At 37.9% G+C, this 117,807-nt stretch overlaps 1 protein-coding gene, 1 non-coding gene and 6 gene segments (V, D, J or C); 4 read left to right on the top strand and 4 right to left on the bottom strand.

Annotated features, from left to right (window-relative positions):
- Positions 1 to 11,123: 11,123 nt before the first annotated feature.
- On the top strand, positions 11,124 to 18,212 carry LOC127619470 (Ig kappa-b4 chain C region-like). The segment is given in 3 exon segments: positions 11,124 to 11,185; positions 15,716 to 15,798; positions 17,649 to 18,212. Coding segments are annotated over 3 exon segments (468 nt in total).
- Positions 18,213 to 18,625: 413 nt separating this feature from the next.
- On the bottom strand, positions 18,626 to 20,297 carry LOC127619635 (immunoglobulin kappa variable 1-6-like). The segment is given in 3 exon segments: positions 18,626 to 18,852; positions 19,774 to 20,059; positions 20,224 to 20,297. Coding segments are annotated over 3 exon segments (426 nt in total).
- Positions 20,298 to 22,338: 2,041 nt separating this feature from the next.
- Positions 22,339 to 26,479, top strand: LOC127619469 (Ig kappa-b4 chain C region-like). The segment is given in 3 exon segments: positions 22,339 to 22,407; positions 24,040 to 24,103; positions 25,919 to 26,479. Coding segments are annotated over 3 exon segments (456 nt in total).
- Positions 26,480 to 27,811: 1,332 nt separating this feature from the next.
- LOC127619636 (immunoglobulin kappa variable 1-6-like) lies at positions 27,812 to 28,589 on the bottom strand. The segment is given in 2 exon segments: positions 27,812 to 28,368; positions 28,521 to 28,589. Coding segments are annotated over 2 exon segments (348 nt in total).
- Positions 28,590 to 30,375: 1,786 nt separating this feature from the next.
- Positions 30,376 to 33,784, top strand: LOC127619637 (Ig lambda-2 chain C region-like). The segment is given in 2 exon segments: positions 30,376 to 30,426; positions 33,235 to 33,784. Coding segments are annotated over 2 exon segments (300 nt in total).
- Positions 33,785 to 35,376: 1,592 nt separating this feature from the next.
- Positions 35,377 to 36,122, bottom strand: LOC127619468 (Ig kappa chain V-III region CBPC 101-like). The segment is given in 2 exon segments: positions 35,377 to 35,828; positions 36,062 to 36,122. Coding segments are annotated over 2 exon segments (501 nt in total).
- Positions 36,123 to 46,215: 10,093 nt separating this feature from the next.
- trnap-agg (transfer RNA proline (anticodon AGG)) lies at positions 46,216 to 46,287 on the top strand. The gene has a single exon. It is a non-coding gene; the product is annotated as a tRNA-Pro (tRNA).
- A 654-nt stretch (positions 46,288 to 46,941) lies between these two features.
- Positions 46,942 to 116,626, bottom strand: LOC127620042 (growth factor receptor-bound protein 10-like). 4 transcript variants are annotated; one of them, XM_052093116.1, is made up of 17 exons: positions 116,469 to 116,616; positions 106,719 to 106,874; positions 103,503 to 103,596; positions 95,593 to 95,845; positions 84,939 to 85,074; positions 63,084 to 63,240; positions 60,688 to 60,803; positions 58,629 to 58,703; positions 58,216 to 58,353; positions 57,840 to 57,950; positions 56,529 to 56,627; positions 56,076 to 56,153; positions 53,362 to 53,478; positions 53,182 to 53,248; positions 52,899 to 52,986; positions 52,723 to 52,816; positions 46,942 to 50,785 (listed from the first exon to the last, which is right to left on the bottom strand). In XM_052093116.1, exons 2-17 carry the CDS (start codon positions 106,767 to 106,769, stop codon positions 50,639 to 50,641), a joined length of 1,821 nt encoding a protein of 606 aa, XP_051949076.1. In that variant the 5' UTR covers positions 106,770 to 106,874; positions 116,469 to 116,616; the 3' UTR covers positions 46,942 to 50,638. The 4 variants fall into 4 exon arrangements, with proteins under 4 accessions (XP_051949076.1, XP_051949077.1, XP_051949078.1 ...); XM_052093117.1 differs by having other exon boundaries at positions 106,719 to 106,822; positions 116,469 to 116,602; XM_052093118.1 differs by lacking the exon at positions 106,719 to 106,874 and having other exon boundaries at positions 116,469 to 116,626.
- Between the last annotated feature and the right edge of the window lie 1,181 nt (positions 116,627 to 117,807).

Here is a 117,807-nt window from a genome sequence, read left to right as displayed (position 1 = left end):
TATGACAATGTGAAGCTATGTGTAGTTTTGTTTTAATTAGTGGAATTGCTATTATTTTAAAATGTATATTTAATATAGTAAGGACCAATTATTGGATTTAATTTATGCCTCTAAAAAGCCTTTGAAAAGTAATTATCAAGTCTGTGTAATCACACCTTTTGAAAGAATTGGATTTGTTATATCTGCTCTGTTGAAATCTGAAATTATCACATCTTTTGACAACAGACAGATGAAGGCAGTAAATTCAATAAAAAAATCCCTTTCTCATGTACAAATATTTCTTCTTCAAAAGCAAGAATCGTTAATGGAACCTCTTAGTAACTGGAATTGTGAAGAGGAATTGAAATAATTTAATTCCTTATGACTCCCATCCCTAAGGACCATTGAGCAAATGGCTGCATTCTGTTGTATATATATATATATATATATATATATATATATATGAGTATTTCATGCATAAATGTGCAAACTGTGCATGATAAATACAGTATACTATATACTGCAGAAATAGTAAGAGTAGCACGTTAGTATGCAATTACAAACATAGACAATGTCTACCAAGTCACCCAAGAATTATAAGTTTGTCCCAATTTCTTGCCCACCAACGGCATCTTCAAAAAAAAAAAACACTGTCAAAAGAAACCTTAAAAGCTACATTATAATTTAAGCACACTATTCTAATGTCATCCTTTGATCATTATACAAACCTTCAAGATGTAAGCATGAATTAAATACCACAAAGGTAAAATGGAACTTTATGGTCAATAAAAATCAGCTAAATGTTCATTGATTGTGAAACCCTCAGTCCTCTGGAGGAAACCCAAAACCTGTCCTGTTCTGCTGAGCCAGTCTAGTGTCTGGATCCAGGAGGAAAAGGAAATATGTTATGACAAGAACAGGGTGGAAAAGGAAGTGTTTTTGCATTGAATTAAACAGGGGGAGGGATTTTAAGAATGCACATATACAAGCTCAATTTAGCTACCAGCATATAAAGATCCATACACACACAAAGTTACACACACACACACACACACACACACACACACACACACACACATACGCAGTGCTGGACGGATTACTTGTGAATTGTAATTATAATCAGGTACTGATTACAAATTACAAGTAAAAAAAATGCAATCAGTATCATAATCTCATAGATTATATTTTTGGGGCAATCTAACCTGATTTCTTTTGGATTACTTTCAACCTGATTCTATTTTATTTTGTCACATGCATTTGAGTAAGATAATCATTTTAACATAAAAGTACAAAGCCGAAGACAATTTACTCCATTCTTTGAACTATTGTGTACCCTGTGGACAGGATCCTTAGAGATGGCATCCACTAGATAATTTGAAGCAATTCAATTCAGTGGGTGAGCTGCACACCATTGGTGAGGTAGTAAGATAATAAACATTTTTAAAAACATATCTAGTTCATTTTAAGTGCATAAAACAACATAAACATTACGATACGTCTGAGACCATCAATCCACGTACCTTATCACGTGGCATGTTGAGCGCGTTACTGCGAAGACGTAGTGCGTGTGGAGGCTTCACGCTATTCTCCGCTGCATCCACGTACAACTCACCACAAAGTGCGAGAACCACACATTATAGTAACCACGAGGAGGTTATCCCATGTGACTCTACCCTCCCAAGCAACTGGGCCAATTTGGTTGCTTAGGAGACCTAGCTGGAGTCACTCGATCTCCAGGCTCCAGGATCGATCAAGTTGAGATTCGATCTCTTGACTCCAGGGGTGGTAGTGAGAGTCTTTACTCGCTGAGCTAGCCAGGCCCCTTGATCAATAAATTATTAACAATTTACTGCCAGTGCCTTGTTAATACACAATTATGTTATCTATAAAAAAGTAACTGTAGTCCGATTACAAGTATTTAAAATGTAATTTAATCCAATTACAAGTACTTGATTTTTGTAATCTGATTACTTAATCCAAATTACATGTAATCCATTACTACCCAGCACTGCATATGTGCATGCATAAAGAAAGTCATGCACACACAAACTCACAAAAGTCAAACACACATGTCCATACAACTGCAGACTAATTCTTCTGTTTAACTGACTTAAAGGGATAGTTTAACCAAAAATGAAAATGTTGTCATCATTTAATCATCCTCATCTTGTTCATGTATAACTTTCTTGCCTTCATAGAATGTAAAAGAAGATGCTATGGGCAGAATAGCCTCAGTCACCATTAATTTCATTGCATATTTTTTACAGTACATTAAATAAAAGTGAATGGTGACTGTGGCTATCATAACATCTCCTTTTGTGTTTCACAAAAACAAGACATACTGGTTTGGAAGAATATGAGGGTTGACAAATGGCAAGTTTTATTTTTGGGTGTACTTTCTCTTTAAGCACATTTGCATTGCCAGCTATTTTCTTAGCTTCCGGTGTGGAATTCTTTTTCTTTTCCTTTCTTATAAGGGTACGAAGGCACTATTTTCTAAAGCATGTCCTTTTTTTTAATGTTCAACAGAAACCCCAACGTATAATAAAGGCCTTTTAGTAATATGAATCATATGTTGCTTATCAACATAATGGCCAGCAGCTCCCTCTAATACTGGTTGAGTATCTCTGTCCATCTTATCTTCAAAAATACACTGATAAAAATAAAGAGCAGATTTCAAGAATCTAAACAACAATCTTGATAGGTCAAGAGCACATGGAAAACATGCTTTCAATTACAGCTTGCTAACTGTCTCCAGGAGGACATTAGTAAGGAAGTGTACAGAGGATTTTGAAGAAGTACTTAGGCATCTTAAATTTAAAAATCTGGGATTAAACATCTAAGCAAAGAAAATAATCCTGTTTTAAATAGATAAAGCTTGTAGTATGGAACTTTTCCTATACTTATTGGACAGATACAACCCTCTGTTTTAGATAAAATATTGATTGAGAGACTAAAATGCCATAGTTTTACTACAGTAAGAATGCAGCATGCTGGGAAATGAACACTTTTATTTAGTTACATTAGCTACTTGTTACTGGGTTACAATAGAAAATTCAAGAGACCATTGCTATCACGGTTCATTTAAAATTTTCATGGCCTAATATTTGTACTGTCCACATCTAAGACAATGTTTTAGTTGTGCCAGATTAATTGCCAAGACTATTAAATGCAAAAAGGACTCACTCTCTTGTTATTGAAAAAGAAACATGGTTATTTTGCAGTTTTAATCAAATTTTGTATAAACTACATTGCGCAGAAAGTAGCATGGTTGGCTGCCATTTCAAACATGTCCAAAAACATTACAACTATTCCATTAAGGTTTAAGTGTGCAATGTCTGTGCCACTAGCATAACCAAATAGAATGGATAAAATGTTTCAAACAGGTTTCACAAACTCTTCCCTGGTCTGCCATTGGTCATCATCTTTAAAGAGGCATAAGACAGTATGATATACTGTAGCATTTTTAATAGCTGACTATAACATATAGATCTGAAAACACCTCAAATGAAACATTGACCCACAACACAAATATCTTCTCTTCAGCGCCACATCATTGCTGGCATTTAAATATGACATCTACTGTATGTGTAGGCCAATCAGTAACATACCTAAACAAAAACATGCTTATAACTAAACAAACTTCAAAGGCAAATATATTACACAATACATATGCAGACACACAAAGTCATGAAAGCACACACACACACACACACACACACACACACACACACACACACACACACACACACACACACAGCCAGAGCAAAGACAGAAGCTATTTAACATGCTAGACTGACCACAAGGTTTGACTCACCTAACTAACCTCTAGGTGTTGATTGCTCAGTGGGACCTGATCCTGGATCAGGGAGGCCATTCCCATGAAGATTTAAGTATACACTTGAAAGACGCTCCAACAGGTCGCTTGTAGAGGGTCAAGGGGTCAATTGCCTGGTGGTGCTTAATGGTAGCAAAAAAAAAGTCAGTCATCTTAAATGGGCCACAGTGAGGCTTGTGGCCTGCGACTGGAGGAATGTGTGGAATTCTAGGGGTTAAAGTGGTGCCATGAGGTGGCAGACACGGACACGGTGCTCTGGAAGTTGGATACAATGTCACCCCCTCACCATCGCTCACCATTAGTCACTGCTCTCTCAACACCTTGTCTCCTTTGTGGGTATTAACTCTTGTTGGTTTATGGGGGAAAATCTTGATGCGCATCAAAGCGGTGATCCTCTTCAAAAGCTGAATTTTAGAATGTTTTCAAATCAATTAACATTTTGTGATGTGATTTTTTAGCATCAAAGAGGTTTAGCTAAATGTATATCTAATTAAGGGATAGATCACCCAAAAATGAAAATTCTGTGATCATACATAACATAATAAACAAAGTTTACCTTATGTTGTTCGAAACACGTTTGACTTTCTTTCCATACAATGAATGAGAATGGTGTCTGAGGCTGTCATTCTGCCTGACATCTCCTTTTGTGTTCCACAGAAGAAAAAAAGAAAGTCATACAGGTTTGGAACAACATCAGTGTGAGTAAATGATTTTTTGGGTGAACTGTACATTTAAGGGGACCAATGGACAGCTTGCTCTCACCATTTACTCAAGTGCAACTTGCTGACATGAATTCTGATTTAACTTATTTAAAAATAAAGTAATTGACTAAACAATCTATAAACTTATGCATTGCAAAAGAAAGGAGCAAGATGTAGGGTTTAAGAGGCCTGCATAAAAACAGGCACTCTGGAGGATTACCTAATGTTATTCTCACCTCTATTATTTGAGTGCTTCTTAAAGCTGTTGCAACTGTGAAAACAAATGGCATCATCATGCTGTGAGGGCCAAATATTATAATTATTTTCCAGAGCAAATGACAAGAATTATATTTGAGGGTAGTCATTGCATATAAGTGAGCATTTACCCAGATACATTTCTTGTGCAGTCTCATTAGAAGTCTCAAATGTCATTGCAAAAATGACTTTAAAAAGTTTCCTGAACACTCCCCCAGTCTGCCATGTTTTGACAAACACATAGTCCCGCCCCAAACTTACCCCATTGGTTGAGCCAATGCTGTGTCAGGCTAGTCGTGGTTCTTAAACAACAATATTTTGATAGCGGCAGAGCCACAGTGTTTACACTTTTCTGGGCAATCAATATGAAAAGTACTTATTTATAGTAAGTCAAGTCAAGTCAAGTCAAGTAATTTTTATTTATATAGCACCTTTAACAACACACATTGTTTCAAAGCAGCTTTACAGAAGATCAGGCATTAACAGAAGATAAAACTTTAATGTCTATAAAGTCTTAGAGTCATTGTGTAAGTAAGTAATATTATGTTTTTTAATTTCATATATTTCATTTAATTTTAACATCAATAAAATTACACACTTCAGCTTTGAAAATCCTCCTCTGGCATCACAATCTTCCCCTACAGTTCAGAGTCCACACACTCACCTGCCCTGCCTACACTGCCAATGTGTTATTTCCTCTCTGAGTTTAACTCATGATCTAACAACCTGCCTTTGGTCCAAAGTCAATATTGAGCAGGACTTGTCAATCATTTGATCCACTTCATTGGCATCGAGGCTTGATTGGGCACAATTAGTCCTTAGACACAAATTACATCAATCCACTCTGGATTTCCATTGAGGGAGGCTGATTATTTGCTTTAACTCGGAACACTGATTTCATTTGCACCCCTCCGTGTCCCCCAGGGGATTAGCAAACAGTGGAAAATATGTACGACTGACATAAGATCCTTCGGCATTAGCTAGAGACATTTTCAAATGCAATTTGCTCAAACCTGAAGGGAGTTCAACCGCACAACAATTCTGGCACAGCTAATGCGCTGTTTTGAGATATATTTCAGTTTAGCTATGGGCTGTGTAACACAGAAGCACCCATTTTTTACTTTCTGTCTGATACCTCCACATCACACACACCACCTTATGAACTGGTGTGCAAACTGGCATAAATCAAGCTGTAAATGACTCCACAATTATTAAATAAATAGTTCACCCAAAAATGACAATTCTGTAATTATTTACTCATCATCATATTCCAAACCAGTATGCGTTTCGTTCTTCCATGGAAGCGAAAGGGAAAAAAGTATTTTTTGCATGTAGCCTACTGAAAGTGAATAGTGACTCTGGGCTGTCAAGCTCCATAAAGGACAAAAATAAATAAATCAATGAAACACCACAAAACCACAGTACTTACAAGTAGTCGATTTTAATCGTGCAATATTTTCCAAGTCTTTTCAAGACATGTTATCACTTTGTGTGTGACAATAAGTTACTATGCACTACTCACATTCATTATATTGCAAAAATACACGTGAAGATTAAAAAACAAAACAAATTGTGTTCCATGGAATAAAGAAAGTCATACAGGTTTGGAGAGACATTAGGGTTAGAGTAAATAATGGCAGAATTTATATTTCGGGGTTAACTATACCTTAATACCTATACAGAAAAAAGGGGTGGCTGTGGCTCAGGTGGTAGAGTGGGTTGGCTACTAATTGCAGCGTTGGAGGTTCAATTCCCAGCCTACACGTTTCCACATGCTGAAGTGTCCTTGGGCAAGACACTGAACCCCAAGTTGCTCCCAATAGCAGGATAGTGCCTTGCATGGCAGCTGTGCTGTTGTAAGTGTGTGTGTGTGTGTGTGTGTGTGTGTGTGTGTGTGTGTGTGTGTGTGTGTGTGTGTGTGTGTGTGTGTGTGTGTGTGTGTGTGTGTGTGTGTGTGTGTGTGTGTGTGAATAGGTTCACATTTAAAGAGCTTTGAAAACCACTAAGGTTAAAAAAAAAGTGCTATATAAGAGCAGACCATTTAAAAATATTTTTTAATTTGATTCACACTACAGATAGTAATATAAAATGCAAGTATGTAACCATATTCAAATGTAATAATTTAAGAATCAACTATAGGGCTGGGCATTAATACAGATTTTCTGATTCAATTAGCTACTGATTCACAAGCTCTTGATTCGATTACATTTACATTTACGCATTTGGCAGATGCTTTTATATAAAGCGACTTACAGAGCCCTTATACAGAGGACAATCCCCCCAGAGCAACCTGGAGTTAAGTGTCTTGCACAAGGACACAATGGTGGTGGCTGTGGGGTTCGAACCAGTGACCTTCTGATTAACAGTTATGCGCCTTAGCCCACTACACCACCACCACTCCAATTAGATTCTGATTTTATTTTGATGTCGAATCATATTGGTATATTTCAGTTATAATATTGCTTAAGCTGTTAATTAAGACTTACTCACTTGGTACATTACATGAAATATTAATTATCTTCATATTTCAAAAATGTACAAACCATGTATTCATCAATAAATATATTATATTTCATATACTTTGTTACATGTTTATTGTTTAATGCATAATTTATACTATTTACAAGTATTTACATTGATTTGTAGAACAAGTCTTTTTAAGAAAACCAGCAGTTCTGTAATGAGCGTCTATAAATGAGCGCATATTAACGAGATAACCAGTGGCTAATAACAGACATTTCTAGTCGGTTAGTGATTTACACACATTGCAGAGAGCTGTGCATATAGCAAAAGATCGATCTTGGTATTTAAGAATCAATATATCAAGATTGTTCAAATAAAGATAGCAATGAATCGGAAAATCTATATTTTCACCCAGTCCTAGAATCAATCATTGAAAAACCTATAATGGTCAAAAGATGATTTGATTATGGTGTGGGTGCATGCTCCAATAAATGTCTATGGCGGTTCCAACCCTGATAATATGGATGCTATGTGAAACTACAGGTATGTTTTGGCCATTAAAGTGAGACAGGCTAAAGAAACTAGGAAAAATACAGGTTAAAGCTAACTAGCGTCCATGCAAACACTCAGATGTTTAATGTTTATGTAGAAGGAATAACTAATGGACCATGGTTCATTAACTGTGTGGATTTATTTCCAGCTACGCATTCAGTGTTACAGAAAGGCCAGCAACATACAGGTTGAGTCTCTAAACCCAGACTTTTTCTGTCAGACAGTGAAACACTTCATTTGCAAAAATTAATCTTCAGCTATGTTATTTTACAGTTAGGACACAGGGTTATGGTGGAGAGACACAACAGTCTAACTGTGAGTAAATATAAACACGCATTATATTCACACCCAGTTCATAAAATGATGATCTGGATCCCTGTGGACATAAACTTGAAACTTTATCATAAAAAGTAGCATGGATTCAATGCATTCATGTGCTAAAAACAAGCTAGACAGCATAACAAACAGAACGCAGGTGTCTCGAGACATGTTTTAAAAATTTGCAGTGCTTTTAAACTTGACACGGTGTATAAAAAAGACTGAGACACTGAAAAATTAGGGAGACACTGCGCAATGGTCAAAGATATGCGTCTATTGGATGTTTGTATAGAAAATGAACTGAAATCTGAAGACAGTCAAAAGCACGCTGGTGTGAACGGCCCCAAGATGGGTTGCATTTGAGTTCTTTTAATGTTGCCTTCCTCTACAAGCTAAAGGTAGACAAACAAAGATGGAGTTGGTGCACCAGAACCATTTGGTGAAACATTTTTAAGTTCACACATCTAATAGAACCACTCCTTACCTGAACATTTTAAAACCACCCCTTGGAAGCGTTCCGTTTATTAAGTGATGATACTCAGTTGAGAGCGGGAATCATGGTGATGGCCACGCCCTCTCTGCCTGTATGTGGGCCTGTGTGTAGGTGCACTGACCCAAGGTAACCCGCGGCTGTGTTCTGAACTCTAGAGGGGAGTTAGATCAGAGCTGGTAATCAAAAGCTCAGCTGTAAAAGTCCTAATGAGCCTCAGAGGCAGCGGTAAAGCAAAGTGAAAGTCACCTAATGAGCCGAGCGTAATATCTGCTTGTCCCATAATGCCCAATGTAATACATTTTACAACAGAATTTAGTAAAATCACAACAAGAGGCATGTGTCTAGCCTGTCTGCTACTAGGGCTGCCACTTTCAATGTGGAAAAATAATGGTCTTGTGCAGGTTCATCAAAATATAAACCCTAGCAAAACGTTCTGAAAACCTCGTTCATGAGACGTTTGCGAACGTCCCTGTTTCGTCCTATTAACATTTCTTCATCTTTGGTCTCTCAGCTGATGTTTTTACAATATTCAGTGATTTTGTGTTGCACGAATGCTTTTAATCGTAGGTATGCATTTTTCTTGTAGTATATGTGGGTATACTAGTGAATGTCATGTGACTGGGGGGCGTGTTCTGCACCTGAGGAACGTGTATGTGAACGCCTGCATGGTGGAAGTAAAACCTGTTATGTTGTAGTACAATACAGCTCTCTTGTGTGTTTATTAATCTCACCACACAAACCCAAAGTACAACAACTGATAAGTTTAAGAGGCTTGTCTCACACTGTATACGTATGCAGCAATGCAGCATAAGCAGCAGGCTCATTAATAGCATAAATTATAAAATTGTTATTGTGAGTGAACTGGGTGGTGTAGTGGGTTAAAGCACATAACTAGTAATCAGAAGGTTGCTGGTTCAATCCCCACAGCCACCACCATTGTGTCCTTGAGTAAGACACTTAACTCCAGGTTGCTCCGGAGGGATTGTCACTGTAATAAGTGCACTGTAAGTCGCTTTGGATAAAAGCGTATGCCAAATGCATGAATGTAAATGAATGAATGTAAAACATCAGGTGGGACAGCCAATTTCATCCAAATGGTCATTAATTTACATAGAAGCCAAATCCAAAATTGTAACTATAAACTGCTTAAAATGTCTGTATTCCCTCAGATTTACTGAATAGTAAAAAGGTGTTTGAAGGTTGCTCTGATACCAAATTTTTGGATTCAGCATGATACCAGCCCTGGTACCTTGGTATTGCTACTAAATCGCTACTTAGACAACAAATAAATAGCCTCAGATTATGAAATTACACAGAAAAGTACTTCATTAATAGAACTGCATAAAGTTTTGCAGTTACAAATTCTGTGTTTTCCATTTACATTTTTGGATTCTATGTTTTATGTTTTAATAAAAACAGTAATCAAAACATTGTTTAAAATAATTTACAAATACAACTTTATCAAACGAATATAAAATATATTGCAATTTTTGCACAACAATGCTTCATAGTATAAATAAAAAAAATTAAAATAATCTGATTACCTGTGGCACAAGACTACTATGGCTAAATCACAGCCTTCTGATATTCAGTACACTTGCTTTTGTGATAGTTCTTACATATAATAATAATAATAATAATAACAATAATAACAATAGTAATGTGATAATAACAATAATTATTATTATTATAACAATGACAATTATAAAAACATTTATTATTAAATTATTTTTAATAGTAGTGTTATTGCTATTACTTTGAAAATTAACATTTTCTATACAGTAGTAATACAGTATTTGTCTGTCAATTTTTTTTATTTTATTTCATGCATCCGGTTAAACAGTTAAACAGGAGTTCTTCCTGTGTGATTTTGACGGCAGTTTCAGTTCCAAAAGAAATGTGGAAAGCTAAAATTACTGGAGAAGGAATATATGGAAGTGTTCACAGTTGCTCAAACACTAATGCCAGATTCACACATACTCGCGTTTGGGCTTTCACACTTCCCGCGTCTCTTTTCTAGGTTCTAACAGCAACAGCGGGCGACTTGTTTATAAGCGTACTTGGTCATGATTGGTTAATATATCAAAGCCTGTTTCAAGGCAAGTCAGTCCACTCTGCGTCATCTTTGGAACGCTATCGGGCAGGTTGGGCAGCTATTTACTTTGTAAACAAGCGACATTAAAGTACAGCTCCTACCTACTTGAATGGGGAAAGACTGACATTTCCAAAACGGTTGGCCGTGATTACGCTCAAAGAACATATTAAAAGTCAGCAGAAAATCTGACAACAATAGTTTCATAAATTGTGCTGCTTTACCTTAGATTACGCTAAAAAAAAAATCAGTCTGGATCAGCTAATGCGCATGTATGCGTGATCTTGAGTTGATTGACAGGTGACGTCTTTATCTAAAAGATGATTGGCTCTTGTACCTGTAAGGTGGGCACTCCAGTTTCTCCCATTCATTTTAATACCAGTGATCTGTCTCTTCTAATCTATCTCTGTGTGAAGGGTCTAATCTGTTAACATGGGTGCCGAAACTAAAATGCGCTACTCACGCCTCACTCACACCCTGCTCATAGAGGATAGGTGAAACCGGCTTAAATATACCGCATTGAGCATCAGGAGCTATCTGTGTGTGTGAAGTATGACAGAGAGCACAGCGGCACCTCTCGTTCATGAAGTGTGCAGCGTATGTAGTGTATATAGGCTACTATGTAAATGGCATCCTTCTACTGTTCAATTATCAAACTAAATTGCCAAATTGTCACAGAACGTCACATCCTGTAAAATTTTGCTAACAGCACTATGGAGTCTGGTACTGAAATTAGCAACATGATTCTATCATTCCGTTTTAACATTTTTGGTATTGTGATATTTCCTTAATACCAGGAATCCTACTCTGTGCAGTCCTACTCTGCGGCAGGGCCATAGCTAGTGGGTGAAAGGTGGTAACGATTCTATGGGCCCAAAGGTCCAGGGGGCTCCACAACAAATTCTAAACTGTATTTTTTTTATAGGAAAGGGGCCTAGAGCAATATACAATCATGTATAATCATGTATAATACAATATACAATCATGCAATATACAATCAAGATTACCTTGCTACAACCTTTTCTGTCAAAGGATAAATTCAAACGGTAAGTAGTTCAATCATTTTTTTATGTTGCTTAATAAAAGCCTAGATTGCAAAAAAATAATGTTGATGAATAAGTTTATAAGTTTATAGATCTTTTCAACATGCTGATGCTACAAAATAAAAAAATAAAAAACAGGCCGAAATGCTTTGGTTACGTATACGCACTGCTTACACTCTCCATGTGACTGCTATAACCTGTTAATATGTGCACCCAATTAAATATGTGCAACTTAAGCATGTGGTATGATACAAAATCATGTGGTCGAAATCATGTTTCTCACATGCAAACTCATATAATGGATGCAAATTAATAGAAAAATATTAACTTAAATCAACACTAGGGCCAGCTATGTTCTAGACACCTGTATCTTCACCACAGACTCCATAATGTTCTTTGCTCTAGAGAATTGTATGCTTGTGCCACCCATCTTCCAGAACGGTCTCCCCTCCTCCTGGGGTAGACAAGTGATCTCAACTATTCTTTTATTTTGTGCTTAACCTCCTCTGCGACAATAAAGCCCTGTTTGCCTATTCACCTTCTACAGTGTTGAACCTGACAGCACTTCAAAGTACCACACTGGGGACAGTGATAGGTGCTTCTTTTCACTGGGCATTAACTGTCACGGCTGTGTTTCATGGGTAAAGCATTAAAATTACTAAACAACTCTCTGTAAGGTACATATACCTATATATATATATATATATATATATATATATATATATATATATATATATATATATATATATAGTAGACTCTGCCACTTGTATGATAGACCACACATTTACCACACACTCATGGTACAGAGACACATGTATGGGATGGGCGCCCCCTAGCGATGAAATTACTGAAACGACTTTTACCACTTCAGTGTCTGAAGGAAATTTCAAGAGTTTAAGCTGCAATACATCATCAAAAGGAAATGATAGAGCTCCACAAACAACTTGGTGAACGTGAACGACATTTTGAAACCTCACCTGTGTGTAACATGAACATTTCGATAAGCTGTGTTTGAAGCTTCTCTCTCATTTCCATGCTATTAGGATACCAAATTATGATAAATGTCTGTTATAAAGGTATGCTATTAGGACAAAAAACTCTCAGTTTAACTCAATCACTTGTGTTTCAAAATCACCGAAGCATGTGTTGCTTATGTAAAGCTTTTCCGACTCACTCGTCTTACAGTTAAATGTAGTTTCAGCTTTTTATTGTTGTAGTTTCTAAATCCAGTAGAGGACAGTAAAGCATCGCGAGCTGTATCAATCCTGTTAAAAAAAACAAAAAAAAAGAACTTCCGCTCAGCGCACAGTATTACTTTTCAGAATTCATGTTTTTAATCAGGTTCTTTTTGTTTATAACAATAAAATGTACAGCTAATCTTAGTTTATGGAAACTGGGGTTAGTTGTTTGAAAGGTAATGAAATAGCTTAAACTCTAGGCTACAAAAAAGGTACTGAACTTTTCATTGGTTTTTGTCAAGAATGTTTATTCTTATGCTATATTGCATCCTTTTATTTCTACTTTTATGTAGGCCTACATGATGATATTTTGGTGGAATCACAGTGGCTCTGTTTACACCTGTTGGGCTCAAATTCATTGATCTATTAAATTAACTGATCTGAAGCTAGTTTTGGAGGTATAGGCCTACAATTTCTCTGCCTTTCTACTAATTGTGAAGCATGTGAGTTTATATCTTTGCATGACATTAAACAATTCACACATTCAAGGACGTAGAATATGTGGGGGATGCAGGGGACATGTCCCCTCACTTTCAATAAAGCCAAAGTTCACCCCCAAGGCAAAGCTTTCAATCTACTGGTCAATTTTCGTTCCTACCCTCACCTATGGTCATGAACGCTGGGTCATGACCAAAAGAACTAGGTCGCGAGTACAAGCGGCCGAAATGGGTTTCCTCAGAAGGGTGGCAGGCTTTTCCCTTAGAGTTAGGGTGAGGAGCTCAGTCATCCGTGAGGAGCTCGGAGTAGAACTGCTGCTCCGTTGCATCAAAACAAGCCAGTTGTGGTGGTTTGGGCATCTGGTAAGGATGCCCCTGGGACGCCTCCCTAGGGAGGTGTTTCAGGCACGTCCAGCTGGGAGGAGGCCTCGGGGAAGACCCAGGACTAGGTGGAGAGATTATATCTCCACACTGGCTTGGGAACGCCTCAGTTAATGTGGCTCGGGATAGGGAAGTTTGGGGCCCCCTGCTGGAGCTGCTGCCCCCGTGACCCGACTTTGGATAAGCGGTTGAAGATGGGTGGTTGGATGGTTTGAGTATTTCGATTAAATAAATAATAGGCAGAGTGTGTGTGTGTGTGTGTGTGTGTGTGTGTGTGTGTGCGCGTTTTTGTGATATACCAGGACAATTTTGTAAGTTATAAACTGGTAATCACAAGGTTATTATGCTATAAATGTGCTTTATGAGGACATAGACTAGTGTCCCCATATTTCAAATCGCTTAAAAATCATACTAAACAATGTTTTATTGAAAATGTAAAAATGCAGAAAGTTTCCTGTGATGATTAGGGTTAGGGGTTATGTTAGGTTTAGGGGATAGAATCTATAGTTTGCACGGTATAAAAATCATTATGTCTATGGAAAGTCCTCATAAGGATAGGAAAACAAACATGAGTGTGTGTGTGTGTGTGTGTGTGTGTGTGTGTGTGTGTGTGTGTGTGTGTGTGTGTGTGTGTACATGTTTATACTATATTGTGGGGACCAAATGTCCCCATAAGTAAAGTAAAACCTGAGATCACCTACCTTGTGGGGCCCAGCCAGCGGTCCCCATAAGGGAAATTACTTAATTTCTAAACGATGCTCTTTTCTTTTTTATTCTTTAAAAATGCTAAAAAGTTTCTGTAAGGGTTTTTTAAACCTTTATTTAACCAGGAGAAAAACCTCACTGAGATTAAAATCTCTTTTACAGGAGTGTCCTGGCCAAGATAGGCTGCCCAATTATTCAAACACATATACACACATATAACAATAAAACAATACCACACACAATAAAGTAGGATTAAAAGTACAACCTCAGAAGCAGTTGCAAATCATTAAATCTTTCTCTAGCGCTTGTATAAGTGTTCTGAAATTGCTGAAAGGCACCAAATGATTCAGCCTCAATGTCATCTGTAGAGAGTTCCATTCTGAAGGTGCAGCAGTTAAAAGCAGTTTTGCCTATATTTGTTCTGACATGCAGGTACATGCAGATTGTAAAAAAACTGTGAGCGCAGTGAATAGTTACCTAATACTTTTTGCTTAAGCATACAACAAAGATAAGACGGTAAGACCCCCAAAATTGCTTTATATATCAATAAGTACCAGTGCATTTTCCTTCGTACAGCAAGAGAAGACAAACAAACTCTATTATATAATGCACAATGATGTGTAGAAAATGTGCAATTCGTGATAAATATTAAGGCGCCATGGTACACAGCATCTAGGGAGGCAAGAATATGAGAAGGAGCATGCTGATACACTACATCCCCATAATCAAGAACTGGCAAGAAAGTCGCAAACACAAGCTTCTTCCTTGCAATAAGCGAGAAGCAAGACCTAATTCTAAAATAAAATCCCAACTTCTTCTTTAATTTTTGTTTCAAGTAATTAATGTGTGAAATGAATTTTAAAACAGTAAAGTGCCCAGATGAAGATAATCATACTGTATTTGTTTCAGAGTCTGTTTTAGTGAGAGCAGTTGTTGGCTGTTGTTAAAGGGTTCACAGAACTATAAACAGTACGAGAGTGTTGAAGCATGACCTTCCAATGCAAAGCAGTGGAAAAACCCAAACTGAACACAATATACGAAATACCTTCTTACACATTTTGATGATTTGTATAACATAGAAAGAAACATGTTTTATAAAAAAAAATCCATTGTGATGGATATTTTAGTTAATTGTTATATAAAATGTATCAAATGCGGTGCTGTAATCCATTAGGAGATTCATCATTTAATTAAAAAGTCGTCCGATGCTCTCAAAACAGTCTGGAGGTTTTTGTACAGCGAGTGAATGAGAATGAATCACTGTGGTGGACTTTTGGTGGAGGAACCAAACTGAGTGTTGGAAGTAAGTACAGAATGAAATAAGTTAATACATTTGAACTGAGTAAATTTGATTAGGTTAGCATTTTAAATGAATAATGTTATTGTTTTATTTCATGATTTTCTGATCTTTCTTTAAGTAATATTGTAAATTATACTATAAAAGCCCATAATAGCTCATTTTATAATATAATAATGAAGTGAAATAAAAACTGGAGAGACATTTAAAATATATACCTACATTTACATAAAGGTGATTGAATGTTCATTATTACTATTCAATGCATAATAGTGATAATTCATAATTGCTGCATTCAAAATAATTCATTCATGATATCTACCTATTGATATGAAGACAAAGAGCAAAGTGTAAAGTGTTTGTGTTAGTTTTACCGTTAGTGTGAGTGTGCAGGAGGTTTTTGTACAGCCACTAAATGGGTTTGTATCATTGTGGAACACTTTTGGTGGAGGCACCCGACTCACAGTTGGAAGTAAGTCAATCTCTCTTTATTTTCAAAATAATACATTCATAGAACAAAATAAAACATTAACAAAAATTTTAAAGAAAATATAAAAAGGTCTAAAGTATATATAGACTAAATATTTTCAGATTCTCTTTGTGACAGTAGTAGTTCAGTGAATGTAGCACACTTATGTCTCCATCAAACAGGTTTAAAACAATTACTTTTAAGTACTGAGTGCTTTAAACATCAGTATGGTTGAACATTGTAATGCTGTTTTCTCTTTCAATTCATTCCATTTGTGTCAGTAAAGAAACAAATGTAAATATTTTTATACTTTAAATTTGGTTGGCTCACAAAATCAGACAAGAAAATATCTAGATCATATTTATCTGCCAAAAAATAAATAAATAAAAGATAGAAAGAAATTACGTTTTTCTTAAATAAATAAAAATCTGTTGTAGACCATTTATATGTTTTTGCATTGTGACATTATTTTCATGACAGTGAAGAATATTTGCTACCCAAATTTTCATTACCGTAATGTAAAAAATATTCACATATTCTTATGATGTGAACATTTTTTATTATTTAAATTGTAAAGTGTTTATACATCAAGACATTTGAATGCATTATATATCATATTTTCTAATCTTTTTATTGAATTGTTTTATTCTTGTACAGTAAAACAAGTGAAACATAAAGTTGCATTATATTAATGAGAATGAGGTACAATTTAATTAATTGTCCTGTTACAAGCAAAACATCTTAATGTTCTTAAATATAGGCTTAATTTTCTTTATGCAAAATATATTTTCTGATATATTTTTTCATAAATTTGTTTGTGTGAATTACAGATATTTCTTGACAGACTTTAAGATTCACCCAATTGTGTCTGAATATATATTCACATTGATAAATCTTCACTAATACTATAATTTAAAATACTATCAAATACTCTATATAATATGTTTAATATGCCTACTGAATATATAGTTAAATATTATCACATATGTGCAATTTATCAGCTGATAAAATATAAATACAAATTCTGAATGATTTTTTTTTTTTTTTCAATATGACAGACATTGTGAGATTCACCCAAATACTTAAAGTCTGAAAACCTGAATACAATAATTATAAATCCTGTATACAATATAATATGTTAAATACTGAATATAGATATATAAATCTTATCACACTTGTGATTTATCAGCTGGTAAATATGTTTTTATGGGCTGTTACTCTCAGATCTGCTTGATTAACAGAGATTCTATTAAAGGGAAGTGAAAGAGGCTCTGAATGATTGAAATAACGGTTTATGACTTTTCAAGAGGACTGATACTTTATAGTTTCCATCTCTCTTTTAATTTCTTTCTCACTGTTTCTTTTCTCCATCCTTTTTTCCTCGTAGCTGACACCCAACCGTCTCTAACGGTCCTGCCGCCCTCCAGAGATGAGTTGCAGCAGGGTGAAGCTACAGTCATGTGTGTCGGCAGTAAGGGATTCCCCTCTGACTGGAAGTTGAGCTGGAAGGTGGATGGTGGCAGCAGAAACTCTGGTGTGAATGTGAGTCCTGGTGTGCTGCAGAAAGATGGACTGTACAGCTGGAGCAGCAGTCTGACTCTCACTGAGAGAGAGTGGAGCAGTGCAAAATCCATCAGCTGTGAAGCCACTCAGGGCTCCCAGAAACCAGTCACCAAGATCCTGGACACACAGCAGTGTGATGTGGAGTGACAGTGCACGCACACACACTCACAGATGTACACACTGATAGGACTTCACATGCACACCTATAGTATACAGTGTACTCACACATTAACATACACTGTCACACACTGTCCTACATCAGTAAATTGGTCAACAGTTAAACTTTCCTCTCTCCAAGCATGCAGCTTTAACCTTGTTTTATGTTTTGCAATGCACTGTGTTGAATTGCTGATTCTTTCATTGCCAAATAAAAGCATTTTAAGTCATTCACAGTGTACATTTTATTTAGTGTGGTTTCATAAAATATCAGAAACTTAAAAATAACAAATTATGAGCTGGTTTGAGTATTTCTGTAACTGCTGAATTTTCATGCACAACATTCTCTAGATTTTACTAGGAATGGTGCCAAAAAACAAAACAAAAAAAACATCCAGTGAGACTGCTTTGAACTTACAAAATCTACAGTAAGTCAGATAACCACTCTGTATAATTGTGGTGATAAGAATGCTATTCTGAGATGCGGGTTGGTGCTGTTTTGGTGGCATGAGGGGGACCTACACAATATTAGGCAGGTGGTTTTAATGTTGTGCCTGATCGGTGTATATATCTATATGTGTGTGTGTATGTATATATAACATATCTGTTATATACAGACAGTGCAAGGGAATAGAACAGCAGAAGTGGTAGGAGATGTTAGATAAATATACATAACTAAGATGTGTATTGGCATAATTATTACTTAATGGGGCAGTTTTAACAGTTCATGAGATGGACAGCCAGAGGGAAAAAAATGTTCTTGTGCCTGATGGTTCTGTGCTCAGCGCTTTGTAGCACCTGCCGAACTGTCCTTTGTAGTCTTCTGATGTCCGCTTTCATAGCTGAACCACAGTGACGATGAAGATACACTCCTGGAAAAAAAGGGTAACGTTTATTGTACAAGGACCATCACTGGGGTGGCACCATTAAGAGACCCGTTTTTCAGCGAAATCATCAGGATTTGTACGACTTTTCTAAATTTGGCTAATTCTTATAATATAGGCCTACTGCAACTGTCACTTTATGCAATTATGTCACTGGACAACTTTTCCATCTAATAGGAAATAATTACTTGCTACTATCATACTCAACAGCTTAATATCATGTTTACACACGCGACTGATCGGTTAGGTTTAGATAAGGGGTTTGGGTAAGGGCTTAATATTAATCGTGTCCTTAAAACCTCATGCGCAGAACTCACACTTACTTCCATATTAAAAATCTGTGAATTTGCACGTGATGAAGTTGTACGAGTTCATGCAAAAAAGATCATATGAAATGTGTAAATGATGTATGAATTTTCACGGGATCGGGTTGTAATTAAACTCAGAAAGGTTTATTAGTGACTTTAGGGTAGCCTAATTCAAAATGTTAAACAGTGTTGACTCATGACTGTGCACTCTTAAAAGTTTTATTTCTGGCCTAACCATTACAAATTACGTTTGTTGTCAAGTTAGGTGAAAGAATTCACATTTTTTACTTGAATAAAACCAGTTCTTATTATGTTACACTATGTTGCCTAATTGTTTATCACAGAGTTGTAGACAGAGTTTGCAGTTTCATTAATACTGAATCCTCAGTTGTAGGTTTTAAAAAGGATTCATGTCACATATTTGGAAATGCACTTTTGCCATCTGTGAGATTATTAAGACTAAGCAACAGATTCTTTGTTTCGACTTGAGTTAGAGTGCATGTAGTCCCCAGGGTCTAATAACTTCTGAGCTATAACAGTACTTTCGCTGAGCCACCTGACTGAAGGAGGTTTTTGTATGATGGTTTTTCACTGTGCAAACCTGCCACTGTAAGCCCCCATACAGTAATAATCTCCTGCATCCTCAGGCTGGACTCCTCCAATGGTCAGTGTAAAATGGAGTCCAGATTGACTTCCACTGAACCGATCTGAAACTCCAGATTCAAGGCTACTGGCTTCGTAGATCAGGAGTTTAGGAGCTTCTCCAGGTTTCAGCAGATACCAGCTCATGTCATCATCGACTCCACTCGTCCCAGTACATTTAATAGAGGGAGAATCTCCAACTCTAACAGACAGAGATTCAGGAGACTGGACCTCTTGATGGGACACTGAGAGAGGGTGTAAAACATTTTAGAAATACTTCAAAATCTTTAAAACAGATGTGAAAATAAAAAAAAAATTACATAAAAAAACGCTAAGCACAAATTTAAAGTTTGCAAAAGCAAATAACAAATGTATATCCTTAAATTGTAGAAAATATAAAATATTTAACCTTGAGAAAGTAGACTCAGTGTCCCCAGCATAAGATAAAGAGACATCATGGTTTTGTGTGTGTGTGTGAAAGTGGCTCTGGCTGAACACACAATAATCATCAGTGGAGTTTTAAGAACAGTGTTCAGTTAATATGCAAAACACTCTTCACTCAACAGAGTCTCGAGTCAAAGAAACATTCAGTTGCATCCTGGAATTTTATCTAACATAATAAAACAATCAAACAAGCATTTTGCTGAATTTATTTATTAGCAATTAATCAAAAATGTTTTGATGACTGACATTTTTTTTAAAATCTTCTTTTATACTAAAATAAAGCTTTCATGTTTTGGTTAGTTTTACTGTTATTGTTTTTGTTCAGGCACTTCTTGTATATCACTGTTGCGCACATTTGGTGTCTGACTCACAATTGGAAGTAAATCTCTTTCTATTTTCAAAATTACAAGAAGTTTTATTTATTTAGTGTCTTTCCCAACTCAACGTCACTTACAACAGGATATGAGATCAACAATAACTAAATAAAAAACTTTTTACTTGGCGTGATTTCAAAAAAGCATGTTTAGCCCCTTTAAACATTTTTACAGTAAAACAATAAGTTAATTTTAATGAACTATTCAATAAATTCTTGATTTTTTAAAAATGAATTTCATATGAGAGAAATTAAACTCATGTTTTTATAAATTAAACTCAAATTGTCCATATATAATACAAATAATGGGGCACCAAACAGGAAACATTTCTGTAATTGCATCAGAAACAAAATAGGTCAAATTACAAGTAGGTAATATATTTAATGCTTTATTGTAGGTAATTTAATTTATAAATAAGAAATATTTTTATTGAGTCTGAATATATTGTTATAAATCTACTGTATATTTAAAATATCTAATATAAACCTGATAACATCATATTTCAATACAAATATATTTTAGTTTGTTAATGTAAAACATCTTGAATAATCACTATCAATCTTGTATATGTACTGTATATCAATATGAATACTAAAAACTAATATCTGAATATTGGCTAAATATAGGCTTCATCATCTGGCGACATTTTTTATGGGCTGTTGCACTCAGATATGCTTGAATGACTGACAGAACTGTTTTTCTTCTTTTTTAAGAAGAATGAAAATGATGCTGTTGGGTGATCTATTAAGAACAAAGTGTCTGAAACATTCTTTGTTACATAGAAGAATAAAATGTTGTTCTTTTATTAACCATCAGACAATCACTTGTTATCCAATTGAGCTGTGATAAGCTCTCAGTAGATGAGGGTCTGCCATTACAAAAGAAGAAGATGACACTGCCTGATTCTGATCAGCAGACAGAAATATGCTGCCAGATCGTTGGACAGTAAAATTTGGATTCTACGAAATAAGGAAGGCTGTTAGTTATAATCTGACCAACATGATGTAGCGTTTGGTCACGCTACACTGCTACTTGCTGGAAAAAGTTACTCGCTAACTCGCTACTGGAAAAGCTACTCAGCAGATGAGCTACTGTCAAGCTACTGAAAAATGTAGTTAAGTTAGTAGCGTCACTACATGTAGTTAACACTGGTTGTTATACAGCATGCCACACTTCAATTCAAAATAGTTGGTCGAATGTTCTTTTTGTTTTTTAGCATTTTTGGTAAGATTATAAATATTATTTCTTTTCAGGAATTTTAAGGCATCTTATAGCACCTCTTGAAGTTGGCTGAGAATCCTTAGTTGGCCCCCTGATTGAGAACCACAAATCTGTGTTCAATAAAGCCAAAGTTCACCCCTGTATACTTTTTTGCAGGGCAAATATGTTTATTCTGTTTTTTCATACAGCAAATATCTAAATGTGTAAATGCTAACGTTCAATCATGTAATTCATTTTCTAAAAGATTTTCATTGATTGACAGCATTAAAAAAACATTTCTTATATTTTTATGTTCATCTTGCGCTAAACAATCCTCACTTTTGAAATGATTGCTATGCCCCTGCACACATTCATAAAGACATAATTAAACAAGATTTCCTACAGTGTATGTGAAGTATTGCATTATATAGGCCTATGTCAAATATCATAGTAAAAATAAGTATAATATCTCATGAAAATTAACCATGTAAAAGCAAAAGCAGTAGATGTGTCTGGGTCCTCGGCACGAAGTCGAGTTCCATGTGCGGGTTGGTCGGGGTGGGGAAGGGGTGCGGGTTGGTCGGGGTGGGGAAGGGGTGCGGTTCGGTGGGCTGGGGATCTCATCGCTGCTTTTTGCAGATGATGTGGTCTTCATGTCATCATCGGTCTGTGACCTTCAGCTCTCACTGGAACACTTGGCAGTCGAGTGTGAAGCGGCTGGGATGAGGATTAGCACCTCTTAAATCTGAGGCCATGGTTCTTGGCAAGAAACCGATGGAGTGCGTACTCCAGGTAGGGAAGGAGGTATTGCCCCAAGTGAAGGAGTTCAAGTACCTCGGGGTCTTGTTCACGAGTGAGGGGACAATGGAGCAGGAGGTTGGCCGGAGAATCAGGGCAGCGGGGGCGGTGTTGCACTCGCTCTATCGGACCATTGTCATGAAAAGACAGCTGAGCCAGAAGGCAAAGCTTTCAATCTACCGGTCAATTTTAATTCCTACCCTCACCTATGATCATGAACGCTGGGTCATGACCAAAAGAACTAGGTCGCGAGTACAAGTGGTCGAAATGGGTTTCCTCAGAAGGGTGGCGGGCTTCTCTTTTAGAGTTAGGGTGAGGAGCTCAGTCATATACAAATAAAAACAAGTGTGTGTGTGTGTGTGTGTGTGTGTGTGTGTGTGTGTGTGTGTGTGTGTGTGTGTGTGTGTGTGTGTGTGTGTGTGTGTGTGTGTGTGTGTGTGTGTGTGTTCTTACTAAATGCATTTTTAGTTTTCTTTTCAGCACTGTATGCAGCTCTCAACTACATCAGATGATTATCAGTAGTCTAAACATGGGAAGTTTTTTTATGGCACTTTTTCACTGTGTGATCAGGGCTTTGCCACTGATCTCATGTTAACTCTGACAGTAATAATCTCTTGCATCTTCAGGCTGAACATCATTGATAGACAAAGTGAAATAAAGACCATTTCCTCCAGAGTGAAAACTGCCTCCAACACTCATTTGAGACGGAGCACTTGAAGGCCTTGTTGGTGTGTAATATATTAGTAGTTCAGGAGAATCCTCTGTCTTCTGAAGATACAAGGAGATGCAGTAGTCTTTGGATACTGAGCCGTCTGGTCTTCTATAAACTACATGGTTGGCTTTACAATAAATAGAGACCGTTTGACTAAGCTGAACTGATTTAACCTCAGGTTGAGTCAAAACAACCTGCATGTGAAAAGAATGAAAACTCTGCCGAATTACACTAATTATTACTACATGAAAAAAAGATGAAGAAAAGAAGAAGAATCAGATGATTTTATAGTTTTGGTTTGAAGAATAAATTACCTTGGATACAGTAAAGTGCCCAGATGAAGATAATCATACTGTATTTGTTTCAGGGTCTGTTTTAGTGAGAGCAGTTGTTGGCTGTTGTTAAAGGGTTCACAGAACTATAAACAGTACGAGAGTGTTGAAGCATGACCTTCCAATGCAAAGCAGTGGAAAACCCCAAACTGAACACAACATACGAAATACCTTCTTACACATTTTGATGATTTGTATAACATAGAAAGGAACATGTTTTATAAAAAAAAATCCATTGTGATGCATATTTTAGTTAATTGTTATATAAAATGTTTCAAATGTGGTGCTGTAATCCATTATTAGATTCATCATTTAATTAAAAAGTCGTCCGATGTTCTCAAAACAGTCTGGAGGTTTTTGTACAGCGAGTGAATGAGAATGAATCACTGTGGAGGACTTTTGGTGGAGGAACCAAACTGAGTGTTGGAAGTAAGTACAGAATGAAATAAGTTAATACATTTGAACTGAGTAAATTTGATTAGGTTATCATTTTAATTGAATAATGTTATTGTTTTTATTACATGATTTTATGATGTTTCTTTAAGTAATACTGTAAATTATACTATAAAAGCCCATAATGTCTCATTTTATAATATATAATGAAGTGAACTAAAAACTGGAGAGACTTTTAAAATATATACCTACATTTACATAAAGGTGATTGATGTGCATGTTCAGTATTACTATTCAATTCATAATAGTGATAATTCATAATTGCTGCATTCAAAATAATTCATTCATGATATCTACCTTTTGATATGAAGACAAAGAGCAAATTGGAAAGTGTTTGTGTTAGTTTTACCGTTAGTGTTAGTGTGCAGGAGGTTTTTGTAAAGCCACTAAATGGGTTTGTATCATTGTGGAACACTTTTGGTGGAGGCACCCGACTCTCAGTTGGAAGTAAGTCAATCTCTCTTTATTATCAAAATAATACATTCATAGAACAAAAAAACATTAACAAAAATTGAAAAGAAAATGTAAAAAAGTCTAAAGTATATATAGACTAAATATTTTCAGATTATTTTTGTGACAGTAGTAGTTCAGTGAATGTAGCACACTTATGTCTCCATCAAACAGGTTTAAAACAATTACTTTTAAGTACTGAGTGCTTTAAAACATCAGTATGGTAGAACATTATAATGCTGTTTTCTCTTTCAATTAATTCCATGTGTCAGTAAAGAAACAAATGTAAATATTTTTATATTTTAAATTTGGTTGGCTCACAAAATCAGACAAGAAAATATCTAGGTCATATTTTTCTGCCAATAAATAAATAAATAAAAGATAGAAAGAAATTATTTTTGTTTTTCTTAAATAAATTAAATCTGTTGTAGAACATTCATATTTGTTTGCATTGTGACATTATTTTCATGACAGTGAAGAATATATGCTCCCAAATTTCATTACCGTAATGCAAAAAATATTCACATATTCTTAAGATGTGAAAAAAGTGTTTATACATCAAGACATTTGAATGCATTATATATAATATTTTCTAATCTTTTTATTTATTGTTTTATTCTTGTACAGTAAAACAAGTGAAACATCAAGTTGCATTATGTTAATGAGAATGAGGTGCAATTTTATTAATTGTCCTGTTACAAGCAAAACATCTTAATGTTCTTAGGCTTCATTTTCTTTATGCAAAATATATTTTCTGATATATTTTTTCATAAATTTGTTTGTGTGAATTACAGATATTTCTTGACAGACTTTAAGATTCACCCAATTGTGTCTGAATATATATTCACATTGATAAATCCTCACTAATACTATAATTTAAAATACTATCAAATACTCTATATAATATGTTTAATATGCCTACTGAATATATAGTTAAATATTATCACATATGTGCAATTTATCAGCTGATAAAATATAAATACAAATTCTGTATGATTTTTTATTTTTTTTCAATATGACAGACATTGTGAGATTCACCCAAATACTTAAAGTCTGAAAACCTGAATACAATAATTATAAATCCTGTATACAATATAATATGTTAAATACTGAATATAGATAAATAAATCTTATCACACTTGTGATTTAAATGTGTTTTTATGGGCTGTTACTCTCAGATCTGCTTGATTAACAGAGATTCTATTAAAGGGAAGTGAAAGAGGCTCTGAATGATTGAAATAACGGTTTATGACTTTTCAAGAGGACTGATACTTTATAGTTTACATCTCTCTTTTAATTTCTTTCTCACTGTTTCTTTTCTCCATCCTTTTTTCCTCGTAGCTGACACCCAACCCACTCTAACGGTCCTGCTGCCCTCCAGAGATGAGTTGAAGCAGGGTGAAGCTACAGTCATGTGTGTCGGCAGTAAGGGATTCCCCTCTGACTGGAAGTTGAGCTGGAAGGTGGATGGTGGCAGCAGAAACTCTGGTGTGAATGTGAGTCCTGGTGTGCTGCAGAAAGATGGACTGTACAGCTGGAGCAGCAGTCTGACTCTCACTGAGAGCGAGTGGAACAGTGCAAAAACCATCAGCTGTGAAGCCACTCAGGGCTCCCAGAAACCAGTCACCAAGATCCTGGACATACAGCAGTGTGATGTGGAGTGACAGTACACACATACACACTCACAGATGTACACACCGATAGGTCATCACATGCACACCTATAGTATACAGTGTACACACACATTAACATACACTGTCACACACTGTCCTACATCAGTAAATTGGTCAACAGTTAAACTTTCCTCTCTCCAAGCATGCAGCTTTAACCTTGTTTTATGTTTTGCAATGCACTGTAGACCTTTGTTGAATTGCTGATTCTTTCATTGCCAAATAAAAGCATTTTAAGTCATTCAGAGTGTAAAATTTTTTTAGTGTGGTTTCATAAAACATCAGAAACTTAAAAATAACACATTATGAGCTGGTTTGAGTATTTCTGTAACTGCTGAATTTTCGTGCACAACAGTCTGTAGATTTTACTAGGAATGGTGCCAAAAAAAAAAAAAAAACATCCAATGAAACTGGTTTGATCTTACAAAGTCTACAGTAACTCAGATAACCACTCTGTATAATTGTGGTGATAAGAATAGCATCTCAGAATGCTATTCTGAGATGCGGGTTGGTGCTGTTTTGGTGGCATGAGGGGGACCTACACAATATTAGGCAGGTGGTTTTAATGTTGTGCCCGATCAGTGTATATATATATATATATAACTATATGTGTGTGTGTGTGTATATATAACAAATCTGTTATATACAGACAGTGCAAGGGAATAGAACAGCAGAAGTGGTGGGAGATGTTAGATAAATATACATAACTAAGCTGTGTATTGGGCATAATTAATGCTTAATGTGTCAGTTTTAACAGTTCATGAGATGGATAGCCTGAGGGAAAAAACTGTTCTTGAGCCTGATGGTTCTGGTGCTTAGCTCTTTGTAGCACCTGCCGAATTGTCCTTTGTAGTCTTCTGATGTCCGATTTCATAGTTGAACCACAGTGACGATGAAGATACACTCCTGGAAAAAAAAGGGTACTGTTTATGGTACAAGGTCCATGAGTGGGATGGCACCATTAAGAGAACCGTTTTTGTACACAATCAGTGAAATCGTCAGGATTTGTACGACTTTTCTAAATTTGGCTAATTCGTATAATATACTGCAACTGTCACTTTATGCAGTTATGTCACTGGACATCATTTCCATCTAATAGGAAATAATTACTTTCTACTATCATACTCAACAGTTTCCTATCATGTTTACACACGCGACTGATCGGTTAGGTTTAGATTTGGGTTTGGGTAAGGGCCTAATATTAATAATCATGTCCTTAACATCTCGTGCGCAGAACTCGCACTTACTTCCATATTAGAAATCCGTGAATTTGCGAGTGATGAAGTTGTACGAGTTTATGCGAAAAAGATCTTTTGATATAGCCAAATTGTAAATAATGTATGAATTTTCATGGGATCGGGTTGTAATTAACTCAGAAAGGCTTTATTAGTGACTTTAGGGTAATTCAAAATGTTAAGCAGTGTTGACTCGTGACTGTACACTCTTAAAAGTTTTATTTCTGGCCTGACCGTTACAAATTACTTTTGTTGTCAAGTTAGTTGAAAGAATTCATATTTTTTACTTGAATAAAACCAGTTCTTATTATGTTACACTATGTTGCCTAATTGTTTATCACAGAGTCGTAGACAGAATTTGCAGTTTCATTAATACTGAATCCTCAGTTGTAGGTTTTAAAAAGGATTCATGTCACATATTTGGAAATGCACTTTTGCCATCTGTGAGATTATTAAGACTAAGCAACAGATTCTTTGTTTCGACTTGAGTTAGAGTGCATGTAGTCCCCAGGGTCTAATAACTTCTGAGCTATAACAGTACTTTCGCTGAGCCACCTGACTGAAGGAGGTTTTTGTATGATGGTTTTTCACTGTGTAAACCAGCTACTGTAAGCCCCCATACAGTAATAATCTCCTGCATCCTCAGGCTGGACTCCTGCAATGGTCAGTGTAAAATGGAGTCCAGATTGACTTCCACTGAACCGATCTGAAACTCCAGATTCAAGGCTACTGGCTTTGTAGATCAGGAGTTTAGGAGCTTCTCTTGGTTTCAGCAGATACCAGCTCATGTCATCATCGACTCCACTCGTCCCAGTACATTTAATAGAGGGAGAATCTCCAACTCTAACAGACAGAGATTCAGGAGACTGGACCTCTTGATGGGACACTGAGAGAAAACATTTTAGAAATACTTCAAAATCTTTAAAACAGATGTGAAAAAATATGTACATTAAAAAACGCTAAGCACAAATTTAAAGCTTTTCAAAAGCAAATTACAAATATATATCCTTAAATTGTAGAAAATATTAAATATTTAACCTTGAGAAAGTAGACTCAGTGTCCCCAGCATAAGATAAAGAGACATCATGGTTTTGTGTGTGTGTGAAAGTGGCTCTGGCTGAACACACAATAATCATCAGTGGAGTTTTAAGAACAGTGTTCAGTTAATATGCAAAACACTCTTCACTCAACAGAGTCTCGAGTCAAAGAAACATTCAGTTGCATCCTGGAATTTTATCTAACATAATAAAACAAACAAACAAGCATTTTGCTGAGTTTATTTATTAGCAATTAATCAAAAAAATCTTCTGTTATACTAAAATAAAGGTTTCGTGTTATGGTTAGTTTTACTGTTATTGTTTTTGTTCAGGCACTTCTTGTATATCACTGTTGCGCACATTTGGTGTCTGACTCTCAACTGGAAGTAAATCTCTTTCTATTTTCAAAGTTTTATTTATTTAGTGCCTTTCCCAATCTCAAGGTCACTTACAACAGGATATGAGATCAACAAAAACTAAATAAAAAAGGTTTTACTTGGTGTGATGTCAAAAAAGCATGTTTAGCCCCTTTAAACATTTTTAAAGTAAAACAATAAGTTAATTTGATGACTAAGTCAGAGTGTAAACGATATTTGGTTGCAAATAAATTCTTTATTTTTTAAAAAGGAATTTCATATGAGAGAAATTAAACTCATGTTTTTATAAATTAAACTCAAATTGTCAATAAACATAATACAAATAATGGGGCACCAAACAGGAAACATTTCTGTAATTGCATCAGAAACAAAATAGGTCAAATTACAAGTAGGTAATATATTTAATGCTTTATTGTAGGTAATTTAATTTATAAATAAGAAATATTTTATTGAGTCTGTATATATTGTTATAAATCTACTGTATATCTAAAATATCTCATATAAACCTGATAACATGATATTTAAATACAAATACATTTTAGTGTGTTAATGTAAAACATCTTGAATAATCACTATCAATCTTGTATACGTACTGTAACTCAATATGACTACTGACCAAAAAACTAATATCTGAATATTGGCTAAATATAGGCTTCATCAGCTGACAACATTTTTTATGGGCTGTTGCACTCAGATATGCTTGAATGACTGACAGAACTGTTTTTCTTCTTTTTTAAGAAGAATGAAAATGATGCTGTTGGGTGATCTATTAAGAACAAAGTGTCTGAAACTTTCTTTGTTACAAAGAAGAATAAAATGTTGTTCTTTTATTAACCATCAGACAATCACTTGTTATCCAATTGAGCTGTGATAATCTCTCAGTAGATGAGGGTAATTCAGTATTTTTGTTTGTGATCTGCCTTTACAAAAGAAGAAGATGACACTGCCTGATTCTGATCAGCAGACAGAAATACGCTGCCAGATCGTTGGACAGTAAAATTTGGATTCTACGCAATAAGGAAGGCTGTTAGTTATAATCTGACCAGCATGATGTAGCATTTGGTCACGACACTGCTACTTGCTGGAAAAAGTTACTTGCTAACTCACGACTGGAAAAGCTACTATAAAATGTAGTTAAGTTAGTAGCATCACTACATGTAGTTAGCTGCTCCCCAACACTGGTTGTTATACAGCATGCCACACTTCAATTCAAAATAGTTGGTCAAATGTTGTTGTTGTTGTTGTTTTAGCTCATTTTGTTTTTTAGCATTTGTGGTAAGATTATAAATATGACTTATTTTCAGGAATTTTAAGTCATCTTATAATACCTCTTGAAGTTGGCTGAGAATCCTTAGTTGGCCCCGGTCCCCTGATTGAGAACCACAAATCTGTTCTTTATTTTAGAGTCTGCATTTAGTAGGTTCCAGAAAACCACTGTGTTTGTATCACCCTCGTTTGAAATTTCTGCATGGTAAATTAGAATGACTCACTGTGATGGATGTTCAGCAGAGGAACCAAACGTGTTGGAAAGTAAGTGCTGAATGTGAGAAGAATGGAGATAATTGGAGACTTGAAAGGCTACAGTGCATGATTTGATGTTCAATTTGTTTTTATATTTATTATTATAATTATTTAAAATTATTTGGTGTGATGTATGGTACATCAAAAGGATGAAAGCAAATACAATTTCCACAAAAAAAAAAAAACATTTTTTTTATAAAAAAATAAATAAATAAATAAAAATTGAGAAAATGCAAAATATTTAATATTTAGAAGTTAATATTTTAATTGTATCTTACAAAGTCAGCATAGCTACAATTTATTCAACCAAATCATGTGAGTGATTAGTGTAAAAATAAGACTAATAATGTTTATTGACTTAAAAAAGCTGATTTTTAGAATCGAAAAATGTGAAAAACCATTCCGTTGTATAAATGTATCTTTTAGGGAATATGACATGGTACTTATTCTGTTCATAAAACAGCTAAAGTAATTCAGTGTGAGTACAGGGGGGTTTGTTCAGCCACTGAATGTGTTCGTATCAATGTGGCAGACTTTTGGTGGAGGCACCCGACTCGCAGTTGGAAGTAAGTAAAGCTCTTGATCAGGAAAGAATCTAAAAATCTAAAAATAATTATATATATATATATATATATATATATATATATATATATATATATATATATGTTATTTTTATTTTGTTTATCTATTAAAATTTATATGGTTTAACATAAATTAAAATATCAATTTTTATCTCTCCTCCAAATAATTTTTTTATTAAAGTATTAACTATTAATTCATAAATTCTTCTGATTATACTTAATTATGTCAGCTAATGAAGTGGAAATAATTGTATAATTTCATTTTTATCATTTGAGGATAAAGTTTGTATCTTATCTATATATGTGGCTCCAAACATATTTGGACACTATGAATGTCGCTGCATTAGATAATAAATTCATTCTGACATTAATTTTAAAAACAGATATCACAAGCAAACATTTCAAGCAAAACATTTATAAAAATAATTTTGTTAGTTTTGACTGTAAGTGATTTACTGTTTTAAATGAAGACAACTTTCAGGACACATTCTGGATGTTTGAATTTTATGGTAACTGACTTCATAAAGCCAATAAAAAATATTTTGGCACCAGTCACTTAAAATTAATGGCACACATGGAAAATAAAATTAAAGTTAGTTCTGAAAAAAGATCAGTTGTTGGCAGACGGCACATGGTTTGACATTTTGTTATCTAATAATGCAATGAAATTATGCATTTTAGGTATGGCTTAAGTGTCCAAATATGTTATATATATATATATATATATATATATATATATATATATATATATATATATATATATATATATATATATATCAGATTTGAGTGCAGTACATTTACATTTACATTTATTCATTTGCAGACGCTTTATCCAAAGCGACTTACAAAAGAGGAAAACATCAGCGAATCATCTTAAGGAGACAGTGGTACGAAAAGTGCCATATTACAAAGTTTCACTATCATCAGAATAGTATACAAAACAGATTTAAGTGCAACAAGAAATGTAAATATTATAATTTTTTAGTGACCGGTTAAGTGCTTTTGGAAAAGATGTGTTTTTAGCCGTTTTTTGAAGATAGAGAGTGAGTTAGCTTCCCGGATTGAGTTGGGAAGGTCATTCCACCACCGTGGTATGATGAAACTGAAAGTCCTGGAAAGTGTTTTGGTGCCTCTTTGTTTTGGTACGACAAGGCAACGTTCCTTAGCCGACCGCAGGCTTCTGGTGGGAACGTAGCTCTGCATAAATGTTTTTAGGTATGCTGGAGCAGACCCAGTGACTGTTTTGTATGCCAGCATCAGGGCCTTGAATTTAGTACGTGCATGAACCGGCAGCCAGTGGAGAGAGACAAAGAGTGGTGTAACATGTGCTCTCTTAGGTTCATTTAAGACCAGACATGCTGCTGCATTCTTGATCATTTGGAGAGGTCTAATAGCACATGAAGGAAGGCCTGCAATGAGAGCATTACAGTAGTCCAGTCTAGTTACGACAAGTGACTGAACGAGCAGTTGTGTGGCATGTACAGAGAGGAAAGGTCTTATCTTCCTGATATTGTAGAGTGTAAATCTACATGATCTTGCAGTCTTTGAAATGTGGTCTGTGAAATTTAGCTCATCATCAATGGTTACCCCTAGATTTCTGACCGTTTTGGAAGGTGAAACTGTAGTTGGACCCAGCTGCACGGTGAAGTTGTGTTCAACAGTAGGGTTGGCTGGAAAGACTAGGAGTTCGGTCTTGGCTGGGTTGAGTTGGAGGTGGTTTCACTTCATCCAGGCTGAGATGTCTGCCAGACAGGCAGCGATTCGAGCGGTCACTGTGGTGTCGTTGGGCTGGAAAGACAAGTAGAGTTGCATGTCATCAGCGTAGCAGTGGTAAGAGAAACCATGTGACTGGATGATGGGTCCTAGTGATGGCAGTAGCCCATAGTATATAAACTTTTCTGATATAAAACAAAACCTTCACTGTAGTATACATTTTGTTTTCAATCTGAAATATTTACATATTTACTGTTAATATAGTGTCTTTTTTTTTTTTTTTTTTACAGTAATCGGAAATGTTTATATACTATATATAAACATTTGGGATAAAAATTATATTGTGCATAGTGTCATTTTTTATATCAGAAATGTTTATAAACTATAGGCTACTGCACTCATAAATGCTTGATTAACAGGGAATCTATGAAAGGGAAGTGAAAGACACTCAGACTGACTGATATAACTGTTTATATGATCACAGAAACTTCAAAGTTTCAATTTGTATCTATTTTACTCACAGCCCTGACCACTCTAACGGTCCTGCCGCCCTCCAGAGATGAGTTGAAGCAGGGTAAAGCTACAGTCATGTGTGTCGGCAGTAAGGGATTCCCCTCAGACTGGAAGTTGAGCTGGAAGGTGGATGGTGGCAGCAGAAACTCTGGTGTGAATGTGAGTCCTGGTGTGCTGCAGAAAGATGGACTGTACATGCATATTCATTCATTCTATCATTCACACTCATATTCAAGCACAAAAGACATGCCTTTATCATAGGTTTGCTATATATCTTCTTTTTTCTAGTTCTCTGTATGCTTGTGATTACTAACCACACATGACCACAACTAAATTTGTGTTTTATGTGTTAAAAATGATTTACTGCCAAATAAAACTTTTTGAATCATTAACATTGTTTTTATGTATAAATAAGCAGTAGCATATTATTTTAAACATATAATAGGGTGTTTCTTCAGCTTTGGGCAGTTTCATATAATGTCACAGGGGTTGGTTTTTATTAAAACTTCCAGGTTTAACATTTTTTCCTTTTCTCATATAAAGCTCACATTAAAACTGACTTTTTACCAGATCATCATCATTTATTTTTAGTAGTTCTCAAATGCCTTTTATATAGGTTTTATAGTTTTAGCTTTGTCCCAGACCCAGACTTTCAATATTGAGCTATGAACATCCATTATAAAAAATACTATTTATTACATAATTAAAATAAACATCTAAACAAAGAGCGAAATAATCATAAACCATTTCATTATTTATTGCATGTACTGTAAATTATTTATTAATTTAATTTTACAAAAATTACAACAGTCCCAGTTTTCAAAAGTAAGTTAATTGTTAAGCAAGTGGACAAAAGTTGCAGTCAAGATGCTTGAGATGAAATATTAGTCAAGTTATGTTTTTAAAAAATTCTACATAAATATAACTTGTGAGCAGAATATTTTATGAGGCATTATTTCCAATCAAGCTGTTATTTAGCAAAGTTATGCAAAAAGTATGAAAATATGATTTAATTGTGTGCATTAGGATTCATCAAATGGTAGCTATGAAAATAAAACAGAGTTGGCTATTTTATTTCAAGAACATTAAAAATGTAATTTCCATCACCGTCATTTCCACCACATAATTCTATTCAAAACAATACAAAATTTGAGATGTGCTGGAAATGACACTGTGGCGGGAATTTTCATGACAGTCTAAAAACAAATGACATCCATCTCTTGTGCTGCATGTACATGCACTGTTGGACATTGTTTGTAGACAAAATAAGTAAACTAGTGAAAACGTTTAAATGTTTTACTAAGACTTTACTTTTAGAAGTTTTCAGTACTAAAACTGCTGACATTGAAGGAACACCCAATACAAATTTTGCAATGTTGTTGGTTAGGCAGATGAGATGACACAAGGTACAAATCGGTGCAAAAAAAGAAAGAGTGTCTCCTCTAACATGACAAGCTCACTGTAATGTATATGCACATTATATATTTCTATGCTATGCTTTTTACAGATGAAGTTAGGAAAAGTTATATTAAGTTGCATATACAAAAATCTTGCCAAAATAAGAAGAAAAAAATCGATTGTAACTTGCAATATCTGCAATTTTTGTTAGAGAATGAGAATAACCACTATGATGGCTTTTCAGCAGAGGAACATAAATGAGTGTTAAAAGTAAGTGCAGAATGTGAAAAATGGAAATTTGACATAAGTGTGAACTGGCAGACTTGAAAATGACATATGAAGACTGAGGCCTTAAATGAGTTACATAAATCAAATGACTTATTAAATCATTTTTTACATAATGATTCATCATCATACATAAAGTAAATCCTCTTTGACTAAGATGTTTTCATATATTCAATTGAGTGTTTGTTTTCTAAGTTCTAATCATATTTAATAACTAATATCAAGTGAAGTAGTTCAGCTCATAATGTGGGTTTGTTTGTAATAAAATATAAAACATATTCTGAGTGAGATTAAACAACTATAAGAATTTAATCTTTAGCCTTTGTGTCTGTTTACCTAAAAATTGGTTAGATATATTTTAATAGATTGCAGTTTGAATGGAAATATGATTATGATGCCCTAGTGTTTCACATTTATTTAAAGTGTGTTTGACAGAAATCATAAAATATAAGTCTGTGTTTATTAAAAATCAGCCAAGTGATTTTAAACACCATCTGCAGTGAGGTGACGCATAGCAGTGAAGTCTAACCACAACAAGAGGTTTTTGTAAGATGCTTTTATACTGTGTGAACACCCAGTCTGGGTTCTCACTATCTCCAGTTTTACTGTGTAGACTCTGACAGTAATAATCTCCTGAATCTTCAGGCTGGACTTGACTGATGGTCAGTGTAAAGTCAATGTGATTTCCACTTTCACTGCCACTGAATCTAGAGGAAACTCCTGAAGCTCTGTTTGATGTGTAATAGATCAGGAGTTTAGGAGCTTCTCCAGGAATCTGATGGTACCATGACATACACTTCTGAGAGGTATTAGTTTTTTTATAACAATCCACCGCTGGTGTGTGTTTACAGTGAATAGTGACAGTTTGATCAGACTGCACTGTTTGAGTCTCAGATTGAGTCAAAATCTGCCCCACAGAAACTGAAGAACAAAACAGTAAACACTGAGTCATTAATTTGAAACTGATGAACACTTTAAAAAAGTAAAAAAAAAAAAAAAAAAAAAAAAAAAAATTCAAAGGGCACCTGCCAGAATAAAATGATAATTATTTATTTTATTTTCATCTAGAGTACTCAGGTCAAAGGCATACATATTAACATACATATGTTAATAAAAACAGATAGAATGACTGACATTAATTGAAATATACTTACCACAGGTGCAGGTTGTGAGCAACCAGACTATGATGGATCCTACACTCATGTTTACTTTGGGATCTATTACGAAGAACTGTTTCCAGTTATAAATGTGTCCCTCACAGGTCTAAAAGCACTTTGAGAGCACTGAAGCATGCACTTCCAATGCAAAGTGTCTTCACAATGTAAATGCTGCTGAGAGCAAGAAGCTCTCTTAAAGGAACATGTTTATAATTTTACTTGACTTCATAACATGTATAGTGATCACTTATTTAATTTGTGCAGAACCCAAATAACAGCACTCCTTGATTTATACACTATTTTATGCAACATAGCAAGTGTAGTTAAAAACAGTTGCTTTAGTTAACCCTTTAAGTCCAAAAGATCAGTGTTACTCTCTATACTAGTAGTGTTATATTACTTGATCATTTAACCCTGCTTTTTTAAAGTCAGAAATAGGAAAGAAATCATACACTTTTTGTTCATTAGAAGATTATTAAGATAATTCATTTGTCTATTTTTTATATTTGTACATTTGTTGCTTGTTGACAGTGACCTGATATTAAATTACACAATAGTTACACTAGATTTCATTTGTTCTGAAATATTGAGAGCAAGGTTCAACTTTATTTTTTGCAACCTAAACATTTATTTAATGGGTTTTAAAAGATTGCAATTGATATGCAAATATGACTGTGATACCATGTTGTTTAATATTTTCAAGTCATATAGATACTATTGCTTTGCAGTGTTTGACAGAAATTAACAGCAGTGTGTGTGTGTGTGTGTGTGTGTGTGTGTGTGTGTGTGTGTGTGTGTGTGTGTGTGTGAGCGTGTATTTATCACTTTGTGGGGACCAAATGTCCCCATAAGGATAGTAAAACCCAAAATTTTTGACCTTGAGGGGACATTTTGTCGGTCCCCATGAGGAAAACAGCTTATAAATCATACTAAATTATGTTTTTTGAAAATGTAAAAATGCAGAAAGTTTTCTGTGAGTGTTAGGTTTAGGGGTAGGGTTAGGTTTAGGGGATAGAATATAAAGTTTGTACAGTATAAAAACCATTATGTCTATGGAAAGTCCCCATAAAACATGGAAACACAACATGTGTGTGTGTGTGTGTGTGTGTGTGTGTGTGTGTGTGTGTGTGTGTGTGTGTGTGTGTGTGTTAATCAGTGAGCAGAGTGATCTTCAGCATCACCATCTGCAGTGGATTAAAGCAATAACAGTATAATATAACCAAAGGAAGGTTTTTGTATGATGCTTTTACACTGTGTGAACACCCAGTCCTTAGAGCCCTTGTCATGTTGACTCTGACAGTAATAATCTCCTGGACTTGACTAATGGTCATTGTATAGTCAATGTGATTTCCACTTTCACTGCCATTGAATCTAGAGGAAACTCCTGAAGCTCTGTCTGATGTGTAAATAGATCAGGAGTTTAGGAGCTTCTCTGGGAATCTGATGGTACCATGACATACACTTCTGAGAGGTATTAGTTTTTTTATAACAATCCACCGCTGGTGTGTGTTTACAGTAAACAGTGACAGTTTGATGAGACTGCACCGTTTGAGTTTCAGATTGAGTCAAAATCTGCCCCACAGAAACTGAAGAAAGAGAGAAAACAAAAAGCTGATGACGACATTTAAAAGACTAACACTTATTATTAAGTTTTATGTCAAAAGTAAACATATAAAAGTATAAGCCCACTACTGTGTATATGTTTTTCTTTTTTTTTTAAGCATATAAATTTTCCACATTAAGTAATTCTAGTACCAAACTTAAACATTGGTCTAGCGGTATGTTTCTCGCTTAGGGTGCGAGAGGTCTCGGGTTCAAATCCCGAAGGATCCCTTCTTATACAAACTTTTAAAAATCCTGGAACTGGCACTTTATATTGACCATTTACAGGCAAAGAATTTAAGGTTGTTCGTATTACAGTACACCATGCTACATACTGTAATAGAAATATATTGGTCAGCCAAAATGCAGCTTATTCATTGATTAAATATGAAAATAATTATATGAAATCTAAATATAATGCTACAATCCTGAATACATCAGAATATATACATAATTGTAAAACATTATAGTATAATTTTAAACCTGAATATTATTAGTAATACTGAATGCAAGTTATGCATCTTGAATCTTGAGATAAAAGCTCTTTTTACAGTCTGTTGCACTCAGATCTGCTTGATTAACTGTAAATCTCTTAAAGGGAAGTGAAAGACGCTCACAATGACTGAAATAAAACATTTTAAGGGGACTGAAACTTCAAAGTTTCCATCTCTTTCTCTCTAGCTGACACTCAGCCCTCTCTAACGGTCCTGCTGCCCTCCAGAGATGAGTTGAAGCAGGGTAAAGCTACAGTCATGTGTGTCGGCAGTAAGGGATTCCTCTCTGACTGGAAGTTGAGCTGGAAGATGGATGGTGGCAGCAGAAACTCTGGTGTGAATGTGAGTCCCGGTGTGCTGCAGAAAGATGGACTGTACAGCTGGAGCAGCAGTCTGACTCTCACTGAGAGAGAATGGAGCAGTGCAAAAACCATCAGCTGTGAAGCCACTCAGGGCTCCCAGAAACCAGTCACCAAGATCCTGAACACACATGTGATGTGGAGTGACAGTACACACACATACGTGCACGCACATAGTGATATGCATGCATACACTTATTTATTCACACATCTTAAAGTTTTCTTTAGGTCTTTGTTTGTTTTAATACAAATCACAGATAATAGATCAAACTCTTTGCTTGAATTAAAATGCTATTTTGCCAAATAAAAGCTTTTTGAATTATTAACAGTGCTGGTTTTTTTTTATGTTGATTTGATGGTTTTATGAATACCATAATTATAGTATATTATAAATATTAAAGAGATAGTAAAATAGAGAGTATACATTTAAAATGCAAAGCATGATAAAGAGTCACATGTTTGGCCATAGCTTTTTATTACATTAGCTTTTTATTAAAATACAGAGATTGACATCTTTTTACAAAATGTAATTATAATTAGATTTCATGATTTTACAAGTTGATTTAAAAGGCACACAGATGTAACCAGCTCAAGAATAAGATGAGAGTCTCAACACATAGCTGGAAATTCTTTGTAATTTAATTATTGTAAAAGTAAAAGTTAGTTTTATATCAGTTATTTATCAGTTATTAAGCATCCTCAGTTCATTTAAGAAGTGTGTTTCTTCTTTCTTTAATTCACATTTAAATTCTCATTATCTTGAAAAATGCTGTCTTAAGGTGTCTTGTAAGAAAGTGCATGTATCTGTGTTGTGCCAATCCATCAGTAGGTAGTAATAAAATATAAATCAAGTAGTGAGAATTTAGTACCAATACTGGGGGAAGAAGCCCACCCAGGTAAGATGACAATTTAAAGTTAGACCCATGGGGAAGATACACCACTCATAATTGGGACAGAAGGCCCCCAGTGGCATGTTGTATTGTTATTTAATTGAATAATTATTATAATTTATTGGGTTAATGTTAAATAAATCCATGTGTCCTTCAAACATCTGTACTATAACAATATACACTCATTTAGCACTTTATTAGGAACACTATAATCCTAATAAAGTGGCCGACGAGGTCTTCTGCTTTTGTAGACCATCCGCCTCAAGGTTTGATGTGCTGTGCATTCTGAGATGCTATTCCACTCTCTACAATTGTACAGAGTGATTATCTGAGTTACTGTAGCCTTCCTGTCAGCTCAAAGCAGTCTGGCCATTTTCCGTTGACCTCTCTCATCAACAAGCATTTTCCGTCCATAGAACTGCCGCTCACTGGATGTTTTTTTCTGTTGTTGTTGTTTTGGCACCATTCTGTGTAAACTCTAGAGACGTCCCCAGCCCGGTATATTTCAAAAGATGCCAGCAAGACCAATCCTCAAACATGCTATGGATAACGTCCAATTAGGGCAGAGCAACGTGAGAGATGTTCTGATTCTGCAAACTGACTGTTTTCCTGATACCTCAAATATGGGCTTAATGCTCAGATTATATAATAGAGGAGACAAATTTGACCTCAATAACTGCCGAGGCATTTGTGTGAACAGTAATCTGGGGAAGACTTTCTGTTGTATTCTGAATGTCCAGATAACAAGTACTCCTTACCAAGCACAATGTCTTGGGTAAAGTCAGATTGGATTCCCACCAAACCACTGCACCACCGACCACATTCACATGCTACACACTGTAGTCATCCAGCACGTTCAGCAAAAAAGCAAACACAAAATGTATGCATGTTTTATCGATTTTAAAAAAGTGTTTGTCTATATTATAAAATTCTACAATCCAGCATAGGGGGTATATGATGCAATTAAATCTAGTAATTTGGACAGCGGTTGCGGAGTTAAAATTACTAATAAAAGAAGAGAATTCTAGTTAGCAGTGTTACTGGAACAATCTGCAACTCCTGGTTGTACTCTAAATAATTTGGAAATTAAATTTCTTCTCTATGCAGGTGGCTTGGTGCTGCATTCAGTGTAAAAATCCAACCTCGCTGGCCCAACTACAGAATCCGTGGTTAAGGTATCTGCGCGTACGTCTATTTCGTGCACATGTGTCATAACTAATTGATTTAGTTAAGACTGAATCAGACTCCATCAGTAATTTAATCTGTCTCCAATTGTATTAGACCTCAGATTTAGGTTGAGATTCCAATTATTATTGACCATCAATTGAGATCTTATTTGAACTTAGATACTTGATTTTTGTAGTCAATTCTATAAGCTACTTTTAAATTGCACTTGTTCATCAGAAATTCTATTGCTTAGGGTCTCCTGCCCAGACCACAGTAAACATAAAAAAATAAAAAATGGTTTAACAAAAAGAATTTGAAGATAAATAGGTTTGGAGGTTTGGTCCTGGGGTCACACCTTATCTACATGCAGGAATTTTGAAAAGCCAAGGAGGTAGGCATGCAATCAAAATCGGTCAGAATTACTCTAAATTCTCAAAACAGTGTTATCATGTAATTTACAGTTGTGGTAATGAGACCTTCTTACCAGTCACACTGAGACCATTTCAATTGTATGAAACATGTATAGCCAGACATATGATGAATTTTGTGTGATGTAAAGTGATTCTGAGCTGAGAGGGACAAAAGGGGGGAAGAGGAGAGAGAACAAGTGCCTTGCTCAAGGACACAATGGTGGTGGCTATGGGGATCGAACCAGTGACCTTCTGATTAACAGTCATGTGCTTTCATGTGAAACTCTGAAAGACAGTGGTGGTTGCAGCCGCATAGAAATGAGCTCTCGCAGAGAGCTGTTGTTATTGCAACTGGAGGGCCACCCTCCAATCGGCAGGTCTGTCCCAGGCATGGGAGAACATGAGCAGGCTCTGCTACATGAGCTGCCGAGTCGAATGGGGGACCTTACTGCATTCGAAACAGGAAGGACCTCGCAGTGGTACGAATGGGAGAGCCCACGATACAAATAAACGTAAGTAAGCTCACATGGCATTCGCACGGGAGGACCCCCACTGCGATTAGAACGGGAGAGCCCTTGGATATAAGTGGGAGGGAATTCGTAGCAGTATGAATGGGAGGGTTTCTGGGAAGGCCGGGATGGACCCTCGAAGCATCTGAACAGGAAGGCTCCTGAAATACAGACAAGGTAGAGCAAGCGGTCCTTTCCCCCTTTTTTATTTTATTAGGGCAAGGTGCACTTACTTGATTTGGAGATGGTTTGTACGTATGTAACTACTGAATGCGTCAGATGACCACCGGCCTAGTGAGTGGATTTGGTGCTCGGGCAGGCCGTTGGGCTGCTGCAGTTGCAGTGCCGATACAGAAGGAATGGCTTGAGTATAGTTATTTCTAAGATGCTGGATTTAAGTGGGATCCTCTATAATGGAGATAGTGTTCTAGCGATTGGAAAGGCTTGATGGGAGTTGGCAGATTGAAAATGAAAATAAATGCCCTCATTAGAGGCAATGTCAGGGTACATGCTTGCATGTGCATTTGAGATATGAATGGGCTGAATCCTTAGGCATGGGACCGCACAAGAGTTCAATGGGAGAGCGTGCGATTCGCGTGAGAATATTTTAGCTGTATTATACTGAGCATGCTCGGAGCTGCTAGTGGCTGAATCCATAGGCGTGGACCTGCATGGCATACAATGGTAGGACAATAGATTCTTGTGGAAGTGATAAATGATGCATTTAAGGAAACTCCCTATACGAAAAGGGCTTAATCTTCAGGCACAGGATCACACAGCCTTAACTGGAAGAGCCTGTGTTTTCATGTGAACAATTCACGCTGCATAAAAGCAAGAACTCACTATGCGATACGAATGGGTTGAGTCGTCAATAGCTGCATTTGACACGAGGGCGTATAGAAGGTGATATTTAAATGAAATTGATTCATGTGGAGATGCCGGCTTGTGGCGGACTGTTTACAGAAGACCTAAAGCAGTCAAATTGTCAATAACTAGGTAGTGATGGTTCGATTAGTATGGGTGGCATAGTATGGGTTACAGATATGGGTTTGAGACGCATGGTCTGGAAGATGTTTGCACTGCTTGTCGTGTTGTTGGAGTTTGTCGCATGGCCCTAAAGATGCCATGGTTGTGCCACTTGGACAGCATATTTGCACTGTTTGCAGTGCAGTAGGTTTGGTTGCACAGCCCGAAAGACGCCATTGCGGCACATGGACAGCGCGTGCTCCGTTTGCGGAGTAGTGGAAGTCTATCGTATGGCCCCAAAGACCCCACAGTTGCAGCGTTTGGACAGCACATTGCGCTGCTTGCGGTGTAGTAGGACGTCTAGATGCACCGTCCAAAAGACACCTGGATGTGGTAAACGTAGCAAGTGTGGAAGCCTGAATATAGTTGTTGCTAGATCAAATGCCGGAACATATGAGAAACAATGTCAGGAAACATGCTTACTGCATATGAACGACGTCATTTAAATTTGTTTTCATGAAATTAGAAAGCACCTGAAACCGAGTGCCCAGGTGAATACTGTAATCTGATATTATAAACTTAAGCGTATAGTTTGGATCTTAGTAGGTTGTTTCCAATGTAATACGAGTCATTTCATGACTCTGTATTATTGGCATGGGGTGACTAGTCTCGTTTTGACAAGGACATATGAAATTGTAGGAGTTTGTGCCTGAGAGTTGGTTTTAATATATATAAATTATTATATATATTATAATGCACAGTTTGCAGTAGTGTGGTGAATAAAATAACTTCTTTATATTGATGACTTTGTAATGAATGCTACAGAATGACTGAAATAAAGTGACTTGTTTATATTGACTGGTATTAAATACTACAAAAAACATATGTAATGAAGTATAAGCAAGGTGCCAAGCAGAATCATTTGGCGTCGATTTAAACCTGTTACATTAAACTTGGGTGGGGCGTAAGATTATGACAGATTGTTGAACGCTATTAAAGTCTTGAGCAATTAGGTTACATGGTCGAGCTTGTTAACAGTTTCAAATCCAATGATTCGGACAAAGACTGTAAAATAAAATACCTGCGTGAAGTGTTTATCCTGGGCGGGAGGTGAGAAATCACGCTATGGTCTAGAGATGAATAATGCAAATGCAGCGGAGTTGCAATCCGATAATCAGAGTCACTTGTATGGGTGTGTTCATGGGCAATGGGTGGGGCCGAATGCCGGAAACTCTCAATGCTACGTGGAGGTAAGCAGCTGTTTATATACTCTTTTCTGGCTGTGTGATTGGTCGGATTAAATGAACTTGCTCCTCCAGAACTTTGTTAATAAAACACCATGTACTAAATGCAATCTTAAATGAATTTGCATGCAGTTAAATGTAACATGAGTTTAACAGAAAATGTATTTAAAGTCATTCAAGCAGGAATTGAATACCGCAGGGATGACAGGGTTCTTTTGTGACTGCAGTTTTGAGACTAGGTTCGCTGTATACATTCTCATTTGCAAGTCATTTAAAGTTAAAGAGTGCTACAAGAAAAAAGTAGATGAATGTGTTCAAATATTTTACAGTGAAGAACTAAAACCAGGGACTGTTTCATCTGCTATGTTGTTTGTATATCTTCAGTAATCTGTCTCCTTCCTCTCTCTAGACTTTCAGAAGGATCCAGCTGTAGCAGTGAAGTCTGACAGATGAAGGTTTTTGTATGATGCTTTAGCACTGTGTGAACACAAAATATGTCTGTATTCAAGAAATGTTGACTCTGACAGTAATAATCTCCCGAATCATCAGGCTGTACTTCACTGATGGTCAGAGTGAAATCAATCTTGTCTTCCTTCTTACTGCCACTAAATCTAGAAGACACCCCTGAAGCTTTCACATCGGTGAAATAAATCAGGAGTTTAGGAGCTTCTCCGGGAATCTGCCGATACCAGGACATGCAACTCATAGAGGTGTTTATTTTAGTACAGTCAAGTGCTGGTGTATGTTTGCAATGTATAGTGACAGTTTGACCAGGCTGCCCTGTTTGAGCCTCAGATTGAGTCAAAATCTGCCCCACAGAAACTGAAAAGAGAAAACAAAAACACTGAATCATTAATGTAAAGCTAATTAGCACATTTTAATTCTGCCAGATAAAAAATATTGATGTGCAATATATATACACACACACACACAGAGATGAAATCATATAGGGTTTTTATGTTGAATAATTCTAGTCCAAATCTAGAATTAAACAGGTGTAGATAAAATGATGTGATGTTTAGGTCAAATCAAAATTCTTTCCACAAATAATGGGCTTGAACAATGGAACCTAAGATTGTTTATTTGATATATTTATGAAGATAGAATTGAGTATCCTTACAATGAACACAAACTGATTTTTCTCAACAAGTTAAATCTTCATGCAATTAAAGTTTAACAAAGATTAATGACTGGCATTAATAGCTGTATATACATACCACAGGTGCATGTTGTGAGCGCCCAAATAATGATGGATGTTAAAGACATGTTTGCTTTTGGATCTGCCTTTACTGTATGTAGAGCTGTCAGTTATAAAATCTGAAACTCACAGGTCTATAAGCTCTTTGAGGGCACTGAAGCATGCAGCCCAATGCAAAGTATCTTCACAATTTAAATGTTCTTTCTGAGAATGAGAACAGCTCGAGCTTCATTTGGTAATCTAGCTGAAAATGTTTTCAATTAGATGGCTTCAAAACTCCAGCAATGTGTCCAATTGATAATACAATATAATAGCTATGGCACTAAAATACAATTGAGGCTTAGAGAAGAAAATATGTCATTTGCACTCTCGTTCCATTAAATGAAGGCTGGACACCACAACAATATTAATGCTAATAGATCTAATAATTAAATCTGCAATTAAGAAAGTGCAGGCGATGCCGTTTGGAGATGAGGAGGAACAGTTGACTGGCATGGAGGACATGGAAGTTTTCAAAGTTCTTTTTCTTTTCTTTTTTCAGCAGGCAAAGTTGTGTAGTTTTGTGTATCTGTATGCAAACAACATTTTCATAATTGTTTGAATAAATAAAACACAGGCTACTAAAAAATCTGAATATTTATGTGTGACTTTTTTAATAATAAAAACTACAATAGTAATAATAATAACAATAATAATAGCCGCAGCACAAACACTTTGTCATCGCGCGGTGGCCTTTGACTTTGTTTTGTTGACAGAATTTGGTCCTTGGTGAAAACTAATTAGGGAACCTTGATCTAGGGCCTAGACCAAGGAGCCTAGTGAGCGGAAATATGGACACAATCTAAATTTAGACATTCAAATGGACTGATTATTAAGCCATTTGGTGATATATTTTTCATTATGAGGGCACATTATTTACAAAAGAGGATAAAGAGCTGTGAAGATGCACAGTGACCTTTTTAAACTAAACATTTACGTGCGCATGTAGATTAGAAATTATATTTTGAGAGCTTGTTTTAATTTTATTTTTTACCTGTACAGGAACAGTTCAAAATATGAGTAGGTTCCCACGCTATAATAAAGTCTCGGTGTGGCAAATAACTAAATCACTGAAGAAATCCAAGTGCCATTGCTATATAATGTTCTTATAGTTTGTTATGGCTGCATGCTTGCCGATGATCACACAGGAAGTGGTTGATGACACCAGGTGGCGCTATTCAACAGTAAATCGCACCAAAACAACTAAACGTATTCACTGACGGTCCTCTAGTTTTATGCAACGTGAACTGCCATTTTCACGTAGTCATCACACGGCTCGTTGGTCTAGGGGTATGATTCTCGCTTAGGGTGCGAGAGGTCCCGGGTTCAAATCCCGGACGAGCCCTCTTTATACAAACTTTTAAGAAATAATCCTGGAACTGGCACTTTATATTGACCATTTACAGACACACACTTTAAGGGTATCCACGTTACAGTAAACCAAGCTACATACTGTCACAGAAACAAGTATTTGAGTGTATTGTGTAAATGCATACTAAGAAACTGCTTTCTTTAATAGAAAGTTTATCAGACTTTATAAAGTAGCCTATATCTTCATAGTACTTATTTTATACTGTACCTATGAAGTACATTGCAGTAGGGCCTACTCAGTTGATGGACGTGAGAATCATTGAACAATCTCAGAACTATTTTAATATTTTGGAAGCCACAACCTGCCAGGGATGTGAAGAATGACTTTTCCTTTATTTCTCATAATTGCATCTTTATAGCTCACATCAACCTTATTTCTCGCAGATATAAACTTACAATTATGAGAAATATAGTTCCAATTGTCAGAAGAAAAAAAAAATTACCTTTATTTCTCTCCATGGCAGGATCAAACCACCATAGTATGTGCAACCTGAAGTATTTTGTAAAATGTACATGTGGTCTGACTCAGTTTTATCATTAGGGTTTACATAATCTAATTAACATTTCAAACATTTGCTTGGTCATTACTAACTTAAAAAAAGACAAAACACATTCTTTAATACTGCAATATATACTCTTTATAAAAAGTGACAAATTAAAACACAATATAAGCTAAAATTATCCACACTGGTACAAGTCGAGAGGGAATATGCATAATTTGCACTTTATGCATAATATCTTCATTTTGATTTGGAGCACACATTTATATAGCTATAGATACAGTGTTAGATCTACTACCTCTCCTTAGGCTTCACATACTTAGAAGAGAGCTGTGACTGTAAAAAAACATTTGTACATTTTTAATAGACAACGGCACATGAACCAAATACACATATGAAATAAACACTCTCTCCACATGGTAGCACAGATGATATCTAACACTGTCTTTTTACCCACGGTCAAATTTCTTATTCATTACATTACTTGAAAATTTTAGGTCAACGATGATTTGAAATAAACGTGTTCCGTTGTTGTGGGCTTTGTTTGCTGTGTCCTGATTCAAAGAGAATTCAGTTACCTGGGTGCAAAGGACAAGCAAAATTGCATAATCAATGTAGGAGAAGAGAGGCTAGTTAATATTTCAGATGCATGTTTGGCTTTTCATAACATCGAGCCACTTAGGTTCTCCAATACAATACAAACAAACATCAAGCATTTGAATCAGATACCATCCCAATGTATTCAGTTAGAACATACCGTATCCTGGTACCCTTGTCTAACTTGTGCAGGCTGGAATTGTGACTAAAATGTATGTAAAAAGCACAATGAATATAGCGTTGAAACACTCATGTGATGAAAAGCCAACTGTCATGACCTCATCTTCGAATCCCTGACACTAAATGAGTAGAACTTCCCTAATATTTGTAGAAATGTATATGTGAAGAGACAAAGTTGGTGAAACGCTAACTTAACGCAAGGCACAATATAAGCCTTGACTGACGACGAGAGTAGCTTAGAGTCTAACCACTGAGATGACAAAATGTGCTTAAAGCATTTCACGCAATCTTATGTGAAAATTAAAACAAGGTGCTTTTGTGGTATCATAAAGTGTTTCACAATCGAAGCGTGCATCCTACACACTCTCGTCGTTCAGGCGTGTGTGGTTCTAGCTCTGCAGTATAACAGGCAGAGTTACCATAAAAAACCATGAGAGGCTGACATATAGCTTAGTCTTGCTGGGCCAGTGTTGGAAAGGTAACAAGGCGGACATCAAGATAGAACAGATAGAAACTGCCGAGCAGCTATGGCCTTTAAACTTCTTTTGTCAAAAAGCTGGCACGGGAGCTAATCTCCTCACCGCATTATGTCACACAGCCCTGGAGGATTACAGACACGCCCATGAGACGTGACTTTGCAACTCCATGTCTTTATTAGAGCGTGCAAGCATGCATGCATTTGTCCCTGCAGACACGTACTCCATCCTGGCCTGTCACTTTAAAGATTTGAACATGGCTCAAGAACAGCACAGTGATTTAAAAAAGGCAGTTGTTAAGCTTCAGGCTATACTAAGTACATCTAAAAATGAACACCAACTAGAGTCAGAGGAGTAAAACAATAAAATCCCTCTTGAATGGACCTTAATCAGGTTAAAAACGGGACGTTCAATAGGTTGTATGGTCCGAAAACACGTCTAATTTTCGCAACTCATGGTATATGGAGTGTTTTGTCCATGGGAATTTTTTTTGGGTGAAAGTCGGATTTTCTAAATGTTTTGGCTAAACGATCGACACCAAGCCAAACCAACTGAACATACTGTCTATCCCTCGCAGCCTTGTTTTTAATGTAATTAAATAAATTGATCCGACCATGTCTAAGGTCCAATGTGCTCCTGGTGTGCAGCACAAAAAAAAAAAAAAAAGGCCTGGAAGTTTTGGTGGCTCTAAATACAAACTGTGCAAAATCGATACTGCACTTTCATGCCATTTCAAAAAGGCCATCATGTTAAGAAAACCAGTGGATTACCATGGTGTGGATTTTGTTATGTTCCTAGAATGAGAACAAACAGATTGTGGTTCCGGATTTTTAAAGGTGCACTCAGTAATTTTCTTTTCTGCATTAAAAAATGTGTTTCCAAAAGAATTCAATTGTAATTTTGAAATGTATATACATCAAAACATTACCACTTGTGATGAAGACTCATCATATCAGTAACCTTAATAAAAGTGGTTTAAATCTACATGGGCTGGGTCTCCTCCCTAATGGGGGCCACCATGTTATGATCACATGACATGCCAAATAGTACTTGCTAAATCTCAGTAAATTGTTATTGGACACTTTCACTCATGTATTAAATTAATCATAGCTGACTATGAATAGTGAATTTCTACAAAGGTACTGGTAACTGAAAACGTTTGAATAATGCTGCCGCCACACCACTAGGTCACTGTTAGTCCACGACGACAAGAATAAAAAATTACTAAGTGCACCTTTAAGCCCTCATTCCTTAGCTCTCCATTCCTATGTTTTGGGTTAAATACACTTAAAGTGGACAGAAAATGGTTTCGACTCCCACATTTTATCAACATACTGAGAAACAAACAAAAAGCACATTGATAGAAATCCACTTACTATGCAAGTCTATGGGGCAATATGGGATATGTTACCCCACAGAGCACCATACGCTATTAAGACATTTTTTGTTTGTTTTTACAAAATGTGGGACGAGTCGCAGCAAATCTTCCATGGCAACCCAAAGATATGGTCTATAGAATTGATGAAGTATTTAACCCAAAACATTACTTTAAGGAAAAACTTGATTAAAACTCCAAACTTAAAAGGACAGTTCACCCAAATATAAAAATGTTGTTCCAATCCCTTGTTGATGCAGATTTTGAATGTAAGGTACTGACAGCCTCAGTTCCAGTTCATCGTATGGACAAAAAGAACAGCATCAACATTCTTCATAATTTCTACATAAGGGTGATTATTTTCAAGGTTTTAATTAACCCTTAATTCTAATGCTAGTAAAGCATAGCGATCAAGTATCATTTTTTGAAGTGCAAGTTCGCTAACTCTTTCTACTAGTCCCTCCATGCTGACATGTATATGGACATGCTGAAATAAGTATGACCTGGTTACGTTTGTTTTTGGCTGTCACTTGGAATATGTCAGAGTATGACACCTCAAAATGGTAATGACTGTCACTGTCTCTAAACTAATCCAATCATTACGTAGGGATTCCCAAGGGAGAGTTTAGAAAACCAAAATGGGAGATGGGGTAAAAAGGAGGACAGAAAGGTTGGAGGAAGGCAAATGGGTAACAGTTGTTACGGTAAGCTCAGGATGAAGCGGATCACCTGTTTTCAGCTTGAGAGTGCAAAATATTCATTAGGAAATAACAACATAACAAATACATATCAATTGTCATCAAGTAACTTTTTGCAATGCAAGTCCTCGCAGACACACCGCACACAAAAACTGTCCTGATGTAACCAGTTTATGCAGGGCATGGGTGGGTGGGGTGTCTCCTGTCAGGTCCTGAATGATTAAAACGCATTTGTTTCAAATCTTGTGTATGGATCTCACCACATAGAGGGTTGTAAAAATGGCACCCTCAACAAAAGCAGAAGGTTCGGGTGCCCAGGAAGTTTGTCCAATTTTTATTCCCAAAATTTCCATACTATCCCCAGAGCAATGAGAAAAACAATCTTTTTCATAGCCATGGGTTAGGTCGGCATATTGTGGGGAAAAAAAAAAAAATCCAGTTTCTCAGTTACATTTGTTTGAGTATGTTTGTGTATGTTTCTGTAAGGTTCAGCAAGGGGTCATAAGGCCACCATGGTGCAGGGGTGTTTAAGTTTGCAAGGCAGGATGCCCCTGTTGAGCTGGTAAAATTCTACCAGGTGAATCAGGTCTGTGAACTTGGTGGAACCATCATCAAGGCTAAAGAAGACCTGTCCATCCTCCTCCAGCTGCCAACAAGAGAAAGAAGAATGTGTGTTGAAAAAGGTTGTAGATTAGACAGATATTTGAAATCCATATATCAGAATATTCACTTTACAGACTATCCAGTCAAGAAAAGCATCTGCCAAATGAATAAATGTAAACGTAAACCAACAGCATAAAAGAGAGCTAATCATTCATTAGAAAATGTCATAATACATAGAGTACGTTTAGAAAGTATTCAGACCCCTTTGTTCTGTTGCAGCCTTATGCTAAAATTCTTAGTTATTCTTTATTGATTTTTGATAACTGCACATTTCTTTAAAAAAAAAAAAAAAACACCAAAAACTGAAATATCACATTGACATATGTATTCAGACCCTTAACTCAGTACTTAGTTGAAGCATCTATGGCAGCGATTACAGTCTCAGGTCTTTTTGGCTATGATGCGACAAGCTTCGCACACTAGGATTTGGGGATTTTCTTAAATTTTTCTCTGCAGATCCTCTCAAGCTCTGTAAGGCTGGATGGGGACCGTCAGTGGACAGCCATTTTAAGGTCTCTCCAGAGAAGTTCGATTGGGTTTAAGTCCAGGCTCTGGCTGGGCCACTCAAGGATATTTCACAGAGTTGTCCCTAAGCCACTCTTGCATTGTCTTTGCTGTGTGCTTAGGGTCATTGTCCTGTTGGAAGGTGAACCAGTCTGATGTCCCAAGCGATCTGGACCAGCTTTTAGTTAAGGATATCTCTACATTTAGCTGCATTCAGCTTTCCTTCAACACGGACCAGTCTTCCAGTCCCTGCCACCATACTTATCTGTTAGGATGGTATTGCGCAGATGATGAGCAGTGCCTGGTTTCCTCCAGACATGACGCTTGGAATTGAGGCCAAATAGATAAATCTTTGTTTCATCAGACCAGAGAATCTTGTCTGAAAGTCCTTTAGATGCTTTTTTGTGTCTTGCACTAAGAAGAGGCTTCCGTCTGGCCACTTTACCACAAATACCAAATTGGTGGAGTGTTGAAGTGATGGTAGTCCCAAATAATGTACAATCAATTGAATTTTCCACAGGTGGACTCCAATTAAACTATAGAAACAGCTCAAATATCCAGAGAAATGGGATGCACCCGAGCTAAATTTCAAGTGTCACAGCAAAGGGTCTGAATTCTTTTGTCAATGTGATATTTCAGTTTTTTATTTTTAATAAATTTGCAGTTATCAAAAATCTGTTTTTTTTCTTTGTCAATCTGTGGTATGGGGTGTAGATTGATTTTTAGCATAAGGCTACAACAGAACAAAGGGGTCTGAATACTTTCTGAATGTGCTGTATGATATGTAAATTGTATTTTAAATTGTCATGCATATACACTGACTGAGCACATTATTAGGAAGACCTGTACACCTACTTATTCATAAGATTATCTAATCAGCCAATCGTGTGGCAGCAGTGCAAAACATAAATGATGCAGATACAGGTCTGGAGTTTCAGTTAATGTTCACAACAACCATCAGATTGGGGGAAAACATTTTTATTTCAACTGTGGCATGATTATTGGTGTCAGATGGGCTGGTTTGAGTATTTCTGTAACTGCTGATCTCTTGGGAATTTCATGCACAATTGTCTCGACTTTACTCTAGAATGGATCCAAAAAAATAAAAAACATCCAGTGAGCAGCAGTTCTGCAGACGGAAACACCTTGTTGATGAGTGGTCAACAGAGAATGGCCAGACTGATTCAAGCTGACAGAAAGGCTATGGTAACTCAGATAACCACTCTCTACAATTGTAGAGAGCAGAATAGCATCTCAGAATGCACAACACATTGAATCTTGAAGCGGATGGGCTACAACAGCACAAAACGACATCGGGCACTTTATTAGGATTATAGTGTTCCTAATAATGTGCTCAGTGAGTGTAATGTACGTAATACAAAAGAAGTTTGTAATAAGTGTTTCTTAGGAACTCACAGGTAAAATCTGGAAGTGTTTAATCTTCTGATGATGGCACAATGTGAGAACAAAAGCTTTCGGGTTGCTCTGGCTGTCTCGCAATAGGAACAACCTGTGTGATAAGAAACAGATTACTTCCGCTGTTCATCCAAAACAGTACTATAATATTATCTAGCATGTGGACAATGTCGTACCCATCCACTTGGCCTTGTTGCATAATCATTCTGTGGGACTCCTCTCTCATAATGCGTCCGTGGAACCATAACTGTGTTCTGTGGATCACTGAGGACATAAATAACAGGAGCATTTAGTGATTCATGTGGTTTTCAGAGCAGGCAGAGCTTACAAAGACGAGTAAACTGTGAACTCTACTGCCGTGTGATGGTTATTTGAATGAAATTACCACCAGAGGCACTAAACCAACTGATTTTAAAAGGATCGAAACATTCCAGAAAATATTAAAGCTGTAAAGCTCACCTGAACTTAACAGATAAGGATGTAAAGGACTGGGGCTTCCCAGCAAATTCATTCTCGGACTCCGCTTCTATATAGATAATGCTCATAAGTGAATCAAGAAAAACATACACCTGAAAATGGCAACGAATTTTTTATACTTTTATTTTTTCATAAATGCATGTGTATGTGATAATTACTCACTCTCCAAGTGTGCCCCTCTTCCATGGCTGCGTTCTGCGCCTCGACGGGGTTGTCAATCACACGCCCAGTTCTGCCGGAGAAATCCATAGCAACCAGGGAATTCTCTGACACACTTCGCTACAGTCAAAATAATAATAATAAACTTTATTGTTGTTCCTTGCGTAGAGAACTAATTTAATAAGAACTCGTATTTTCAACTCAAAACAGTTTTGTCATTTTTATGTATGTATGTATGTATGTATGTATATATATATATATATATATATATATATATATATATATATATATATATATATATATATATATATATATATATATATATATATATATATATATAGTTTTAGGCACTTGTGAAAAATGTTGCATAGAGAGGATGTCTTCGAAAATATGCCATAAATAGTTTTAATTTATCAATTAACATCATATAAAGTCCAGTAAATATAAAAAGCTAAATCAATATTTTGTGTGACCACCTTTGCCTTTAAAACAGCACCAATTCTCCTTGGTACACCTGGACACAGTTTTTCTTGGTTATTGGCAGATAGGATGTACAAAGCTTCTTTGAGGATTCACCACAGTTCTTCTATTTATTTAGATTGTCTCCATTGCTTCGGTCTCTTCATGTAATCCCAGACTGACTCCGTTCAGTGGGGGGCTTTGTGGGGGCCATGACATCTCTTGCAGAGTGCCCTGTTCTTCTATTCTAATCTTTTCTACTTGCAAAAGGAATGTGTGGGAGTCTAAAATGTATTTTTCCTATTGACACTAAAGCTGAAGATATAAATAACCATCTTAAGACAGGTTTTTGTGAAACATCTTATGTGCCTAAAAGTTTTGCACATTACTGTATGTACATACATATATATACACATACACACACACACACACACACACACACACATATATATAATTTATTTATTTTGTAATTATACACTGATCAACCACAACATTAAAACAACCTGCCTAATATTATTTAGGTCCCCCTCATGCTGCCAAAACAGCGCCAACCTGACTTTTACAGAGTGGTTATCAGAGTTACCGTAGACTTCATTTGTTCGAACCAGTCTGGCCATTCTCTATTGGCCTCTCTTATCAACAAGGCATTTCGGTCCACAGAACTGTCCCTCACTGGATGTCTTATGTTTTTGGCACCATTCGGAGTAAATTCTAGAGACTTGTGCGTGAAAATCCCATGAGATCAGCAGTTACAGAAATACTCAGCCCATCTGGCACCAACAATCATCCATGCGATTATCTAATCAGCCAATCATGTGGCAGCATTGCAGTGCATAAAACATGCAGATACATGTCAGGAGCTTCAGTTAATGTTCACATCAACCATCAGAATGGGGAAAAAATTGATCTCAGTGATTTGGACAGTGGCATGATTGTTGGTGCCAGATGGGCTGGTTTGAGTATTTCTGTAACTGCTGATCTCATGGGATTTGCACACAACAGTCTCTAGAATTTACTCCAAATGATGGCAAAAAAAAATAATGTAAAAAAAAATAAATAAAAGAAAATCCAGTGAGCGGCCGGTCTGTGGATGGAAATACCTTATTAATGACAGAGGTCAACAGAGAATGGCAGGACTGGTTCAAACTGACAAAGTCTACGGTATCTCAGATAACCACTCTGTACAATTGTGGTGAGGAGAATAGCATCTCAAAATGCTATTCTGAGATGCAGGTTGGCGCCGTTTTGGCAGCACGAGGGGCACCTACAGAATATTATTTTATTAATTACATTAATTTAATGTTGTGGCTGATCAGTGTGTATATATATATATATATATATATATATATATATATATATATATATATTAGCACTCAGTGACATTACACAGTATTAGGTAATAGAAACAAGTCGAAACAAGGACATTTTGTTAATTGCATGTCATGTTTTAATGGCTCAAATGTTTGTTCTTGACATGGCTCAGGAAATAATTTCCTTAAACTTTTCTTTTTGAGTAAGGAATTAACTTTTTTAATAAACTAATTATTCTTATGAACACTGGAAACACCTGCACTCATCCTTAACAAAATATCACAAAAACAATAAACAATAATTTTTGCAATATAGATGAAAAGTAATGCATCAGCCTTCATTACATTTTAAAATGCCATGTATTACGCTGTTATAAAAGGTTATATCTCTATTTTGTTAATTCATTTTACATACAAGCACATTTAAAATTATATTTAAGGTACAATATTAATGCTACTGTCACCATGCCCTGTTATAAGTATTTTTCACACAATGTCTCAGATGACAAAAATCCTCAATGATCCCCTAAAACTACATATTACAATTATAGTACCAATAGAAGACCACTATTATTAATTTTAAGTTTCCATTAAACCTCTCTGATAAACCCACTGACCATTAATAAACAGCTTCTAAATTAATCCCTTATCCTCTGTGTTAGCACTGTTTCCCCTGCATTACATAAAAGTTCCCAGTGCAAATCGGCGTAAAGGAATCTATAGCTGCACGCTTCATTAGCATTAGCACATACTGTTAGGAGCAGATTAACAACAGATTAAGAGACCTCTAGGCCGGAGTGTTCCTAAAGAGCACACAGGGTGCATAATACAAGGTGCACTCAATGCAGCGTGAAAGTAGTACATTTAACCTACCAACTGCACCAGAGAATCTGCCCTGATTAGCAAAATACAAACACACACAGTTGATAAGAAAAGGCAGTTTCTTACCACAGGTGTGCTGAAGTTTGAGACTGTTTCCTTTCTCTGCTGAGGGGTCTTGTAGTTTTGATATAGCAGAATTCCAAACTGAACAGAAACAAGTGGTTTTGTGAGGGTTAAGAGGAATCAACACAATTGTATTGGAGGATAATGGAGATCAAATAACATTTGAACAATTTTGAAATGTGCCTAGCCTCAAAAAAATAAGATAGATTGCCACAGTACCATATTTCAGATATAGTGTGGAGTTTAGAGATGCATTGAATATTTGAAACTTTTGTTGTGCATGTTTTTCATGACGACAACTCTGTGTGTTTATTAACATGTACATAAAACAAATTGGCAGACACTGTCAAAGCGATTCTTTTTGCATTCAAAGTATAAGTATATTAGGATGTGTGTTCCCTGGGAATCAAACCCATGACCTAGATGTTGCACCTTGATGTGTGTGTGTGCATGTACCTTAAGCAGTCTAAAAGCAGTCATCCAGCATGTTCTGCTCCGTTCGTCTTCAGCACACAACATCTTCAACTCCTTCAGTTCAGTCCTGCCCTTACTGGGCTGTCAATCAAGCAAGATATTTACTGTCAAATCAAGGCAATGAAGTTAATCTACTATCATACTCTGTACCAGATGAGGATATGGTATTTATAATTAAGGGACATCACCAATTATGAAATGTATAACTACGTCATATTTAAGGAAATATCAGTGGAAATATACTTCCATCTTGCAGCTAAGGAAGCTATTTGGCATCACATTAAAAGTGATAGTTCATTAAAAAAAATAAAAATAAAAATGGACAATTCTGTCATCATTTACTCTCCCTCATGTTGTTCCAAATCTGTATGACTTGCTTTTTTCCATAGACAGGCCTAGTCTTTATTCACTTTCATTAAATGTAAAAGTTCACATTTTGAAAGTATTGTTAATTCGCCTTTTGTGTTCCATAGCAGAAAGTCATGCAGGTTTGGAACAACATGTAAGAAAGTGAAAGACAGAATTCTCATTTTTGAGTAAACTATTCCCCAAAGTCAACAGAGCAGAGTTTTGAAGTGAATTCTTTTCAATAAAGTTCCAAGCAAATGTGTCAATAGCTGGGTATCCATTTAAATGTTTAGCATTTTTTAAGCACATTTCTAAAAACATGAATCAAAATGGTCTGTGAGTCACACACACCACCATCTGCCTGTGCTCAAAACTGTTCTGGCAGATTGTGGACACACTATAAAAACCAGCTGTGGGTTAAACATAGGGCTGGGCGATAAAACAGTATCTGTATTTATAGATTGTACACCTTTATCGATAACGATATAATTTTTTTCTCAATATAATGCTTGATAGTTTCATTTAAATGCATTAAAATGTAAATCGACATTAAGTTTGGTTGCATATGGATCATGGATCATAAACAGCCTATCATATGGCATAATAAAGGAGCGTGTAACGAGTGACAAGCAAACAGCCAATAACAAGTTGCGTTGCGCCATCGCCGTGACATCCGAACACATGCGAAAATGACTGCCGTGCCTGCCGGCGATGAGGAGATTATGAATAAAAAAGGACATGTCAGCTCAACAGTGTGGCAGTTCCACCTCCTACTAGCGCACTAAATCTTGAGCGAATGTTGAGAGCTTATTTGCAAGCCAAGCATTTGCATTAAGGGTTTCTTAGGCGCAATTAAATACACATAACATTTGTTGGATGGAAACCCAGCTAATGATAACATTATTTTTTTAAAAGCATCACAAAAATGACCATCTTTCCTTGCACCTTAATGCAGAACTGGTAGTCAGTGGGAGCATTGTGCATCTTTTTGCCAGTCGTAACAGTAAAAATATTGCTTTCCTCCAAGTCGGACAGTAACTGCAGGTGCCTTGGCTCCTAAGTAACGCAAATAAGACTTCATTAAAATGATCCCACAGACAGCATAACATAATGATCAATATTAACAGAATCAAGGAGTTATCATGGAATTTCCTGTTATTTTAATCAAAAATAAAATATAGCATAAAATCTACAAAAATTACATATTTCCAGAAAGGATTTAGGAATACATATATGCAACGGTCAAAAGTCAATGTGAAAACAGTGAGTTCATCTTTACAAAAGACATGAGCAACTAAAGTCTTGTAAATATCTAGCTTGCCTTTGACATTCCTTTTGTAGAATAGTACAGTCCAGAACGACGCAAAAACATGTACATTTTCTTCCAGGACTTGCGGCCTGTCTCCTTCATATAAAGGAAGCCCTGGATTTCTGGACAACTACTGGAATTCAAGAAATTCTGTGCAGGAGAGAAAAGCAGAAGACCATCTGGAAAGTGAGTTCTAAACCTGGATGCATTCCATGCTTCAGTAAGTCGGCCTCTCTATTATCACAAGGCATGCTCGGATGCACATTCTTACATCAGATGCACTGACATTCGCACAGTCATACAAGTGTGACGCACCGGATAATAATGTGGGCTAATCCAGATTTTGCTGTGTCACAGATCAGTTGCCGCTCAGTTGTGTTTTTCTCACCTGCAGATCAGTTGCCGCTCAGTTGTGTTTTTCTCACCTGTAACAGCTGTGACTGCGGGATAGAACCATTCGATTCTTGACACCATGCTACCATCTGCTCTGGAAAGAAGTTCTATGGGAAGAACAAAGGACGAAAGCTCAGTCAGATAAGACAATTTGTATCAGACATTTGCCAATAGAGCGCAATATTGATCACCGACATTTTCTGCAGCCCTTGATTCAAGAAATGTGTTTCCCATTCATTTTCTGCATAGGTATTTAATAGTTCGCAGCCATGAACCAAACATACATTTTCAGCAGTCTGTCACCAAATGATCATTTCAGGTTTAAACGGAGATATAACATATAAAACAGTCGTGCTTTCATAGACTTTTAGAGCCATAAATGCAATCTAATATATTCCTGCTGTCACTAAATGTTCAATAAAGATTCTAACATTGTAATGTGTAGGCCTATCATTAAGTACACTTCAGTGCATGCTCAGCTGAGGTGTTTTTACATTTATATTTATGCATTTGGCAGATGCTTTTATTCAAAGTGACTTAGTGCAATTATTACAGGGACAATCCCCCCAGAGCAACCTGGAGTTAAGTGCCTTGCTCAAGGACACAATGGTGGTGGCTGTGGGGATCGAACCAGCAACCTTCTGATTAACAGATATGTGCTTTAGCCCACTACTCTGCCACCACCACCACTCTCACTCTGTTTATGATTTACTTAAAAGACCCAGCTCATAAGAGTCATTAGATCAAGAAATGCATTACACTGTTCAGAGTGGTGGTGGTGTAATGGTCTAAGCATATAACTGGTAATCTGCCCCACAGCCACCACCATTGTGTCCTTGAGCAAGGCACTTAACTCCAGGTTGCTCCAGGGGGATTGTCCCTGTAATAAGGGCTCTGTAAGTCGCTTTGGATAAAAGCGTCTGCCAAATGCATAAATGTAAATGTAAATGTTCGTACTGTATGTTTTGCAGAGTAGATTCAAAAGAACCGGCTTATAAAAGTAATTCATTTGGGAATTGAATTACACTGGTCACGCTGTATGTGTCATGCTATAGATTCAGTAGAGGGCAATGCTGCTGCTGAGTAGTACAGCTGGAACACTGTCAAGAGTATTATAGTATGGTATTCCATCTACATCGGCAGATAATTTGCATGTTCAAGAATAACGAAACGAATAATTACATTCCGGTATTTTTTTAACACAGACTTATGGCTTCTACAGAAGAATACTGTATCATTGCTTAACCTCTGAGCTCTTGGTATGTCTTTCCTGAAATCTGTACATTTTATCAGTATGTGTCTTCTCTGGAGTTTGAACCCATAACCTTGACATTGCAAGCGCCATGCTTTACCAGAGCTATAGGATCACGATCGCAAGAAGCATGCACGAATTCACTCACGCATGGGCCGAACCTTCTCTAAGGCTAATTTGGATGAGTTGCACAAAGCATTTGCCAAAGCCAGGAATTACCCAGAGCAGGTTAAGTGCTCTGTCAGATAGACTCGGACTAACCGGACTAACCTCAAATGCTGACACATAAGCAGATACACGCAACTGCACATACCATACGAAAGCACAGGCTCAAATAAGATTAGGCTTTTGTAGAATTATTTTTCTCCAAGGCACACAAAAAGCCAAAAGCTAATAAAGTGGGATAAAATAAAGGTCCACAGTGTTCACACTGTAATGCGCTTATGCGACAAGTTCAAGTGTACTTGTCAAAATGGCATCAGTTAAAAGGTGTCAAGTACTTGTTCAGAGGGGAAAAAAGCTATTTTGTTTTGCTAAATGAGGTGGAACTTGTACAAGATGTTCATGATCGGCTGCAAATGGCTTAACCATGAGTTTTTCTTGCATATGGAAAACAGGAATGTGGGAACTTGTCGTTTATAGAGATATTTACATTTTTAAGGGGTTTATAACTTGTAGGTCATAAATCAAGTGTACTTTGTGAGGTTTTTGAGGTTAATAAGCCTTTCATTTCGAAGCATTTAGGGTTGGAGTGGTGGTCGTCTTGGGAGAAGGAAAAACATGGGTGGCCTGAAGGAAATGCTGGTGGTTGGTTACACTCATACAAACGTGGAACTCACCAGCGGGTTTCTGAAGAACTCATACTTGGCGTAGTTCTTTCTGAAGAGGAACTTGCTTTCTGGACACATGCAGGCCTGCACCTGGACCACCAGCTCATGATCTTCCAGACACCTTTCTGTACACAAACAAACATGATGGTTATAGCAAAAGAAAAATGCATTTTTGGTAGACTAATATATATATATATATATATATATATATATATTGCATTACAAAAATTAAACCAACTTTTAGGACTATTAAATTTTTTTTGTATTGTAACATTTTTAGGGCACTTAAGCACATTTTACCCGCTAATTCTCATTATCATAATAGGCCCGGATGTTTTACTTGAACTATTCCCATTCTTTTTAATAAGGATTCTCATAACCGCAACTTTAAAAAATTGTATGAGATATATGAGATATAATGAAAGCTAGTACATTCACATTGCTGTAATGAGAATATCATATTTACCTTTTTTTCACATTGAAGTAATACAAATTGGGAAGTAAAATGTGTGTGACGGTCATAAAAATAATGTCACAATTTAAAAAATCTTAAATGCAAAAAGGCATAATTTTCTGTATGCAAAATATAAATGTCTTATTTGTTTCTTTTGTTTTTGGAGCAAACTTGTCCCAAGACATTTTCTTGACAGGTTTCATGAGACTCACCCCTGTCCGATTGGGGTCAGGTACACCCCAAACCAGCCTAATTATAAATGGCTTCTGTATAGGGTGTTATTCACAATGACAATTATCTGAAACATCTAATGAAAAAAGAGAGTTGCTAGTTACTAATATTTCATCGTCCAGCATAGTGTAATATCCCATAATGATAAAATAACCAAAATGAACTCTTTACTGTAAGTATTGTATTGCCATCTAATGCGTTTGTTGTATATCTGACCCCTCTTCCACTAACTCACTCCTCTAAAGCAAATGAGCAAGAACATGAGCGAGCATGACTGTGTATGAAAGAGAGAGAAAGAGAAATTGAGAGGCATTGCAGAGGGATGAGGTCATGTATTTAGCTTGATTGCACTGGGGGCTGATGGCAGCAAAGTCAGCAGAGTCGCTCTGCTAATGGTTTATGTAAGAGCAATGTTTCTAGAAGGTTTTTGTAATGTTGATGGTGTAATGTGTCCAGAAGTATTGGGGGAACACATCCAACCACACGATGCTCAACTTCCCTTGAGATTGCAGCCAATCATTTGTCTGCAGACTAAAGCAGACCACACCCTATTACATTATGACATCATTCCATGTGACTACATGTAATTCAGGAACGTTTGTTATGCAAAAAGCATGACTCATAAAAATGTCCATGTCGGCTTTAAACTAGAAGAATTAAAACAAAGAGTTGATTGTGCCAGTTTGAATTATGTCGGTAGCTCTCGCTGTCAGAGACACCATGATACAAGCCCTTTTAAATGCCCTACGAGAGCGATGACTGCATTTCTAAAGGTCAGGCAGAGTTAAATCTGTTTAGTATGATTTAGGCAGGGGTTAATCTGTAATCTGCCTGAGAAAGAGGCAGCCACACGTGTCCTCATTGATTACCAGTGAGATTAAGGATTTCTTTGCAACCCTCATTCTCTTACTCATCTTTTCCAGCTTCATTCTCAATTCAAATGGATCGCATTTTTAACCCTTACGTTCTATTTGTTGTCTGAATGGATTAACAAGGCCTTTATTCCATTAATGATAATTTTTGAGTAATGGAAGTTCACACCAAAATGAAAATTCTTTCATCATTTAATTTTCCAAACCTGCAAGACATTTTTATTTTCTTCTGTACAGCACAAAAAAAAAAAAAAGATGTTAGGCAGACTTTTAGCCTCATTTTATATATTTATTTGGATGAACTTTTCCTTAAATATTTTCAGGTTGATTCAAGATCTCATAATGGAAATCATAACAGTATGTTTTGGGTCTCATAGACCTAAAACAAGAATAAATTCAATTTATTTTCACATGACTATATTCTCTGACTGAAGTACACATTATGGCAGTGCAGTCCTGTGTTTTCCTAATTTAGATCTGTTTTGAATTGTATTTTTTAACCCCAAACAGAAACATTACTAGAATGGATACCAGTAACCATTCTGAAATTATGATTAAGTCAGAGGAACATACTATAAGAATCTATGGGGATAAAATGGTACATTTCAAAATTCTGCCTTACACCTATTGTATTTCATAGAAGTCAGAATTTGAATTTCCGGGTGAACTGTCCCTTTAAATGTTAATAAGAGAACAAATGTGTATATAAGACTGAGTCTGGGCTTACTGAAAGGTGATTTCCTGTTAGACTAAGCACAGCGAGCAGGGACCCAGTGTCCCTGTACAGAACAGTGTGTCGCACAAACACACGGACGCAGACAGAGGAATATATACATATTCTATCTTACCCAAACCAAGTAAGGAGTGATGCTCCACTAGTGACCAGCAATTGTCATCTAGGCAGTGGCTTTTGTAGACTAGGAACTGACATACATCTCTGGCTGTCATATCAGCAGGGACTTCCACGACTTTTCCCACACCATCTTCACTGAAAACCTTGATAATCTGTTGAACATACACAACAAATAAATATAGTCAATTAGGAATGTGCATACAAGGGGCAGCTAACTCCAAAACATGTATTCGGTCTTCACTCACTCACCAAACCAGTATGAATTTCTTTCTGGCATGGACCACAAATGGAAATAGTTGGCAGAATGACAATCTCAGTCACCATTTACTTTTATTGTATGGAAAAAGATGCAATGCAAGCGAATGGTGACTGAGACTAAAATTGTGCTAAACATATCCTTTTGTGTTACATGGAAAAAAAATCATGAGGGTGAAGGATGAGAAACATTTTTTTACAAATATGTTTGGAGAACCATCCTTTTTAAGTAACCTCAAGGCCATGTTCTCAACAATTTGTCAAATAGAGACACTTTCGCACAATGCTCAAGATGAGAGATAATGGCTTGCATTTCAACAGCTTGTGCTTGCTTACAACATGAGACCCGTTTTCAAAAAAGTTAAAAGAAAAGGTAAGTCCTATTTACAGACATTTATGCTAACAGGAAACAGATGTATGCAATTATGAGCTATAAACTAAGGTTTCAGACAAAAAATGGTGCTCAATGTATAACTTTACAAGAAGTCTATTAAAAAAGAAAATTCACAAATTTCAAAATCTTTATGTTTAAGATATTGCTGTTGTACATCCCTAGATTTATTCACCTCAACTGTATCTGCACAGATTCTTAAGCATGACTGACTCAAACATGCATGCACAAGAGGATCTAATAATTAAGGGGCAGAATTCATGTAAATGCCAAAGCCAGCGGCCCAGAAAGAAGACAAAAGAAGAAGAGCATACGGTTGACTTTTTATGAACGTACATGCAAAGTCACTTAATGCACAATGTGTGTAACTTAGTGCACAATCAACAGTGGAGTTCAACAGCATGCACTTCTAAAAATACAAACATCCATGCACAAATGTAAAACATTGCAGCTATAATAATATTAGATGCACACTTTGACTTTTTTCACTGTTATAACATAGCACAGAATTGATGCACTTTAAACACACAAATATTCAATTAAAAAGGTATTCAATTAAAAATATAGAGTGGCTGCAGTAAGGTTTCTCTATTTTTCTTTGTAACGTGATGCCAGAAACTAACTACTGTCATTCTTACCTCTACTGCATGATACAAGCAACAGTCCGGCGAATACGATGGCATTTTCACTCAGAGACAACCTCTGCACACTTACAGTGAGAAAGAGAAGAGTGTGAGTGAGAGAGAAAGGAGAAGGAGGGAGGGGTAGGGAGGAGGGAAGGAAAGAGAGGGGATGAGAGTTGAGAATGGGAAGAAAGAGAGACTTTGATTCAGCTGACAAGCAGCTTGTGTCTTACAATACTCTAGGTGTGTGTGTGTGTGGTAACTAGCACCTCTAATCTTCAATAAAACTTTTACATCGAGATGTTCTTCATTAATATCTATTTCACACAACACTATTTGACTCTGATGGAACTTAAGTTTTTACAATATTTACTAGTGATATACCAATTTATAACAGTTAGTTCCAGTCATCTAATTTGATTTGGACAAGAAGTGCTCATATTCTGTAACAGCACTTGCAACATTTCACCATTTGGTTCACTGCTTTGTGTTCTTTTGGAACTTCTTTCATTGAAAGAGCAATAACAAACAACAAAACTGGCCATATTGTGTCTATATTAAAAAGTTATTCAATAATCACTTTGTGCTGATACTGATTCGCGTCTACAGCCAAATCACAACTCTGTACAAATCAGAAACAGCCTGCTTGTGTGTGTGAATTTCAACCTGATCTAATAGAATCACTTTACTATCCCTACATTTGTGCTAAATGCTATCTTATGACATCTTAACAAATTTAATATCATGCATAACTTGTAAGGCAATTTGCAATCCATAACCAACTACATTTACAAGCTGGTTCAAATGTGATTAAACTGCATCATAGCTCAATTGACAGAGCTTTGCACTTGTAATACAAAAGGACCGGGCCGGGGTGCGAAGCCTGAAGAGCACAAACGTTTTCATGTGAGCCTAAAGTATCATAGAAGCACCACAAAATGACGTGGTTTTTTTAACAATTGCATTTTTCATCTCACACTATCAGTTAGGTTTAAGGTTGAGTAGATGGGTGTTGTTGACTTAAAACTCAATAGAACATTCAATTTAAAAGACATTTCTTCTTCATTTTGAGGAAAATGAAAATCACATATATACAGTATATATAATATAGTTTTCTCAGAATGGTGCCAAAAAAATAAAATAAAAAAATCCAGCGAGCCCCAGTTCTGCAGATGGAAAATGTCTCGATGAGAGAGGTCCACTGAGAATAGCCAGACTGGTTTGAGATGACAAAGGCTAAAACTCTGTAAAAAAAACTCCGTTCAATTGTAGTGAAGTGTAGCAGAATAGATAATGCACATGGAACCTCGAGGCAGATGGGAAGACCACACTGGGCACTTTATTAGGTTTAGTGTTCCTAATAAAGTGCTCAGTGTGTGTGTGTGTGTGTGTGTGTGTGTGTGTATGCATGCAAATATACACACACAAAAAAAAAGAAATCCATGATAAAAAGTAAATAAAAAAAAACTAACAAAGCTCCACCAGTAAAACAAAGATTTTCTTAGCTTCCTGTACTGAACATTCTCAATTTACATTCACTTACTTGTACATGTTAATTTTAAAGGGATAGTTAACCCAAAAATGAAAATTCAGGAATAGTTTTTGGGGGTTGAGTTATTGGCAAGACCATTAGGAGCAATGACAACTGTTTGCAGAACGTCGTCTAAAATGCACACAGCGTTATACAGCTCTCTTGACGCAACTGCCCTTTTTATAAGCTTTACGACGCAAGTGTGTTTACTCAATGTTAGTTAAACGCATCCTCACAGTCATGTGGCTCCGAGCAAACATTTAATCTGTACTGCTCAGGCCTGCCTGTGCGGGTCACATGGGAGGATCTTTGAATGTTCAATAAAGGTTTTCCAAACATTGCAAGGGTCACATAGCACCAACTGTATGTTGGAAGTTAATTGAGGGTTGTTCAAGCATTGTTCTCTGTATAAAGGGGGGGGAGGTAATCCAAGCATAGAAAAGAGGTCAGTGGATAACAAATACTGAAATACTCCAGTTAAATAATTTCAGTGCTGTTCCATTTGAGATATTTTTGTATCCAACTTACTAATAAACCATTTTTCACATACATAAGATACACAGATACAGATACTGAGAGAGAGAGAGAGAGAGAGAGAGAGAGAGAGAGAGAGAGAGAGAGAGAGAGAGAGAGAGAGATATTCTCCTTCACTGAGAAATCTACAGAGGTGAGCGAAATACTGACAAACTCTCAAAGGTTTAGCATGAGGGCTACAGTTTTCCAGATCCATTTTGAAGTGCACACACTCAGAAATCAATTACTGCCTTAATGTACTTCATTCACAGTATTTTGTTTATGTTCATAATGTCTAGTTAAATGCTTATTTTTATTTTATATTGAATAGTGTGTATTGTTATAGATTTTAATTCTATTTTTATTGTTATGTTACCGTTTTATTATAATTTATTTTGTCTTGTCATTATCTGTTTTGTGTTTTGGCAATGCAGTATTGCTTTGGCAATATTGTATGTAAACAATCATGCTATATCCATCCATCCATCCATCCATCCAATCTATCTTCAACCGCTTATCCGAAGTCAGGTCACAGGGGCAGCAGCTCCAGCAGGGGTCCCAAAACTTCCCTTTCCCGAGCCACATTAACCAGCTCTGACTTAGGGACCCCGAGGCGTTCCCAAGCCAGTGTGATATAATCTCTCCACCTAGTCCTGGGTCTTCCCCAATGTCTCCTCCCAGCTGGACGTGCCTGAAACACCTCCCTAGGGAGGCGCCCAGGGGGCATCCTTACCAGATGCCCAAACCACCTCAAGTCAAGTCAATTTTATTTGTATAGCGCCTTTCACAACACACATCGTTTCAAAGCAGCTTTACAGAATATCAGCATTAACAGACGATAAAACTAATGTCTATAAAGTCGATTAATCATCATTGTGTAATTTAGATAAAATACGATTTTTAATAGTGTTTAAAAATAATTAAATGATAATTGTATTAATAACCCCAGTGAGCAAGCTGTAGGCTCCTTTCGACGCAAAGGAGCAGCGGCTCTACTCCGAGCTCCTCACCCTAAGGGAGAAGCCCGCCACCCTCCTGAGGAAACCCATTTCGGCCACTTGTACTAGCGACCTAGTTCTTTCGGCTAGGTCGCTAGTACAACCAAAGCAACCAATGACTTCATGACAATAGGTGAGGGTAGGAACGAAAACAGAGTACCCGGACACAGCTATCGCTTTGGATTTACAGGGATTTGATCGCCTTAAGGGGACCCCCCCAACCACATACTCCCGCAGCACCTCCCACAGTATCTCCCGGGGGAACCGGTCATATGCCTTTTCCAGATCAACAAAACATGTAGACCGGATGGGCAGATCCTTGCGAGAGAAAGAGCTTGTCCGTCGTTCCATGGCCAGGACGGAACAAACATTGTTCCTCTTCAATACTTCAATTACACCCCCCTCCACATCCAAAGCTTTCAGCATTTCTGGTCGGATCTCATCAACCCCCGGGTTTGACTACCTCAGTAACCTCCCCCAGGGAAATTTAATCTGATCCCCCATCAGCCTCCAGCTCCATGTAAGGATTATGTAAGGCAGGGGGAAATCTCAGCTTCCCCAGCCCTTAGAGGATTCCCTGTTGGGGATTTCCCTCTGGAGCAGTCACGAAGTCATGCCTTTGATCAAGTGAAAGTGATTGATGGTCAATGTCTCCAGCCAGATTTTGCACTCACTTATCCGAACTTTTCAATTATTAGAGATAGGCTGTATCGCTTGATGAATTTCCAGGCGGTTCATCATAATACAATGGTGGGTCACTAGAAAAAAAACACTAAATATTTTAAATGGCCCATTTCTATTAGCCGACAATTCACAATGGGATGTTCGCAGGCGGTGTGCGGCATGCCATGAATGTCAGTTGGCAAATCCACCGGTCACCTCAAGAGTGATATTGCGCCGTCTGCCATTAATCGAGGTCCCCTTCGAGAGAATTGGCATGGACATCGTCAGGCCAATAGAATGGAAGGCACATGGATACATCGCTTGGTGTTAGTTCTGGTGGATTACGCAACGCAATATCCAGAAGCAGTACATTCTTGATCTTAGAACAAAAACACCACACTTTGGGTCAAATAACAAGGTAGAATTTGTGGCTATTGGAATATCCCATTAACCCAAATATCCCGTGAGAAAACGGCCTTCTCCACACCGTTCGGCTTACACCAATTCGTGGCGCTTCCTTTCGGTTTATCTGGGGCTCTGGTTAAGTTCCAGCGGCTCATGGACCGAGTCCTCACACTGCACGGTGCTTATGCCACTGCCTTTTAGATGATATCGTTATTAACAGTAATGATTGCCAGTGGCATCTGCGGGGTGTCCCGCGATCGTTGAGATGAGCGGGACTCTTGGCAAACCCGAAAAAGTGCACAATTGGGCAAGTGGAGGTATGGTATCTGGGCATCCACTTGGGCAATGGTCAGGTGCGGACCCAAATTGCTAAAATCGCAGCAATTGCAGCTTCCCCAATACAAAAAACTAAAAAGGAGCAAGACAGTTCCTTGGGCTGGCTGGCTATTATCGTAGGTTTGTTCGCAACTATTTGGCTGTCACCAGCTTGCTGACTGAAAAGACACAGGCCAGATAGCTCCCTGGCCTGAGTCGGGCGGTAGGGGTGTGTGGCTAGGGCATGGTTGAGTGTCCATCCAGGGATAGGGTGAGCGGTAAGGATTCATCCCTGTGTGACAGATTAGGTCTAACAGCTGTTTCTTGTTGCAGTAAATCGGGAAGTGCGATGAGGAGCCCACGCAAGAGCCAGAGAGAGAGCTACACAGCTATAGCACGTTTCAAGCCTTAGAGTGTATTTTGAGTTAACTAAAAGAGTGTGACATTACCTGAACCCCACTTCCTCATTCCTACAAAGACCAGTCCTGTTACAGTGAGATACTATATCTTATAAATAGTATGCACGTGTGTGTATGTATATATATATACATATAAATGAGATATAGAGTGATAGTGTTGTGACTGATGTTGCTCAGCATTTCTGTGAGTAATGCAACGTTATGTCAATCAAACGCATCTGTCCATCAAAGCAACACTGCCCTGGTTTTCACCATAATTGTGAGCTTGTGAACGTGTTATTGTGAACAAACAAAAATTAGATCTAGTGGTGCTTGTGAGCGTACAAGCAAACAGACACTTGCATGTATATGCAAGCTTGTACGGAGGAACGGCAAGTTAATTAACTGGCCACAGCACACAAACACCCTGTAGCATGACTGACCTTCACACTGACAGATCAAAAGGATCAAAATAAATTAGTGAAACCAAGCGATCAAAACTGATTAACAACCGAAATGCCCAGCTAAAGGGTCATACAGAATTTATACATTTTCCATTAAGATATATGAACATTCTTGTCCGTTAGGTCTTCTTGATAAGAAAGCATCTGGAATTATGTTTTTCCAACCAAATATTGTTCCAAACCTAGTAGAATTCTCAGAGATAAAACATAGTCCGAGCCAGTGATCCCAACCAGGGGTATGCATGGCCCAGTGAGTACTTGAAAAGATTTAGATTTTGCTTTACTAAACCTAGAAAACAAATGATGACTTTAAAAATGTTAGGCCTGTCTAAAGATGAAATGATTCAAAAACAGTTATTCTAGACACAAGCAGAACATGTGCATATATAAAGACTGCGGACAGAAGTGTAAAATTTCTGCAATCATGTCCTCACTTCCCCTTTTCTAAAACAATACACTCACAGCAAAGCTCTTTCCTATTTTTGTTTCATGCTAAATCAAACCAATATCAAACCAAATGCAGTTATGAGAGATTAAGATATTCAATATTTTGATTTTTAAATCTAACTGAAATCGTACCAAACAAACTCAAGCAAGCCAGTTAATGTTGGCAATGCTTTGCATGGAAAAGAAACCAAAAAGTCTGAGAGTCTGACATTTGTTGTAGCTGAGTGAAAGTGGGAATGAGCGAACAAGGTAATTTTGATAGTACAATCATAATGTGAAAGGTAGGCCAAGATATTAACAACATATTTACATTGTTGCATATCATATATTCAAGCTAGAATAAAGACACTTACAAGTCAGCAATTGCTGTGCTCATTGTTGTGCATTAAGACGGCTGTTGTAGGAGCGGTCACACTGCAGGGGTGTGACAAGAATTTAAGACACATGTCACTCTAAATGATCCATGACTGCCATTTTTGCCCAACAACTTTCATGAATCCCAAAATTTGTCTCAGATGGCAAAATTGTGGCCACAGTAAATTAGACTATGAGAGACCTGTGACTGTCTGGAAAATGACCAAGTGAATTTATTTCTAAACTGTTCTGTCTGCAGCGATCAGTCACTTCACTCATTACAGAACAAATTCAATTTCAGCCATGACGCACACAAAACCTACACATGCATGTGCACACACGAACGCATGCAATCAAACGCATAACCACCCTCAGTTCGCTGAACTCATAATGACCCTGACTTTCACTTACGTCACAGACATACAGTAAAAATCCATGTTCACACACTCGGGCAAAAATATAACCTGCCCTGACACATACATGCATGCATGCCCTTGTTTAGAAATCCCACAGGATAAACTTTAGTGACAGCTTTGGAGGTTTCAGGTTTCATAGAAAGGAGCCAGTTGGTGTGTGCATGTGCGAGCTACAGAAATGGAAAGAAACAAACCCAGAAAGAACAACAAAAGGTTCAAATTGGTGACAAATCCTATTTGCCACAAGATACATTTTCTGTCTGCACACTTTCAAACATACATGTATCAAACAGTACAGTGCAATTATTAAGCTTTTTTTTCCCACCAAGATATGATCCTTATACCAAGTCTTAACAAAAATGCAAACATTAGGAATTAATTTTTTTAAAAAAATAAAAATAAAACAAATAAATATACATTGGCAAGGAAATAAAATTCACAACCTTCAAATATTAGTGTAAAACGTCCCTCTCTGGTCTTTAGAAGCTGTTCTATGGCAAATTATAATGTACAGTGGTATCCAAAAGTATGAGACAACTTGTGAAAGTGTTTCTATTTGCATTTATTACATTAAGTTGTAATGCAAAAGTACCATGAATTTAGATTCTCTCAGTATTTGTTGTGTCCCCCTTTTGTTATAATGGCTATGGAAGACAGACCCTGCCACGGAATAGTAAAAAAAAAAATACAAATTTTTGATTAGCTCAGATCTGCGACTTCATATCTTAGTTTTTTTTTTTTTTTAATCCTCTTTTTCCTCCCAATTTGGAAAGCCCAATTCCAACTACTCTGTAGGTCCTCATGGTGGCGCAGTTACTCACCTCAATCTGGGTGGTTTCCGCTTCCGAGACAGTCAATATGCGCATCTTATCATGTGGCTCGCTGTGCATGACACCGCAGAGACTCCGCAAGTGGAGGCTCATGCAACTCTCCGCGATCCATGCACAACTTACCACATGCCCCATTGAGACCGACCACTAATCACAACCACGAGGAGGTTACCATGTGACTCTACCCTCCCAAGCAACCGTGCCAATTTGGTTGCTTAGCTCCTGGCTGGAGTCACTCAGCACACCCTGGATTCAGACTTGCAACTCCAGGGGTGGTTGACAGCGTCAATACTCACTGAGCTACCCAGGCCACCTCATATCTTGTAGTTTCTACCTTTAGGTTATGACGAGAAAAAACTGTTATACAAGATTGTAATTATGAGCAATAAAGTTGAAATTGCAAGATATATAGTGACAGGTCTGAGATATAGCCGCAGTTGTGAGAGATAGTGGCAAATGTGTTTATAACTCGGAAATGCGACTTAATAGCTTTCTTATTAATAATTTCTTTTTATCATGCCATTTTATAGGCTTTATAAATATACATCAACTGGATCAGCTCACAATAGCTTGAAATAAAGTTGTATACTTTTTATTTTCAATTGTAAAATCAGCTCGAAATTGTGCGATATAAAAGTAAATTGCGACTTTATACGAAGTGTCAATATGAACAAAACAATCTGACCTTCTGTAGTTTAAAAAACAAAAAGCGCAAATCTGCAACCATACCAACAGCAACCTAGAAACATTAAGAATCTTTAATATATTTCACATCACACCTGTTCTTGGTTTAAATCCAGATTTAAATAAAATTCCAAGATATTTTTAAGTGGTTTCAGACTTTTGGTCCCTGCAGGATAGAGATATATATATATATATATATATATATTATACATCTTGTAACTTTCCCAAGTTATCTATGAGGCTGAAGTCTGGCACAAGTGAAATGAATCCCTGTCTCACTGCACAGACAAAGTTGAGTTCCAGCATATTATTGTTGGTTGAAACCATTTCTCCTAAAATGTAATATTCTAATCAACTGCCTATATTACACACCAGACACTGAGCAGAGCACAGAGTTAAGAACTAAGAGGGAAAGGGTGATTTAAGGAGGAGAGCATTATTTTCCCATGCTGTTGTTTTTAGTAATCTTGGGTTATGTTATCTCTAGGGGGTTTGTGTTGCAGTCAGCTGACTGGGGAAATGTGTGAGAGGGTTTGTGCAATTCTGAGTGTCTCCTTGGGCTCTGTTACACAGACTGAAGCAAACAGGCATAAGGTGTACACACTGGGGTGGGGATGGGATCCACACGCACAGACTTATCTAACTCTACTGTGATGGTGTCTCCTTTCACAGCACAAATGTTTAATGGGTCACCTGGGAAAAGATTTTTGGCAAAGGCTCTGCTTAATGGGGGTATTTCAGTTTGGATGCTTTTGTAAACTAAGAATAAAAATGTTTTCACACAGCGATAATCATAAACCATAAAAATGAGCATTTGTTTCCTCCTTAAAAATGAAACTCATTAATACGACTAAGATATGATATGCTAGGATATCAAGGCCAGAAAAAGAATACAAACACATACCCAATCAAAGAATAGTTTTTCCTCACATTTTAGATTAATAGTAAAGTCATAAAACTATGGAATAATATAAATGGAACTATGGGAATTATGTTGTGACTAAACAAAATCCAAAATAAATCAAAACGGTGTTATATTTTAGCATCTTCAAAGTAGTCACCCTTTGCCTAGAATTTGCAGACATGTACTCTCTCAACCAACTTCTTGAGGTATCACCCTGGGATGCTTTTTAAAAAGTATTGAAGGAGTTCCCATCTATGTTGGGGACACTTATTGGCTGCTTTTCTTTATTATTTGGTTCTTTATTATTTGGTTCAAGTCACCAATTAAAAATTCAACAACATTTTTTTTTATAATGAAATAAAATTAATATAGGTGGCACATTTATTTTGTTGTCTACAAAATTATTTCAAACCTTTAAGCATACACCTTTTGAATGGTAGTGTGTGCGAGATATATATACAGCTGCCCTGTATGTGTTTAAGTTTGTGTGCTTTTGTTTAAGTTTCATTAAACTATTTATATTGTCTAGGCGGTTCTCACCTCCTCTCCCTTTTGCCCCATTACAGTTGGGTAAACAAGGAATAAAAATGTAATTCGGACCATACAGATGGGTTTACAACTAAAATGCTTTTTGCATTTAGAAACCACACACCCATGAATTTATACATAAACATAGCTGTGAAAAGTCACATGGTAATATTTGTGCAGCAAACTACTTGGAAACCCTTCTCATCTAGGGTTTTGGATGGATGAAACATGTGGATAGCGCAAACAAGCAGGACCACTCAGACAATCATTCATTGTACATGTAAAGTGCATTATGGTTAAAGGTAGACTGTGTAAATTATGGTTCCTGTAATTCAACTGGTAAAGCATGGTGCTTGCAACATGATAATGTGTACGATTCCCAGGTATCACACAAAGTGAGAAAATGTACACACTGAATACAATTTGGATAAGTGTCTGCCAAATGCATAAATGTCATTTCTGCACCACTAGCATCACGAATGGGAAATAACGCAACAATAATGATGATTTCAAACAGTATTCCCAAACACTCTCCCTTCTGTCATTGGTCAGACAAACAGATAGTCCTGCCCTAAAGTTATGCCACTGGTTAAGCCAATTTTGCTGTATTGGGCTGCTCTGGACAGAAGCAATGGTTGGACAGAGCCATAAAGTTTACACTTTTTGGGTAAATCAAACCAAGAATTGTCTACCCAAAATATTTTCTCCTATCCCAGATTAAAATGCAGACAAAACTTTAAAATCAATTAAATGAGCCATTCAGAGAGAAAAGAGAAAGTTGGGCCAAAACAAAGATAAATTTGATTACTTCGATCTGGCAAAGCATGCATGCAAAGTCTAGTCAGCTGACTGCACCATCCCGATGATAAACTAAAAAAGCCACCTTACAAAAAAAAAAAAAAAAAAAAGAAGTGTTCTCCCATGTTTTCCAGTTATATGTTAACAATGTCAGCCTATCTTTAAAATCAGGACAGTCTAAGGATGTTATGAGCACATCTGATTAACAAGCAGTCAAGTGAGGACACTAGACCTAGGCAAGACAAACAACATTCAATATAATACATGGTACATAATCAGTTTTATAGTATTGTTATGCTGAAGAGACAGTTTGGTCTGATGGAGTCTTCCCTTAAAAAAAAAAAAAATAAATAATCTGAATTCAAAAAGGACTTCAAATTTCTGCTGGGTAATTAATTGTAGGCTACAACAAAAGCTTGGTGTGAGTTGTTGTGAAATAAAATTCAAATCAGTTTTTCACAGACTATAGTAGTAGTTCATAACGTTCATCTCCTGGTGTTAAGTGTGAATACATTTACATTTAAACCTTTAAGTTCTGAATTATAAAGAAAACATAAAAAAAATTTATTAAGGAGATACACCAATTAGCCAGAACATTAAAACCACCTGCCTAAACATCAACAACCCACATCTCAAAATAGCATTCAGAGATGTTATTCTTTTCACCACAATTGTACAGGGTGTTTATCCATCCACAGAACTGCCCCTCACTGAATGTTTTTTTGTTTTTGGCACCATTCTGAGTAAATTCTAGAGACTGTTGTGTGTGGAAATTCCAGGAGATCAGAAGTTGCAGAAATACTCAAACCAGCCCATCTGGGGGCCTGGGTAGCTCAAAGAGTATTGACGCGGACTACCACCCCTCGACTCATGAGTTCGAATTCAGGGCATGCCGAGTGACTCCAACCAGGTCTCTTAAGCAACCAAATTGGCACGGTTGCTAGGGAGGGTAGAGTCACATGGGGTAATCTCCTCATGATCGAGATAAGTGGTTCCCGCTCTCAATGAGGAGCGAGGAGAGTTGTGCGTGGATGGCGGAGAATACCGGAGTCTCCACTGTGTCATGCACAGTGAACCCAGTGTTAAGATGTGCGGACTGACATTCTCAGAAGCGGAAGCAACTGAAACTTGTCCTCCGCCACCCTGATTGAGGGGAGTAACTGCACTACCACGAAAATCTACTAAGTAGTGGGAATTGGGCATTCGAAATTGGGGAGGAAAACAGCCCATCTAGCACAAACAATCATGCCAAGGTCTAAATCAATGAGACCACATTTGTTCCCCATTCTGATGGTTGACGTGAACATTAATTGAAGCTCCTGACACATATCTGTATGTTTATCTGTCTTTTTATGCACTGCAGCCACATGATTGGCTGCTCAGAAAATAGCATGGATGATAGTTGGTGCCAGACGGGCTGGTTTGAGTATTTCTGTAACCGCTGATCTTCTGGGATTTTCACACACAACAGTCTCTAGAATTTCTCAGAATGGTGCCAAAAACAAAAAAAACATAGTGAGCGGCAGTTCTGTTCTGCCTTGTTGATGTGAGAGGTCAACAGAGAATGGCCAAACTGGTTCAAACTGACAAAGTCCACGGTCACTCAGATAACCTCTTTGTACAATTGTGGTGAGAAGAATATAATAAGAAAATATATTAATATTATTAGACTCTAATTGTTTTATGATTTATTTTCAGCAGTTTTAGTCAAAAGCTAACCTTTTTATTTTTCTGATTTTACATTATAAATCTCAGGGAGCAAAAAACATAGCTCTGGAAACTGTTCTTTTCCCAAACATGTCACCTGTAACGAAGTTAAAAAAAAATGTGTTAAGCAATCAAAAGTGATTGCATTACAAAAATGTGTTATACTAGTGTCCAACAATGTCTCCATATAAATAAAACACAAGTATACAAAGAAATACATGCACATGCAAATACAACTATTACTAAACGTATGCTCTCTCCTAGGCATGCAGATATGAGTAACCAGATCTCATTCAGTTCTATTCTGTGTCATCTGCTCCATCATGGAGTCTGTGTCATGTACTTGGCACCATCTCCTGGTGGCCATATGTAATTAGAGTGAACGATCCTCTCTGCCCATATCTGGATGCCTTCCACCTCTGGCTGCAGCAATCTGAATCCTTATATGACTGGTTTAGCATTCCATGATGCTGGACAACATACTACATAATTTCCGATGAAGTCATCTGATCCAGGAAAGCTAAAATGTTTTTAGCCAGATAGCACATTATGTGCGGTGTGCACATTGTCCTTTGTGTGGATAATCTAATGATCTATGTATCAGATTACATTGTGTGTGGGCTTGTTTTAAATGGGAATAAGTAATGGTATGTAATATTTTATGTTCTATTCTTTCATGAAGTTATAAGCAACACCTGTTCACATGTATGTCAAAGACACATACAAAAAAATATAGTAAGTAATAGTGAAGTATTAGTAAAACAAATAGGCTGGTTGTATTCTACACTTTGAGAGCTTTTCAATGGCCATTTGATCAGTTTGATGTTTTTACGGATTGCTAAAATATGTACAGTGCAAAAAGTTTCATAAATTATCAAAATGGAACATTTCTGATTTGTCTGCAAATGTCAAAGCTGTCGTTTGGTTTAAGGACATTTTTATATGATAAACCATTTTGGTGTTGAAATCCAATGTAAAATCGTGGTTCTGAAGCAAAACCAGTTAAGAACCACTGCAGATTTTCATACTCATAAAAAAATCTCTTGGAATTTTTTCCATTTGACAAAGACCCACAAAATAATGTCTGAAGTATCTTCCTCTAGTCAGCATTTGGCACTCATACTTTCCATTCATTAAAAGGTACAAGACGACCCTATACAACATTGTATACATTTCATCCTGTGAAAAGTTCATACAGCCATTTCCAAAGGCAGGTAATAACTACAACAGTATAACCAGCTAAACTAACAACATTAACATCATAAACATCACCCAAAGCCTGCCATGAGAAAATAATAATATTCAGTCCTAGTTTAAAGCCCATACAGAGGATGGTGGGTGTCTTAGTGATAATAAACAGGTACTGGAAAGCCAGAGATAGGTTAATGCAACAGTACAAACCTGTCATGTGATATCATCATTCTCAAATAAGAACCCAAGCCAACAGTCTGAACATTCTGTTCTCTCTTGGCATATGTATATATTTGTGTAAACCTCAGACCTGATAGACACCAAATGCTGCTGTAATGTTTTGAATTGTTGCTGTGTGTGCTACAAAAAAATAATTATATTCACCCTGACTGACAACAAAGAGGACCAGTTTAACAAACACGTAAGGTGTCATCGTCATTCTCGCACACAGATGTGTTTGTGTTGGTTTAGTGCATGTTGCTCACACTCAATCACTTATCATTTTACTGTCAGACTTTTATGAGTCTCTTCAGGCTCTGGGTGTTGTTTCGCACTGTACAAACACTCAGACACGCACCCCCTGTGGTTCCATTCACTTTGGCACAATGCCATTAATCACTCACTCAGAATACAGCGGTCACGGCAGGTTCAACACTTGATACTTGAGATACTACATCAGAGATGGATCACTCATGCAGAGAATACACTATTAGTATTTTAATGTGCATAAAGAGGAAAGCCGTAACATGGGGTGGGGTCCAAAACTCTGAAAATCATTTAATTTGTTTTTAAAGATTTTGAGATATTTAAAACAGTGATGATGTAAAACTAATAAGACATTTATAAGATTGTATACTATTTCTAACTCACTAATCCAAAAAACTCTTTGAAACACTGACGAAATTAACTCGTTTTTACAAAGGGTTTCAATCCTTGCTTTCACTGAAGCACACAAGATGTGATCTTTGGATCAGTCTCAAATCATGCTGGATAGCATGGGTCAACTGATTTTGCACAAACTTGGAGTCCATGCCAGCTCAAGTGAATTGCTGTCATTAAAGCTGAAGGGGGATATGGGTCATTGGGGAAAAAAAGGTTGTCCGAGGTGATAAAAATGAGAAGGCATTAAAAAAAATAAATTATATTTAAAACACATGGGTCAAGTTTGTTCAAATGTAATCTTCGTGTACATATTTTGAATAAAGATTTATAGCATTCGACAAAAACATTGATTTAATGACTTAATGTTTTGTAATAATAAAGTAAAAGGTATTAATATACTTTCTTTGGACATTCAATGAGTGAATTTAGTTTCCTCAGGGTTATACCATATGGCCTGAACAAAATGTGCCTTTTCATAAAAATGTAAAATACTGATATTTAGTGATGACAAAAATCAAAAACAAAACGCCGTTTTATGATTACCTTTATGTTGGTTACTCCACATGACTTTGTTTTGGTGGACACAATTTTTTAAAACATGAATATTTAAAAATAAATTGTTATTTTAATAAATAATCAAATGATTATTCTAAACTACCTTTTTTTTTTTTTTTTACAGTCACATGAAACTTTACATTATTTTAAGTTTAGTAATTTCAAAATGTTCTTTATATAACAGATACAAATCTAAAAGTAAAAACAAAGCATCAGGTCTTTGACCCACACCCCAAATACCACTACATTTTCAATTTAACATCTCACTCAAAATGTTAAGCTGACAATATAAATGGAAAACAATTGTATTAAATTTGTAATTTGTTTTTAAAAATGGAAGCATTTTTACTAGTGGTCTCAAACCAGAAAAAAATAAAATGTTAAGATTCAGTAGACTATATTTTCCTTCCATTTCCATGTATTTCTTACAAGTCTCAATGTGTCTGACCTGTACTCTCTTGCCACACAAACACACACGCCTCTAAAATGTTACAAAAATAAGCAAGCTTAAAGTCAAAGTAAACATGCAATCAAAACTGCAAAAATGTTCTCCTCAATTTGGAATGCCCAATGCGCTCCAAGTCCTTATGGTGACTCGCCTCAATCCCGGTGGCGGAGGACAAATCTTAGTTGCCTCCACGTCTGAGATAGTCAATCAGCGCATCTTATCATGTGGCGTAGTGTGTGTGGAGGCTTCATGCTATTCTCCGTGTCATCCACACTCAACTCACCAAGCGCCTCACCGAGAATCACACATTATAGTGACCACGAGGTGGTTACCCCTGTGACTCTACCCTCCCTAGCAACAGGGCCAATTTGGTTGCCTAGGAGACCTGGCTGGAGTCAGTCAGCACACCCTGGATTCAAACTCATGACTCCAGGGGTGGTATTCAGCATCTTTAGACAAACACAAAGAACTGTGTAATGCAAAGAATGCACAAGAAATTATAAGATTCCATCTTTGCCATGCAAACTGACAGAGCTCACAAGCACATGATTATAGTAGCGCAAACACACTGTTACTATCACACACACACATACACAACATAATTTATTCCATTCCCACGCTCTGTAAGAGACCATTAACTATATTGAGCAATGTGTGGTGTGCCCACGTCATGCTCGCCATTGCCTGGGCAGTGCTGTCTGATGCCCTGCGGTCACTAAGGGTCAGACAATCCTCGTGAGAACGTTAAGAAACCATGTGTTTTAACCCAACGACAACATTTTTCTGTGATATCATCATGTCAAGTAATGCCCAAAGATAATTAGGTCTTTAAATTCCTACTAATGGCCTGTGCTGCCTATAAAAGTGGTTTTGCTTCAGGTCTCAGATTTTAATTTGGAGTGGTGACCCAACACGGTACCAAACTTGTTTATCATTCAAACCTGAACAAAAAATGTCATTAAAATCATACATTTGATTAATATAATGAACCGCATCGGCCCAACAACATGCAAAATTATCAACAAGTTTACAGGCTTCCCAGTCTTTTGACCAATGGATTTCCATGACTTTGCCATAAAATTTCCAGTCATTCACGATTACTAAATATTTGTTAAAATAATTTTAGAGGTTGCACTCAATGAGCTGAACATAGCGGGAAAAACAGTGTATTCCCTTTAGAAATTTCCATACATATTCTAGGACATAAAGCTTATGAATGCCTGTCGATTCATAAGCTGAATCAACAGCATTTGTGGCATAATATTGATTGACACAAATGTATTTGAATTCGCCCCAACTTTTCTTTAAAAAAAAAAAATCAAAAATCTGGGTTAAAGTGAGGAACTTACAATGGAAGTGATTGCGGTTAATCATAAATGTTTGTGCAAAACTCTGACTATTTAAAAAGTATAGCCACAAGACAATGCATGTTAACATGGTTTTCAGTGTGATAAAATCAATTTCTAACCGTTTCTGTGTAAAGTTAGTCAATTTTACAACTTAATTTCCATGACGATGTAACGTGAACAAACCCTAAAACCCTAAAATGATTTAAGCAACTGTACAGCTCAAATAATACAAGATTTTGAACAGAAGAATTAAATGTAACTGCTTTTATAAATTTATAAACGTCACATTTTTGCCTTCAAACCCTCCAAAAATGGACCCCATTCACTTCCACAAGTGCCTTACTGTATCTTTGATTTTTGCCTTTTTTAACAAAAAGGAGGGACGAGTCGAAATACATTTTTGTGGTAATCAGCATTATATACCACAAATGCTGTCGATTGAGCTTAACTTGCATTGTATCTGGAATACTTTCTGGTTTTGCACTCTAAAAAACTCTAGATGATGAAACTTGCACATCAGCAGACTGCCTTGGGTTCAACCTCTCAGCTAATGTCATGTCCTGTTTTCAAATTGTTTTAGTTGTTCTAGATTCACTCAAGGGCAAAAGCACTCAAGGGGAGGAAGACCATCTTTCCAAACAATTCTCAGACATTGCAAATAATCTTTTGACTCCATGTCTAGAAGTAAAACCTTTTCCAGCTGTATTTTCAAAGGAACCAAATCTTGCCAGGCCTTTGTGTCCACTACGAAATGACTCAACGATCTTTCCATCCTATGTTGATTCAAAAGGTCTCCTCTGAGGTTCATAATGCCCAATTTATTATGTCCATGTAATGGGCCAAGCTGTGGGACTGTAGATGTCTTTATTGTACTTTAGACTATATTGGTATCCTAACATTTCTTTATTTTCTCCCCAATTCAGAATATCCAATTCCCAGTGTGCTCCAAGTCCTTGTGGTGGTGTTGTGACCCGCCACCTGGATTAAGGCGAAAGACTAATCTCAGTTGCCTCCACGTCGGAGACCATCAATCAGCGCATCTTATAAGGCTTGAGCAGAGACATAGCACGTGTCGAGGTGGTAGTCAGCATCTTTACTTGAGTTACCCAGGCCCCCAACATTTCTGTATAATGAAGCCCCCAACACACAACACTTTGTGCTCCATTCTCTCTCATTCAAACACTTCCAAAACGAGTGAGCCGTAATGCAAACTCATGTGAAAAATCTCAAATATGACTGTTCTTAATACCTAAAATCACAATCAAGTTTGTTGCAAAATACTCAGATATATAACAATATTTATGTAGTTTGAGAGTATAGGAAGACTCGACTGGATTGTATAATCATTTGAAATGCTACATTTAGTTTCTGCAATTTTCTGATTAAACAAGTTTTTTTTTTTATAAATTAAGTTGACACTGCCTTAAGGTGCGTACACACTGCCAGCGACTTTGTCGCTGCAGGTCGCCAGTGGCTGGCGGTGACGTCGCTAGTGGGTGTTCCCACTACTGTTTGCCCAGTAACGTTTATAAATGACATTCACGGATGTCATTCCATTGCTGTTAACAGCGAATCGCTTTTCTTGCCACTAAAAACAAACATTTTGGAGGGAAAAGACTAAATATAAATGGAATCAGTACATGAAATGCTTTATATCAAAGATGAATGAGAAACCAGGCGTGCTGTTTGCCATAGCGGCTGTTTATCTGCGGCGAAACCGCAAATGCCAGTCTGTCTGGGTCCATAAAATCCCCGCGATCTCAGATACACCTTTCCACGCAGTATTTTTCTTAAAAATGTCCTTGTACGTGGGAAGAGACATATCATAGAGCACTGTAAAATTTCTAACAGCAAGAATTAGCCTTTCATCCATCTTTCCGTTACTGCAGGAGCTGAGAGAGAGAGAGAAGGATCACGTGAGCTCTCCCGTCGTATCTCCTATTGGCTGTCGCTTCCGTTAGTCGCACTTCATTTGAATAAATTTGAACTTCTCAACTTTGTCGCATTGCTGGACACGCCCACATCTAGTAGCCAACGGTCGCGACAGCTTGTGTCGCCGGAAGTCGCTGTGCTCTCATTGAAAATGAATGCTATGGAGTCGCTGTCGCACAATGTCGCTGGCAGTGTGTACGCACCTTTAGAGATATCTAAATCAACCTCTGAGCTCATGAGTCTTTCTTGAATGGTTTACACATTTAAGGTAAATACATTGTTAAAATAAATTTTTGGATTGACAGACCGTTAAAGCAAAGGTAAGATTTGATATAAATATTGATGTTGTGCTGAATGAATAGCAGCTGATAGGGCCATAGGGTACAACTTGAAAGTGGACAAAGAAGTGATGGATAGACTGTCTTTCCCCCCAGGGTAATGACAGCAACAAAATAACCATATTAACATGAAAAAAACACCACACACACAACATCACAAGATGTAACTCCACCCGAGGTGAGGTCACTGCAGTCAAGAAATGAAAACACAGAGCCATTCCACAACTACCCTTAACTTTCAAAGCATTAATATTGCTCCAGGGATGCCTTGAAATCATAAATAAAAATTTGTGTTTCACAGAAGAAAGTAAGTTTGAAACAACAAGCATTTTTGGGCAAATTACAAATGAAAATATGTAATACCCATGGAATTCCTTCTAATGGGCTTGTCCATGCCAATGTGTATAAATAAGTTATTTTTCTTTTTTTCTTCTTTCAAACAGACAGGGAATTGTGGGAAAGGACAGAGAGGAAGGAGGAAGGGCCGAGACTGCTGGCAAAGATTTGGACAAATATACACATCCACACACACTCAAACACATGGGTGGAAATGCAAGTTGCGTGTGAAAGGAAAGCCACTCTCATCTCCAAGAAAATGGTCTCCGCTTGGAGGATGTTGAGGAATGATACAATGAGGTGAAGGGCCAAAAAGGAGACGCTTTTCCTTTCAGGATCTCAGAGTCTTGACAATTGTTTAAAAACACTAAAGCAGATATATAGTTGGGCAAAACCACCTTATGTAACAAAAGAACACACTATAGCTCTGTTTGATAGCATAGCATATTTTCAATCAATACTTGTCAATGGATATAATTATTTTTATAATAAACATTTCCATTGACTTTGCTATCTTTGATTAAAGCGTTTACAGAGCTCGTTGCAAACTGATTGATTATCTGCAAAGAACAGCGGTGTGGCACTCAATATAACTGGGTAAGACATATCCTCCTCACTTCTAGAAATAGGTACGTTTGTCAGAAAGTTTTAGAAAACTATACATTATATTTTAAGAGTTAGAAATATAGTTCGGTAACAGTGCAAAACATTTTTTAGCCAAATGCAAAAAATGACATTGGGCTGATCGAATACACAGGTGGCAACTCAGCCAGCACCACTTGAGGACTTTTTATTGAGGACTGCTGAGTGATAAAAGTCAGGTTTGTTGTAATTTTTCCTAGGACTGTCAACTTAGTGCATTAATTCAGTGTGATTAATAATGTAAAAAATATGAAATTAATCAGGTCTCCGGACCATAATAAGGAATATTCCTACCATCGGAGCAATTCAAGCTTGAAGTACCACCTTTTTTCTCCAGTGAGCAGCAAGCTAAACTCTAGCTGTATTGGCAATGTGCAGCTTATACAGAGAACAACAAACACACTCACTGACAGCAGACAGCACAAGTTGAGAGCATGTTCTTGCGTTCAAGCACTTGACAGAGTGCAAATCTCAAAATGTCAAAGCAGACATAAGATTTCATTAGACCCATTAAGACAAGGTGCAAATATTGTCTTATTGAGACCCTATTAATGTGTAAATATTAAATAACATTAGATTTAAGGTAATGTGATATAAAAGGATCAATGAGCTACCGTAACATTACGTCACCTAATTATTATTTCACAAGCCAAGCTAATATCTCAATTGCCATCAGAAAACAGTTTCTGCCACACCAGCAATAACATTTTTGTTATTGAATTATTCTCCAATCATGTGAGTTTCTCTAAATAACAAAGATAATCCTAACTATACAGTATGTACTTACACAGATATACACAACAACACACATTAGAGAACACCAGACATGCTGAAACTGGGAAGAAAGGTTCAAGTCTCATACCTGCAATAAATAACTCACAAATCATCTCATGTTTATGTGATGGATTATAGCTACAGGGCTCAGAGCCTCAGTGTCTGTAGTCAACTCTTACATGAGACTCTGATGGCTGAGGCAAAGATCCAGGGCTGAGCACAGGAGATCCTGACGGGCTGCACAGCTCAGGGAAAGGGTTCGGAATCGCTGGCAAAGAAACTGGACGATCCCGTAGCTCTTCTGCTTGCAGACGTCTACAATGGGAGAGAATCAGGGGAATTTTTGTTTTACTTGAACTTGTCCTGTTGTTCTGTAAAATGTAGTTCCAAGTCCCAGTAGGACTGGGAGAAACAGTAAACAACTGCATCTTATATTGCATTTCAATATTTTTGTATTGCCTCATTTGCATCTGCTAAATAACCAAATGTACGTGCTAACAGTGTGAGATGGTTTTCATCCCTCAATGTATTGAACCTGGAATATTCTACTTCAAGTTAAGCTCAATCGACAGCATTTGTGTCAAAAAAAAAAAAATTTTATTCAAAAAGTTACAGTGAGGCACTTACAGTGGAAGTAAATGGGGCCAAATTTTTGAGCGTTAAAAAGACAAAAAAACGTGAACCTTAGAATTTTATAAAAGCACATTAATTCTTCTGTTCAAAATTGTGTATTGTTTGAGCTGTAAAGTTGTTTAAATAGTCATGTAATATTGACAATAATTTACACAGAAATCAGCAAGCTATTTTATCACATTAAAAAAAATGTTAACACTAATACGGTTTATGTATTATGGCTATACTTTTGAAACATTGAGTATTTTAATGTTTACAAATTGGCCCTCATTCACTTCCATTTTAATTGCCTTTGCCTTTTTTTTTTTTTTTTTTTAAAAGGAGGTACAAGTCGAAATACATTTTTGCGGTAATCAAAATAATGTCACAAATGTGGTCAATTAAGCCAAAATGTTACCTCAACTCAGAATATTTCTTTCATTTTATATCACCAGCAATTTCATCACAAATATGCCCCAAAAAGTCAACCTTTACCACCTTGTTAGATCCATCTCTACTAAGTTCACTGACTCATTAACCATACACTACTCCTAATATCATGGACCAAATCTATATTTAATCAATATTAAAAATGTGTAAGGAATTCAGCTTCATTCATTCAAGTTCATGAAATATAAATTATAAGCATCCGCATTAAATTCTCACCACTACATTACGAATTCTACAAAAGGATACATAAATGAAAGAGCAATTTGAAACCCAGTTAGGCAGCTGAGAATCGGTTCATGAACTCTCACAGTGTTCTGCGGAGTTCAGCAGACAGACACATAGCCTACAGATGCTAAACTTGTCTGTATGTCTTTGATCCACATCAATGAGACTGGGAATAATACATGAATGTATGAAGGTAGAATAGTACCTAAATGTACCTTTGCATGCGCAGGGTATGATTTGTGAAAGCATAAATGGAATTGCAAGCAAAATTAATTTTGAAAGTTTTGTAAAGGAGTAAATCAAGTTGCAAGAGTAAGAAAAAAATTATTTGCAATACTTTTATTCTTTGCATAAGTGTAATTTGTGTGTTGCGAATCTGTAATATAATTTCACAAAATAAATGTGGTTGGTGTCCTTTACCACTTTTGGCACTGTTTTTGTGCCTAAACATGGCCAAATACACTGCAAACCTGCAATCAGAACTATGCAAGCAAAGTAAGTATGTGTAAAATTAACTACTGCAAACACGTAAATGACTTGTGTTTGTGGCATAAATATTTTCCATTTGTTGCACTCAGACTTTTAAAAAACATTTTACATTTTAAAAAACAAGGGAACGACAGAGCGGCGGTGCCGGTCTGTGTGGAATGAGTCCCATCAGTGCAGCTCACCAGGGGAGCTGTAGCGTATTAAACCGCTAGTAGTTTTGCCTGCAGGGCGGGCACTTCCAACGGGCATGGCAGGTCTTTTGACGCGTATGCGACAGCAATAGCGTCCACTATCCATCTAGACAGTGTCTGTTTCGAGGCGGCGAGACCTTTCGTGCGCCCTCCGAACAAAATGAAAAGCTGCTCAGAGCGTCTGAAAGAGGCGGAGCGCGCAGTATACAATCTCAGTGCTATCGGATGCTGGCAGCGCCGATAGGGAAATGACCTGTGCTCTCAAAGGAGTACCGCTCACCTTGGGAACATAGCCGTGTCTAGGCTTTAAAATGACCTTGGAGTCACTTGGTCCAAACTCAAGACATGCAGCGCTGACAGACAGCGCGTGAAGGTCTCCCACACGTTTGACTGATGACAGGGCAGTCAGAAAAAACGGTTTTGAGTGAAAGGTATTTCAAATCCACGGATTGAAGCAGTTCGAAAGGGGGGGCTTTCATAGTTTCGAGAACTATAGAAAGATCCCAGATAGGAACCGATGGGGGGCGCAGGGGGTTCATCCTTCTAGCTCCCTTGAAGCGGATGACCAGCTCGTTTTTTCCCAGTGACTGGCCGTGCAGGGGTTCAGCGAACGCCCGCGACGGCCGCCACATACACTGAGCGTGGATGGGGATCTGCCCTTATCCAGCAGCTCTTGTAAAAACACGAGCAGCGACGACACCCCACATGTCCGTGGGTCCAGGTCTCTGTCGGTGCATCATTTTGAAAACACAGACCATTTTGACGCATAGAGTCTTCTCGTGGAAGGGGCTCTAGCATGTATGATGGTGTTTATTACTCCTTCTGGCAGAGCGACGGGTAGTCGTTGATCACCCACGCGTGCAGCGCCCAGCACTCTGGGTGGGGATGCCAGATCGTGCCGCGAGCTTGAGAGAGGAGATCTGCTCTCACTGGGATGGGCCACGGCGCTGTCAGTGACAGCTGCGTAAGCTCCGGGAACCATGTCTGATTCTCCCAACGCGGGCTATGAGGAGCACCGAGTGACGCGTTTCCCTGATCCTCTGCATTACCGAGATGGGAGGGAAGGCGTAAAGCGGGCGGTTGGGCCAGTGCGTCCTCGCTTTTCGAGAAAAATATTGGGCAGTGAGAGTTCTCTTCTGACACAAAGAGGTCTATCTCTGCTCTGCCGAATATGCGCCATAACTTCTGGACTGTTTGAGCGTGCAGGGACCATTCCCCTGGAGGAATATTGTCTCTGGACAGTCTGTCTGGGCCGTCGTTCAGGTGGCCTGGCACGTGCATCTCCCTCAGCGAGCGCAAGTGGCACTGGGACCAACTCAGTATGCGTTTTGTCAGATGGAAGAGGTTCCTGGATCTGACACCGCCCTGACGGTTTAGGTAGGATACCACAGATCTGTTGTCCGAACGGACCAGGACGTGGTGACCCTGAATGACCGAGAGAAAGCGCACAAGCGCGTACTCGACCCCTATCCTTTCCAGACAATTTATTTGAAGGAGCTTTTCCTGAACTGACCATAGGCCAAAAACCGGAGAGCCCTCGCAGACCGCGCCCCAACCCGTGTTGGACGCGTCTGTCGAGATGACTTTTCGGCGAGATACAGCTCCCATCATCACTCCCCGCTGATCCCATTCGGCCACTGTCCAGGGCTGCAGAGCTGAAATACAGGTCTGAGTCACCTTGATCGGCTGGCGGCCTGTGGCCCAAGCCCGGCGAGATGCGCGGGTGTTAAGCCAATGCTGAAGCGGGCGCATGCGCAGTAAACCCAGCTGAAGTACTGCTGCGGCTGAGGCCATGTAACCTAGCACTCTCTGAAATTTCAGAGGCGTGAGGCTGTTCATCTGAAAGGACGCGGCTAGTCGCTGAACATGGCGCGCACACTGTGTAGATAAGAGAGCCGTCATAGCCACGGAGTCTAGTTCTATTCCAAGGAAGGAAATTGCCTGACTGGGCTGTAGTGAGCTCTTGGTCCAATTGACTGCAAGACCCAAACTGTTCAGATGGCTGAGGAGTACTGTTCTGTGAGACAGAAGCTCCGTATGTGACTGTGCCATAATCAGCCAGTCGTCCAAATAGTTCAGAATTCGCAAGCCCTGACTCCGCAAGCCCTGACTGTTTGCTCTTTACAAGATTTCTTTGGGTCGCCGTGAAAACGGCGTTTGAGTGCAGGCAAGCGGGCAGTATCACCGGCTTGTTGGCTGCTGAATCCACCAATGTAGTAGCCTGAGAGAGGGGGACTGACAGGGGCGAAGCTTTGACGCTGGTCCGGCCGGCGCGGACTGAGCCGTCGTTTTCTTCAACAAGGCTAGGAGGACTTCGGTTGCTCAGGTTTCAGCGCAACCTTAGACCGAGGCCCGCGGGGCGGCGGTCTGCGGCGGCTGTCTGAGCGCGGATCGAGGGCGGCCGCCCTGTCGACGCTGAGAAGTCTGACTTTGTTGAGCTGGGCGCTGAGAAGAGGCTCGTGCAGGAGGCTGGTCACGTGGGCGGCCTGCAGAGGAGCTTAGCGACGCGGCAGGAAGAGGTTCATGGCTTGGGTGGCTTTCTGGACTTCTGAAAAGCGGTCAACAATGCCACTCACCGCGGAGCCGAAGAGACCGGTCAGAGAGAGCGGTGCGTTGAGGAACGTGGAGCGCTCTGCTTCTCCCATGTCGGCTAGCGTTAGCCACAGGTGTCTCTCGGTCACAGTCAGCGAGGCCATGCATTTCCCTAGAGCTTGGGCTGCAGCTTTGGTGGCGCGAAGGGCGAGGTCCGTCGCACTTCCTAGATCCTGGCCGAGAAAGGCGCGTTCCACGACTTTGCAAGCTCAGTGTGGAGTTCCGGCAGAAAGGGAGCGGCCCGGGCCGCGGGTGTTGCACGGCGACGGCTCTGAAGAAAGCAGCCGTCGAGTCTGTTTGGGAGCCTGCTCAGGGGGCGGTGACCACTCGAGCCCGAGGCGGTCGACGGCCTGTGTGAGGAGGCGTGTTAGTTCCCCTTCGACTCCGGCGCGGGTCCTACTGGATTCCTGAGCCGAGGAGGCGGCGTGGGAGCCTGACCACTCCTCGCTGTCCGAAGCCATGATGGAACAGCCCTTATCCTCCGCCTCGTCCTCCGAGATGGCAGCAGTGCGGCCGCTGGGCGGCAACTGCGCCGTCCCGGGGCGGGAGGGTGAGAGCGATGCTTGAGGGAGAGGCTCCGGCGAGGCAGTCGCTTCTATCACCGGTTCTGGCAGCCTTTGGGAGCGGCGCTTTTTCCTGCGCGGCGGAACGGAAGGCGGCGCGGCGGCTTCGGTTCGGAGTGCTTCGAGTCGAGCCAGCAGGGTTGACATCGGAAGCTCCTCGCAGAGGTCGCATCCGCCTTCAGCGAGGGCGAGCTCTGCATGCCCCAGTCCCAGGCAGAGAGCGCAGATGATGTGGCGGTCTCCGGCGCTGAGAGGGGCGCGGCGTGAAGCGCAAGTGGTGCGAGGCATCTTAAAGACGCTCGTTACTCTTTTGTGAAGTTCGTTAAGAAGTAGCTTGCTCTAAAAAAGGATACGTCGCCGGATGGCGTAGCTCGCAGGATGGCTGAAGGTGGCGGAGACGGCCGGCTTCTTCAAGCGCTGTCCAAGCTTGCTAGATGCCCCTCGAACGGCGACGCGGCTTCCAGTTCAGAGATGCGAAGAGCTTCGCTGAAGAGATGAAAATCAGGGTTCCAGCCTACGAACTACGCTTATATGCACTCTAGCTTTGATGCAGTATGCGCGCGGACGCCTCTCATTGGACGCGAGTTCGCCCAAGTTCGTCTATAGAGCAACCAATGAGCTCGCTAGCTAGCCCGCTCAAGGTCTGCAGTTGCTGCACTGCGTTGACAAATGATACAAATTAAGGATAATTTTTTGGCTTTAATATCTCAGAAAAGATTAATCTTTCCCGTAGCGTAAGCTAGCTTACGCAATACGAGAGAACCTCTCGTAAGAGAACTAGTGAACATCGGCAGGGCATCTGAATCCTGGAGGGACCTTAGTTCGGTTTTGGGGATCAAAACAAACCCTTAAAGGGGTCATGACATGAGAAACCAAATTTGCCTTGATCTTTTGGTATATAAGAGGTCTTTGTATCATTAAAACGTCCTGCAAGTTCAATATTTTAAGACGTCCTCCCCATTCTAAACGAATCATTTAATCAAGCTCAAAATACAGCTCATTCTGGATTCATGGTTAGAAGTGACGTGACGGTTAGAAGTGACGTACCAGCGTTTGCATATGACCGCCTCCAGCACAAGATAACTACGCTCATTTCGTATCGCCGTGCGCCTCACAAGTGTTCAGTCGATGGACAGCGAGCTCTGACAGAGACTACTTGTGCACAGGAAAATTACGATGCCACACAGATGTGCTGTTCCTGGCTGTGGTCAAACAAAACCTCTGAATAAGCTGCCGAAAGATCCAGACGTCAGGGAAAAATGGATGCAGTTTATTTTTTGCGGACGTCCCAGTTAAGGGTTAACTTGAGCGTTTGTTCTGTACATTTTAAGGATGACTGTTTTGAGAACAAATCTCAATATGATGCTGGCTTTGCCAGAAAACTGTTGCTCAAAGATAAGTCCGTGCCGACTATTCTGGGAACAACGACGACGCAAACTGTAAGTAATCTATTTTAAACTTTAAACTACTTTTTAAAGCGCAATTTCATTCATTATGAATAATCACAGTGTTTTTACTTAGTTTACTTGCATATTGTTCTGGCTGGAGGCGTCAATAATTGATACATAGGCACTGACGTTAGCCAATCATAACAGTGGGCGTTAACACTGAAGTCTTAAATGGAAAACGCCCCCAAAACAGACTGTTTGAATCAGAGGATGAGAAACAGGGTGGGAAAAGGTCATAAATCACTAGATTTTAAAAGTTTTTCTTAAAAAAAAAATATATTAATACTATAATTGCACCTAAGGGAACATAATAATACAATAAAAAAAACCCATGTCATGACCCCTTTAATTGGCATTCATCTTATTGGACAGGTACACTTACGTAAATTGCAAAGCAAGTGAAATACAGTACCATAAGGATTGATTGAGTGTAATTTTAGCTAACTTGATCTTGCCTACTAACGTTGACTATTTGCAAGCTACCTTGCTTCGTAATTTTCAAATAATTTCAACAATCTCTCTATACTAAAAGTCAGGATAAATTTAAGCAAATACGCTGGTTTCTTGATTGTAGTACGACATATGAAATACAATCCATACAAAATTGCAACAACAGTGCAGTGCAACAGTAAACTGTCTGGTATAAGTTCAGGAGTATGTAGCTGTATGTGTGCATCAGTATGCCATGTTAACTGATAAGTAGTTTAAGTTTAGTCTCAAAGTTTGTAGTAAAACAATCATAACTGTGTAATTTCAAATATACTACCTCACCTGTCAGCATGATGTCAATGGATCACGTTCAGTCTCTGTGCATTACGTCATTGTTTTGGGTGCTCGCTCACATCCCTATGGAGTGTGTGCATGAGTGCGAGCAACATGTAGCTGGCTGCAGTTCACTTAACGGCCACAGGTGTCACTAATAACAAGTGTTTCTGAATCTTACTGCTGCACCTTTAAATATTAATATATACACGTTCATTTATTGTAAAGGTAAAACTTAGCAAGCACCTTTTAGTGATTTAAACATAATTCTCAGTCTGGTGTTCAAATGTTTCTTCTTGTTCGTGCCAAAAGTGTGATGGCAACAAATGGAAAGACAGAACAGTGTATATCTGATTATTTCAGGAAAACATTTAGTCCTATGGAACAAATACAAGTCATTTACATGTTTGCAGGAGTTTATTTTACACATACAGACTGATTCTACATGGTCAATCTGTTTTGTGGTTCATGACACCCTTCCTTTGCTTGCATATCGCTGATTTGCAATATTTTGCCATATTTAGGCACAAAAATTGCGCCAAAAGTGCAAGCATGAAAAAAAGTCAGTCAGAAGAATACAGACAACATTTACTTTGTGTTAATATGAAATTACAGATTCACAACACTTGAATTACACTTGTGCAAAGCATTAAATGTATTGCTAATATTTTTTTCTCACGCTTGCAACTTGATTTACACCTTTACCAAAAACAATGTCTATCAAGCTTGTAACATGACATTTATGCTTTTACAAATCTCACCCTGCACATGTAAATTATATGGGCACTATTTTACCTTCATATGAATGCTTCAGACAGGTTGGAGCGCCCATATTTCAAAGAAAAGCTGAGGGAATTTTTTTTAATCCAAACCGTAACGGGGTGGGACGTTCAGGGTTCATGGCCGAGTCAGAACGAAAGAAGATTGTGTGTGTGGAGGGGGAGATGGGAACCTCTGAGTGAACCCATCTCTGTGTGTATGCGTGTGAAACTACACCCTGCTGTCATGGAGATCAGAGAAGAGCGGATAAGACAAATAGGTGAGGTGTAGACTAGCTGATTATAACAAGCAGTTTGAGAGGATTTTAGAGAGGATGTAGGAAAATAGTTTGACCATGAATGACTATGAGAGAAGACTTAAACAGTTAACAGTTGTGAAGCCTTTGGTTTTACCTGAAATTTTGTCATAAATCACAACAGAAGACAAACAGTCTGCTTAAACAAATAACACTCAAACAATTATATATTTTAATGTCTTTATAGAATGCACCGTGTAAACTTTCTAGTCCGTCTATGTTGTTAACGATTGTCATTTACCTGTGGGAAAGTATGAATATTATTATTTACATCCCAAGCTGTCGGATTCTGAAACAATGTGGTAAATAAACAATTTAATCAATTATATCATCAATGATTGGATGAGGGCTTTTCAAATGAACTTTGATAATTACTGCCAGTGATACAACCTGGGTTCCCACACCTTGGCTTTTGAAAAATGGATTTCCCTCACTTTCTTGTCATGGTTATTGGATAAAGATTTATAGAAAATTCAAGACTATTTAATGCTGAACATAACTAGGAAAAAAAATTAATAAAAATAAAAAATTACACATACGTGTGTGTACATATATACACACACACATATATACATATATATACACACATACACACATACATACATACACTCACCTAAAGGATTATTAGGAACACCTGTTCAATTTCTCATTAATGCAATTATCTAATCAACCAATCACATGGCAGTTGCTTCAATGCATTTAGGGGTGTGGTCCTGGTCAAGAGAATCTCCTGAACTCCAAACTGAATGTCAGAATGGGAAAGAAAGGTGATTTAAGCAATTTTGAGCATGGCATGGTTGTTGGTGCCAGACGGGCCGGTCTGAGTATTTCACAATCTGCTCAGTTACTGGGATTTTCACGCACAACCATTTCTAGGGTTTACAAAGAATGGTGTGAAAAGGAAAAATATCCAGTATGCAGCAGTCCTGTGGGCTGAAAATGCCTTGTTGATGCTAGAGGTCAGAGGAGAATGGGCCGACTGATTCAAGCTGATAGAAGAGCAACTTTGCCTGAAATAACCACTCATTACAACCGAGGTATGCAGCAAAGCATTTGTGAAGCCACAACACGCACAACCTTGAGGCGGATGGGCTACAACAGCAGAAGACCCCACCGGTACCACTCATCTCCACTACAAATAGGAAAAAGATGCTACAATTTGCAAGAGCTCACCAAAATTGGACAGTTGAAGACTGGAAAAATGTTGCCTGGTCTGATGAGTCTCGATTTCTGTTGAGACATTCAGATGGTAGAGTCAGAATTTGGCGTAAACAGAATGAGAACATGGATCCATCATGCCTTATTACCACTGTGCAGGCTGGTGGTGGTGGTGTAATGGTGTGGGGGATGTTTTCTTGGCACACTTTAGGCCCCTTAGTGCCAATTGGGCATCGTTTACATGCCACGCCTACCTGAGCATTGTTTCTGACCATGTCCATCCCTTTATGGCCACCATGTACCCATCCTCTGATGGCTACTTCCAGCAGGATAATGCACCATGTCACAAAGCTCGAATCATTTCAAATTGGTTTCTTGAACATGACAATGAGTTCACTGTACTAAAATGGCCCCCACAGTCACCAGATCTCAACCCAATAGAGCATCTTTGGGATGTGGTGGAACGGGAGCTTCGTGCCCTGGATGAGCATCCCACAAATCTCCATCAACTGCAAGATGCTATCCTATCAATATGGGCCAACATTTCTAAAGAATGCTTTCAGCACCTTGTTGAATCAATGCCACGTAAAATTAAGGCAGTTCTGAAGGCGAAAGGGGGTCAAACACAGTATTAGTATGGTGTTCCAAATAATCCTTTAGGTGAGTGTATATCAGTTCCATGACTTTCCATAAATTTATAAGATTTTATAAATTTCTGTGACTTTCCAAGCCTGGAATATCACAATTTAAAAATTCAGATATTTTTGTGTATTCATCAACTGTGCAACATTTTCACACACATTTGATGTTTCACAAAAACATTTGTCTTAAGATGGTCATTTCATATCTTCTCCTTTAGTGGGTCAATAGCAATTATAAAAAGTTTAGATTTCCAAACATTCCTTTAGCAAATAGAATACAAATAGAACAAGGAGTCCTGCAACAGATGGCAAGGCCCCCACAGAGAAAAGATCCCAACACCATTGAGTAAGTCTGGGATAACATGAAGAAACAGAAGAAATTAAGACTACATCCACAGAACTGTGGCAAGTCCTCCACATTTATTGGAACAACCTATCTGTGTGAACCTAGGAGAATTGGTGCCATTTTAAAGGCATATGGTGGTGTTGATATATTGATTTTTTTTATGTTTACTGCACTTTGTATGAACTTAATTTATAAATACAAATGATTCATGGCATTATTTTTGGAAACATCCTCACTATACAAATTTTATTTATAACTTCCTAAAACTTGTACATATTTACCTGACAGCCTGTATGTGCATGGGCTGAGATCGTCGGAGCTTTTGGGCAGGAGAGTGGAGGGCCGTCACTTTATTACTAGGAGCCTGTGGCAATGAGGCCACTCTGTTGCCATGGACTCCACTGTCATCACTGCTATGCAAGAGGGGGGCGGATTCCGAATGCTGGGCTCCGCAGGTTGTATAAAGGCTCTCATAGGATGAAAGAGAGGCCATGTCATTCACCAGGGCCTCAAGATCAACATCGTCATCTATAGCTAAAAGACCGAGATACAAATAAAAGAGAGAAGGTGAGAAAAATGTATCAACAACAGCAGTAATGTTAATCAAGGAAGCATAACAGCAGTAGCCCAAGCAATAACACACAATTCATAATCAACAGGTATACAAGTCAGTTTTTAGGGCAGAATAAGTGTAATTATACAGTACCTGTATGGACATTGGATTTGAAACATCCCAATATAACCATCATTAACACTGATGAGCCAAAACATTATGACCACTTGCCTAATATGCTGTTGGTCCTCCACGTACAGCCAAAAATGCACTGACCCACCGAGGCATGGACTCTACAAGACCCCTGAAAGTGTCCTGTGGTATCTGGCACAAAAGACATTAGCAGCAGATACTTGAAGTCCTGTAAGTTGCAAGTTTGAGCCGTAACTGAGTTGTTGGTACTGCACATCCCACAAATGAACAATCAGATTGAGATCTGGGGAATCTGGAGGCCAGGGCTACACCCTGAACTCTTCATTATGTTCCTCAAACCATTCTCAAGCAATGTGTGCAGTATGGCAGGGCGCATAATCCTGCTGAAAGATGGTTTTGCTGGTCTTCAACGATGTTTTGGTATTTGGCACGTGTCAAATTGACGTCCACATGAATGGCTGGACACAGGGTGTCCATGCAGAACATTGCCCAGAGCATCACACTATGCTAGGTACTTCCCCACTGTTGGTAGGTACTTCCCACTGCCGACCAGGAGCACAAGCCCCAAAAGCATTGTCGTTTCAGAGATGGTCTAACCCACTCGTCTAGCCATAACAATTTGACCCTTGTCGAACTCGCTCAGGTCTTTACTCCTGCCTATTTCTCCTGCATTCAAAATGTTGACTACTAGAACTGATTGTTCGCTTACCATCTAATCTACCCAAACCTCGACATGTGGCATTGTTAGATGATCAATGTATCCCCTTCACCGGTGTTCAATGGAATTCAATTTCATTTAAATTCCAAAGTGCAATTCTATTTAGTCAATTGAGACTAGTCAGGTTCTGAGACAGCAAGACTTTCTCACACGGTTACCAGCATGTTTGGCTGTTGGCATAATGTTTGTAGTGTGGAATGCTTATTTTGCTTCATGCCAGATATAATGGGACCCATGTCATCCAAAATGTTACATTTTTGACTCGCAGAACATTTCTCCAAAAGTCTTGGGGACCAGCCAGGTGCTTCTTGGCAAATGAAAGAGGAGTGTTTATGTTGCTGGTCAGAAGCGGTTTCCACATTGTGACTCTCCAAGCCCACATTTCTTTGGAAGAGTCATTTTAAGATCCGTTGTGGCTTCCTGGAGGATTTTAAGCTGAGCCATTGGACCCATTTTGGCAGATCAGCCACAGAAGATTCACAGTGTCCACTTATTCTTCATTTGCGGAGAATGACTCTTGACCATGGCTCAGTCACAGTGGTGTGCCAGAATTCTTTTAATGACCTTTCACTCCAAAGCGATGTCGAAAACTTTTCAGCTTTTGTCTAAATTTATTTTGTTTATGACATATGGTTGTAGTAATCAATTTTGGTTGGAACCCAGCAAGGGGACAATACATGAATTCTGTATGAGCTACTGCATGCTTAAATTGATAGTTCACCAAAAATGTTAATTCTGTCATTGTTTCCTCAACCTTATGATGTTCAAAACCTTAATGACATCCTTTCTCCAGTGGAATGCAAAGAGAGTTGTTTGGCAGATGTTAAGGACTGATAGTACTTTCATTTTATTGAAAAATGTTTAGGTACTCTAAGCCACATTGGATAAAATCATTACCTAAATAACAACTGTTTTGACACTGAAAGTGAGGTGAAATATTGAGCCAGCCTCAAATATTGTATCATTTCTTAATTCAAACTGCAAATTGTTCCCAGTGTTTGGACAATATTTTTTTTGTCCAAACAAAAAATATATATATTTTTTTCAATATTTTATAAGTTTTTGAAAAATATTTTTGTTCAGATTTTAAAACATTAAATGGATAGTTCATCCAAAAATAAAATAATTTACTCACCCTCCTGCCATCCCAGATAAGTATGACTTTCTTCTGCTGAACACAACTGAAGATTTTTAGAAGAATATCTCAGCTCTGTAGATCCATACAATCCAAGTGAATGGTGGCCAGAACTTTGAAGGTCCAAAAAGCATATAAAAGGCAGCATTAAAGTAAGCCGCATGGCTCCAGTGGTTAAATCCATATCTTTAGAAGCAATATAATAGGAGTGGGTAAGAGACAGAACAGCATTCAAGTTCTTTACTACAAATTCTCTTCCCTGCCCAGTAGGCGGCGATATGCACAAAGAATGCAATTCAACAAAAACAATAGAAGAATTTAAAAGTCAAAAGGAGATTTACTGTAAAAAGGGATTTAATATTGATTTGTTTCTTAAGCAAACCTATAATATTCCTTCTGAAGACATGGATTTAAACACTGAAGTCATATAGAGGAGTACTTTTATGATGCCTTTTATATGCTTTTTGGACCTTCAAAGTTCTGGCCACCATTCACTTGGATTGTATGGATCTACAGATATGTTTTATCTAAAAATCTTTGCGTGTTATCAGAATAAAGGAAGTCATATACATCTGAGATAGTCAGCGGTCATATCACCCTGTAGCTCTAGCCTGGTTACCCACTGAAGCCAAGCTGGGTTGAGCCTGGTCAGTACCTGTATGGGAGACCTCCTGGAAAAACTAATGTTGCTGCTAGAGGTGTTAGTGAGGCCAGCATGGGGTGCTCAAGGTATGTGGTCTGTGTGGGCCCTAACACCCCAGTACAGTGACAGGACCACTATACAGCAAAAAGTTACCATCTTTTAGATGAGACGTTAAACCGAGGTCATGACTCTCAGTGGTCATTAGAAATCCCAGGGCAATTCTCATAAAGAGTAGGGATGTAACACCTTGTCCTTGGCAAATTTCCCCCATTGGCCCTTATCCATCATGGCGTCCTAATAATCCCAATCCATTAATTGGCTGTATGAGTCCACTCTCTCTCCATCAACAGCTGTTGTGTGGTGAGCATACCAGTGCACTATGGCTGCCATCACATCCAGGTGGATGCTGCACACTGGTGGTGATTGAGGAAAGTCCCCTGTTCACTCTGTAAAGCTCTTTGAGTATCAGAAAAGCACTATATAAATTCAACAATCATTCATTAGATGAGGGTAAATAAGAGAATTTTCATTTTTGGGTGAACTACTCCTTTAAGAGTCAAACATTTACATAATGAGTTTGGGTAAAAACGAATTAATAGAACATGTATATTTTACAAGAATGGGGTTGTTGAAATCTTCCAAGGTTAACCCAGGTCATCAGAAAGGTGTAAACATTGGCATAAACCTCCATCCTGAAAATGTTGCAATCAATGTTCCACTAATAGCAAAAAGCCACAAGGTGGCGGTATCAAGTTACATGAGAACACTGAAGTGGTCAGCCCTTGGGTTACATTTCCTAGCACTCATCTTGGCCTGATCATGCCTCTAAAATCTGACTCAAACTAATCAAGACAATTAATGACTCTTCAACAAATGATATATGATATTTCCAAAACCAAATGTAACACCAGTCTTCCTCACAATTAAAACATCTCATGAATCATGATTTACTCTGTGCTGTGAGAGGAACAGCAGTTGTTTTTTGGAATTGCACAATTACTCTGCGACTAACTACTGCATGCTAGTTTAACGAAGCAGTTATAACAGGTACAGTGCTTTGCATGAGCATTGATGACTGGACTGCCTTGAATACCCTAATCCCTGCTCCTCTTATTTTATGCAAACCAAACAAATTTTCCACAATCAAGACTCGTACAGACCTGTAGAAAACAAAGCACGATTTACTAAAGATATGCCTGGAAAGAGGACTATAAACGCATCAAATGCTGGGAGTATCACAAATGTGTAAATAGAAAAGCGTTTTCAAAAGATCATCTAATTTTGTGTTCCTTGCTAGTTCCATGGTTTGAGGGGGGGAGTAAATGGGGGGGATCCCCTAAAATATCAACAATAAAAAAATGTTTTAAACATTTTGCACTTGAGAATTGTTATGTTTATTGTCCTCCCAACATTTTGATGAAATTTTTGCCCCTGTACATCAGTACAGAATTGTATAGATTTAGTTTGTATTTGTATTAATTTTAAATGTTTACCTATCTCTATAATAAACAGCCGATACCAGAACAGGTCTAAATCAAAGCCCTGCTTCAGACTTCCTTGAAAAACCAGCAGTGGCCAAACGCAGCATTCCGAACATACCCCAGACCCACACACTTCCATGTGTATCCTTGTGTAAGTGTTTGTGTATGTAAGTGGAGAGTATGGGCAAGTGTCCTGCATTCTGTACATGGCAAAAGCAGTCTCTTGCACTTCAACATCATGCACACATACAGAAGAGGAAACATCAGTTTGATTCAGTGTAAACAATGAATCTCACTGCGAAACAGTGGGACCTTCAAGAGTCTTCCTGTTTGTTGCTCTCAGGGCCAAGGAGACTGGTTCAAATGTGCCTTGAGAACCTTCAGTTCTCTCATCTTCCCACACCCTCCCTAACTCGTCTCCTTTATTCAGTTCACATTCCTTGCACAAAAATAAAATATCATAACACTACCAAAAAGTAGTACTATGGCATTATCATGGTTCTTTAGATGATGTAACAAGCAACACCATTTTTCAACATGGTACCATGGTCATTACATGGATATTTATTTGGACATAATACCATGTTAATGTCATGCCTATTGTACATACACCATGGTTATAGCATGTTTTTGGACATGGTACCAAAGTAATACCAAGGTTATTGGTTTTTAGACATGGTATCATGGTAATACTATGTGGTTTGTACATTGTACTATCATAATACCATGGATTTTATTTTTTAATATTTATTCATTTTGGACATGGTACCATAGTAATACCATTTTCTTGATATGCTGCCATGGCTACACCATGTTTTTTGAAATGATACCAAAGTAATACCATGGTTATTCATTTATTTTTTTGGACATGGCACCATGGTAATGCGATACATTTTGGACAAATGCCATGGTAATATCATATTTCTTGGATTGGTACCATGGTAATACTATGTTTTTGGATCTGGTACAATGGTAATGCCATGTGGTTTGGATATGGTACCATAGTAATACAATTTTCTTGGACATGGTGCCATGGCTACACAATGTTTTTGACATGGTACCAAAGTAATAACATTTTTATTTAATTTTTTTTGGACATGGCACCATGATAATACTATGTTTTTAGACATGGCACCATAGTAATACCATGTGGTTGAACATGGTACCATAGTAATGCCATTGTTTTTACGGAGCTAATCTATAAAAAAAAATAAAAAAAGATTCCTATGTTAGTATTCATCATAGTACATTAATAAAAGAGGATACGCAGATCTCTTCAGAGGTTAATGTAGACAAAATTGCTCTTTCCTGATGTTTTTCTTTCAGCTCTCTTTCTGTGCAGTGGAACACTGTGTTAGAAGACGGTCCAACCTTGTGTGCCCAACTACTTGCCTCCCTTTCTCTAGCTCTCTTTTTGTGTGTGTACAGAATGTAGGTCACCTAATATAACTCCAACTTATAGAGCACAAATACAGACATGTAAGAGCAAGCGTGCATGCGCTCGCTCACACACACCCACCCCAATGCATGGCCAAATATGACCAGAAACAAACAACAAGACAGATTTATGGGCTTTCTCTGTGTGTCTCTATCCTTGAATGTCTGTCTGTGAATGAGTAAGGCATAAAGTGGCCAAAAAATTGTTTGAACACTTTTGGATACTCAAGTCACACAAAATATCCAGCCAAGGTGATTTTTAGTGGATGTATCAAGTCAATTTCCCTTAAGTTCACACAGGTGTCCTAGCCAAGTAACCAAAGGTGTTGTTCGTCATATTTACAATGGCTTCACTAAAGTTTGATAACCACAAAGTGTCCAAAACTTTTTTAATGTTCAACTAAGTCTTTTTTATATATAATTTGCAACCATACAAACTTATTTTTGTGAAATGTTGCTTACATTTTTAAAAAAACATATATTTTGGTATATAAAAGACATTAATATATTTTGTAGTGTAGCTTAAGTGTCCAAATATGTTTTGGGGCCACTATTCAACCTTCTGTGTGCTTTCTTGCATATACACTTCTGCCCAGTTGAGTGTGTGAGTGTGTGCGTGCGTGCGTGCGTGCATCAATGTCAGTATTTCTGACAACCCTGACCAACTTTGCCAGCCCGCAATGTATACATGTCTGCACACAAAAGCCTGCCATAGCTTTCTGAAAAATCTATATGCTTCAGGGTAGTGACACGTTACAGCAAAGCAGCATCTGGAGAGCAGAGTCGGGTACACACAGACACAACGTGTACACACACACACACAAAAAAAAGATCTGCGGTCAACAGCTTTGCTCACAGCTATAAAACAGCTCAGGATTTGGGGTAGGCCCTGGCTTGCAGAGCCCATGGAGGATATACAGCCCTTAGTGCACAAAACCGCTGCAGCTAGAGGGACCCGTTGACCTGCTGCACACAAGTGAACGCACACACACATACATAACAACAGGGGTGAAATGCTGCCTCCACACTGATTTTCTCATTCAAAATGCAACACTTAAATGTAACGGAGTAAAAAATAAAAATACTGGTGTCATTTATTCACTTTCATATTGCTCCAAAACCTCTTCGTGGAACAAAAAAGATGGAAAGCCACATTCTCACTTGTTAACACCTCATATCCACACTAGAACGGGATGGAGCTTTCACCATGTTAATATCTACTATGAAAATGCACGATAGGGTCATTTGTACAGCAATGATGCCGAATAATAACATCTGTGTTTAAACACGCAACATTGTTATTGTGCCACAGGTGATCGAGTCATAAATATTCCAGTGTTCAGTGGATGAACACCCTTGCCAGTGCCCGAATGAGTGTTCACGATATACCGACATTCTGTCTAGCATCTCTTTTTGTGTCCAACGTAAGAAAAAAAAGTCATACAGGTTTAGAACAACGTGAGTAAATGACTACAGAATCTTCATTTTTGGGTAAACTATATTTTTAAAAGGTTTAATTTCTGCACCACAAGCATCACCAAAAGGAATTGCAAAACATATCGTCATATCTGGCTGGTTGGTCTGATGCTCAAGCAAACAGTGCAATGTTTTGATAGTGACACAGAGACAAAGTGAAACCGAACCATCAAGGAAAATTGTAAGTGGTTCCACCAAATGGACATCATCTAGACCGGCGAGCAATGGGTGGGACGTCAACTCTATACTCTGCTTGAAAGCTTCACTTTATTTAGTTGACCAGCTACTGGAAAGCTTGCTTCTTTCAACAAACAACCAGGCCAATTTAACCATTACACTTGTGTAAAATAACCATGCAACAACTGCTTTATGCAGCACAATGAGCAGCTAGCGGTCATGTTATTGTTTAGTGTCACATTTAAAATGTCACAGCAGTAGAGGCAGCCATAATCCCACCAATAAACAGCAGTGGAAATGCAAGCTCAGAAATTAAAGCGAGTCGAGCCGTAACGTGCAGTGGAAAAGTGCCATATGTTTAACTGATTCTGTAATTTGCATGCATGAGAATTATGCAATGACCCTTTAAACAACCCACCTGGTTGATTAGGAGAGCTCCGATTGGAAGACTGCTGAAAGCTTGAACCAATGAGTTTGGATGGTCTGTGAGAGGCGGTGTGGTCAACATTGTCCTGAAGAGAAAAAGATAGGCGGTCAGACAGTTTAAGCAGGAACATAATAGATTTAGTAGCAGATGAATTTTAGACATGAATTTATATACTGCATGTACTAATACTGAATTCAAAAACAGAATGGATGCGATTCCTACTGCAAAAGACAAGTGCATTTTGGTGTGTAAGTGAAAATCAGAAAAGAGTGAGTTCAATCCTTCTTTCCCAATGCATCAACACAGAGCCAAGAACAAAAAAGGCAAACTATGCATTCAGCAACAGCTCTTCTCAAACACACTCTCTCTCACTCAGACCATATAATTCAAAGCAGTATACAAAAAGCTAGAAGTAGTTGAGGAAAAAAAATACAATAAAAATAAGGCCACATTTTCAATTTCCAGTTTTCTAGGAAACCTAAGAACATGGAAGCCGAGTTTCCAGGAACTAGTTTCTGCCAGAGGTCCCCATGCTCTCTTCTTTGCCTTTCTTCTGTCTATTTCTCTCCTAGACTCTCTCTCTCTCTCCCTCCCTCCCTCTCCCTCTCTCCCTCTCTCTCTCAAGATGCACCAAGCCAGCCGGCTCTCCGAAAAGAGAAAAACATCTATAAAAACGAGAGGGGGAAATTTACAACTCTGAGAAAGAGCTTCTCTAAAGTTTAGCCAGTGTACTGTTAATCTTGCACAGTTTAAAACACTCAAAAAGTCAACAAATGCTGCACACCAACACCAACAGAGAGTTCAGCATATATTCCGCCATGTAAAAAGGGCTGAAACAGCGTTCACCCCTACTTCAGATCATTTTCTTTTTTTAAGTAACAAGCATGATAAAAGTTTTTTTTAAATGAAGCACAAAGTGGGAAACACCAGGATCAGTAGCAGGGAATGACAGAGGAATGTGAGAGGGTGTGTGTGTGTGTGTGTGTATGTGTGCTGCACTTGGATGGGCTCCAGGCCTTGTGGCCGTTATGTAAACCTTAACCCCCCAGCTAATTGCACAGGGCAACAAAGGAGGCGAAATTCATAGAAAGGCAGGTCACGTGATGGTGGTTAGAAAGCCAAAGCATTTAGGAGTTGACCTCTGACCTTTAAAGCAATATCTTGCTATTTTAGACACTTACAGCATCAACCAACACTTATGAATGCACAAAATGCAAATAACTGCTTAATAATAACAACAACATACAAACATATCATTGATGGCCACTCACACTTCGGTTCTAACCCAAGACACTTCAACTCTGACCAAACAGATTCTTGTCCCCTGCTATAAACCAGAAACACTATTCTAAGTCGCCATTTGACCCATGACCTACGACCCTAATCTTCATCCTCATTAACTATATGTAACAGACCAAGTTCTTTATGTGGAAAGGAGGAAGTTAGGTGAACAATCCCCGACAGATATTTATTGCTGCACTTTTCAGTATTAAACAATAAGACACCACTTTCAGCAGTACACAAAAGGTTTTCTTTTCAGCACACACACCACACTGACACGCAGACACATACAGACAGATTTGTGCATCTCTCCCTCGAACTGTGGCTCCGGCTCCACCTTATCCCTCTCCCGGCTGATTGAGATCATTCTCCACCATCCCTCAGCCACGCATCCCCGGTATAAATAAGTACTCACAGGTTAAAATCATGGAAAACAGGACTTTGCTTTTTTTATATATATATATATATATATATATATATATATATATATATATAAATAAGTTTGTCTCACGTAGAATATATACTCAAACATTTACAATGCAAAGATTCAGATCATTACAGAAACTAAGCTTCAAAGACGGGTCATTCGAAACATGTTATGCAGTTACTCCGTCAGCCAATCATAACAGAATTCATTTATTATACATAAGTCTTAAAGGTACAGTTGTAAAAACAGCCAGTTCAATTCAAAGCATCAAAAAGAGGGAAGCGAGTGTAAAACCTGCAAAAACTACTCATCAAGAAGCATCTTTTTTATGCTGCACTTCATAATCTGGGAGAGTGACAATATTAAGAAAGTCAAGCTAAAATGATTTCCTCATCCATTGCGTACATTCTGAGTGGTTATTTACGAAGTACCACCCACACAGAGGTCACTGCTACACCAAGCAACATCCTATTGGTAAATGTTATGAATTTGCATGTAAAAAGTTTACCAAACGTAAACCCTAAGCAAATTTTGCAAAGATTTTCACTACCAGCAGTCCATCTGGTGAAATTCCTGATTGCACGGATTCACATTGAGATGGCTGTATTTTGTATGTGGAATTTTGCCATGCAAAGGTAAATGTGATCACGCCTTTAGAAGTACAATAGCATATAGATTTAAAACAAATAGACATGGACCAAAAGCCACAAAAATCCTATTTTGATTCCATGGGGTCTTAAACTTGCATTGCAGGCTTCAGGGGTAAATGCTAAATATGGGCGGTCCTCTGCAATGCTTAAAAGAGAAAAACAGCAGAACCAGTCACTTTGCTGGATATTTGGGATGTGTCCACAGGCTAGTTGCCTGTGGCTGTGAGAAACCCCCTGCAGAGCTCTACATGCCCACAGAGAGAGAGCAGCTCACACCCCTGCCTGTGCTGTGTACACTAAAGTCTTGCCACGTTCACAAGCACCACACAACTTGTATAGGCGACCAGGTCGGGGGATTGGGGGAAAGGGGTTAGAGAAAAAGGGGGATGGGGCTGAAACTTAAGTATATTGAAAACGCAAAAGCCTGTGGAAGGGATGGGTAGCTCATAAGGTTAAAATGAAATGGATGATATTGTAGAGAAGACAGAGAGTGGGCTGACTGTGCAGCCAGAGTATAAATAGCAGCAGCCACCACTTTGCATGTCAGCAAGTCAGCTGTGTGCCACCATGGCAACACCATGGTGACGAAAGGCATGCGGACATGCCACAGAACCCTTGGGAAGCCCGGCTTCTGCCGTAATGGAGTTACAAGTTCCCCCGTGCTGGTTAAGGATTATATGTGAGTGTTTGTGAAATTTATATATGCATATTCTGCCTAAAAATTTATTAAAGCATGGTTAGGACACACTGACCCAGTGCCCTATTGAACCTGAAAGGCTGTGCCTTGGCTCTGTGTGTAGACTTCATTGCTTTGGAAAAAGCAGTATTTAAAAATGTGCAGGAGTTTACCTGGTACTTTGGATGGTGGAGAAAATAGTCTGGGCATCCAGCTAAGGCCATACTCAAAGTCACTGCAGATTATCGGAGTGGTCACATTCACCTCCACCAAACCCCTGTGCACCAGTTTGAAAGAGATAGATTGGGGGTGTGGGGGGGAGAGAGAATCTGAGTGAGATGGATACATAAGAGTAAATAATTAGTTTTGACAAGCACGGTGAAATTTTTGAATTTGGTTAATAAAAACTTGTATATCTTCTTGTATAACAATTGTAACTGCAGTGCCCCCGAATGGTGTTAGATAAAATAATATCATTAGATTACATTGCATTTATATGCATGTGATATCTTTATTAAATGAATATCACTTGACGCCATTCATGCATTTTTATGTGTAGCTTTTGGGGCCACTGTATATAACTTAAGCAACAAATAGAAGAGAACGCAGGTGTCGAGACACATTTTTAAAAGCTCTTTTACAGGGTTGATCACACCGAATGCATTCTTGCACAAAAAAAGCTAGTCACAGCATAACAAATAAAACAATCCAGGTATCTTAAGTTTTTAAAGTTTAAGTTCTTATACAGTATATAATCAATTTTTTTCAAAGAATGAAACTTTCATGAAGCTCATGCTTATGAATCCACAGAGCTCTGGGATAAGCCCCAAATATTAACTGATCCTAGAACCACCCCTGCTGATTCTCAAGATCTTGATTCAACTCTGATCATATTTGTGATCAATTTTGGTTATCACTTTGTTATAAAGTTAATTTTACTTACATAGGAAGAAAATTGTATCAGAATCATTCAAATGAAGATCGCAACTTTTTTTTTAATCTAGCCCTTATAGGTATACAACAACAGATATATTAAACAGGGTAATTGGTGAATCGTAATCAGGTGTTGACAGACATGCATTAACGCACATGGACTCTTTGTGACTGTACAAATATTTTGTCCACCAGCTTGTTTGACAGCATGCTACACAACAGAATTTACTACTTAAAATAGCACTGAAATTATCTCACCTAGAGCGAGAACATTTTGAGAGGGGGGCCGTGTTGGGGTTGAAAAGTGTGCAAAAGTACAAGTACAAAACTGATTGGGAAGGAGCTAACGAAAGACATGGAGAAAGAGAAACGAGTAAAACAGGAGAGGCTGAGGGAGCGAGCCCAGACAGAAATAGTGTTTTGGTTTCCATCCTGGAACATTTTTATCTGGCATGCTTGGAAGCGATGCTTGAGCCCTGCACCCAAGTGCTTTTAGACAGGGTACTTTTAACACTGAGTGGAAGTCCAAACGGAGAAGCAATAAGCCCAAAAGTGTGGTGCTGAAAGCTGGGCTCATGGCTCAACCCTAGGGCAGCTGAACAGAATGAGCACAGCAACAAATCCTCAAATTAACATCCAGCATTTAAAAGACAATTCAGGCCCACTATGGATCACTGGACTTAAGCTTATTATACTAACAGAACAGAAAAACGACACATTCATGGACACACATACAGATATTCTTGCTAATGATTGAGACCACACTCTTTGGTTGTCTTTATTAGGCTAGCAATGAAAGTTCAACCAGGCACATGTAGTTGAAGAGTGGCCAGAGCTCAAGAAGGAGCACTGCATGTGCTTACAGTATATGGTATACCTAAGAGGTTGTTCACACAATGTGAATTTGCATCTGTCTTCACTGTTCTTCTACGTAAACGTGCTAGATGGACGTCTTAGACCACTGCACCGCATCTCGTGCAGGAGCGCCGCGTTCGTTAGACGTCATGTCAAGAAAAAAAAACTCAAACATTTGCGTTCAGTTTGATTAATTGTGCAAGAAAACTTCGATCTGAACAGCCCCTATGGGATTACACACTGCCGTTTACGCTGTGAATCCACTGGTTTTAAAGAAGATTGTGCTTTGCAAGGAAGCAGAGGAATAACACAATGGCTTGCAAAAGTGATGCTTTGTCATGTGACCCATAGTTGAGAACATTTTGACTTTTGCTACAACACACTCTGAAGCAAGCATCCGTTGACCAATTTCATTCAGAAGGGTACGGCTTTTCTTTCAGAAATCAATTTTAATCAAACTCTAAAAACAGACCTACATTCTTATCATTGAAATGCTCTGAGCACCCTCTAGTACACACTGACTAAAAGCAGCATGTGTTACAAACTGAAAACCACATGCTCGACAAATGCAATGAAGTCATTTTTTAACAACAAATACTGCTGCAACTTGTGAAATCAGTATGGTTGAGATTTAACTGCCTGCACAAAGCCTAGATGGATTACAAATCATCCTTCTACAATCATCTCAGTGCTTTTATTTGTTTTGTTTTAGTTCACCTGGGTTCATTTACTGCATCATGTGGTGGCTCGAAGAATGAAACAGAGGCCTAAACGTGGTGTTGAAATCCACTGCGAAAAAAAGGGGAAAGGTTTCCAAGTTCAAGTGTCTCCAGCAGATAATTTTACGTTTTGAGTACTGATTGACAGAGGCTCTATTGTTTTGGTTACGTAATCCAACCTGTTATTGTTAAGATATCAGACACTATAATAAAGCTGCCACATACCGATATGGTCCACCAGAGTTTTGGGTAGCATTCCGCACAAGAACCAACAAGAAAAGCTTTGTAGACTCTATGATGAGAAATATGCACAAAGCACCAAAAACACTGTTAACGGTTCTTGGAGATCTTTGTTTCAAGATGGCTTAAATGCTTGATGATGCACTACGGTGTTATCAGGGACACAAATTAAGAGGGTGTACGGATTCCATCACTGCTTCTCATGGCTGCTGAGGAATTTCAAGGCTAAAATGAACAGTCCAAGATGTCCTGTCCATGTCCTCCCTTTAGTAAATATAAATACAGGTCAAGTACCCCTCTTTACTTAATAATAGGGAGATTACCATTCTTTGTGGATTGCTCAATTAGGACAACAAGAAAGCCATTCTCAGTCTGAAACCTTTATTTTCTCAAATCAAGTGTTGGCCACCACACACTTAAGGGTTGGACAATCTTTCAAAGTAAGCTTATTATGAATATTGTCCTTCATATGGTCAACAGATGCATCCTAAATGACAAGATGAAGATACCTTTAGCATCATTTGTTTGTTTGAAAAAGTCAGTCAAACAAGCTTTACATCTCAGTCATACAGGGTAACAGCTGGGCTGCTCAATATGATGGTGTGACAAGTGGTATACATGTGTAGAATTTGGTGACCTACATATGGATGACAGAAATAAGTCTCAGAAATAAGTCTTTTTGGCTATTTACAGCAGTGTTATTTGTCGTTATGTAAAGCACAACAAGCAAACATCAATGTGGACAGCATACAAGTAATGCATTGCATTTTCTTAATTATGTTGTGATTCCCTCAAGCTCAATAACATGGGTTGGAACTTCAGTGGAATTAGCTTTGTACATCATAAGAACACCTTTGCTGTCATACCTAGATCTACTCAAGAGAAAGCAGAATATTAACAGAGATTACATCATAAACCTACTGAATGCTACTGATACATAAAAATAAAAAAAACATTGAGTAGGTAAGACCACTCTCCAAAGTCAAAGCAAATTTTCTAAACTTATACAGGTTTGGAAAAACATGGTGAACTATCCCTTTAATTACAAGTTAACATCTAACTATTAACCCAGAAAATTTTATTGACTTGTACTACAGTTTGTAAAAATCAAGCAAAAATATTTTGTACAGAAGTGCACTTACAATACAAGTCAATGGGGAAAGTGCTTGCCATGCAGACTTCTGTTTGAAGTGCATTACATTTTTGTTTGTTAGAAATCAAGGGTTATCATGAGTCTTGAGAGGGTTATCATGAGAAGACTTAAGCTAACCCAAAGAAAGTTGGGTTTGTGTTGTAAATTAGATATTGCTAGCACGTTAGAGTGCAAACCAAGGGAGCTCTGCTTATTTTAACACCAAGCAGCAGTGGAATACACTGGACAATGGAGAAGAGTGGTGTATTGTATTGCATGGAAGGTCTTTGGACTTTCGAAGCCAGCAGTGGTACAGTGGGGAGATCAAAAGAGTTACTGCCCTGTGAAAGACTGATGATCTATCAGAGGGAGCTGGATATGTGTGTTCCAAAACCACAAAATCAGGTCAGAATCTAACATGGACCACCTGTGTGACCACACACACACACACACACACACACACACACGAGCAAGAAAAATCAATCAGACTTGACAGAGTGAAGTGCAACAAAAACTGACATGAGCTCCCACTGTCTGTCCATGTGATCCATTGAAGTTTGCTCAAGACAGTTCCTGGACTGGTAATCTGGCATACCAGGTATTTTCCCGGTGGGCCGACACACTTTTGGGCTTATCAGGGGGTGGATTGGCCATCGAGAGAACCGAGAAGTCCGGTGGGTCGGCCGCGAAACGGGTCGAATGGGCAGCGATAAGCTAAATGCGACCACGTTATGCAGAACGGACCACGAAAAGGACAGCGAACTACAACTTTTGGGCCTGTTGCTGTGTAAAATCCCGGGCCGATTTCTCTTCCCAGTCCAGCCCTGTTTAGTGTATTCCTTCTTTAAATAAACCAGCTTTGGATTGCCCCAAACCACTTTTGTATAGACTTTAGCAACTCTGACCAAAATAAACACAATAGGTCTGGATCAGTCACCAATGGTTAAATTAGGAGCACATGTAACACTACTTTCCCTGTTGAAACCTTTGCACTTTTGCTTATTCTCTCTTTCCCCAAAGACTCGATGTGGCCAAAGCTAATAATAGCACATAAACTACTCTTCCACCTCATTTCTCTCTCCCTCATTTTAGCACGCTAATTGCAATTTTACGAGACTGCGGAGCGCATGCTTTTTTGTTTATTTTTTGGATGAACTTACATTGAGTACTTTGAAGATAGAGAGAACATAGCCAGATCGAGTAGGGCAGCGAGAGAGATAGACAGAATTACAAATCCTAACATTCAAAATAAACAAACATTAGACTTAATAAATGTTTGTCAGTGGAAAACAGATATCTAAGAGCCATTGTTGCTGAGCCATGTTGCAGGTATACTTTCAAGTTTCTAGTTCAGACTGATTCGTTACTAGAAATTGACAGAAATGTACAGTCTCTTGATTCATCAATCTCTCTTGCCCCAAGAAATTTTATTAAAGGAATATTCTGCTTTCAATACAATTTAAGCTCACTCAATCAACATTATGCCATAAATGTCTGTCGATTATCACAAAAACTAATTTGACTCAGCCCTCCAAAAAAGCAAAAATCAAGGTTACAGTGAAGCACTTACAGTAGCTGTACAATAAAAATGACATTGATTTTACATTGATTCTTCTATGAAAACGTGTTATATTTGAACTGTAATGTTGTTTAAATCGTTGTTTTTACAGTTGTTTTAGGATTTGCTGTGTTACATCGTCATGGTAATGAAGCTGTAAAATTGGATATAACTTTACCCAGAAAAGGTTAGTAAGGGATTTTACCACACTGAAATCATGTTAACATGCATATTGTTACTTATTTTGGCAATACTTTTAAACAGCAAGAATTCTAACATTTATGGATTGGCCCCATTCATTTTCATTGTAACAACACAGAGGTTTTTATTTTGAAAAGAAGGGAAGTTTAAATACATTTTTGTGGTAATCAGCATTATGCCACAAATTTTGTTAATTGAGCTTAACATGCATTGAAACCTGAATATTCCTTTAAGGGGCATTCGTTTACACACTAACAGCAATGCAGTGCATAAGCCCCACCCACTTTTTTCCGGAAGCATTTTTCCCAGTAATTTGTTCCATAGGTTTTTTCATAAAAGATTTCTAAACCATGATCCAAACCAACCAGCTTTGAGGTAAATCACAACACTCAAAGCAAAAAAGTAATTCCACATTTGACCCATCACTAAGCTCTGCCCCCCTTGGTTACGGTTGCTTGCTGTGACAAGCTCTGCAGAACTCCTCGTTGGAATGAATGGGAGATTGCTGTGAACGGCGAAATTTTTGGCCAAATACTCTCATAAATATTATTATGTGGGATGGAATAAAGAGTGACATTGTAATACATATTTATCTGTCATTTCTGTAAAAGAAAATTGTTAAATTACATAGTAATATGAATAAACTGTGCAGACTGTGGATCAGAATTGAGGCAAACTATTTTTACACTAATTTTTTTGAAAAAGGGGTCATTTAATAGCAATTACAAACCTCATAGCATTAGTATAAGCGAAAAGCACTGCTTATAGCTCTTAATTTACCATAACATTAATTTAGGTATTGATTCAGGTCTTAGTAAAGGTTAAGTTATTAGCTTTAAATTACCTTGGAGCAAATGTAGATGTCTTCGATGATGATAAACATTCATTTGGGAATAAGGAATGACACTTCTCAACATTTATTTAAAGTTAAATTTTTTAAAAGAAAGAAAAAAACAGTGCGTGTATCTCCTCTAGGTACCACGTGTCACTATTACAAGTGACCCAGAAACAACATTTATTTTTTAGATAATTTCAATAAAATCATGCTAAAACTGCTCAAACACACATTTCTCCCGTCTCTCATTGTAAAAAAGCAAGCGCTTGTCAGAGAACTAGCGGCGGGCAAACAGTTGCTAAGACAGGAATGGTCTGAAACACTTTTAAGGCAGGGCTTAGCGAACGGTCAATTAAACTCATTTTGAAAAATTGTACCCGAATTAACACAGACTGATGACTTAAGCAGAAACATATACCATTGATCAATACATTTTAGAGCTTTAGGTCTGTCTTCAAAGGTTTATAAATGATCCTTAAAAATCTTTTTCCCTATGAATGGGTCAACACAAAGGATTTTTTCTACTGGCCCGATTGGGCCAGTGCTTCAGATTTTTACTGGCCCTACCAAAATTTTCACTGGCCCCAACAAAAAAATTACAAATAGCTGTTTTTACCAGCAAGGCTCTAAAATAAGTCTTAAGATAAATATTTTTTACATATCTTGTGTTTTTAATACAAAGTAGTAGACCGTTTCAAATATTCATCTTTACCCTTCAGCTCAACATCTGATAAAAAAAAGCCTAATTATACTTTTCATATCAAATGCTATTATCATGTTGAATTAATGTTTACGTTTCTACATATTGGTAATAGCTGCTGCTAAGACACTTGGAAAAGAGCAAGAACAGTGCTAGGAGAGTGCACTCCGCGCTGCACGATATTGTGCGTGCACACAACTGTGCCTTGTCACATTCAGTATATTATGCATTTGCACATCTTTGCGAGATAAATATACTCACGCTCACTCCTTGGTTAGAAGACTTAGTTCGCTCCATGTAATGTTGTGCTCTCTCGCTTTTTGTTTGGTTGCACTAATGTTAAAAATGCAGCGCTGGCCCGATCAGACAAGTGACAGTTCTAGCAACTGGCCCGAGTCTTTCTCAAACTGGCGCCGGGCCATCGGGCAGTCCTTATTGTAGAGCCCTGCCTATGGAAAAAATGAATGGGATTTTTACTTCCGGAACCAGACTGTTGTGCTCTATTCAATTGCTGTAGTTTCAGGCTGCAAGTTGCTAGGAGGCAATTCTACTCAACTACTGTATCTGGTGGCAGGGGCGTAGCACAGAATCCTGGGCCCTGTGCAAAGATTGTGTGCAGATCCCTTTCCCATCATCCATGCTATTTGTCACACTTTTTTCAAATAATAGCGTACAACTTTTACACTAGCGATGGTCTGTTTGTATACTCTATTCTGACTGGCTGGAATGCATGCGGTTCAAACCGTTGAATGCACAGGTAGTTCCGGTCAGTTTTATTAACCTTTCGATATTAATGCGCTGTTTGAGCATTAATATCAGCATAGCTAATATAATGGAATTCAGCTTGTTTTGCATGGAGGGAGAGAAATTGAAATCAGGACCTATTAAATGTGTCTTTTGCGTTCCAGCAAGGCGATGCAAGACTATTTGAAACGTAATGTGTTGTGAACATTATGTTTCTGTGCTGAAGTGCCGCTATAGCCACTAGGCCCTATGTTCCCTCCACTTATGACGTCCCAGTCTGGTGGAAACCATGTGAGCATCACTATCTGCATTCCCATTGGTAGTTTTCAACTTGAACTTTACTGCAGCCAACACTTATGCTGCTTCATATCACCAAATCTCCTAGACAATTAACAACTTCAGGATACTACATATTGCTGTCGGTGTGAACTCCTATTTAACCATCCAAATTCAGATTATTTCATAAAAAACTATACGAATGCTCAGTCTAAACAAACCATCAATCTCATAAGCTTGGTTTAAAGGGAAGGCCAATGTCTAAAATTAAAAGTAAAATAAGGTGAACAAATGATCTGTGGAAACATTTGAACCAGAACATGTCCTTGTATTTGAAGTTATCAAGCTTCTTATTTTTACGTCTCTCATTGAGTTGAAGGTGTATACAATTCTGAAGTGAATTACATAAAATGTAATTCCATAGCCCTAGAGGTGGCAATTTGGAGTTGCCGTTTTGCTCCTTGCAAAATAAAGTATCTCAGTATCTGCCAAATAAAACCCACACATTGTTAGTTGTGGTTAATGTGTGTGTGTGTGTGTGTGTGTGCGCTCATATAGGCCTATGTGTGCCTGAACATGCCTTTTAAAAGCCAACCCCAGCACTTGGCTGGTCTATTGTTAGAGAACCACAGAACAACTTCACTTCCTTCCTTGACAGAAAAGAAAAAAGATACACCTCCTTTGCATTAGTGAGCAAAAAGAGAAAGTTTTGGCACAAGAATATTACATAACTTTTCTGGCCAATTCATCAGGATGATTGTTTGACAAGAAAAATCCCAGCTCATTTGTACATGTGACAAATGGAAACCAAAACACTTGCAAACTCCTATTGTGTAAGATTATGATGCAGTTTAAGATGTGGGCTATCACACCACTCTAGAGTGGCCTACAAGATCAAGCATAACACTCATAAGTCTCGCCACAAAGCTTTTAAATAGCAAACTAAAAAGTCTAAAGCCTAAGAGTTCAAGTCTTAAGGGGCTGTTCACACCTAACAAATGCTTCCATCCATCTGCACAGTTTTTCCAATTGTATTTTCGATGTAAATAGGCAGTAAAAGACGCCTTTGATGGTTGCGCCGGGTCTCGTGCAAAAGCCATCGTGTCAAGTTAAAAAAGGACTTTGACTTTTTAAAAGCGTCTCGAGACACCCGCGTTCTGTTCCGTTCAATTTAGTCCATTCAGACACAAGGACGTGTTTGGTGTGAACGGACCCTTAGCGTAGCCACAAACACAGTGACGTTTATTAACATTATTGCTAAATCGCAATGTATGAAATCCTGCGCATCGTGTTGCAGACCAATAACGTTGAAATTTAAATATTGCCATTTAACCAAGTTGAAAAAGACTTGAACAAATGTGCATTTTCTGCAACAAATGATACTAACAGAAAAAATGATACAGGTACACTGCTAAAAATACTGTCTGAACTTACATAAACGCATCAGGTTGTTTGTAACACGTGAATTCATGCTATGATCGAGACACCTTTCGGTCATATAGAACTTTAAGAAGTGCACGTTTCTCATCTATAAATGTATACTGTATTGTGAAATATATTAGCATTTTTCTAGTGACGAGTATGTTTGACAGTGAAACGCTTCGTACAAAACACTTCTTCAACGTGCCTGCTCCTAAAGCACATCCACATATAATCTATAAACCATAGCACGAGCACCTAACCATATGTTTTAAATGTAGACAGTTTAACAATTTACCTTTAATACTCACCTTCAAAGCAGTATTCTTCACGGCAAAATAACGGCGAAGTTGCATTAAAAGGACGGGTTTTTAACTGGGTAATGTTGTATACAAGTTGGAATGACAAACTGCGCGCAGGGTTAAACGTTCTCCTTGTGTTCCCGCATGCTCAACGAGGTCAAAGCCGCGTCCACACAAGTTGTGCTCAGCTGACTGCTTCAAACACACGAGGGTGAGGAACTCTCCCGGTCCCGCCCCTTTACGCGCAAGACGCACCTCCTTCGTGAGGGCCCGCCCACTTTAACCCGTTAACGATAAGAAATGTTTGCTGGCGTTCTGAAAATCTGGCACACATAGCCTACTATTCTCACAAGTTCTGCATTATGCAATATATTTTAATAGTATACACATTTTCTGTATGCATAAATAAATAACCTACATCATTTGCAAAATATAGCACACAATTGAACTGGAAGTAACATCAGTTATTAAATAAATGTAAAAAAATGTTTTTAGGATAGTATTTAAATCGGACTGACAAAAAGTTTTTTTTACATAAACTTGGATTAAAAATGCAAAATAACAGTTTTTAATTCCTAAATGATAACTGAGTGTTGCACTGACATGGCAAAACTGAAATGACTCCAATGAAGATCATGTTTTAAAGGGGTGTGATATGAGGAATCAGATTTTCCTTGATCTTTAGACATATATAGCTTTTGTTTAAACTGATTCTCTACTTCCTCCATATTATGACGTCACACTGTGCATCTGACCACCTCCACAACAACACATCAACTTCTACTTTACGTCATCACTTCTGTAGCCCCGCCCAGTAGCGGTGAGCAGTAAGATGGTGAGGAGAGAGAAGGTTAGACAAGTGCAGAGAGCCAAACACAACAGTGGACGTTTCTTGACAAGTCTTAAAGAGAAGCAGCACCAAAGTTACGTGTTTCTGCAAAACACTTACTAATATAATAAGTTAACCTTAAGGAACATTTTAAAATAATAAAAAAGGCAAATCATGAACCTATTAATTTAACAACAGTTACCTTTGCAGTTGGTGGTGTGTTTGCTAGCATTAACTCTGGCGTAAGAATTAAACTTAGAACATGTTTATAGTTTTAAAAAGACAAAACTTACTGAATAATAACATCCCCATCTGCACTGACCAACATAATGAACAATAGTGTCAAAGTGGGCAAGCCAAGAACAGCAAATTAAGGCAGACACAAACAGTACAATACTTCACATGTGAAGGTACAAACAATTTACTAACTAACTTGTTTAAATTTGAGGGAAACTAAAGCTATGATCTGATGTAGGAACAACAGAAATTAAGAGGCAATGGTTTCTATACGAAGACTTG

Source organism: Xyrauchen texanus, chromosome 26 (assembly GCF_025860055.1).
Source record: "Xyrauchen texanus isolate HMW12.3.18 chromosome 26, RBS_HiC_50CHRs, whole genome shotgun sequence".
In the NCBI taxonomy this organism is placed as follows: Eukaryota; Metazoa; Chordata; class Actinopteri; order Cypriniformes; family Catostomidae; genus Xyrauchen; species Xyrauchen texanus.
This window is presented reverse-complemented; position numbering and strand designations above follow the sequence as displayed.

Excerpts from the sequence above, each read along its gene's own strand:
- LOC127620042 (XM_052093116.1), bottom strand. The coding sequence starts at position 106,769 with ATGGCCTTAGCTGGATGCCCAGACTATTTTCTCCACCATCCAAAGTAC. Across the intron at positions 103,597-106,718 it reads TCCACCATCCAAAGTACCAG|GACAATGTTGACCACACCGC; the intron begins GTAAACTCCTGC and ends TTTTCTCTTCAG. Across the intron at positions 85,075-95,592 it reads ATGCACATACAGGCTGTCAG|ACGTCTGCAAGCAGAAGAGC; the intron begins GTAAATATGTAC and ends CTCCCATTGTAG.